General features: G+C 50.8%; 1 protein-coding gene and 1 non-coding gene across 2 annotated transcripts; both read left to right on the top strand.

The window, feature by feature from the left end:
• The first annotated feature begins 29,854 nt into the window (after positions 1-29,854).
• On the top strand, positions 29,855-111,408 carry LOC142579844 (uncharacterized). The gene is made up of 2 exons (XM_075690448.1): positions 29,855-30,731; positions 107,121-111,408. The coding sequence occupies exons 1-2, from the start codon at positions 30,269-30,271 to the stop codon at positions 107,486-107,488; spliced, it is 831 nt and encodes a 276-aa protein (XP_075546563.1). The 5' UTR covers positions 29,855-30,268; the 3' UTR covers positions 107,489-111,408.
• An 11,761-nt stretch (positions 111,409-123,169) lies between these two features.
• TRNAA-AGC (transfer RNA alanine (anticodon AGC)) lies at positions 123,170-123,242 on the top strand. The gene has a single exon. It is a non-coding gene; the product is annotated as a tRNA-Ala (tRNA).
• Positions 123,243-130,677: the final 7,435 nt, after the last annotated feature.

The raw sequence follows: 130,677 nt of genomic DNA, 5'->3' as shown, positions 1-130,677 counted from the left end.
TTACAGCCCCCACATTATTATGAGACTCCATGTCTCTTACGAGGGATGCCCTTTTATGACTGAATATAACCAAGGCATAATAACCGCTTGATCTCTGCAGCCGACTGCTACAAGAAATGGCCAATAGTGGGTATGCTCTTGTATCCGGGCTTAGTAATGGCCGGCATACTAAACTGCATAGACTATACCTCGGCCGGTGTTGAGTGAGAAAGTGATGACACAGCATCAGCACTCTCCTCACCATGTGTTTTTTAACTACAATTATCTCATGCAACAAACTTGCACCTCTGCTACGAGAGTTGCTGGAATGCAGTGCTTTTCAGCAACTTGGGCTCAATTTATTAACGTGCACCAAAGTCTCAGTAAATAAGCGTTTTTTTTTCATACTACCCTCATCAAAATGCTTACTTCCTGGCTGAGAAGTCCACCACCTGGTTACATGCCATGATCACAGTGACAAGATTAGGCATCACAAATCCCTGAAACAAAATAAAGTTTGTGCATTAGATAAGAACGCTGCATTGTACCGCACAAATACCTCAGTGTGTTCATTCTGGAGAATCATTGAATTTTGCTTTTAGGTGACGTGCTTCTCGGATGACCGGCTTCCTTATATGCATTTACTAATGGGCCTCGAAACATCAGTTCGAACATTGGTACGTTGCCCCTTTGGTGTTCTGCTGGAGGCGCCTCCAAAGTATGTCAAATAAAGGCACGTTGTTTAGGCGTAGTACATGCGCAACTTGTCACTTTCCTCGTGACCTGGCAGAAGACTGTGGCTTGCACTGGCTGTTTGATTTACTTATGCGACTTCAGTTAGGTTCTTCAGACGAGCAATGCGACGAAAAAAGCCCGCCGAAGCTTCTGGGGAGGTATTCTGCAAGTGTCCACCTAGTGGACTGTCCATTCTGGCCGCCGCTGATTGGCTGAAGCTGCACGAGCGAGGATCTCGTCCTCGCGCGTGCCCCGGCCCGAGAAATCAGCACTTCAGCAGCAGCCGAAATGGACAGTCCAGTATGTGGACACTTACAGAATAACCCCCTGGCAACAACGGTCAGAGCCTTGCCCACTCGGGCAACTTATGCAACAGGTTTGCACTTCCTGGACTATCCAAGATGTCCAAGACTCTGCGCTGTACTTTTCCACCAAATCTTAATGCGGCACGCGCATTACCGAGGTTTGCATGCAGTACAATCTCGTTCTGCGTAGATTCGGCACTGTCCTGCACCATGACGACTCTGTTAGCAGTATTGGTTCCAGACATCATCATTTTCTGCGCCAAACGCACTTGGAGACACTATGTGCTCACAAATGTTGGCGCGCGCGTCCAAGTGACAACACCACCGCTCACTACATTCAATATAGATAACAGCCGATAATCGGCCTACACATATTCAACTCAACATCGCAGAATAATGCACGGACGAGCACATCTTGAGACGGCAAACACGCCGCCAAAGTTCCTGGTAAAGAATTGAGAAGCAATTGATACCGCGCCAACCGGTCGGCCAGCGTTGCCAGTCTGTATTGCCAAAAATGACAAAGGTCTGAAGAATTTTAGTTCGGTATATTTTTAAGCAATGTGCGAAAATTCGAAACTTTCGAATGCCGAATCGAATATTGACCTATTGCACTCAGTCTTTGAACAATATATTGCGAATTGTTTTCTAATATTTCAAATCCCCAGCTAATATTTAAACATTTATAATTTTGCGTGATTAAGTATGCATTTGGAGAGAAATTGCGATAAATTTAATACCGCCGGTCATAAGTGATTCACCAATTTCATTAAATTGCAGTTCAATGATAATGACCGTAAGGATGCAAAGGCATAATCTTACAGCATACTGAGCTCTATCCTAAATCATTACTTTTTGCACATACCGATGAAGACAGTTATTGCCACTGACGCTTCCCAACATGAATAAAAGTGTGGAATCGGAATATTTTCTCCTATTCTCGATTAGTCGTTTTCTCTTCGCCTCCCAGACTTCGTACCGACCTTGCTAGCGGAATTTTAAGCTGTAATCCTAGCCCTTCGTAAATTAAATACATCAACACGTTCCACAGTGGTCGTGACGGATTCTCTGTCTCTGTGCTTCTCATGGTCCTCCCTCACTGCTTCTGGTGACTTCCGGGTTTCACGAGCTTTCAACTCGTTAGTGCTCCCTCATTTAGCTTTGATTAGATTGGTTTGGGTACTAGAACATGAGGCCCCATTCCTAAACGGACTGGTGGATTTGTTGGCGAAGGCGTCCCTGAATGTCCCAGGCATTTAAATCCTACTGACACATAGGCGTATCTGCTGGGGGGGGGGGGGAGCAGGAGGGGGGGCACTTGCCACCCTCTACTTTCAAAACGGGGAGAGGCAAATAAAGTAGACAGGCTCTGAATTTGTCAGGCATCTCATTCCATGCTGGGAACACTGGGAGGCGGGAAGTTTGAAAAAGCGGTCCCTGCTGTACCCATTAATCGGCGCAGCTGTATACGTACTTCTGTCGAGATCTCAGCCCTCGTTCATTCAAAGATGCAACACCACGGCCGCTTGGCTGACGGTACACAATACTGAGAGCATGTTAAGCAGCTCGGTCCGTACGGCAGTACGAAAGAGACTCGGCATTTTGTGTTCGCTATGGGGGACAAGAAATAGATTCTGGGGTTTTACGTGCCAAAACCGCGATATGATAATGAGACCCGCCACAGTGGGGGACTCCGGATTAGTTTGGACTATCTGGGATCCTTTTAACGTGCACCCAATGCACGGTACACGAGCGCTTTTGCACGTCGTCCCCATCGAAATGCACGCGGCCGCCACGGCAGGGATTCGATCCCGCGACCGCGGGCTTATCAGTGCAATATCAAAGCCACTACGCCACTACGGCGGGTCTGCTATGCGGGGAGAATCTAACGTTGCGTGCACTTGCAGCCATATGCGACTGCGAAAAATAAAGCTGCCCGATTATTCTTACGATTATTTGACCTGAGACACATGTCACGTGATGTACGTGTAGCGCAAACGGGGCACGTATACTTACTTCTTTGTCGCCTATCGTGCCCAGTTTGAGCTACACATGGCTTCACTGACGTTTCGAATCGCTTTGAAACGGAAGCAACTTAGGTACCACTGACCAAGAACGTCTGCCAGTCCATCCATGACTTGCGCGTTGAATGTGTATGTTTCATTTATAGCGTGCACACGAAGTGCATGTCTTTTCAGATTCCATCTTTCAAATTTCACGCAATTTCGTCACGGAGAAGAGACAGACTGCTGCCCTGCCTGTAGTACAATCGACAGTGCACAAATGTCTAATTATTTACGATTTAACAACACCTGCAGACGGGCTAGATGGTGCGTTGCAGATTGACGGAAAGTAAGCGCACAGGAAGACACACACGAACAGCCGAGAAAGACACAGGACAGGATTAGCGCCTGTACTGTCTCTTTCTCGGCTGTTCGTGTGTGTCTTCCTGTGCGCTTATTTTCCGTCTATTTACTATTTGCCCGCTTTACTAGACGACACTTCGGAAAACAGCAGATTACATTGTAACGGGTGCCCTTCCTCCTCCCGTCGCTCTCTTTCCGACTGGGGACGGGCTAACTTGCCGATAACTGCACTCGGCAGGCACACTCCTGCAGTTAGTCCCTTGAGCGAGAAAAGCGCCATTTTTAGGAATAACTGTCCAGTTACTCCAGTTTTCCTCTGCGCTTTTTTTTAGAGTGTAGTTAACAGACAGAATGGTAGTATCATGGACAAGCAACGTGGCAATACAGAAACGGGCAGTCATGTATCGACTGCGCCTTAGTTTCACAAACAGTTTACGAACGATTAGCCCAAATGACGATAGATGAACAAGGAACATATAGCCTGGCTAGCGATCACAAACTTAAAATAGTAGATGGATGGATGGATGGATGGATGGATGGACGGACGGACGGACGGACGGACGGACGGACGGATGGATGGATGGATGGATTGATGGATGGATGGATGGATGGATGGATGGATGGATGGATGGATGGATGGATGGATGGATGGATGAATGGATGGATACAACTTTCTTGTACGTCCGGCAAGGTTTAACGTGACCCGGGCTCAGGTCACCCACGGGGGAACGTCAAGGCCGTGCCTCAACGCCGCCTCACGGGCTTGCTGGACTGCCCACGTCTGGATTCCGAGGTCTGAGCGGGGCCGAGCGGCGACCGACCTCGACGACAGGGTCTCCGGAGTAACTTCCATCCCTCCTATAACTACATTGCACTCCCACAGCATGTGTTTGAGTGTTGTTGGTCCTTCCTGGCACAATTTGTACGTGTCGCCCTGATGCTTATCTGGGAAGATACGTTTCAGACGGAATGGATTAAGGAAGGTGTTCGTCTGGAGTTGCTTCCAGGCGACGGCCTGCCTCCTGTTCAATTTGGGGCTCGGCGGTGGGTATATCCTTCTGGCGTTCAAATATGCACTGGTTATGTCGTTGTAACTGGTGAGCCTGTCCCGTTCTGCTCGAGAAGCATTCGCTGTCGTGCGAGAGGCGTTGCCCTGTTCGGCGCGGCGGGTCATGTCTCGCGCCGTCCGGTGCGCCGTCTCGTTTAGGTTCGGGAGCGCGTCGCCTTCCGTGGTGACGTGCGCGGGGAACCATATGATCCTCGAGCTCGCGGTTTTGGATCTGCCCGCTTTGGGCAGAATGGACAGGGCTTCCTTGGAAATTCGACCTTTAGCTACTGTCGTTTGCGAGTCAGTTAGTACGACTCCGCATTCCTGTTCTGTTAGGGCCAGCGCAATCGCTACTTCCTCCGCTATTTCTGACTGTTTGGTGTATACACTGCATGTGGTTCTGATTTTGGACTCTGCGTCTATGACTACGGCAGTATATTTTTGGCCGTTCGGATATTCGGCTGCGTCGACAAAGCGCGCGTTTCTCTCCCTGCCGAATGAACGGAGCAGAGCCTCGGCTCTTGCCTTTCTTCTACCTCGGTTGTAATCGGGGTGCACGTTTCCTGGGATGGTTGCCACCGTAATGGTGCCTCTGATTTTGTCGGGGATTTGCATTTTCTGACCATGCTGGTTGTAGTAGAGAGCGCAAAAAAAGCACCGAGAAGAAAATGGAGGCGCTTAACTACAGCAGTATGGGATTACAAGGAACTAGTATAGACGTCATATAGGAGATAAGACATACACGGCTAAAAAAATTGATGGAGTGGAAAGAGGAAACTAGGCATCATCATCATCATCATCATCATCATCATCGTCATCGTCATAGTTATTATTATTATTATTATTATTATTATTATTATTATTATTATTATTATTATTATTATTAGTTTGTTTTCAAAACATATGTACACCTGACAGGAAAGGCAAGAGCGAGGAAAAGCTGGCAACTGCCACCGAAAGAGGCACAAAGGCTGCCTACTCTTCAGAAAGGATGAGGAGACGGAAACCTAAAAATGGAAAATCGGAAGACGGGAAGAAAGGAGGAAAGGGGAGAAGAGCAAAACGACGAATCTCAAAGAATAAATGCAGAACACAGACGCAAAATACAGGTTACACGCAGTAGGGCAGGCCACCGCGGGTCGCGCAATACATAAGAGGTGGAACAAGGAAACAAAGCAAGCTCTAAAAAAATAGCACAAGCAGGAGTCTAGGGATCATCGAGAAGCCAAAAAGTTGTGATTACATGGTTTGGAGGTGCTCTTTAGATGGAACAAGTACCGAGAAAAGAATAGGGTGGCGAGTGAGCTTGCGCAAGAAAAGAAAAAATGTACAAGGGAACGGTAGTCAAGGCTCAGTTAGATCCAGCAATACAGAAGTCTGAGGGATCAAATTTTAAGGTAGAAAACTCTTACTGAAAAAAAAAAGCAAAAGAAGATGCCCCTAATAACACGGCAGCAGGACCAAATGAAATCCCAGCAAAGCTAATCAAACAGCTGGGTCCTAAGAGCAAGGCAAAGCTGACTAGTGCCATAGAGTAACTGACTGAAACGAAAAATCCCAACTGGGTGGTGTGAGAGCAAGATGAACCTCATCTACAAAGGCAATGATGACGAGGATAAGGCGGACTCGTATGGACCAATTACTAGAATAGCAATGAAAGCCATAAAGTCGAAGTGGGTTAAACATAAATGATACATTGGGGGAACTACAGAATCAATTCAGATCACGCAGACCCATAGATGATAACATTTCTGTACTAACTCAGTGTACAGATATTTCCGTAACTCAGAATAGACTTTTATGAGTGGTATTTCTAGATATTAAGGGAGCTTACGACAACGTATACAGGGAGTTGCTGTGTCATATTCTCGATCACGAGGGCATAGACGAGGATTTTGTGGAGCTGCTGAGGGGTGATATACAGGAACAACCGAGAAATATGCACAACCGAGTAAACTGAGGGAATGCTAAGAACTGGTGTAGAGAGAGAGAGAGAGAGAGGTATTTATTATGAGAGAGAAGCTGAGAGGTCGGCCTGAATCAATGTTCTGACAAGAACAATGATTCACGGATGACTGAAGCTAGAATGCTCTAACTCAGTTATTTGTCAGAACATTGATTCACAAATGACTGAAGCAAGAACGCTCTGACTCCATTATTGCTCACCCTTTATGGTGAGGGCATAGAAAAACGACTGGAAAACAATGAATTACGTTTTGATTTATCTTACACTTGTGAGCAATGTGTGCAACAGAAGGCGCCAGGGCTGATGCATGTGGACGGCATAGTGCTACTCGCGGACAACAAAATAGATTTACAGAGACTTGCGAATATATGTTACCACGCAGCAACAAACGTAGGCCTTAAGTTTAACACGGAGAAATTGGTAAGTATGATCTTTAATGAAGAGACCAGTAATCACGTGGTATAAATTCAACAGCGAATCATACTCAAAGTCAAGCAATATAAATGCCTGGGTGCATACATAAACGAAGGAAATAACTACTCAAGTATGCACCAAGAAAGTCTAAAGGTGAAGAGGATGTGGAATGCAGCAATAATGAAACATAGCACATTTTGAGGCTGCAATCAATGTGAAGTGGTGCGAGGAGTTTGGAAAGGAGTAATGGTGTCGGCAGTAACGTTCGCGAATGTTGTCCTGTGCTCCAAAGCAGACGTCCTGTCGGGGTTGGAAGTGGAAGCTTTACCTCGGGGGCTCCTATCTAAACACATGGTAAATAAGAAATCGTTTTTTTCGGCAACCACAGCACCAAATTTGATGAGATTTGCATTTGAAAGTAGTTAAGATATCCAGTGACTGTTAGTAGCGAACTTTTGATATCAGCCTTCAATTTTTACAGCGAAGCTGTATATGGCTAGCCGATTCGTGCGCCCGTCCGTCTGTCGCATGTACGCTGAAAACTCCTCCGGCGTAACCCTATGCGCATGCGTGAAAAAGAGAGATAGAGACGCGCGACTGGTTGCGCCAGTAGCGGCATCGTTGCTCTCCGTCGAAGCCGAGCGTGCGCGGAGCAGTTTCTCTCCGACTCCGAAAGGGTAGGCCACGCGTCACACGTACTCTTGAGGAGCAGGCAGCTTTCGATCAGCAACGCCGCGAGCAGAACCGGGAACGAACTCGTCTACGCCGTGCCGATCGATGCTGGAGCTCGGGCACAAGAACAGGCTCGTGCAGCCGAGCGCAAACAGTAACTGCGTACGGAGGATCCGCGAGCCCACCAAGCCGTCGTTTAATGAACCGCCGGGATTAACCCAGTGAAAAACACCGGAGCCGAACGTTTTAACTTCACTGGTTAACCATCTGTACAGAGTGTTTGCGCGGTGGTTTTTATTATATACTGTGGAAAATCGCAAATTTTCAGAAAAACATACTATCAGTTTTAGAACTATAACACAGCAATCAAGAGTTATATCTTAACTCTTTAAATCGTATATAATAGTATATCTAACGCGGGAAAACTGACGTATTATAAGTGGCTCCCAAATATACCACTACTATGTGAGCAGATCTTTTGCGTTGTAAACAGTGCAACAAGTTCGCGTAAGATATAAGTTGGCATATGAAATTTTAAGGTTTTGAATGCTCTAACGGATGCAGTTTACAGAACTGCGATGTATTTTCTTGCTTCAGAGCTACGAAATTGTACACTTCGAGCTTCTATTTTTTTCCAACTTACCATTTTTTTTCGAAATTGCTTTAAAAATTGATGCCTTAAATCAGAATTACGCTTCACATTGACTTTAACTGTTCTCACAATTTAACTGTTCTCTCATATGCAACAACTTTCATTAAAAGCGACCAAATGGTAAAAGCGTTTCTGCATTTTGCATGTATTAGAATAGCGGCATCGGAGTCGGCCCGGTTGGCTTTGGTGGGCCTCGGTAAAACAACTAACGAGACAGTTTAGGGGGACATGCGTTGGGCCTCTTATGAAGTTAGAGATGCGCAGAACAAAATTAGTTTGTGTGCGGCTGATTAATGCACAGTTAATGCACAATTAATGTGCGGCTGAAATGCACAGATACCTGTGCTTCAAAAATGGGGACATGAAATGGAGGAAGAGGCGAAGAAAGTTGGCAACCAAGTGCCGGGTAATTGAAAGTGTAAAGAGACAACCAAGCGTTACAAAGAAGAGAGTGAGAGAACCAGAGATGGTAAATTAAGTGAAAAGGATTGAAGCAAGAAAACACCATAGCGAAAAAAATCACGAGGGATAATCTGTATGATAACGCAAAAGGGAGTGCTTTGCGATTTTAGGCCCCAGTTGGTTGCCTTAAGTCAAAAACATGCAATTATCGCATCAGGCTGAGGATGGAGCGTGCAAAATTCTGAGGCAACTGAGCACGTCCTTATGGAATGCGAAAGTATCCACCCAGTGAGAAGCGGTGGCGACATCCAGCTTCTAAAAATGCATGGATTCAAAGCGAGTGGAGACATTAACCGGTAAGCAGCTGAGATAAGCAAGGGACATTTAGAGTATTGGGGGAAAAAAAAAGCAAGGATGAGATTGATAGGGCTGGACCCGTTATAGGCCTAGGTAACTGTGGAGGGTAGATATGTAACCAAAGTGGTAAGCGTGCCTAGATTACCTTATTAGCTCTAGCAGGCTACGTGACTATTTGTCACCGCCCCGTTACAATAAGATTGCCAATAAATCATCATCATCATCATCATCATCATCATCATAATCATCATTATCATTATGGTAAGATCAGACGATGCTATTACGCGATGCCCGTTAGAACTGGCCTTTTGTCTGCGCAACTTCTATCGTGTCACTGAATGTAAGCGTAAGTAACACGTACACTGGCAGTAAAAAAAAGTCTGCCACAAAAACTATCGTAATATTAGTAATAATAATCAAAAAATGTACACGACAAAGGAGCGAGCATAATGGATTATTCTCACTTATCCTGAAATGCTTTCTTGCATATGTTGAAGTTGTGTTACACGCTAGCCTCGCAAGAAAGCAGCACTGTCACGTTGTCCTGACAGTGAAAAATGAGACCGTATCACAGCGGTGAGACACGAAACTAACTCTTCATTGGGCGAACCTTTTTCTCCAGAAGATCAGGTTAGACTCGGGAAGAACGGTAGGGACGCGCACAAGCGGGCGATCGTCGAAATCTGATCTGCGGGTGAAGCTCGTCAGCTATTAATTTTTTTTACAGATGACTCGGCGAATATTCCATTGTAATCGCTGGTGCTCGCGCTTGTTCTAGATTCTCCGAGGCTATTCGTGTGGCGCACGCAGTCTGATTACGCAAGGTTCGGTGACAACATAGGCAACAGTTAGAATCGGCGACAACATTCGCGTAAGTTTCGATGCAAGCAGCCGCGTATTGCGTAGGGGGATAATTTGAACAGTTAGTAGGTGAAAAGCAGTCCCGGAAAGAAAGAATAAGCAAATGATAAGCAATGTATGCATGTCAGTAAGAATTTTGAAAAGCGCAAAACAAACACAATTATTGCCGTCAGTTGCAGCTGCTGCAGCTTGTTAGACCATCAATGACAGCGGCTTATGTGCAAACATCTTAATTGGCGACGTCTTTATTGTCCGTTGCCTTTGGGGTAAATTTAGTTAGCAGAGGAAGGAAAAAACTGAGTCAGAATAGTACCGAACAACTTCGCGTGCTTAGTGGGGTCTGAATACTTGACATCACGCTGTCGCGGCACTTCAGCACACGTTTTTGCCGAGGTCGCGCGCCAGAAGTTGCGAGCTCGCATTTGTGATCAAATGACACTGATCGAACGCCACGAATAATTAGCAGTCTGAGCTTTGAGGATGCCGTACGGAGTCGACGCCGTTTCCACTATCGTGTCGCCGCATAAATCTTCTCACTGCCGGTGGCGATGAACCAGAACGAGGAAGCCGAGCAATTCCTATTTCTTATAGCATGCGGCGTCGACCAACGCAGTTCTTTGGATAAAATTAAGTTACTGCAACTCTAAAGCGAACTAAGAGTCCGTTTAGAACAAGCGACAACGACAAATTCGCCAGGAAAGGCTCACCTGTCGTTCCTCTGGGAAGGATATGACTGTAGTCAACTTGAGAGATGAAAGCGCCTAGTAGCTTTACGTACAGCAGCCGCTGCTTTGTACTCCTTTTATCCTTTATCCTTAGGCGCTGCGTTACTCGGCGCAAACAGGTTTTGTCAAATATTAGTAGACTTTCAGACAAGCACACGCTACCTTCGCGCATTTTCCGCATGCTGGCAGAACGGCTCGCAAACGATTTGAGGGTGCCCCTAGAGAGGGTGCTGTCAGGACAGAATGAAAATGCGTTTAGGCCAGGCGAGGAGATCAAATGGCGCCGCCTGAGCGATAGCGCGTGGACAGAAAGTATGCCGGATGTTTTTTTTGTTTTGTTTTGTTTTTCTTAGACCGTATCAAATGTTTATAAATTGCCTTTGGTGGATAGCATAATTCTAAGCATTAAGCTAGATTACTCAAAATAGACGAATATTACTTGCACGAGAAATCGAAATGCATTATCGACAAATAAAACAAATACTTATTAACTTTTTAATTAATTACTTTACAGCAAATATTGAAATGCACGAGTTCCACCCGGTGAATTTGCAAGGCTTGTCCGTTTCGAACAAATTTTCAGGATGACACCACTTTCGAGATAACCATTACCAAAACATGCAACGAAATACATGGGCGTTCCAGTTACTTTAGTGCTTCAATGCATAAAACGGCGGTTTGTTAGAAAGGTAAGTGTAACGCCAGTGAATTTTTTACCGAAAGATTCACCGTTATCTCGTGCGATCCTTAGAATTATTTCTGCATTTTTTTTAAATTTTCTTTGATCTTGCATTCCGAAATTTGTACCCGTAGGTGCAGCGTGGTACTTGCGGCGTACTTGCAGCTCTGCACATTACTGAAAGCTGTCTTCTCCACAATAAGCGTATTCATGTGGAGAAGCCCGCTTCGAAATTATCCTTTGTTTCGCAGGCAACCGCTACATGCCCGATGGTTCATGCCGCCTAACGGAGACACCTCAATGGGACCGGCGAACCAAGGTGCGAGACCGATTGAGGAAAGCTGAAGCTCTACTTTTAAGTGCTTTGAGTGACGCATTGAACATCGCCTAATTAGCGCATGCAACGCACATTGTGCTTTCTCATATTTGTTTGACAGTGTGCGCTTGATCGGTAAACATTTCTGTAGCAGCGCGTTGCAAACAGTTGATCGCTTTAGAAAAGGCATATAATTGGGTAGCCCGTTTCTAAAGAGAATGCCGACTGTACTGTGTGGCATCTTGACTCCGCCCATTTTTTTGCGAGAGGTGGGCAGCGGCGGTTTGAATCACTTAGGCTCTCAGTCGCTCTTCAACATCGACGAAACACGGGCATGCGCTTTCGATTGCAATCAAGTCCTACACGGATCAAAATTTTTGGTCGTGATCAAGAATGGTAGCTGCTGCTCGATTCAACAGTCCGGATCGAGACAAGGTTGAGCTCACTCAGTACTATGGTGCATATGACAGCTTACGATCGCGATCTACTAGATCCGGATCGTGCAAAAACGCGATCGAAAGTGCCCCAGTAGTGCCCGTGCAGTGCTCCAAACTCCTTGACAGGCCGCGGTATTACTTCATCATGGGTTTAGACACCTTGGGATCGTCACAGGCATTGTGTCGCGTGACGCGATGGTAAAATCGTCTCTCTTGGTACTTGCAGGGCCTCCTTACGCGCGAGTCGCTTTTTTTCAGTCGTTGACCAATCCTTTGCCTCTGTCTTCATTTTACAGCGAAGCTGGATATGACTAGCCGATTCGTCCGTCCATCTGTCGCCTGTACGCCGAAAACTCCTCCGGTGCAGCCCATGCGCATACACGAGAAAAAAAAAGAGAGAGAGATAGAGAGGCACGCGATTGGCTGTGCCAGTAGTGACGTCATTGCTCTCAGTCGCAGCCGAGCGCGCGCGCAGCAGTTTCTCTCCCGCTTGAAATTAGTAGGCCACGCGTCATACGTACTCCTGATGAGCAAGCAGCTTTCGATCAGCGATACGCAGCGAGCAGAACCGGGAGCGAGCTTGTCTAAGCCGCGCCGATGCTGCAGCCCGGGATCAAGAACAGGCTCGTGCAGCCGAGCGCAAGCAGCAACTGCGTACCGAGGATCCGGCAGCCTACCAAGCCGTGGTTTAATGAACCGTCGGGATTACCCCGTTATAAACACCGGGGCCGCCCGTTTCAGCTTCGCTGGTTCACCATCTGTACGGAGTGCTTGGGCGGTGATTTTTTTTGTTCTTAAAATGCGGTGATGTCGCATCACACTACGCCACTCGCTGCTCCAGCGCGAAGTTGCCGCTGCTGCCGACGCCCAGCGGGGGCACCCGGCGGAGGCAACGAGCCCCAGTGTCCCCTTTAATAATGGATCCCGGTTACATGCGAGAGCCCCCTCGACTGACTGCGTGACACGGATAAAAATTTGGCATGCGAACACGTTAAATAAATTGGCATGCGAAACCGAACAAGCGCGACTTACTTGACACTGCCAACAACAACCGCAATGGTTCATGCTTGTGTGTTACCTCTTTTTGCACTACCTGCCCGGAAATAGGTAGAATTTCACCGGTGAGTGTCGACCCTTCGTGTTTTCGAGACTGTTCTGGCACCGAGCAGCAGGATTGCGCGGACAAACGCTCGGCAGTCACAATCTCGGAGCCCGCATTTCGGTACACAACACGTCTAAGCGACCGCCTCGCCTGGCGACTTTTTCATTTGCTCCCGCGAGTGGCGCTGCTCAGCAGCGTTCGTAGCGCCTCCTAGCACAGGCTGGGAACTCTATGAGGCCGGTAGGCAGCGCTCGCTCGACGCCGTGGCCGACGGGGCTTGTGAGCCTGTTTCACCTCATCATACAGCAGTTGTTTTTGCCGACACGATAAACGTTTGTACAGGTATGTCGCGCCTAACAAAAAAGAAAAAAAAAGGCACCTGCTTGTACGAAGAGCAGACGTGCCTTTTGTACATCTGTGCTTTTCTTTTATTTGTTTTTTTCTTGATTCCACCCGCAACTTCAGATTCTGTTCTTGTTCGACCATCTACCCACCCCTTCTGCAACGCCTCAAAGGCCCCTGAGGGTAAATAAATAAATAAAAACCAAGGGGAACACTTCGCTGAGAAGACAGGTGTCCGCTGCTTGCCTGTGAAATGCTCTCGCACCGCGGCTCCCGATCTATGCCGGTGGTTTGCAAAACAGGCACAATTTCGACATGACTTATTCTACTAGTCGCTATCTCGTGTCAGAGACAAATTGTAGCCAATTATTGTGCCACCGTGAGAGGCGATATATTCGAACGCCTCGGCCGGGTCGATCGGACCGGCAAGGAACATGCGCGCCGAACGCGCCGCCTATAAGCGACTTCACACGCGTTCTGTGCTGCGTTTGGCTGCGCCCGCCCGATCGCTCCCGTCGTCATTTGACGATATGCAGGCAGTTTGTCGTTCGTTCGTCATCCCCATCTGACGCCGCATCCCGTCGTAACTTGTTGGAAATAGCCGGCGTGTGTCTGCTATGTGTCGGACTCCGGATGTTACCTTTAGAACCGAGGTTGAACCGCGCCAATAAGACAAGGACAGGAGGAAACAAATACCACAGACAAGCGCTGACTGCCAACTGGTAATTTATGTGATATTCTCCAGCCATCTTATAATTTTCCAGCACAGGCATGCGTACACGAGTCGCAAATACATTTGCAAAATCAGCTACATCATATTCTATTGCGCAAATATGAATATGAAAATCTAAATATGAACCGACTAGCCCTCATCAAGATATTATTACGATATCATCGAGCGATGCTGAAGAGACGAGCCGCCGCGAGAACGACGATGGAGTTGGTCGGTGCGCTTGGCGCGAGCGAGTGTCGGCCTGGCTGCCTGGCTCCAGTGTAAATATATAGCCTCTTTCGTCTGTGTCTTTCCACACGTAACATTCTGGTGGAGGTCAGCAATCCCCGTCTTCACCACGGAACACCGAAGTGTTCGGCACACCGAGCTTGTCACCATGCCTCCCGGTGACGAGCCCGCCTCTGCAACGGCTTCGGCTTGTCCCACTGCTCCAATCGTCACGGTTGCCCCACATCGCGACCCAGGTGTGTTCTCTCGTTGAAGGGGCAGGATGTTGACGACTGGATCAAGCTCTATGAACACGCCAGTGCTAATAACAGGTGGGACCCAACGATTATGCTCGCCAATGTCATCTTTTATCTTGGCGGCACCCCACACATGCGGCACCAAACGCATGACGACGAGATAACCAGTTGGGACAGTTTCAGAAAAAGCTCGTCACTGCCGCACACCTCCTCGGACATACGCCGCCGCTTATTCCCGCACCTTTGGACTTTCAGTTCCCTATACCACCCGCCATGCACCCACAGCCGCTGATGCTCCTGCTCCGAACCTTCGCTACAGCCGCTCGCCCTCACCTCGACGCCATCAGTCTCGTTCGCCCCAATTCCCTTCGCTTCAATTCGCCGCCTATTGCCTCCCGGATCCAGCCGGAAAACTAGGCACTGCAGCTTCTAGAGGTGAAGCTGCGTTGTTGACCCTGCCCTCAAATCCTCTGCTGACGTTACCTACGAACCGGAACCTTCTTGACGTTGACGTTGACGGCTATCCTGTCACGGCACTCATCGATACAGGAGCACATCTTTCTGTTATGAGTGCTGCCTTCCGACGACGACCGAACAAGCTCCTCACCTCAGCGTCGGCACGCGTCGTCCGCGTTGCGGATGGCAGTACTGTGCCTATCATCCGCATGTGTACGGCACGTGTCAGCATCGCCGGCCGCCACACTCCTGTCCTCTTCACCATAATGCTTCATTGCCCTACGACCTCATTCTCGGCCTCGATTTTCTCTCCGCGCATTCTGCTCTTATTGACTGCTCTTCCAGTACCTTTCACCTTGAGTTGCCGATGCTCGCAGAATCTTCTGACGCACCCCACTGGCGCTTACGCCCCACCGGCTTTCTTCGCTTGCCGCCAAAGTCAATAGCCTACATTGAACTCTTGTCTTTCCCACCAGTTCCTGATGGCGAGAACCTCGTCACTCCTCTGCCCGACATTCTAATACAGTAGGACGTTACCGTGCCTCCCAGTATACTTACTATTACTGCGAACCGCACTCGCATGCCTGTCTGTAAGATTGGCAAAGCAAATTCTACCGCAAGGTATTTGCCTTGCCACCGTTGATTGTCTCGGCGACCATCACGTGGCAGCGTTATCAACCGATGGTTTTCGCGAGCTTAGCAGGCCCCTGCGCCAGCATCAGGCGCCAATCCAAACATAAAGAAAATGGTTGCGACGGACCTGTCCTCTGCGCAGGTTGAAGACCTTTGCCAAGTATTATCGTCCTACGGAGATATTTTCGTCTTCAACGATCGCCCTTTAGGCCAGACGCTCGCGGTCAAGCATCGGATTCTTACTGGCGATGCTACGCCTATTCACCGACAACCGTATCGAGTTTCTGCGTCGGAACGCCGAGTAATTCAAAGTGAAGTCAACAAAATGCTAGATAATAACATCATTGAGCCTTCATTGAGTCCCTGGGCGTCACCTGTGGTGTTGGTTAAGAAGAAGGACGGCACGTGGCGCTTCTGTGTAGACTACCGTCATCTGAACAGCATTACAAAGAAGGACGTCTACTCGCTCCCACGTATAGACGACGCTCTTGACTGCCTGCACGGTTCCAGCTATTTATCGTCTATTGATCTTCGTTCGGGATACTGGCAGATTGCTGTTGACGATGTGGACAGCGAAAAAACCGCGTTCGTCACACCTGATGGCCTATACCAATTTAAAGCAATGCCGTTTGGATTATGCAACGCCCCTGCCATCTTTGAGCGTATGATTGACTCCTTTGTCCAAGGTTTCAAATGGTGCACATGCCTCTGCTACCTCGAGGACTTCATCGTCTTCTCCCAACGTTCGACACTCACCTTGAGCGTCTCACAATTATACTTGATGTATTTCGAAAGGCGAAGCTGCAACTTAACTCGTCCAAATGTCGTTTTGGCCACCGACAAATTACTCTTCTGGGCCATCTCGTTGACGCTTCCGGAGTACAGCCTGATCCCGACAAAACTGGACCTGTCCGAGAGCTTCCGGTTCCGAAGACAGCCGCAGACGTTCGAAGTTTTGTGGGGCTATGCTCGTACTTTCGGCGTTTTGTTCCAGATTTTGCGGCAATTGCTAGACCCCTAACTAATCTTTTGAAGAAAGGCCTACAATTCGCGTGGGGTACTGCAGAAGCCGCCGCCTTCTCTCGTCTCGTCACTCTTCTATAACCTCACCACCCATTCTCGCCCACTTCGACCCTGATGCCCCTACAGAATTGCGTATAGATGCCAGCGGTCATGGCGTAGGTGCCGTCTCAGCCCAGCGTCAGCGCTGCCAGGATCGCGTTAGTGCTTATGCGAGCCGCCTCCTAGCACCATCGGAGCGCAACTATTCCATTACGGAACGAGGATGCCTTGCTGTTGTCTGGGCGGTTGCGAAGTTCCGTCCTTACCTTTACGGTCGCCCTTTTTACGTAGTCACTGACCATCATGCTCTCTGCTGGCTCTCATCGCTAAAAGATCCTACAGGCCGGCTTGGTCGATGGGCTTTGAGGCTACAAGAATTTTCATATTCCGTGGTGAACAAGTCTGGCCGCCTGCACCAAGACGCTGACAGCTTGTCGAGTTACCCCGTTGACGACTCTGACTCCTCCAATATTGCCAGTGCTTCTTGCGTATTCTCTGTATCACAGCTGCTTCATTTCGCCGACGAGCAACGCCGTGACGCCTACATCAGAGCACTCATCGACCGTTTTGAACACTCTCCGGCCGATGCTGCTCTACGCCTCTTCGTCCTCCGCGACGGTACTCTGTACCGTCGTAACCTTCATCCGGACGGCTCTAAGTTCCTGCTTGTAATACCTAAACACCTCCGCTCCACCGTTCTAGAAGAGCTTCACGATGCACCAACGGCAGGACACCTCGGCGTATCTCGAACCTATGACCGTGTAGGTCGCCGTTTTTTCTGGCCGGGCCTTGCCCGTTCCGTACGACGTTACGTCGCCGCTTGTGAACTTTGCCAACGACGCAAGAAGCCTTCCGAGCTCCCCGCTGGCTATACCTGCAGCCGCTCGACATCCCTGCCGAGCCCTTCCATCGTGTCTGCTTAGAGCTTCTCGGCCCATTTCCGGAATCTACATCAGGGAACAAGCGGGTTGCAGTCGCGGTGGACTACGCGACCCGCTATGCCGTAACCTGCGCTCTCCCAACCAGTTGCGCAAGTGATGTTGCGGACTTCCTCCTGCATGATATCATTTTGATTCATGGTGCTCCGCGTCAATTGCTAACAGACCGTGGCCGTACGTTCTTGACAAAAGTCATCGACGACATTATGCGTGCCTGCTCAATACAGCATAAATTTACCACCTCCTACCACTCCCAAACGAACGGCCTCACTGAGCGTTTGAACCGCACCCTTACAGAGATGCTATCCAAATACGTTTCAGACGACCACCGTGACTGGGACCTGGCTCTACCTTATATACATTACCTTTGCGTACACCTCTTCCCGTCTTGAAACTGCTGGCTTTTCCCCGTTTTACCTCTTGTATGGCTGCGAACCGACTCTACCACTGGACACTGTGCTTCCGTCCGCCACAGGTTCAACTAGCGATTATGCCCGTGATGCAATTGCCCATGCTGACCATACTCGCCAACTTGCGCGCGCTTGTCTACAAGTGTCTCAAGACAAGCAGAAGCAACGCTACGACCTCCATCACCGTGATGTCCATTTTGTGCCCGGCACCCTCCGTAAGACCTTTGCGCTAATGCAAAGGTCTTACCTTGTGTCTTCTATACTTACGTCGGAGTCACATGTCACCACTCGCGCCGTCACTTTGCTTAGCGCTTTAAAAAGCTTACACGCTCACAAGTGCGAGCGATTACATTCCGGCGAGACATTTGTCTTCTCCGCGCTGGCCCCGGTGGTGTACTTTCTTCCTCTTTTAGTCTCCTCTTTACCCGTGGTCCAGGATAGCAAACCAGATACTTCAGTTTGGTTAAACTTCCTGCCTTTCCCGTTATTTCTCTTTACTCTCACTATGCGCTCCAATAGCACACCACAAAGCGTGCGAACATCAGCCAAGCTACGCCAAGTGCTGGCTGCCCGCGTCTGTACGCTGCTGCCACGAGTACAGCGCAACGTCGAGTCCGTCGGCGCGCTGCCCCGCGCGGCCAAGCTAACTCTAAAGATACAACCATCTGCTAAAAACATGTGCTATGATCATTGTGTATTAGGATAATCGCGTATTCTGAGTGCAATGCTGACGCATTCATTTTTTCGCATTTTTATCCAGTATCGCTTTAACTATATATCGATTAATACGTTCTAGTGCATGGAGACGCATGCACCTACAAAGGGCAGAGAACGAACGAAACCAAGGAAAGGAACGTATTACTAGATTTGTTTGATACTCGTCGATGTTCACGTCAGCCAGTACAGTGCAGTGACAATAACAGCCCATCTGTAAGGATGAAACTTTCATTCGTTGCTAACATTATGTATGGCATGCTGACATTATTCTTTGTTCTCAAATATTAATTATAATGTTCCTACACGCGGTAAAAGCATTCAAGAATTTAATTCTGCTAATGAGCTGTCATTACGGTCCGTCTCTATATTCTCTTGTTCTCCGTCTTTGTCGCCTTCGTTATCTCTTCATCTAGAATCACTACATCCTCGCGGACTACAATTATCATCGCCCCTGGAATGATAATTGACAATACACGGTCACGAGAATACCTTGGCGCTTTGATGCTTTCAATATTGGATATGGGCCTACAAACGGCATTTCGAATCGAGCCGCTTTCGGACCAACACCATGTCTCCTGGTTCAATATAGGCCGTCGTTGACTGGTGAGCTTTGCCGAAGTTATTTATTTTATCGTCTTACCATACCTTTATTTCTGGTTCTTATCCAGTGGCTTCTCGCTAAGTGTCATTTTTTTTCATTTATGTCAAGTTCTTTGTCCGTAGCTAACCAACAGGGTTTCCGGAAAGCGGCAAAGTAAGGGCTACATCCCAAAGCTGCAGTGTGAGATCGGTTATGGTGACGAACAGCTGCTTCCAGAAGGCGCTTCGACCCGCCTTTAAAGTTGGGGTACAGTGGTAGGGAATGTCTTCAAATCCCGAATCACCCTTTCTGCAAGAGGATTCGCTTCTGGAAGATATGATGCGCTGGAATAAACGCAGCTCGACGCCTCTTTGCTTTAGCCCCAACGGTGAATTTCCTCGCTTCTGAACTCCGGTCCATCGTCCGTCACGTTGACCTTGACATTTGAGAAGATATCCGTCTCTAAAAAGTAGGTTACGCAGTTCGCATCGTCCCTGCCAGCTTTAGCGGCCACAAACCGGGCACACTCGTCCACTGCAACTATAGCAGTGCTTGGGTCTCTTTGAACCACTCGACTTTCTTCGCGAGTTCAGCAAAATCAGGATGTATAGTATTTCGAAGTACACATTCGCCTTTTCCGGCGTAACCATTATTGTTTCCACGCGGCCTGAACTTGGCAGTTGAAAGTTGGCAGTTGCGACACGTCTTTTAGGCATATTTAGCGACATCTTCCTTCATGCCTTTCCACGTGAATCTTTGTGCTAGCTTTCCGTACGTTCTAGTGAATCCATCGTGGCCTCCCGACTCCGGACCGTCGTGGTAGAGTCATAGCATGGTCGGTATCGCTGTTTCGGGCACCTCTACCACGCCGTTTTGAGTCTTCCGTTCTTGCGTTGCTTCCCACAATTCGATCAGAATCATTTCTTCATGCGTAACTTCTCTTCGTACATCGTTGGAAGTCTAGAAAGAGCATCTGCGTCCTGGTGCTTTTGTTTTGGGCGATGCGCTACCTCGAAAGTGTGTTGTTGAATTTCACTCACCCATCTTGCCACTGTACCTTTTGGTTGTGTGAGTTGCAAAAGGCGAGTCAGAGCTTAATTACCCCTAAACAATTTGAACTTTCTTCCTTCCGGATAGCTTTTAAATTCCTTGAGGGCGATAACACAGCGTTTCCTTTTCTGTCGTAGCCTAGTTTACTGGGCCCTTGTTAAAGTATAAGAAAAAGATCCTATCGTCCCTATCAGGCTTGCTGACAGGTCTTTGATAGAGAATGATTCCCGCACCATAATGAGAGGCGTCAGTGTAAAGTTCAAATGGAAGGTTAAAATCCGAGATCGTCAAGACAGGGTCTGAAGAAATAATGTCTACAAGATCTGCGTAACACCGCTCGCAGTTTTCGGACTGCACAAATAGGGTGTGTTTTTGGGGAATGGCTGTGAGACATTTTGTCTTTGTTGCATAATCCTTTATGAAGGCGCACAAATCTCCTGCAAGGCTAGGAACACTCGACGATCAGATCAGCAACGCTCTCGCTGCCTCGGACAGCTTGTATTTTCGCCTTACGTGTTCGAACCGACAGTCGATACAGAAAACGATGGCGGCAACGACGATGTTGAGTGTGCCAACAGCAAAAACGACGTGTGCACCTTCTCGCGCATTAGAAATATTAGCTAGTACGTATGTTTCTTTTTTTTTTCATGTAGCTGCTCGTTGCAATTACAGGAGAAGAAACGCGCTAAAGTGTCACTGGGAACTTGCTGCTGGAAGAATGCCGAAGCACTAACTTCTCATTAAATTGTAAACACGGGTGCAATTCCGCGATGTCAAGCACCTTGCCGCTGCTTGTATAAAGTTCGGTGTTTTTTTTTGCGTGTTGATACACAATCGCGAACATAAGTACCGCGTTTCAAAGCGCTCACATACAGTGCTGCGAGGTACAGTCATGGAAGTTGCTTATCATACACATCCAGATCGAGATGGCCCTGCAGGCGATTATATGTGCAATATTCAGACTATGGTTCGACGACTTTGCGATTGTGGCTCGATCGTGTGCTGCATGCTAGTGTTGACATACATATGTTAGGCAGTTTTAGCACCGCCGTGTGGTAAACACGGTAACTTTACGGTAACTACAACCGTACGTCGAATGTCTCTATAGGCAAGCCTAGCAACGCTAGCAACAACGCGTTTCCGCATTGGTCCTAAGGCTATCCGGCTACGCTAAAACTGTGTTACCAGACGCTCATGGCTGCAAACGTTCGCATTTCTCGAGTGCATCAATGTGGGCACCGGAACACCGGAATTGGAATACCGATTGCCCGCATCGTTGTCAAGCTTCGATGATAATCGCAGCACAGTTAATTTCGTGGGTACTAAATTCTCTCTCCTCACCGCACGGACCCACTGCGCGGCTAGCTTCTTGTCCTTCGGGAACATGTGAAACACCACATCGTCTTGCCCGCCTGCGTTCGCACAGCCGAATGCTGCACAGAACGAGGGCAAGTTGGGCGCCCTTGGCGTTATAGGCACTCACGCAGTACAGAAAGGAAGCACAGTTCGCGTAAATCGCAAAAAGAGAGCAAACGTCAGTGGCGGCAGATCTCTCGTACCGTCGTTTAGTAAAGCGCAGGACGGAAAAAAACACGCCAGCACATGTCAGCATGCCGGTCCGCCGGCACGCTCCCCGGGAATGACGTCACTCTCGCCGGTCCTCTCCTCCGGCTGCCTCCTCACCCGGCACTCCGGGAAGCAACGGGGGCGTGTCCGCGGAGGGGGTTTAGAAAGGAATTTCTCCCCCTTATATTAACAAAATGAAGAAAAAAATTTCAGAACCGTAAATTAATAGGTCTGTTCTTCCCAACCCCACCAATTCATGGAATTTGAAAACCGCTTTAAGAAGATCGCTACGCTTGTGGATTATTTTTATGGCTGCAATGCGGCGAAAGGGCAGCGTTGCTTAGCCACGTAAGTGATGATGAGCAGGTAATTGGAAACGACATCGTATGTGCCGCCGGAAAAATCGTCGGCATATATGATGCGTGTTAGCTAAAGATATTTTTGCAGTTTCCCGCAAAATGTTTGCTCAAATTCGTGTTGTCTCTGATTGCGACGACGGACTTCCATCGACACTGTGCGGAAATAAACAAAATATATCGCCGCATAGCACATACGACATGCGCACACAACTTTAACTAGTAGGTCCCCTACAATAGAGAATAGAGGCAGCAATGTAAATAGCTTGGCCATTTTTAACTGTGTTCAAGAGACGGAAGTTGAAAGTATTAGTAACCATTTCTGCTTCAGCAATGCCGGCGCGCAACCAAGACACGGGCGTATATCGTCCAGTTACTAGATCGATTGGTGCAGTGGTGATGCAGGAATGAACTCTGGTCGTGTTCAATGCATCGCGCACATATTCAATTTCTCGGCACGCGTGAACTTCAGCCACTGCTAGCGCATGCAACAGAAATGGTTTCCATTCTTGGGCAGCGCACACACAAACGAAAGACGATAAAGAAGACAGGACAAGCGCTGGTCGAACAACTGAAAGTTTTTCTATGAATAAAAGGATTATATACCGAGTAATGATGAAATTCTTGTGGGTTACATATAAAAACCGCCATACACTCACGAGTGACCAATGAACGAGCTCGCTTCGTTTGCCAGTTGTTTACTTCGTTCGGCGCAACGCAGTAGTCTATGTCTGTCGTCTGCTTTCGTACCATTTTCTGGTGAATCGGCAGAGTTTCACTGGTGGCATCAAGCCTTTCGTGTTTACATTGCTGCCGTGACAGTTAACAACACAATAATAATTTCCTGTCATCCGAAAATGCGCCGTTGCAAACAAGAGACGTTTCGCGCGCAGCGGCGGCGGAAACTTACACCCGTTGGAGGTGAAGTCGTTCCGCGAGGGGAGAAACGAGCACTGGCGTCTAGGATGAAATAACGTTCCTGTATGTGCTACCGCAGGGAGCAGAGTTGCGCATAACTTTTCCGGCGCCGTTCGCACCGCTATTCGCCGAGCGCGATCACGTGGTGCAAAATGACGTCAAATGATCAACTGCGCGCTCCGAAGCCAACTTTACGGAAACGGCGCCGACTCGTTTCTGTCAGTGTCGTCGAAGTTGCAATCAGCGGACCGTCGAGCGTGCGTAGCAATGATCCGGGTTGCAGGTACGGTATTCGATGATATTAAGTTAATGTCTTTGGTGAAGTGCTACGAAGCAGATCAATTTGACACTTGTATTCCAGTATGACAGGTTGCAGCGCACCAAACTGCGCAAATCGCACGGAAGATGGCAAAGCTTCTTACGCGGTGCCGTGCGTACGGACGAGACCGGCCGGGTCCGAAAGGGACCAGGATATGCGAGGTCCGTTCGCCTTGTTTACACTAAAGCGGCATTTATCTCGAGTAACACTCCTGTAAACGCTGAAATGCATACGCCTGGCATGAGAGGTTGTTCACTTGTGCAATTTTTTGTGTGTATGGCCAGTGCGACACAGACGTGGCACAAAGAAAGGACAAGTCTGTGTCGCGCTGCACATATACGCCAAGAATGTTAACTTACCAACTCGCTCAATTCGCTTTGTTGCTTGTGCGATTGTTCTGACTATGCGGCTCCGGAAAAGTGTGTTCAGAACAGAGTAAATACTAGCAGGTAAAATTTGCCCGCTGCACCCTGGCTAGCTTTTCTCTGCTCCGATTTTTTAAAATTTTTTGTCGGCTTTCTGATCTTTCATGTAAAGTCGATTGATGGGCTGGTGTTCATTGTTTTGTAGTAAGCGAAAACACCGTGTGCTTCCGCTTATGAGACAGCTGAGATAGCTTCGGCATTTACCGCCCGCAATGTTGCTTGTTCGATCAGCCTTAGTCGACGTGAGGAATGTGAAATTATTTTTGTACGTTTAATAAGCGCTGTGTTATAGTAAATTAACCTGAGTAGTATGAAGAGATAAAGAAATAATGTGCTGTCATATTACAGTCTGCAATGTGTGAATAATTACTTTGCCAGTTTGTCATCTTATGTGATTAATCAAATGAAAATGACCTTTTGTTACTCTTAATAACTTGTTGCCTTTCCAGTGGCTTTGAATTCTGCCCCCCAAGGCTCCAAGAACCAGCACTCATCCCCTGCTGCCGCCAGCCATTGCTCATCCATTTTCTTGTACGAAATAAACTTCATCTAAAAGCTCGTGCAAATTGAATCTTTTTCCGCTTGCAGATTTGCTGCTACGAGGCAGCTGTTAAGTTTGCGGTATGAATCGTAAAAATAAACTTTGCATAAGATGTGTGCATGTGCACATTTGAAATGCGTTTAAATTTACGTGTCTGCACCGCATAAATCGAAAACGTGCAGCTGCTGTGAACGATGTTTATGATGAATGACGTTCAACGGTTACGGACATAACTGCAGGCACGATAGTTCTGTTGGCGACGTTCATGATTCGTCTCGTTTCGGCAGCGAAAATGTGCTCACTTAATTGCCTACCACACATGTGAAGTTTTCTTTAAACACCCTATAAAACATTTCTTGCTTTCCGCCTCCGCGAGAAAACTTCATATGCATGCTGAAAAATATTGCACCGCTTTTTTGTTGCAAGGTAATGCGCGTTTGCACGCGAACGTTTGAGCTGTTCCAGCCACGGCGTAGTCAGGATTTTTATTTCGAGGGATCGAGGGGGTCCTATTCTTTATATGTACAATCGTGCACGTGTTTGTATATGTGCGTGTATATATGTACACACAAACTAAAATTTCGGGGGGTTGGCACCCTTCGGGCTACGCCAATCGTTCGAGTTTAGCCTGCAATAAAAAGTGCCATCTTGCTCAGCGCTTGCGTACAGTTGCCGCATGTAGCTCGCGACCAGCAGACAAAAAAGCAAATGGAACACCGCGCGGCATTTGCCTCCTGCGTGCGCGAGGAGTGGCTCCACTGCAGAGCTGGATCATAAACCGGACCTATGCGCAACTCTGCTCCCTGCGGGAGCATATACAGGAACACTAGGATGAAACGTGGCGTGCGGACGTCTATACTCGAACTCACAGAAAAAGAGAGAGAGAGAGAGAGAGAGAGGCTGCAGTTTCGCCGGAAATGCGAAGCAGTACTAGTGATAGCCAAGTATGCGACAATTAGACGAAGGAAAATTACACCACCGAGAGGACTTAGGCTGTGAAATTGTAGTCTCCTACTATGAGGTCTTGTATATACTCATATAAGGCCGTCACTTCAGCGCTCAATTCGTCGAGGTCACACGAAGTTTCGCCAAATGCAAGAAAAAAATATACATATATATTATCAGCATGATAGCATTTCCTGTCGGCAATGCTATCATGCTGATAATGCGCGTGCCGTTCGTTACTGGAGAGTACCGGGCTCGCAGCGTTAAAGAAAGAAAACGCATCAAGGCAGATGACGATTATCGTTGTGTGGCAGAAGGGGCACTTAGAGTGCATAGGCGATGGGATACTCTCCAAGTGCCTACCTAGTGTTGCGTTTCGCCTGCGACACGCGGTTTTGCCGGCGCGACTGCGGCGGGGCGGCAGACATTATGGCCCGTGCGGCGTCGCCGCAACGCTCCCCGCCAGGCGTTTCCAGGCATGTTCCGATGCCACGTGTCTTCATGTGCGTGTGTGAGTGTATGTGCCATTGTGCCCGAACCAGGCGATGCGACAGCAGGGGTCACCCTCTCCTTCCAGTCATTGTGCCTGAACCAGGCGATGCGACAGCAGGGGTCATCCTCCCCTTCCAGTCATTGTGCCTGAACCAGGCGATGCGAAAGCAGGGGGTCACCCTCTCCTTCCAGTCATTGTGCCCGAACCAGGCGATGCGAAAGCAAGGGGACACCCTCTCCTTCCAGTCTTTGTGCCCGACCGGCGGCAGTGTGCGTCACCTTAGCCCATTGTACACTCACGTGCTCGTCTATTGAGGGGTTCCTTCTTGCCCTCAACTGCGAGAGTATAAAAACAGCTGCCCCCGGACGCCAAGAGGAGGGCTCCGATTTCTTCTGTTGAGTAAAGTGCTCTCCCGTCTCTCTACTTCGGTCAACCTGACCGCCAACTCTTTGCGATGTTAAAATAAACAAGTTGTTTTGTTGTTACCAGTCGACTCATGCTTTGCCGGGACCTTCGGATGCTTCCAGTTGTACCCCAGGCCGCCAGGCCAACGCTACCCTTGGGGCTTGCGACCCAGGTACAACCACGGGCGTCAGCGCCGAGTTCCCAACAACCGATGCCATCGGTGGGATCCAAACACTAGTAGACATGCCAGCTTCATCTACTGCTGAAGTGGTCATAGGCTGGAGGCGCCTGTCTCCTTCGGACAGGTACCCCAGCCCAGCCAATCAGAACTTCAGCAGCAGACGAAATGAACGTGTCCATTAAGTTAACGCTTACGGAGTACGCGTCCCCTGTCATCGGCTGCACCAAATACAAAATTCTAAAACGCGGTAAATGCCTTGAAGACTTTAATTCTACTAATCAGCTGTCGTTACGGCCCACCGTGTCATCGTTGTGCTCTTCTACCGCTTTGTCGCCTTCGTTATCTGCTCATCCAGTATCGCTACATTAATATTGTTGCCCAATCTCTCCCGCCCCATGCTTCTGTTAATAATGTTCTTTTCTTTCTTGTTATATTTTATCATACGAATACAGGCTGGAACCGTGGAATCGAAAAAAGCAAAATGAGCGAGGACGTTTCCCGACTCCTGCAGCCAGTGGCGCCAGATGTGAGCACTGAGAGACCACTTCGTGCTGGCACGCGAAGCAGAAGTTGAAGTAAACGCAGAAGAGAAGGGGGGGGGGGGGGTCGGCAGCAGGTGGGCGGCTTGCCACTGGCTGAGGAGATCGGTCCTCCGACGTGGGGTATACAGTGCGTTTTATTCTGTGCGCCTTGTTCAGGAGGGAGAGGGACACATGAGATGGGTGCATGATTTTTCCCCCTTTCTTTGTGAGTTCCCGTAAACGGAGAAACCTGCGCGTGCGCACAACGGGGAGTGCGGGCAATGCGTTTCCCGTGTCTCTTCTTTCGGGCCGGAAGCCGCGGCTTTCTCCCGAGTCGGGCCGACGCGACGGAGCTGTGCTCCGCCGCTACCGCGGAGTGGCAGTGTACGCGTCACATAGCTGCTAGAATAGAGAATACAGGGAAAGACAGGGAAGTGATTGAGAGAACAGGAGTCACTGAAGCGAAGGTAAATGGCACAATATAGTGATAGAGGTTTTAAATACGAAAGTTAAGATCGAGATCAGATAGGCAAAAAGGCAATATACAGCGATAGATGTAGTAAAACCAGATTAAAAACAAGCAGGCACAGTGAATAAATGTCCCCGCTCAGTTTCAAAGGGGATGCCAGTAAACTTGATCTTCATCATCATCATCAATAACGAGCTTTAGCTCGTTTGCATACGCATTACTCATACGCATACCATACTCATACTCATACGCATACTCATACTCATACGCATACGCATACCGGGTTGCGGTAAACGCAGATGGCGGTAGCGACGTCTTGCGACACTTCGTCCCACGACAACGCGTGAAACGTCTTGGTGTTACATGGGTGTTCTCCTCGAAGCAGTATTAAACAAAAGCGAGTGATTCTGTCGCTGCCGACATTTTGTTCCTGCAGATAAGTAGAATATGATCAGTCAGTGCAATAATCTTTACGGAAATACCGGGTTGAAGGAAACGTAATGCTCCCATTCATTTCTGTTTGAAAATTGCCCCTTTCGAACAGTCTCTAGCGAGTGGTTCGTCAGCCAGCTCGTTATATTAAAGAGAAAAACAAGGGTAGGGACGCCAGCAAAGAAGGAACACGACACTGTTGCCATCGTCAACGTGCCTGTTTGCTGCCCAAAATCATTTTTGCCAGGATTATCACCGATACGATCGTTTCACCTCGGTAGCTTTTTTTAAAATTTCGTTACGTTAAAAGGAACGCGATGTAAAGAGAAAGACAAAACATTGAAAATCGACGGAGGATCACCGCGTCGTTCTATTCGCTGTCCATTCACTGTGGTAGCTTAGTGGCTATTGTGTTGGACTGCTAAGCACGAGGTAGCGGGATCGAAACCCGGCCACGGCGGCCGCATTTCGATGGGGGCGAAAACGCCCGTGTACTTAGATTTAAGTGCACGTTAAAGTACTCCAGGTGGTCCAAATAGCCGGAGTCCCCCACTAGGGCTTGCCTCATAATCAGATCGTGGTTCTGGCGCGTAAAACCCCGTAATTTAATTTATTCGCTGTCCATGCCCGATACGTTCGGAGTGTAGGGTAAAGTGCAATGTAGTACATGAAACGCTCTCATTTTAAACGACCAATGCGATGGGCAATTAGACGTGGCTGCTACAGGACTACGACACGCGCAAAAATGCAGAAACACGCTACAAATCGCGCGGAAAGCAGCCCATCTATCACATTATCTGCCAGTGAACTTCGACTCTCGAGAAGTCGCGGGAGTCTTGTCACAGTGATCGCAAATATCTTTTTTTCATTGTTTGTAAGTACTGTTCGTCCCGCCCTCTCCCTCACATTAGCTTTGTTTTTCTCTTTCGATTTTCCGAAGCCTTTATTGTCCTAAGGTATTGTTCTTAAGTTTCCACCAGCAAGCCAACGATCGTTGCCTTCCCTCTGTGTGTCGTTTTAACGATGTCGTCTAATTCTTGCTTTAACAGTTGGTGCCTCGCTCTCCCTATGTGATAGTGGACGAGTTGATAAGGAGGAGATAACCAAGAAGAATTAACGCAGACAGGGCTTACGCAAAAATGTTACAGATTGTCGATTTAGGCAGTATACATAAGACTTCCACGCAAGCCCGGCGCGACTGCCGCTCCAGTGCTACCGCACCTCGTTTGCCCGGGAAAGGAGGCAGGCGCCTGAGGCATCGGTGCCTCAGGCGTATGGATTCGAAGCAGTCAGCTTCTGGGCTGTGACCCTCTGCGGAAAGAAAGCATTCCTTGGGGTAGCGGGGGCAGTAGGGGGTAGCGTAGGGCGTGGTGAGGGGGACGCCTGCCTTAAAGAAACAGCAGCGGCAGCCTGTTTCTATTCAGCCGCTGCGGCGGGGGGAAGGGCGCTCGATAGCGGACGCAGCTGTTCTCAGTTCGGGGGGCATGGGTGACGGACCTGTTGGCTCGGCTCTGACTCCTTCCGAGGTGACGCACTCACCTTGAAACCACGCTGACAACGCACGACGCGCAGCAGACGCCGCCGCAAAACTCGGCAGACGACATCGGCAGCGCCGCGTCAAACTAACCGCGTGTGCCCATGCGGAGAGATGAGTTGGTGGCAGCGCAATATGTATTGCTCCTAACAGAGGCAAAGGTAGGCGTATTTGTTTGACCTTTGTGTAGTTGTGCCTGAGGACGTTATATCTCTGTGGGAATTATTATATTGTACTCTTATCACGCGCTCTTGCAGCAACGATGTATTGCTAGATTTATTATCAGCGCCGTGCTTCGTTGCGATAGTGTCTGTCACAGAACGTCTGGCTCAAGTAACGGATGTCAGAGACACGCGTCGACTGGCTGCCAGTGAAGTGGGGGCAACATAACAGTGAAGCACATTCAGCTACTCGCGAAGTTGGCCTACGTCCTGAGGATTGAGCCAGCTGTGTTATGCGTGACAAACCCACTGATGGTGATACAACGACATCACGTACCCGGATTTTGTGATAATTGGTGAAATGAAGATATGCGGAACCACCCCTACATCTCCGGAAAGAGTTCTAAGGTTTCTTGAAGTGAATCGAAGCTCCTGACTCGGCAAGAAAGCGATACTGCGCCGCAAAATGGCTGCATGAACGCGTGGAAAAGTGAAAGCAACGAATGAACCTTGACCTCGGACCACAAACGGCGTTCGCGAAATTGTGTTCAAGCGGGCCAAGTGATCGCTTTCTTAGCTGCGCTCTGGAGACAATCAAAACATGCCGCGTTTTATGCGGGCCACTCAGCGCACCCGACTGCTGCTTGTCCTCATCGTTGCGTTCACCGTGCTCTTCATATGCGGGGTTGCCGAAGACAACGACCGACGCTCCGCGGTGCGGTCGACGTCGGCAACGCTCGTCGAGGGTGGTGGTGGTGGCGAGGCGAGCAGCAGGAACGGCGCACTCTCCGTCGCAGCCGCTCCGGAGGAATTGCATCTGTCGGAGAGCGTCCGAGAAGTGGTGCACGGCGACTCTCGGTCTGCGTTGGTGCGCGGTGACTCGTCGGCTTCGGTAGCCGCTGTTGGTATGGTGCATCAGGAGAGTGTGGAACAGCGGCAGAGCGCCGCTGTCTGGCAGGGCCAGGCCGTCACCGTGGTCGGCCTACTGGGATTGACCGTTTTCGCGGTCATAGTAGCCGTCGTCGGACGGAAACTGTACCGATCTCGCAGGGAGCGACGCAATGGTGAGTTGATGCTGTCTATTCGCCGTCTTAGCGCTTCTTGGTCCGAAATTCACGATCCGTCCGCATTCGCCGGAGTTGATGTGCAGCAGTACGGAGACATCGATTGCATTCCAGAAACCGGGTTATCTCAGTTCATGACGGTCGCGGAAATGTATCGGTAAAGAAAACGCGTACTGTTTATCGGGAGGATATCGTATCTCTCTTGTGTAGATATCTATAGTGCGATTAAAGGTAATCGAACGAGCGGTCGATGTCGGCGATATTATCGGGACATTACGGTGTGGCACATCCGATATGCGTGAGAGGGTATCAGAAGAAACGGTATCATCTTTTGAAGAGAATTTGTTGAGACGAAGATGTTGTGCTGTGAAAAAAAAAAAAGAAAGAAACGACAACCACGCCGTAATTAAGTGACGCGAAATCAAGCTGGCACGAGGTCACGTGCTTGAGCAGATTGCATCTAGGCGCACCCCTCCGCTCTCGTTACCGCGATCCACCGGGTGCCTGCCTACTTTTCGCCTTCCTCGTAAATAATCATGGTGCTGCCGGTGCGTCGAAGGTCGACCTGCTCGACTCCGATCCTACGGTCATCCGCACAACCGAGCTGCGCTGAAAACTTCGCGCACTTACACGTTCTTAGTCACTTCCATGATTTAGCGGGCGCAGATGAGATACTTGGACGCAACTGAATATTTTAACAGCGACGTCGGAAGCCTTTCGAATTCGTGTCACCGTCGCTACGAACGATGGAGCACTTCCCATCAACGACATTAACCCATTCGCCTTCTTGTTGATGATGATCAGATGTTTATGTTGATTTACGTTAACGGTAAGCTTAGGTAGTTCGATAGTTCGCACTCGATAGTTCCTAGTCTCCTGAAGGAAGCACGAAAGCTCGTCTGTCGTCTAGCTCTTTTCATCTTCCGCCGTTCGCAACATAATACGTGCGAAATGAGCGTGGTCAAACGAACTTGAGCACGGCGTAAAATATTGAAGCGAAACCGCCTTACAGATTTCCAGCTGTTTCCTTCGATCACGGTCGACGATATCAATCACAGAAGAGACACAGTCCGAAGAGAGGCCAGCCTCGAGGCCGCCGTATCAAGGCTGTGAAAATGGTACTCGGTACATCTTTCCTCGGCCGCAACCAGCAGCGCTCATTCGTAAATAAGTATACTGACATGAAGTTTTTGAATTCTATTTCACTATTTTATTTATTTCTATTTTTATTTTTATTTTTATTTATATCTATTTTTTAGTTTTTGAATTCTATTTTATGAAGCACTCTTCAAACACTTCATAAATTGTTGGCGAGCGTTAGAGCTACCTAAATAATTTACAATACAATCCTTGTTTCTGCGAATCTATTACAGTTTCGTCACATTTCGGCACCGAGTACTTGAATGCGTCGTGACGTCAGGATGCGCTGGCTCGCTCCGTTCGGGGTAATCGCGATAAGTCGGCAGAATGAGAAGAGCACTCACTCATTCTTCAATGTTTGGCTGGATATGTACTCACTCACGCGCACTGTGATCGATCACTGCGTCTGTCACACGCTACCTCGGCCTGATGAGATGCCCGCACCACTCTACTTTATTATTATTATTATTATTATTATTATTATTATTAATATTATTATTATTATTATTATTATTTACGAGTAAGGCCATCACTACCTAGCCTTATCGCTGCGCGACGTAAACAGATTGTGCTCCTTGTCGTGACGTCAAGACGATGTCGTTGGCACCACATTCAAGTCCGGCATTTCGAGACCAATATAACCTACAGTATCAAATCGACTACCAACGTACGTCTTGCGGGAATTTCTCAACCTGCAATGCTTGAAGCCACGTGGGATCATTTCGTGTATACGAGTGTGCGGGATAATGTCTTCATCTTGCAAAAAAAAAACGTGTCGCAACGCCTTTTAACTTCACGATTGGCGAGAAGTTAGGAAGGTGCCGATCGCGACCCCGTTGGGGCCGGCACATCTGCAGGCTCTTGTTCTGGGAACTGCTCCGCGGCCTGGGGCCAGCTCTGCCGCAGCTCCTTGGGCGAAGGGAGATCCGGTTCTGTTCGTTTTGACATCGTGCCTTGTTGCCCGCGGCGGCCGCTCCGAGCGACCGCGTGCCTGCCTGCCAGCCGTGTGGGAACGGGCCCGACGGCATGAGAGTGCGGCGGCCTGCTCGGTTTGAAGCGGGGACCTTCTTCTAAATGGGACGGCTGCACCCCGCTCGCTCCCCCTGGAACAATAAACTCGCGTGTCGCGATAACGCCGCGGTCGTGCGCGGCACAGCGGCGGAATATATCCTTGGCTGGATAAACACGAGCACTGGCTGGCGCGCATTCTCCGAGACTCGGTTGCTTTGCTCTCTCACTCGCGGGGCTTTTTCCACTGGCGGGAGAGAACGACGCCGCCACCGCCGGCCGCAGAGGCCGCACCGCTGCGCAAACTGCTCGACGGCACATTATTTTCCGGGTTCAGTAGAGAGCTTTAGTTTAGGGCACGCAAGCGGCTTGCGTACGCAAGAACTAGGGGCGACGGCTCTGCGCATGCGCAGACCCGGACGTAGGCGTCTGCGCATGCGCAGTACCGTCGCCCCTAGTCCTTGCGTACGCAAGTCGCTTGTGTCCCCTAAACTAAAGCTCGCTAGTATTTCATTATTCACTCCCCGCCACCACCGCGTTTTCTTCCTTCTTTTTTTTTTGTTTTGCCATTGAAGGACTCTAGTTTTACCTATCTTTCCGATCTCCGTGCGGGATTTCACCAACACATACGAGAAAGTGCGTGCCTACCCGTCGATTACAAGCGCGACGCGAGTTACATTCGCGCGGTTTTTCTCGCCGCTACAAGCGACATCGGTCAGTCTGTGTGCGTGCGAGCGCCGGTTGCGGCGTGATTTGGCAACTATTCGGACTAGAAATTTGAACGACCACCGGGAAGTCAGACTACTATACCGCCTGCGCAGTATATAGACGTTACGACAAGAGCTCTGCTGGGAGAAAAACAGAAGTAGAGCTTATGTTTTAGAACATGGACCGTCTTGGAAAACGTGTTTACAAGTCCTTTGCCGCGTGCATGGAAAGAGCGTGATACTACGAAATTTCTACGCCGTACGGACGTCGCGTCGGCGCAGTTTTTCAGCGCCACAGTCGTAACTTGAACGTCGCTTACGTTATGAGGACGCAGAAATTCAAGGAGACCGCAGAACAGCGCCGCGGCTGCGATCGCACTTCATTTAGTTGCGTGACTTAATCGCGTCTCGGTTGTGCGCCGCGATGTTGGCCTCGCATTCTTCGCGAGAAGCAGCCCGTCAAACTGCCGGCGCTGTTCGCGGATAGCGGCGGCTGGCGTCTCGCAGCTTCACCTCGCCCGCGACGTCGGCCCTTGCCAAGAACAACATCGACGATCCTTGCCTTGGCCTCGTCATCGTAACGGGGCGCTCCAGCCCTCCAGTTGCGTCACGGCGCGCTCTTCGTGCATGCCGTGTAGTAGGCCGACGACGAATATTTAAAGCCGCGGAATGGGGCGACCGTACAGATGGGAAACCTTCACCTTCAGTCTATTCATCCAAACACTTCGCTTGGCCTATAGAGGGACGAAAAAAAAAAGGGGGCGGGGGAGGTGGTGAGATAACGGCGGTACGCTTTTCCCGCTATATGCTAGCGGAAACGCTTACTTAGCGCGGAGCAGGTATAATTCCGCAGTCCTGCAGGTCTAACTTTGGCGCCGCGAACGTTCTCTCGGCCGCGTAGACCGGCGTAATTGATCATCTGCACCTGGAGCGCTTATGGACGCTGCTGTCTTCCTCGCCAGGGATGCAAGTTTATAGAACTTGGTTTGGTGCAGTGCGCACGCACGCGGGCGTAGTGTGTGTGTGGGTGGGTGTGTATGAGAGAGAGAGAGGTTTGAAAGTAATCCGGGAGAGGTTTGCCTGGCGGCATGGCCTGCGTGCTTACCCGATCCAAGTGGATGTGGCGGAATGAAAAGATGTGCACAGGGGCACGTCACGGACGAGCGACGTACACGGAACACAGTATACAGCAAGCAAAACAGGAGCTGAAGTGAGACCGCGCTCTAAGGAAGGGGAAAGGCGCCTCTCTTGGGCGAGACGCGCACGTATACCGTTAGTCCATTGGCCCAAGTATACGCGTTGCAGCTCAAGCCATGGCCGAGGAGGTTATACAAAAATTTTATTTGAAAATCTCCTTGGTCCTAATAGTCATTGATGAAAATTTCAGTGCGGACATTAGGGTTGTTCTTTCTAATGGGAATAGCCTGCAAACGCAGATCAAGTGGAATATGTTACCAAACGCATGCGACAACCAACAGTATGCATAAGGTGCTGGTTTTCTTGTTTTTCGCCTCTACGTGTAGTTCTTTTTTTTTTTTTTTTAGCTGCTGTTGGCCGTCCGCCGCAAATAATTCCTGTACCTGTTTCCGTCGTGCGAATTTCTCTTGCTGTTTTCGAGACTTGGGGCTCTTTTGCGTGCTCCTAAAATGTAAGCATACATGAACGTTTCCTTGGAATTCCACACTCCACTGAAACGCTACCTGGTGTCGAACCTTCGACCTCTTGTTTAGCAGCAGATAGCCGTCGGTCACCGAACCATGCATGCACCGCAGCGGTTAGATCCTAAAAAGCGCAGTTTCTTTTACAGAGGTCGCGTGCTTATTTCATGTGGCTGGATCCGGGGGGAAAACGCCCCTTCGACAAGCTCGCGCTCTTGTCATCACCTCTGTAGCTAAGCCAGTCGCGTCAGTATGCACGCGCTCTCCGAAGCCGTTATCGTGTAGTCCGCATGCGGAGTTATAAGAGTGATAAGGACAGCGACGGATTCTTCCAGTCCCCGCTATGCGTTGTCCTTCTCCAGTGTCGCCCTGCTCTCTCGTCGTCATCGTCGGAAGGTGACACACGCGTACGGAACACGGGGCCCTTGCGAGCGTCAGCCGTCGTCCGTCTCCGCGCGGGAAATATCCCGTTCTCCGACAGAGCGCTGTGACGACGTCATCGGGCGAGTTGGTGACGTCGCACCGACACTCGCTCGTCTCCGCCGCGAGGGTGCCGTTTCCGAGTTTGCGACGCTCGTCATCCCCTGGCAGCGTGTTTCTTGAACGGTTGCCGAGTTCCCGTCGGAAGAAAAAAAAAATTAACGATAGGAAAGTTGAGAAAGTGCTTGAGTAGAGTCAACACTATGTGGGCCGTTCACGTGCCCACGCCGACGGAAATAAGCAAAACGCTCGCGAGCGCGAGAAACGAGAAGAGTGTTTCTGGGAGTGCAACTGACTTCCGAGAACCGCGGCCTTGATGGGAACGCGAGTAACCGCAGCCGCAAAACAGAGGCAGCGGAATTAACAGATGTGACACGCTACATGCAGAGATGGGTTTTAACACTTTACCCCTATTATTTATCGTTTTTCTTTATCTTTATTTTGCGAGGTGTAGTGAACGAAACGCGCTCGCGTTTTCCGAGTCCGTCGTGAACTGTCGTCGCGCTGCCTGCACTCTTTGTTTCGGATTCCGCATTCGTGTTTCCGCAGTTTCTATATCTCTCGTCACTAAGAGGGGGGGGGGGCACTCAGCGTTCGAAGCGAGGTTGACCGCTCTTATTTTTCGCAGCTCGCTTTGCCGACGAAAGGCGGGGCCTGTCGGAATGAAATACATGGGAAAGGAAAGAAAATAAAGACAACCGGACGAAAACATAAACGCGGCACTCGGTCGTCCGCTTTCCTGTTCTTTTTCGCTCTTCAATTTCCTCTCGAAATTTCGGCGGCCGATCGTCGTCGTCCGTCGCCCGCTCCGCTCGGCTTCACGCCTCGCCGAGGCTCGAGCACAGCGAGAGACGCGCGAAGACGTACTACATATAAGCGTTGCCTGCCGCTCAAAAAAAAAATGGGAGCGAGCGCCGCTGCCGGCCACCGACAAGAAAAGAAACTCGTTCTCGAAAAGCGGCTGTAGCAGCGCCTTCGGAATCGCCGGCTTCTCTCCCGCTGCGCGGTGCGTGCCGCCGCAGTCCACGCTGCTGGAGCGAGGCGGAGGTGGTGGACGCTTCCAGTGAATGGGCGCAAGGCCGCGCTGTGGGCGCTGTCGCTTTGCGCGAAGCGCGCGCGCGCGCGCTTCGAAAAAAAAAAAAGAACAAAAAAAGAACAAAAAAAGCGGCTCTCTTTTGGGCGCTCTTTTGTGCGCCTGTGCACCGTTTGTAAATGCGGCCGCGCTTCTTGGGAGTGCGCGCGGGTCCATTTGCGCTGCGAGGAACATGTTTTTTTTTTTTTTTTGGAAATAGCGCATGCCTAACGAAGTACTAGACAGTTTGAAAATAATTTCTGATCCTGAAAAGAGAACGTGGGTGTGAATGGATCTAGCAATCACATCGTCACGCCCTTCTTTTTCTTTTTTTACCCTTAAAAGTGAGTAACCGTGCCAGTCGGTGTATAACTCGCACGCTTACACACAGAAAGGGTTGTAAGGGTGTGAGCTATATACGAGATCACTAGACACCGTTATTCACTTTTAAGGGTGTGACTTACTTTAAAGCGTTAAAGAACGGCCACACTGCTCGTTCCCAGACTAAGTGAGTTCTTGGATACGGATCGGGATCTCAGAAATCGCGCTCTTCGAGTACGAGATTTCCTGCCATCAGAGGCGGCTGTAACGGAGCGCTTGGAAAATGTTTGCGATCCACGCCGGCAGCACGCGGGTAATGAGGAGGATGTGAACTATGCACTTATGTTTGGGACGCGTATTCACCGTGTCGATCGCTTGAAACAGACTTAGTTCGTAGCGAGCGACCACGCGTATACAAATACACGCGGGACGAGCTCGTGCCGTGCGTCATGTATGTGCGATCGTTTGCTCCGCATTAAACACGTGTTAATCAAGCAGTCATGCGCTAAGCAAGTTCTCCTCCGTCGATCGCTTTCGAGCGCGCTTCAACTTTCCTGCGAGGCTTACACCGGCGTGGTGCAGCTACCTATACGTCACTGGAACGATGGTCATCCTGTTAATATACCACAGTGGATGAACGCTCACCGAAAAATATATACCCGTGCGTCGGTGTTAATATGGCACGTCGGCTCAAGTTGATGTGTTGGTTATCCGTAAAGATTGTGAGTCTACCGGGTCCACTCCGCTGTGCGCGCGGTGATGAATCGCATTCAAGTTGTCTATTCATTATTGTGAGTAACGCTGTATATATACTGAGCTTCAGATATGGGGACGCGTGCAGTGTCGGCGGAATCTTGTAGTTCAAGTTGTTAGTTCTTTTTTTTTAAAAAAAGTAATTGAAGAATTGGCGCCGCCTCTTGCCGTTTCAGGGCTAAATATACATGGCTGTCCTTGTGTTGGCATAATTAGTTCCGTTTCTGAATACCCATCTCTCTCTCTCTCTCTCTCTCTCTCTCTCTCTCTCTCCTTTTTTTTTTCCTTACACAGTATATAACCTCAGCCGATTGTGGCCCACGAAGCAGCCTATATATACATGCGCGCCTCCAGCGTGTTCTGTTGCGAAATGCGGGACTTTTGTTTTATACCGGTTTGCAGCACGCGGACAACTTATACAACAACGCGTGTTTCTGTGTTGGTGATTAGCCGTATCGTCTCTCTTACCGGCCGTGCCACGTTGCACTAGATAAGGCGCGCAATTGTGCTGTAGTGCCTCATTGAGGAACCCGTGTTCGAGGTGAATCATGCAGGTCAGTGATATCGGCCATTAATTTATGCCAGTGACGCGGCTCCTTTATCTGCACCAGTTCGCTGGCGTTATACGATGTCCTTTGTTGAGGAAGGTGACGGAACTATAGCCGTGCAAGGGCTCTCGCTTATTATTGTTATTTCTTTTTTCATAAGCGGACATGACGCCATCGTATACTGATTGCCCTAAGAGGGGCCCTGAGCATAAATATGTATGTGCAAATCATGCCTCGGAGCGTAATCGCAGTTCGTACTTATTCCGACGATGTATCTTGAACAGTGTACATAGCAACACCGCTGTAGGGAAGATTCTGAATTGTTGTACCTAGCGGGCCTTCTCATGTAGGATTAGTGAAAAACACGCTGACAGTATAGCACGTGTACTGCAGTAAAAAAAAAAAAAAGTGATGAAATTTAAGTTGCGGGTAATAATTAAGCGTATGGGAGCAGCTTCAGTTTTGACAAGTTCCCGTCTCAAGTGTGCCGTATTCCTCGTCGCTCTCCCGGCATCGCTCTTCCGCTTCGTGCGCCTCGAGGCCCAGTAACGAAGAAAAAAAAAATGGGAGTAATATTGGAATCTCTTCGGCCATGTGATCTGTCACTACATTTACCACGCGTCCTTATCGGGCAGCGCAGCTTACTCCTTGCCCCGGGAGCGAGCTTATCTCGCTCAGGCCTCTGTGCAGCTCGCTGGAGAGAGAATGCACGTGGGCGTGATGACGCCCCCCTTTTTCGATGAGACGCGTTACCACATAACTATACCTTCTCATTTATCTGCAGTTAGTAAAACAACAGCAGCCTAACCCTAGAGCACAGTAGCGACTGAGTGCAGTTTCTTTTTTGGTAAGCTCGTTGTTGGCGAGTTCTCGCTACTGCTGTGCTTCCGCGCCTGCCCACTTATTTGGACTCGTTGCCTTCTCGAACCACGCTAGCACGGCGTGACGCATCGGCCTGCGCCGGCCTTCGCTATCGCCCCTCTGGTGCTGCTGAGCTGTTCGCTTCCTCCGGAGCTCTTGGTCTCCGGTGTAGCGCCAACGCGCGCACTTCGTCATCATACGCGGATTGCGTCACAACGTGTTTGTCGTGCCCCTTCTGCCCCGCACGCATCTTGGCCTTTCTCGTCTCTTTCGCTTCCTTTTGTCGGGTTACCGCGGAAACAGCACGCCCGTTGTCACGCTTGGAGAAGCGACGCGTCAGCGGTTTCTACGGGTGCGTTTACTATGCGTAAACATACTGTACGTACTACGTACGCTGTTTATGTCAGTCGCTGCTGGAGGAAAAAAGAAAGGGGGGGGGGCGATTTTGTAGCGGTTTGGAAAGCGAACCGCTAGAAGATCGTACCCAGAGGCTTCTGTTTCAAGGTTGCCTCGCGTTGACTGATTTCGACGGAGTCGCTGCATTTATACAGAAACACGTGGCTTTCTCCGGCTTGGGCTTTGCTGGTTGAATATGAAGTGAAAAATGAGGCGAGCTTCGGTGCTGCTCTTCTGGACACTTGAGATCGGAGGTCGTTGTTCGAAACACACGTTCAGTTTCGCCTCACGCGAATGGCCTAGTCTGCGCTCGGCTGACGACTCGGCGCAGCCTAGGCCAATCGCGTGACGCGAAACTGAACGCAAACTGAACGTGCGTTTCCGCTATGTTTCGTGGTGTTTTGAACGAAGCAGAAATGCCGTAGCAGCCATGGGAGAGGGCGGGGGGGGGGGATGGAAAATACTAGGAAGGAGCGTCACGTGGTAATTTCGATGTCTGTAGCTATAATAATATAAAGGAAGGGGTCGTGGTATGTAGGCCCTCCCGACGTGACGGGGAAGCAGTAATCTCAATCCCTGGAGCGCGTGGAAGGCAAATTAAATGCGGCAGAGTAGAACGGAGAGCGCGTGGCGAGAGCCGATCGCGACAAGGGCGTCACTAAAAGCTACCACGAACCAAACAATTCCTCGAGAGGTCTGGTGTCCATGGATGAAGGCTTAATTCCGAAGCGTCAACGCGCCGATGGACCCTGAAGACGGGTGGCGTCGGAAGAGGTTACTGGCACGGGTTGACTTGCCGAAGCTATAACTGTCTGACGTCATGCTCCCTTCTAGGCTTTTTCCTTCCTCCGTGGTAGCAGGGTCAATCGGAGCTGACAGGATGGTGAATTCGACAATGTCCGCCATAGTAGCCCGGAATGCTATTTCTGACACTGTCAAAATCTGCATCTTGTCGTCTCTGATTGGCTCTCGGGGCGGCTGCGCTGCCGTTGATTGGCTCAAAACGCGAACACGGAGTGTTTTTGACAGTGTCAAGAATAGGACCGCTCCCTGCTCCCGAGACTCCGAACTAGCGTTCTCGCGGTCGAAGGAGTGAAGGACTGACAAACGAGACGGCGCTGTGCATCGTACGCTATTCCGGATCTCGGCAGCGAGAAACCGCACTGGCTCCGTTTTGTCGTACAGGGCGCGGATGTCGCCCTGGGACATTGAACCGCGTTCCCAAGAAACGCACGTGCGTCTCCAACCAAATTGAGCAGATCTTCCCGGTTCCCCTCTTGTCGTCGGCTCCTAATTTGTGACGCTGCATGCCAACTGCCGCGACAAAGGAGATGGGCACGGAGAAGGACGTGGCAACGCAGTGAAAGTCTCGCGCGATCGCGGTTGGGGGGTTAACTCGCCCCCTTCCTCTTCCTCCTCCGTCTCGCGTGGAACAGGAATGGCACGGCGTTGTACTCGGGGTGTTGTTGATACTCTTCCTTCTTCTCATGGAAGGCTGAGAGGAAGCGGGGAGGAGTGTATAGACCGGTCTCGGCGGCGGATTCTTCCTCCCCGACCGCCGCAGCTGCCGCGATGTCGTGCATTCGGCAGGCCGGAGAAAGGGGGGAAGGCGGGTGTGCCGCAGCCCGGCCTCGTCGTCCTCGGCATTTCCGGTGGGCGTGTGAAGCGCGGAGAGGAGGACTCCGCCGTCCGAAGAACGAAGACAACGAGCACTCGGCGTTCGTCGGCGGTCATCACTCTCGCTAACTCGGGGCGCTCGCTCTTCTAGCCTGTTTCTGTCTGGGCGGCCGCGCCTGTTATAGACCTACGAGCACGACTCGGGATTGCGCTTCGGAAGAGAGAGGAGGAGGAGGATTCCATTGGGGGGTGTGGGAAGAAGGAACTGGCCGCTGGCGCTCCGTTCCCCCGCTTCGATTAAAGGAAAGCGTCTGTGTTACTTTCGTAAACGCGGCGAACGGTGTTTCGTTGTTCTTTCGCAACGTGCGCGCGATGCCTCTGAAAAGGAATTCGCGCTGCGTTTTCTCTTTACAGCGAGTGCCGCAGCTTTATACTTTAGCGGAGCTGGTTCGAACCTTCACAACCGCTTGACATTGAAGGGAGCCGTCGTCTGTCTCCATTTGCCGTCCCGTGCTTTACGCTTTTTCCGTTGTGTATACCATGTGCCAGCTATCCCTGCAGCGAACTGTCTTGAAGCTCGGGCTGCCAGCGCAGTTGATCAGTAGCGTAGTGCACGTGTCGAACGTTCCGCTTGAAGGGAACTGAAATGCGCACGATTTCTGTAAAGTGCGCACGCATCTCGCCAGATATGCTTTCTTGTTTTGCAGTGTGATTGTTTTCCGTCGAAATTATTTATTGCTCAGTTGTTGCAGCTTATTGGGACAACTGACCGGGCGCATACTGAGCGGGAGTGTGCCTATTTCGAAATCTAGAGGCACAAGGTTAGACCCCCCTGCTCAACAGCTGCTGCGTTTCCACTGCTCATCTCCGCTCCGTCATATGCGCTTCGCTTGTCGCGTGTTCCTTGTTTTCTACTAACTTCGTGCGTCACCGTGCCTGGCACAATGCAATAAACGATGAAGCTGCACCAGCTAGGCGAGAAAAAAAAACAAAAAAAAAACACGTATTACAAAAGCTACACGCGAGCCCTTGTCTCAAACCTGGTGGAGTCTTTCTGACGTTCTCGTGCTCGAAAAGTAGTTTTGGTCGCAACGACGGCATTCCACTCGAAACGAGAGGGTGTCTCAATATCAGGCGTGCCATCGTGGTGGCAGTGGGGCCGGATCGACCGGGTTACGCCGTGTGTGTAGGGCGCGTCGACGGTCCCTGGCCTAATTGAATCAGCGCCTGGGCGTGAGTCAGTCCCGTCCTTCACGGGCTTTGTCTATCCTCCGCCAGACTTCGGCACCCCCCGCGGTAATCCGCCGATGACCGCGCGGCGACATATTAGGCAACCCGCTTTTGTTCCCTGCGGCATCAGCGGAACGGAGCGGCAGCGTGTATACACACACAGCGCACTCGTGTCGGCATCCGGTCGACCATCCCCTTTGTTGTCGTTGCTGGCACGGGAGCGGCATCGCGGGCCTTTGTTCCCGTCGTGAAGTCGTGGGGCTTCAGGAGGAGGAGGAGAACGAACTTTTGCTGCTCTCTCTCTCTCTCTCTCTCTCTCTCTCTCTCTCTCGTTTTACGGCTATGGCCACTTTCCGACTGGGCGTGTATTCCTCGTCGGAGCAGCAAAAGTGTCACTCGGCCCACCTGTGACAGCGCTCAATCGCGTTAATAATTCTTTCTCTCTTTCTCCTTTGCGATACTATTTTCGTGTAAGAAGTCCATCGCTACCTGGGTGCCGCCTATAGAGACTTTCGTGCGGTCTTCGCCGTACTATAAATTGTAGGTCTTGTTGACACAATGTTGCTGCGGAAAAGCATTTAGCGAGAGAAAAAAGAACTCTCTAAGTTTGTCAAGTGACCCCCCCCCCCCCTCCCTTCCATAGTGCTTTCTCGTAATTGTGATCGCATTCTTGCGCGCCTAATGTTCTTCCAAACAAGCGTCCCTGTACAGTCGTTTCGTGCACTGAGAAGTTGCACTGTCAACAAAGAAAAGGAAATAAATCCTTTGCACGAGCGCCGAGAGGCGGACACGTTGCAGAAACCTCCATCTTCCACGCTGTGATTGTGATTTGCCTCAGTTATTCCACGCAGTCTGTTTTTCTTCTTTTTCTCTCTCTCTTTCAGCACCTTCGCTTACTTGCTTCATTAGCAAACTTGCGTCGATGTGTGCCCTTGTACACTAAATCGCGTCGTCAGGCACTTCTGAACCGCGAAGCGGACGACGTGCTCCGGGCGGCCGATTAGCCCCGTTTCTTGTTCCGCCGTACAGCGCGCAGCCGTCCGTTTAAAAATACACGAAGGTGCAGTGTCGACCCCTAATATGTTCCCCGCGGCTGTGCTGTATAGGCCCTCAGGGGACGGAGCGGGAAAAAAAATTGGCCTCGCGTTAGGAAGTGTAATTGCGCTACCAGCTCGCCGTCACCCCACCATATGCTCTCCCGGCATCCTGGCATCTGTGCTACGCCTCTCCGAGTGAACGGGAAAACGCGCGAGAGCCGCATCCCGGGAAGCGTCTGGATGTTGCGTGCTCGCCGTCTGGCGGCAGCGTACCCCGGGGAGCTAGCCTGACGCCGCTGGAGCCGACGACGCGGGTTCCTGCTGTATACGGGAAGGCGGGCTTCTGGTGCGGTGAAAAAAGTCCTGGCGACGACGCAGTCTATTTTGGGGGTCCCCCTGCCTCGCGCGATATCTGATGGCGGTGCCGATGGGATGCCTCGTTGGTGGGCGACGACGCGCGGCGGTGTGCTTGTGTCTGCTTAGAGATGAAACCCCGTGGGGGGCGGGGGGTTTTCAGCGAAGGAACCGCATTGTTCTTTACTCGCGGCTGCATTGCCGCAAGCCGCGCAATAGCGACGACTGTGAAACGAGCACGGAAATAGATACACTTTAGAAGACGATTTGCTTTTGCGCGTGGGATGGGGGGGGGGGGGGGTGAGTTTTCGCTAGCGTGTAAGACCCGACTTTCTCGTACTGTCCACACGGCGAGGTTCGCGACGCAAGAGCGTGCTTTTTTTTTTACTTCTCTATTCGTGTAGATAAATTATTCAGCGTCCACGGTAACTGGATTTTCCTGCGTGCCTAAAAAGCGGGGACGGGCGAAGGTTAATTGGGAGGTCGTGGAAGCACAGTGATTAACGGAATCTGGTTTCGGGTCGTGAAAATAATTGTCTTTCGCTTCTGTTTCACAATGTTCAGTTTCGTCTGCTTTTCGTGCACAGTGCTGAAATGCGAGATCCAGAAGTGGCTCGAGGAAACGTATCCGTAAGGCTGGGCCTTGCTCATGCGCGAAACTTCGGCTATGGCTTGCATTCGTCTTTGCGAGGAAGCACGCGGAAACTGAATGCAAGGGCGATACGGTAGTGGGGGTGACGGTGTTGAGTCGCTGCTGCTCTAGTCCGTGTAGGCCATTTGTCGGAGTGGGCTGTCAGTGCACCGTTCGGAAACTTGTCTCGAGTCGGTGCCTTTTGGGACGTCCGTAATCGGCCACAAAGAATGTTGCCACACACGGACTGTTGCCAATTTAGATGGACGGCAGTGTCCGCTTTGTTGCGGCATTTTATGCAGGAGCGATAAAAGCCGAACAGGTATAGACCGCAAGTTTCGGTTACAGGATTCTTCGGTCTCACCCCTCGCTAGACAGTTTCGTGTGCTTGGCGTCATCGCGATGCCGAGAGAGCTCTCGTAGTGAACGTTGGCCATTCCGTCCTGCGATCACGTGAGCATTATTCCCAAGAGGCTTGACTCAACAGGCGCCCGTAATTGCCGAACAGCGGTTCTTCTTTCTTCTCCGGAAAGATCTGGCAGGCGCGAGACTACACAAACGAAAGGCGGCGCGATGAATCTACGTGCGTAATAATAACCACGCGGGCTTGCGAACTTCACGTGCGACTTCCCGTGCTCCGGAACCAGAAAAAAAAAAAAAAAAACGAGGAGTGCGTGAGGCGCATAGACATCACCGCTGGCGCGCGTGCAGACGCGTGCGAAGTGACAAGCACGCGGCCGTGACACGCGTCCTGCCTCGCGGTCCGCCCCACGCGGCGTTCACTGCCTCGGTGCCGCTGGATCGGAGCCAGCGGGTCAGCGTGCCAGTGTGCGCGTTGCGAGGTGCAACCCCGGCTGCTGCTGCTGCTTGCGAGCACGCGAGTCTCGTGTCTCGCGTGCCTCACAGCGAGTCGGTGACCGCCCGTCGCCGCTGGCTTTCGTCACTCGTTGCCAATGTTTTGCCGTCGCGTTGCACTTGGCCCCCGCCTTGCAGCAGCGGCGGCGGAGACTTCGAGGTGTTTCCGCCTCTGGCCCCGCGTCACTCGCGCGAGCTGTCTTGGAATAGAATATACACCGTGCAGTCTGAGTGTGTGTGTGCGTGTATGTGTCAGCGAGCGGTGACGCTTACTCCGAGCAAGTGCACGGCGCGGAGAGCGAGTGATTTAGTGCGGTGCGCTGCCCTCCGGTTGCGGACGCCGAAGCGTTTCTAGGCGCGTCGTGCCAGGGAGCACTTTCGAGCTGGTTGACCAAGCTGACGCAATTCCATTACTTTTGGCCGATGCCGCCTGGGCGCTCGCTCGTCGCTCGCTCACTCACTCACTCGTTCACATAGGTGCGCAAACAGGCTGAAAGAGACATCCGCACGCTCAGCGGCTCGGCGACTCAGCGGGGGACACTTTGGATTCCGTTCTCTGACCGCGTTGCGGTAGAGCGAAATGAAGACAGAAAATCGCACGTGGCTATAGACACTGGTGGCGGAGCGTGCATTGCCGAAGAACAATATCTGCCTGAAATCAACGTTCGACTCTCACGGCCCCACGACACTCGTGCTGAGCTTCGCCAGCATCTCTTACGTGGACCTTGGCCTCCCGGTCGCTCGAAAAACACGAAAGAAGGGCGCCGCCCATGTTCCCCGGTGGGAGGGAGGGGGTCAATGTGTCAGCGGGACGAAGCGTACGTCGACGACCGCGGTTGTTTTCGTTTGCCGAAAGCCGCCTCTCAAGTCGAGCCACTTCGGCGAGGGTGACGCAACCTGGCGCCGCCGTGTCCTGGGCGTTTTCGCCCCTCCGAACGGCATCGATTTCGGAAACCTTGCAAGTGTGGAAAGCCGCGTCATCGCTTCCCGCCGGAGCTTGTTTCGAACGGAGGGTATGTGCCGCGAGGGCGAGGCACCCCAGCGGCGGGGGCTGCCGGTGCGCTTTGGACCGCTCGCGAAGCCTGCGATAAGAGCTCGCTGCTGACTCGGCCGTGTTTCGCGGCTGTCGATGGCCGGATTCCCGAATCCCGCCGAAAACTCGCTGCTTCATCACCTGCATCTGACAGAGGTAGATGGACGAGGCAGTGGCTCCACGTGTGTGTACTTTCTCTGCAGGTTCGCTGGCTCTTTCTCTAGCGTCAGTCGCGTGATGTCTCGCACTTCAGCCTGCTGGCGATGCGCTTTCCGTCAAAAATCTCGACCTATTCGCTAGTAAAGCGCCGGAATAAAGTAGAACTATGCAAGTACAAGTGTGAAGTACTAATTGCCTATCTCATTTGCGTCATTCTTCTGTCTGAATCGCACGCATCTTCCTGTCTCCGAAGGGATCTAGGTGACATCACCGCAGCAAGTTCGGCTCTCTTTCTTGCTGTCGTCGTCGTCGCTGTTGTGCGATTATGAATTTGGAGTTTGTTCATATTCCGGCATTAGCGGCGAACAAAACAACAACAAAAGGAGAATGACAGGCGAATAGCCGTCGATGAAAACATAATTCTGCTGCCCGTGCCGTTTTAGGTAGGGCTACTTGCAGGAATGGATGGGGTATGGGCATTCATTCCCTTTAGGGTGGTAGGAAGTTCGAATGAGCTTGATCGTTCTCTTGTCCTTTCGTATGCGCCTTGTCTTGTTCTGGCTCCTATCACCAGAATAACTTTTTTATTTAAATGGCATTTAAATGTAGGCATCCTTAATACCTTTTGTGTACTGCGCACGCGACGCCATCACTACATTATGTATACCCGCCCCGGTGGCCTTGTGCATTTGCGCTGCTAAGCACGAGGTCGCGGGATCGACTCCCGGCGGCGGTGGCCACCGCGTTATGATGGGGGCGTTAAATGCAGGAACGCCCGCGTACATTGGGTTCACGTATTGGGTGCTTGGTGAAAATTAATCCGGAGTCCCCCTCTTTGTCGCGCCTCATAACGAGATCGTGGTTTTCGCACGTAAAACCCCAGAAATTAATTAATTGAAATTTTTAAGCACGACGCTGTTTAAGGTAGCCTGGTTTAATGGGCCGCAGAAGGGACTTGCTCGTCGCTCGCCTCTAGCCATGGACATTCGGCATTTCCCTCATCACCGGGATTTTCCTCTTCTTCTTCATATTTTTGTTGTTATTGTTGTCTCCCGCTGCAACTTAATTGTCGGCCAGCAAATAGCGAATATAAGGGACGTGGTCCAAACACAGCGTAAGGAAGAACCGAAGCTGCCTTAATTGAAGTTGCTAACAGGTGGGCGGACGGACGGACGGACGCCACTGGCGGCTTCTGCATGCGGAAGTCTGTCACACAGGCTGTGGCTCGCAAAAAAAAAAAAAAAAGAAAAAGAAAAAAAAAGAACATTTTCGTGACTTTGACGGTAATTTGCTATGTGCAGCAATCACCCGCGTAACGATCGTCGACATTGCATTGCCGCATATGTGTGGTATTATTGCTGAAAAAAAAAATAACGCCCACCAAGTTATGTTCTCGCCAAGTGCGTCTTGCAGATGTGTGTCCACCATTATAGGAGGAAGTGGCGCGGTCAGGGGGCCGTCGCAGCTGGCGTAAGCGCTGGCCCGATGCGAAGTCTTCGCAAGGATATATGTGCGCGCGTACGAGTTTGCGTTTCGTATGCTTTCACAGGCGATATATAATCGCGCCCTCTGGGATTTTTTCTCCATCGAAAGAGCTTGTGTGTTCGCATCGGTGGCGCTGTACCCGTGTCTTTCGAATGAACAAAAGAGGACGCATACACAGCGAGCTGTGACTACGCGGTCGAACTGGTTTTTTTCTCTCCCCCCCTCTTTTTTTTTTTTTTTTTTGTCTTAGTTGAGCAGCACTTCTAGCGGTTTCCGTTTCCCGCCGTCGTCAAGGCGGCTATGCGTGTTTACGAGCCGTATGCGCGAAAAATGTGTGACCGCTGAATGCTGGAAGTATGGTTGAATGGGGAGGAGGGGCCTGGGAGATAGGGAGAGAGGAGGTAGGAGCATTTTGAGTAGCCATATATAGCGATACGAACGCAAAGAATGCCGCGATTGTGCCGTCTCCCTTGTCTTCTTATCGCTTCGAAATTGCAGATCGTGAGGTCCGTGGGGATCGGTGCGAAAAAGAAACACAATAATGATAATGAGCGAGTATAATTACGACCGGAGACGCGAGGGAAAGAACAAAGTCGCAGCCGCCCTCTCTCTTTTCGTTTCCAACTTCTCGCGGGAATGCTGAGACCAACGGACTTTTCCGCTGCTTGTACCTGTTCTTATACTAGACGCGAAAACAAGTAGCCTGAAGGAAAAAAAAGAAAAGCAGGTGTACACGAACGACGACCTGCGGAGTCGCACACGTGGGACACGTTAAAACCACGTGACACGCTGTTACGTGTGCCCATCGAACGTCCTTGTTGTCACTTCACTCCCCTCCTGCTTCACCAGACATCTCAGCCATTACTTACGCTAGTCCCGGGCAGCGTTTTCTTTTTATTGTTATTTTCAGTAATTATCCACACAGGGCAGCGAAAGCTTAAGCGGGACGAGCATCTATGCTAAGTTCAATAGCCAGAATTCCTATAACGCTGTAAAAATACGAAGCGAATGCAGCCGATAATTTTTCTCTTTCCCCGCCGTTAGCTATAGCATAAGAAAGAAGACGATTTCAAAAGAAGAAAAAAAGATGGAATGCTCGGAGGGAAGCGTTCTAAAGTAGCAGCAAGAAGTCTGAACGAAATTCGTCAGAAGAAAGAGGCGTTCCGCGGAGATTTCTCCCCCGAGCCGTCGCTCGACGTGCTTCGCGTGTGGCCACGTGATCGACGTTTTCCTGGAACAGCGTCTTTACGATGGCGCTCACGCGCGCGAGCTACAAGGTTACAGATTCTGTGCAATCACCCTTTCGCGTGTCTTGCATTGTTTCAGCAGCGCAAAGCACGCTTCCCCATTCTTTTTTATTCCTTTTTTTTTGGCGCTCTTACTTTCTTTCTCGGCACTCTTTTATTGGAATATTAGTTTCCTTTTTTTAAAAAATTCCAATGTTCCACATTTTAAGGGGAAACACACTATACGGCCCTGTGAAGCAGCTAGCTTTCTTACGGACCTTGTGTTGTTTAGGTAAGGCTTCGCTGGCTCCAACAGGTTCGAGTTTAGCGAACGTCGTAGTGGTGGCGGTCACCGAAAAATATGATATCGCTCGAATACTCTTTTCCTCAGAAGTGCCCGCTCTTGGGAATTGTACAGGTGAACACCGGAGACTGTTTATTATATAAATATATATTTTTCTGAGGCCGTTTTTCTTTCGGTTTATGTTTTTGTGTTTCTAATGGTTGAGGCTATCGGACAAGGCCTTCACGGTTTCTGCAGCTGTCTACATGGTCGCGCAACTCGCCGTTTCGTGTTCGGACAAGCGCGTAACTAGGGGAATCTTAGGTTTCTTTGTCCGTATAAATACCGACGGGCCGAACCCTGGGATAGCACCCCGTAAGTGTTGGAAATTCATCTGACGACGAAGCCACCTAGAGAGGCGATTACACGTCGATACTTTGTTCGTTCCCTGCCCTGTCTTACGACGATTATATTTTTTTTTTCCTAGAAAGGCTCGTATTTACGGCGTCCATCCGAATTTGACGTTTTCCACGTCGTAAATGAATGACGAGTGCTTATACATCCACCTGTCGACCTTGACGTCATACATCTCGTTTACACTCCGCGAAGAGGCTCCTGTCCCTTTTGTTTGTCGCCGTTGAGCGACATATCAACATATTATATTGACATATTCGCGTAGCAGTTCATACACTATGGACTAGTTTTTAAGAAGTGCCAGCAATGGCGACAGCGAGCGTACTATATGAGAAGGCGGCCGAGCTATGAGAAGCAGCATCCTACGAACTATAGATTATTTGTGAAATAAGGTCCTTGTGTCCAGCTGCGCTGTTTTATGTCCTTGTGCTTTCTTTCATATACGTTTGCGTTGCCTCTCGCCCTCGTCGCCTCCTTTGCTTCACCGAAGGCGCGGACAGGTGAGGCATGCGCAGTCACGAAATCCCTTCCTTATCCAGCAACAGCGAAAAGGCCTATAGAGTACACGGGTTCCCTCACAGTACAACGCACATCGTCATCAACATCATCGTCCGGGGTGACGTCTCCATAATGAAGGGTGTTGTATAATGTAGTAACGCTACGCACGTTTCCTGACCTCTAATAATGTCATAGCAATGCGCTTAACAGTGACGCGGCAACGAACGAAGGCGAGGGCACGTTACCCTGGCGTAGGAAATCTGCGTTATCTTCTGGCGGCCTCCTTGTGTATGGCCGTGCGGAAAAAGCACTGTGTCACAAACAAGTGTTTTCTACTTCTCCTTCGTCTACTGCTTCCTTGAGTATTATTTCATCTCTCTTGAGAATCTGTGGATTTTTTAACACTCGGCCGTGCTTCACGTTTCACCGGAACGTTGCAGCTGTCTGTCCATACGTTAGCCAACCGGCAGCCCGAATAGACCTTTTGTTATGCTGGAGCCGCCCGCGTACTCTCTCTCTCTCTCTCTCTCTCTCTCTCTCTCTCTCTCTGTCTCTAAGCTTCGTCCGCCTGAGCCATTAGCGAATGAGGCACTCGTTCACATTCGGCTGCCGCAGGCTCTTCCGTCACGTTTTAGGACGCAGCGGACGTCTTTTGGCTGAACCATGTGTGAAAGGGTAGTTGCGCGGAGCCATTTCTGGATCCGTGGTGCCTCTTGTCGTCCCTTCGTGCATTTATTATCCTGTCGGCGTGCCAGACGCAAAAAAAGAGACTGATTGCGCCTACGAAGGGGACGGGGGGCAGTGAGATAATATAGTCTTCTTTCGAGAATGGCAGCGAGAATGTAGGATAATTGCCGGTAGTTTAGTAGTGGCCAGAAACGGAACAAAAAAAAGCAAGGAACTAAATCGCGGAAGGACGCGCGGGCAGACGAGTACGCAGAGGACGTTGTGCGTTCACACCGCACCGTTAGAGATGCGAGGCTTCGTCTTTAGTAAGCGGCTTCTATAGTGAGGAAAAATTTTTTTTTTTTTTTTCCGTTGTAAAGAACTTCATCTTCAAATAGCACCAGCGCTTTCGCGCGGAAGTCGTGCGTGCTTGCTCAACTCGAGGCGGAGGGTGTGCGGCGAAGATCGGTTATCTTTATAAACACCGAAGACGCCTCATACTACCGCTAATGCGCGGAGAGGGTACCCTCTCCCCGTTGTGAGAGGGCGAGCAGCGCTCGGGAGGAGGCGAGGGGGAAGAAAAAGGGCTTATTCACGGCGCGTCGCGCATGCGCACTCATCGTGGATATAAGCCCGTGAATGCGCGCATGCATAATACGGGAGGCGCGACGGAGGGGGCGCCTCCCTTCGCGAGCGAGCGTGACTGCCTCTCGGTCGCCCGCAGGCCAGCTTCCTGTTCCGTTCGGAAGGAAAGGCCCGAGGGTCTGGAGAACCACTTCCGCTCCCATTACGGCCTTCTCGCGCAACCGCCTTCTTTGTTTATTGGTCGGCTTAATCTATGCCCAGCGGTCATAACGAGGTGCTCCGGCGCGTGCAGAAGGACACCTCGAATATATTTGCGCTGTAAGCATATCCGTTAAGCACGGGGGACGGAAGTCGTGCAAGACAGTGCGTGCGCCAGCGCCCACGAGAAAGAGTCGTTGGCAAAGAAGTTGCGAAACGAGGCTGGAGACACTGGCTAACCTCGTTGCAGTTTGCAGCGGATTGTCGGTGGCGGTGACACGGTGCTTTGCGTCACCAGACCACACGGCGGCCACGGTTTGACGCGGCCGCATTATTAAATGACATGCTCCGGACACGCTGGTTGTGGGAACGGCGCACAGCCAAATCAGGCCAAGCCGCAATTTTCCGCTCTCGCGCGTTCTCTGTCTAGCAAGTGTGCCGTTCTGCGCTTACGGAAGAGGCCCCGCAGAGCTGCGTAATGATTTAGCAGCCAGAGAGAAATGTGAATCGCAGGCCGATATACCATTTTATAAATTGTCAATTCGAAGATCTGGTTCTGGTAAGCATGTTCTGGTAAGAACACGCTTACCAGAACCTCTGGTACGAAGAACTTCTGGTAAGCATGTGGTCGGATGGCTCCAGGATATACAGTGCGTGGCATGTGTACTTGATGTGTGGCGTTTTATAACAAGGCAGCTTGAAGGCCAGCTGGACAGACACCACGCCTGCTGGTCAATCGAGGTAACCAAGCGCGACCGCTCGTACCGACCGCATGTGGCTGAGGCAAGCGGCGAGCTGCCTATATAGGGTGTGTGCTATAAGCAGCTCTGCAACTGTATTGAAAGTCCTGCGTTGCGTGTGCAACTGGGGAGGTATTCTGTAAGAGTCCTCCTAGTGGGCATATCCATTTCGTCTGCTGTTCAAATGCTGATTGGCTGTGGCGCCTGGCTGCTGTGCACGCGGAGCTCATCCCAGCCTTGAGGAGCAGACGAAATGGATATGTCCACCAGGTGGACTCTTACGGAATACCTCCCCTGGTCGAACAATGCGTTGTCGATGTCGGAAAGTTAAAAGTCGTCAAATGGTGCCAACTCAAACAGTGTTGTCCAGGAACGAGCCTTTGATGAGCCAGGAGAGCAGATCACGGGTTTGCAGTCACGTAGCTCAGGCGAGAATGTGTGCTTCCGTTTACTATTTACTAAACATTTGTCCCCGTCGGCTTGCGCTTGAAAAAACGTTTCTCTATCTCACTTTTTAAATCATGTGACTTCTAGGTTTCTGGCTTAGACTCGAGACTGGCATCGATTCTAATACACACGATGATGTAGAGCTTCGTAAGCGTACATGATTAGTTCATAGTTCTTTGGTTACGTCTCAGACTCTAGCGTTAAAGTATCATGCTCGCGCACAGCGCACTCGAGTTCCAAAGTCAGTCGTATTCTTGCGCTGCGTTGTGGGAGTGGAAAAAAAGAAAAAAAAAACTGTCGGACACGTTGGCAGCGTGTAGCGGACCATTGCTGCCGAAGCTTCTCTCCACGAGCACGGCAGTGGCTATATAGAAGGGCTTGTCGAGGCGTCGCTAATTGTTCTTCTGGCACGATCAAGCGGCCAGCGAGCGCCGACGGCTGTGTCCAGAAACTTTCGCCGCCGTATGCGCGGCTTGTTGGCGTCGACCTCCGGTGAGAAACCGTTGGCAAACCGAGGAAAGCTGCAAGGGACGAAGGGCGAGAAAGGGGGCGCGGGTGAGGGAGGTGAAGGGCCGAGAGGAGGAGAGCCAAAGCGAAGAAAATGTGGGGCAGTCGAAACAAAAGCGAGTGAATGAATGAATGAGCGAAGTGGAGAGCCTCGCAGTATAACAAGGGAAGCAGGTTCCGCGTCCGCTTCGCATGCAATGCCGGACAATGCGGCTCGGCACACCCTGGCGGGCCTGAAAGCGGGAGAAAGGATAGGCTGTGTGCGTTCGGGGCTTTTTAATATGTATGCATTTTTTTTACTTCCTTGACGCGTATATAACTTGACGCGCATAAATTTCCGGGCGTGGCCCGCGTTCACTCACGTCGCCCGCCGCTGTCACGTGAGCCGCGTGCGCGACGCGGAGCGAGGCCGTCCTCGTTTATCAGTTGACGCTGAATGAAGAACGCGTCGGACGAGAGACGCGATGAAGAATCTATTGAATTACCGCGTTGAACGCGTGGGCACCCTGGGCAAACACTGCGGCCAGCACCTCGCTGGGCCCGGTGGCTGGAGAAACGTGGTGTCTACCACTGTGTACAAGAGGCAGCGCGCGACGCCATCGGGGCCGTCATTGGTACTGTCTGGCAGTGTATGCGCACGTGTTTTGCTGAGACAAGGGCGCAGCACGACCGTGATTGAGCCTGCATCATTGGCCCAGAGGGCTGCCACGTCCTCTACGAGTGGCCCAAATCGCTAACGTGGCAGAGTTTGACAGCTATCGATAAAGCACGTTCGTGACGCTGCGTGTTATACGTTATGCGTGATGGCCTGTCAGTCCTCTAAGACACCGCCTTCTTGTGCCCCGGCGATGTGCGGAATGGCACCGTATTGCGCTTGTGGGAGTGCTTCGCCGATGTGCTGCAGCTTGTGAACCATATAGTTGAGAAATCGGGAACTGTGTTTAGGGACCAAGGCCGATAGTCGGACATGTCGCCAGCGCAAGATCGAACAGTATACGCGAAGGGTGCACACTGACACCTCAAACGCTGACGTTTGTAGTATCGGCGACTGCACTTCTTGCACTGCGCGAACTTGCGCTAATAGCATGTTTCAGAGATATTAGGAAGAGCGCAGCCGAATTGGAACGACCTTCAGTATTTGTGCCCGTGCGCGAAACAAGCGTCACGCGCAGGGAGACTTTGGTTCAGTGTTGACAGGAGGCGATCGAGTATATATTTATACGTGCCATATGCTGGGGCTTACGGAACTATAGCTCCTCCAAACATGGCTACACACTACACTCTACCGCCTCCTTACATTTAGTCTACCCAACCACTTTCCCCATTCCAGGTAACCAACGCATAGAACTAACTGGAAATGGTTCTTGCAGACGCCCCCCTTGGGCATAGTATCGTTGTTCGCGTGTACAAAGGTCCCGTGTTACTCTAAACTCAGCGATTAGCGCGAGACTCTGAAATGAACGTCCTTATAGCAACGCTATAGCAGTGACATCGGCCCGAGCTTTGTTGGATGGAAGTTGGGGAGTAAAAAGCGAAAGAGAGAAAAGTGTTCGTGATGAGGACGAAAATCGTGGTTTGAACGAACACGAACAGCGACGACTTCATCAGAGTTTAAAGTGATGATGAGATGGGAAGCTTTGGAACCCAAATTGGGATATAATTTAACGATTCTATTCGAATACTATTCATTTTCTCTGCGGCTGCTCGCGCCCACGTTATCTCCGGGATCAGCACGCTGTACGATAATTTACAGGCTTGAAAGCAAGTAAGAGTGTATTTATTATTATTATTATTTTTTTTTGCAGTGCTGGGCTGTGAAAGTTAGATGGTAAGAAAGGAACAGAATGGAGGGCGTAGGAATCCTTACATTACATCGCCCCTAGGTTAGTTAAGAATCAAAATTAAGATACAGTCAGGTCAGGGAAGAACGCACCCACGACGCATATATGCCGATGCATTTCCTTGTTCCTCGCGCGCGCGCATCCGCGCCTGCTATCCGTCGGCGATAAAGTGTCGCGGCGCGCGGGTCGTCGCAGCTGCCAAACGGTAATCGTAACACCGCGGTGTCCCCGTTGCGACCCGGAAGAGCACGCGCGGGACGAGCGTGTTATGTGACGTGCGCAGAGCTAACCAGGGGTGGCATGCATAACAAACACGGCCGCCGCGGCCGGGGCCGCTTGCTTGCCGCCAGCCAAGCGAGAAAAAAAAAACTGGGCGGCGCTTGCCCGGTCGTCGCGTCTGGTCGGGAGAGCCTCTGCTTGCACTTCTGGGACGGGGTCGGACGACGTTGCCCTGGGAGCCGCACATATAGCGTGTGTCCCAGCCAACGTTAGCCAGGATATTAAACAGAAAGAAAAATGATGAAAAGAAACCACGGTGCAAGATACGGTTGTAAGACCTACGGTGCTCCGTCGTGAAAGGCGTGACGACCAAACGCCCTGTATGTCTTATAATCGTATCTTGCACCGCGTATCCCAAATCCTTTTTCAAGCGAAGCTTGTATTGGCTCACAAGTTTCGGTGGTGGTGTCATGGTAACGCAAAAAAAACTTGCTTCCAGAGAAGAGCGACTGTGGGAAAAAGCGGCTCCGTTAGCTGACAGCTGCGCCGGCGCTGGAGCCTGGGTCATTAGCAAGGATTCCAGCTGCATAGGCGCGCGCTCACGCCACGCGCGCAACCTAGCAGAGCCGTTTCGCTTCCGCCGGGGAGGAAAAGGGCAGGAAAGGGTATCGCGCGCTGAGCCGGCTTTGTTTCCGTTCAGTTCATTCTCGGAAAACGAATGGAACGGCCCTGCGTTGGTGCGTTCCCCCGAGGAAAAGGCAGCCTTCGACGAGCGGCGGTGCGAACTCGTCCGTGAAAGGGCTCGCCGTCGGCGCGCCGATCCAGTCGTTAGGGCCGCCCGAGCCCAGGCAAACCGACAGCAACGAAAACATCCCGAGGTGAGGGAGCGGGAGGCCGAAGCAATCCCGCACCGTTACCTGTGGGCTACTTAACCGTGACGAACGTCAGGTGCGCGCAGGGGAAGCTTCGCGTACCCCCTTTTTCCGGTAGGGGAAGGGTTGGTAATTTTCCTTTTCTCTTATCAGCTTGGTTAACGTTAGCTTGAACGCCCTATATGTATGTGGCGTTGATGACGCCTCAATACTCGGGTGTTTTCGAGCGTGGCGCACACACGCTACCACTGTGTGACCGCCTGTAGTGTCGCAAATTTAGGAGGTCAGAACTTAGATGTACACTGAAGAGCCGCAACACTAGATATTGTTGGACTGGTGCGGAATTATTTCAAGGTTGCATTTTCCTACGCTGCTCAGTAAACATCGCCTCTCTGAAAAAAATATGCGAAATGCGCTAGGTGCAAATAGGTAGCTTTAGCTAGGGTATCAGTCGTAGCGTTTCGAAGCACGGGCTATTATGCCAGTACTGCGTTTCACTATATATGACCTAATGCGCTGCAAGAGGGGAAAATCACTCGCAATAAAAAAAAATATCGATTAACGTGGAGAAATGAAAAATAGGACCAAATGGTGGATAACGTGATGTCACACTTAAGCGCGAGAGAGAAACGAAAAAAAAAGAAGAAATAGAATACACATGCAGTATTAGTGCTTTGAAGCTACGTTTCAATGGTGCGAACTGAGGTTATTGGTAGCTACTCAAGCGCTTGCCCTACCTTAGTGATCCAAAATAGCGGGCAACGTTGAAGTTCTATATATAGGCAACCGAGCGAGAGGCGTGTCGTGCGGAGAGACGCTCATATCTAGCAGACTCATGTCGTAGTGCACACGGGATGAGATGGCCGCTCTCTGTTTTCTCGTTTCGCAAACGTGCTGCGTCGTCCCTGATAAAGCCGTCGGCCGACTCTATATAGTGACGAACGCAGGGCGTAGACCTTCTGCGGGCGTCAGTATACGTGCGTGTTGAGCTCGTATCTCGTCGAGACCTTATCCGGACGCCCATGGCCACTTAAGCTTCCGACCGCAACCCCCTTTTTTGTTGCGTTGGATTCTGCAATATCGAGCTAACCTTTGGCAGATTTTGACGGACGAGTCTGCTAAGGTGCCTACGCACGGTCTTCAAGGGGGTATTGTGTGGTTCATTCATTCATTCATTCATTCATTCATTCATTCATTCAACCGCGTCGAGGCGAAGTCCGTTTGCGCCAGAAGAGGCAACTGTGCAGTCGGAGGTAAAAATTTACGGGCAAACTGAAGCTGAATTCACGTGAAGCCTGTCCACACAGCCTCGAATTCAAAGTTTCAGTGCGTAATAGCCTCCGTATTACATAGTCGTACATTAAATTGGGAGCTCCACGCCGGAACGCAGCAGAAATTCAAATCTTTGTCGTTGAACCCGGGTCCCGTAAAATTGTGTAGCTGACCGTACGCCCGCGAGTGCTCGCGGGTGCGCGCGCGCGACTGTCCAAGGTCGGAAACACAACTGGTCTGCGAGCCCGACAGCGCGCGATATTGTCGCGATACAATAGACGCTTGAGACATGCGGCAAAGTAAGACGAAGATGGGCATCTGGCCTTATTTCATTTATTATCGGTTTACATCCGATCTTTGAATATTCATTTACTTCCGTTCATTATAACTTATTCTTTATTAACTAATTTATTTCCTGTCTCAATCATACTGCCACCCGGATCGTGGCGTATTCTACACAATGGGTTTGTGCCGTTAATTGAGGCTTCGTCATCATCAGCAGCACGAGCTGGTTTCCATCTTTGTCTCCGGCCGCGCCGCTCTTGTAAACACACAGTAATCAGTTCCTTTGTTTGTGTCTCTCCGCACGCGACAATGTTATTCTTTCGAGGTTACGCCGCCAAAGACGACGAAGTCCTTAGCTTGAGGGGACGTGGGACACGCTTACACGCCGCGGCGTCCCGCCGCGCTCGTATAGCAGAGAACGAAGCCACAAAACAGGGCGTCCGCGGGGCATACGTCGTCTACACTCGGGTGTAAGGGCGACCCGCCACCGCTTGTTTCACGGCCGCGCGTCGTCGCTCCTCGGCAAGCGGGGTCACGCGCAGAGGTCATTGTGTCGCGCCAACGGCGGGCCCGCTTGTACGCCACTTTAACCGCGACGGCTCTCTTAACTATTCGTGCGCAGAAAAAAAAAACGAGCCAGGGGACGAATCGAGAAACACCGCCGCTAAAAGCTCGTTATCGCGCGCACGCTCATCGCAGCAGAGTCCGGGGTCTCCGTGCGATTCAGATGAACAAAGAGAAAGGGAGAGATATTTAATGGCACGCGAATAAAGAACCGCCGAGAGTGACACCAGACTGGGAAAGGGCCGGGCCAAATGCATCTTATTCGCGTCTCCTTCTTCGTGTCCTTCCATGGTTTCACTTGTGCACGATGATCGCGCAGCAGCTCTCCTCCTCCCCACCTTGTTTTGTGGATGTGGGAGAGGGACGGCAGCACCATCGCCTTGCCACACAGCCTTACCTCTCCCTCTCTCTGCCTCGAGAACCCTGCGTGCCACCCCGGCGCTGCGAAGCACGTGCGCGCGTGCGACGCAGTTTTTCTCGCGAGGACCGCGGCGAAGGTCGGCGACCCTGAGTCGACCGCCTGGTCGCTGCTGCCGGCGCTTGCGGGGACGCAAGGATTCGTAGCGGGTGCGCGGTCATGCGCTGCGCGCTTCGTGCTCTGCCTCGAGCCGCCTTTTTCTCTCTAGAAGCGCACCTCCTCCTCCTCCTCGTCAGTCGGCGCACGCGAGCTCATCTACTCTCACGCGAGCAGCGACGTAGATCTCCCGCCTTTTGTTCTCCCCAGAACAAAAGGATGCGGCTGGTTCCTCGCTGCGTTTCGAGAGCCTCGTGTCTTGCACGCTGCGCGCGCAGCAGCATTCATCGTGTACTTTATTTATTTTTTTTTGAAGGGGTTGAGGACAGCGGTGTTCCCGAGCCTGCCTAAAAAAACAATCTCCCTGGAACAGGTAGTTAGACGAGACGAAGCCTCGGATCATCGTTTGTTAACTGGAGAGGCCCGATTGTTTTCTGTAAACGTTGAAGAACAACACTTGTACACGTGGTGGCCTTGGCGGTGTTCGCGTTCAGCGATGTAGCTTTGGCGCGTGCATTGCAGTTCGGTGTGATCGGGCTATCGAGCATCAATAGAAGCCGCGTAAATTGGTACAACACAGTGTACCTTCTGCGGGACGTGATTCGACGGCTGGCACCGGCCAAGGTCTAATGTCAAAGAGTAAATCAACCGTGGATCTTCGGATTCATGTGAAGCTGGCGTGTGGAGCCATACTTAGGGTGATGCCCCTTTTCATTCCTCAAGTGTGGCTCGAGCCCTCATTTACGTGTATTATGCTCTCTCTCCTCTCTAGTCTAGACTATCTCGCTTGATTCGCAGGCGCGTAGACTGACGGAAGCGAACTTGTGCGCTAGCAGCTCTTAGCGCGTACGTCCGCGAGCACTGTCTTAATATAATTTGTCCCGACAGAGGTCGAGCGGCTTTCCTGTGTATCTATAGCGCGGTGCGCGGAGCCTTCAGATACAGATTTTCGTACAGGAGACGAGTGTAGTTGTCGGATATTACCTAGAAGGGTTTGTTAATACCATAACGGGTGCCTCGAGTATATAAGACCGCAAGCATCGCCGACAGCCTCGCGTACCCCCAATTTTATGCACGGGTGTTCAACCGCGCTGCCTTCTCGCACGTTCGACGAGAACTTGGCGCACCTTCCGCGCAGCGGATATAATTGTGCCTTGCGCTAACGAGCGCAGTAAGCGGGATCGCGTCTTAAACACGGCGCCCTGCAGTGTCGTCCGCGCACTCCGCTGCACAGAGTTCTTCGCTCACCGCGGCTCGTGGCCCGAGCGCTCGGGCGCTCGTACGTAACCGCAAGGTCGCAACCGCGCTCGCAGCTCGCGCACCGCGAGGAGAGCGTGCACGGGAGCTCAGCGCAGGCTCCGTACTCGCGGCGCGATATGGGCCAGCAGCGATCGGGCCGCCGGCCACCGGGAGGGCTGGTCAACCGCGCGTGCGATGTGGATTGGGGCCGCGTAACGCCGCGTCGGCATGGCTGCTTGCGCACAGCTACAACTTCGCTCGCGCTTGAAGTATACAGGGGGGTGAGCCCCCCTCCCCTCGCGGGACGCGGGTGCCTGCGCCCGCGGCGTCGGTCCCGCGGGGGCCTCGAGGCAAGGAGCGCGGGCAGCCTAGCGCATCGAGGCGTGCAGCGCTGCCTCCTCCTCCTCCCCCCTTTTATCCCACCCGCGCCGTCGGCTGCACGCATACTGCAGTGGCGAGGTCCTTCGCTTTTTCTGCCCCATCATACCGGCCATCTCTCCGCCGCAGTAGTTGCGGCATTGGGTGCATGTTTGCACACACGCCGAGCACGAGGCTGCACAGCGGCGCTCGGGACCCAGAGTGGAGCGTGGGTTCTCACCAGTTCACGTATACCGTTCAGTCCAGTGACCTGAGCTCCGCTGTTTGTTTCCGCGGCACCCATGTAGTTGCGTCTGTGGGTGCGTGTTTGTAATGCAAGGTGCAGTCGCCATTCGGCGCCAGTGGCTACGTCCGTAGCCGAGCGCCGGTTCTCACCGCACGTTTCAACCTAGTAATTGGTGGTCCGTTGCCTCAGTTCTTTATTACAAATATTATTGGAATCGTGTGGGTTAAGGTAGATTCACACGACGGGCCGGATCTTTGATTCAGTCCGCAGTCGAACGTGACACGTAGAAAACAGGCTGGTCTGCGACATTCTTGTTCGCGGCGTGATTTTGCGCGTGTGAACCGCGCGCGCATTCCAGGCGTGCTCGTTCACGGAATTCGGCCCATCGTGTGAACGCAGCTTTAGCTCCCTGCCGATCGCTGTTCGTTTGTCGGTGTACATATATACAGGATTGACGCGTTTCCTCACGTGGGCTCTACGTCTATCCGGAAAAAAAAGAATAAAGCATCGCACCTCGTGCGTCCTGTTTACTTGTTGCTTCAGAGAAGCGCCAGCACTTTCGCTTCTGACAAAGGCGTCGCGCTTTATTTAGGTAACGTCGTTTCGAGCAGGAAGAAAGCTCTCGCCTGTAGATTTCTCGCGAGCCCTTTCGGCGAAACGTTGCAGCAAGAGCGAGCGATGCCGGCTCCCGCGATCTCGTGGAAGTTCGGCGAGAGCCAGCAATCGTGCCTGATAGACGGCGGACAGCATTTGGCGCGGGGGGAATATTTTCGTTAGTTAGACCGAGTGCGAGGGGAGAGAGCGTGTGCAGATTCAACGAGAGATTCGAGAAAGTGGCACGGCTATGCGAAGCCAGTGGCGTATTACGCTGGCACGGGGGGGAGGCATAGTAAGTGGTGTAGGCGAGAAGGCGGCAGCGAGGCCTGGCTGAGAGCCCCCCCCCCCCCCCCCCCCCGCCCCCAGACTTGCCGCGTGCGGATGTTTCGACACGTATGCCGTGGCACGGCGCGGAGAACTAAGTGGTCTAGCGGACGCTCGCTCGCGTGCTTCCTGTTTCGAAATGGCCGCCTATGTTTAACTCCGTTCGCACCCCCCTCCCCCCCCCCTTTTTTTTTCGCCGTTCGCGACCTTAATCCGTCCGTGACGAGCCGGACGCGGTTCCCGGGGCAGTACGCCGAGACAGGAAGCTTTTTCCGTTCTGCGCAGGTACGCGCTGAACGTTGGATTCAACGAGGTGCCAAGATCGAAGCAGCAGTGGCGCGGGAAGTTTGAGAGTAAGGGTATTCAGTGTGCTTTCTTACACGTAACAAGGTTAAAAGGCGCTAAAGCAACGAGCAAGCTGAGAGGCGCCCAGGGCCATTGGAATTATTTCGACCACCTGGCGGTTCTCGAAGAGAAAAGGTCTATACTGGAAAGCGGAGATTCTTGCCGGCGACCATATGACCTCTGGCGTGCTATAGCTCTGCGTAGGGAGGGAGAAGGGAATTCCTGAAGAGGAGCCGTTCTTGGACGTTGAAATGCACAAGGCGTTTTTGCATTCCAGTCCCATCGCAAAGCGCCCGCTGTGTCGGGTATCGATGTGGCGACCTCGTGCTGAGACGCAGTACGCGGAACGTCTTAGCCATTGAGCCACACGATCTGCGGGTGAATGCACGCAGTTCTAGCAACATACTAAGATTACTCTGGAGGGGAATTGTGGCTCTGTAATCGTTCAATCGCCGTGGGAACGGTGGGCATGGATTCCTTTCTGTGGTTTGGCACGTCTTCCTGGAGAAATAACGCCGTGGTTCATTCCATTTTTTCTTGCGGTTCACCTGTGTGGCGGTGCCCTGTAGAAGCTCGGTCGATTTGGGCACCACTGGCCTCCTTGAAGCCCTTGGGTTCAGCGAGAGCAGTGGAAAAGTAAGCATGTCCGCAATAGAGATTAGTAAGAGGCTATTCGAAGATTGGTGGAAGAAAAGTACGGAAACGACAAAAAGCGGAGACATACAAAAGCAAAGTTCGCAATAGGGAATCAGAAAATTTGGTTGTGGCAGGTCATAGGTTCTTTTTTATTATTTTTTATTTTTTTTAACCTAGGTAGGACATTAGGCAGCATAATAGCAAGAGCTTGGCGGCGCAGCCCACCGCCCCGTTCCAAAGGGGGTGCTCGTAACATCCATCCATCCATTGTGACTCACGCAAGAGGCCGCGTTTCTACTACAAAGCTCGCCTTCGTGCGTAGCGTTCGCCGGCAGCGTTTCTCGGTAGACATTACGGTTACGTCAGCTGCAGTTGCCGGGAAGCGTGAAAAGCAGTCGGGGATCTTTGAATGCTATCGTGTTCTGTTCTTAAAGGGGAAGCTTAAGCGACCTCCCAATTTTCGTCGGAGCTGTCGAAACAGCGATGCACTAGAAGCGTATACTTATATAACTGTAAACCAAGGGCTGGTGAACTGGCATGTAAAACAGAATGCGGATTGAGCATGACAAAGAGCCCAGTTGACGGTACAGTAGAGAGTGAGAAACAAGGAAAACACGGAGGTTAACCAGAGGTACGCCCAGTTGGCTACCATGCACAATGGGGTGCGGTGGGATGATGAATTGATAGAAAGAAGGCAAAATGAGAAAGAGTTCACATGCGCACTAGCAGACACGTGGTTTTCTATAAGCATCGACAATACAGTATATATACAAACGGGACATATTTGCGTAGTGGCGTATCTGTCCCGTATGTATGTAGCTTGTTCAGAATCGGAATCAAATCTTATTCTACAAACGAAGTTATTACAACATGTAATAAACAGGAGGCGGAGGTCCCGGAGTCGGAGACTGAATTGGCACCTCCTCCTGCGGTCCCATCGTGTGCGCCTTTCGCCGCGTCAAACCAAAGCCGACTGCCGCCGGCTTCGAACACAATGCTGAAGCAGAGACAACGAACGGACACCGCTTCAGACGAGCCTGAACGCGACGTCGCGGGCGGAGCAGTTTTTCGTCCGTCGTTCATGGCGCCTCGCGTGACGTTGGCGCTTGCCAGGTCACGAGACCAACGAGACGACGCTACAAGTGGGAATCCTCTTCCCATCATCGAGCGCGCTCACGCTGCTCACGCAGCCCAGGGGGTTCCTTGGCCTGCTGCGGTGAAAGCGGCATCAGCACGGCACTGGTCAGAGCCTGACCCGGATAAACCTCGTATACTCTCGATTGTCGTCGCAGCCTCCTCGACAGCGGCAGTGCTCGCATTGCGTGTGTGTGACCGGACGTCGACTATCGCAAACCCCGGGGGTAGGGGGGAAGGAGGAGGAACGGTGTGGGAGGAGGGAGAGAGGGAGAACTCGGGCGAGCGCACCCTCGTTGTCTGCGTATGCGGTGACGAAAGCATCGCGTCTTGCGCGCTGCGTGTGTGCGGGAGCATTGTTCTTCGGACAAAAGGCGGGCGTGCGGCTTCGTCCGTGTTTCCCACGTTATGATGTGACGCAACGCGCGTTTCGCCGTCTCGCGGTGCAATGGACGGAAAAGCGCGCGTTCGGGGGCGTGTAGGATTCCGCGACTGGCGCTTCGAATTCTGATCGTCGCAGATCCTTCCTGGCGTTCCCGTACAATAATGCGAGAGCGCCCCCGGGGCACCGTTTTCAAACAGTAGTCCGCGTACACCGACGGTATATGAAGTCCGACAAGAAAGTTTGGGCAGACTACCCGTGCATGTTCCATTGTCTGTTGGCGTCTTTTTCTTAGTGTTCGATTTTCAATTACATTTCTGTTCCCCCGGCATCCTGTAGTTTTTGACGTGTATGCGACAGTGGCCAATTTGGTGTCTCACAGCACCTTCCGTTAGTAGCAACCACCCGATCCTTGGCCAGTGCCCCATTGTTTGTATATATGCTTTCGGTTATGGGCTTGCAGTTCAACAACGACAACTACAGCACGTTTCCTCACGCTGGCACAACCCTGCAAGAAGCGCCGCGTAAACAACCTCGAGTGCATGCAGTGTTGCAGGAAAGCCGCGCGCACGGCACGCTAGTCGAGCTCGCAGTCGGCGCGTCGAATTCCCGACGCGTCATGCGTGGCACGCATGCACGGATGCAAGACGAAGGAAAGGGCTGCGCATTGTAATGAATGCAGAGGTCAGCCACACGGAGCCGGCGGCAGTCTCGGAAGGACGGCGCGTGCAGACACGCACGAGGGCGCACTCGCAACATTGCGCTGGACGACGACACCCTGCGGCTACGAGACCGAACCACGGTGTCGTGACATCTCTTTTGAGCTCGCACGTTTGGTTCCGAACGCCATCTAAATCTTGATTCTTCGGCGTTTATAGTTGTGCCTTCCTGATTCTCCAACAAGGACTTCTCGGTGTGACATTGCCGCGATTTTATATATTATATATATATATATATATATATATATATATATATATATATATATATATATATATATATATATATATATATATATTGCGCTCCTCCTGTGCCTTCCGCGATCGTCCCGCATCTTCTCGCAGCTCCGTAAACCTGTCCGGCTACCTCTAAGCGATATTGGCGTTTAAGTGGGGAACGTGGCGCCGACGTTATGGTATGGCTTAACCGTCCCTTCCCGTTCCTCTGCTCTTCCATCTTCTGCAGTTTTTGTTGGTATGGCTCTCGGGACTTCGGCGCGGCGGACGTTGAGCGGGCGGCCTCAAGCACAAGCTTCGGCCATTACGGATAACCTGTTCCTCGCCCGGTGCGGTAATAGCTAAGGCTGGCCGGGTCCCCGCATACCCGCTCGACCGCGCGGTATGATCGATACGCCTGCGCGGTCGGCGCGAAGGCTGCCGCCTCGCCGCCGCGTGTAATCGCGAGGTCGTAACATGCATATACTTACACGCGGCGTCGACGCGGAAGAAAGATCCGCACCGTGCGTGCAAAAACGCGTCTGGAGTCCCTGGGCGCCGTGGCCTCAGCCGGCCAACCAACCGACAGGGGAGCCTCGGCCGACCGAACCTGTCTGTGTCGGACTTGCTCGAGTGAGATCGTCGCAGGCTAGCAGTCCCCACGGGATACCGGACGGGGTCCTTGAGGAAGCCGCGTTGCTCGTTATTGTAGTCGGCTAGACTAGTGCAGGCTTCACCCTTTCGCAGAGGGGCTCGTCACTTATTGATCTATAAGACGTTGGAAGAGTTTGTTCTGCGGCCTCGGGCAAAGACGCGAGAACTTCGTACGCAGATAGACCCGACACACACGCTCTTTGTTTTGCTTTGTTTGTCTGTATATGGTTGCAAGAAAAAAAGGTGCTTTGTGGTGTCGCTCTGTTTGTCGTCGTGGTTCTCGCGTCTGTTGCCCGTAGAATGTTGGTTTATTTGCGGCGCTACGGTACTCGTGGCTGTGTGTTTCCTGGTTGAGCAATGAACCAGGTTAATCCTACGTCCTTTGTATACGTGCACGAACGTATAGTAGCAATTGGTGTGTTCTCTCGTACACGCTTTCGTACACGCGGGATCGGAAGTATACGAGTGCGTGCTGATATACGTGCGCTCGGCGAAGTGGTCGAATCGTTAAGCGTTAGCGGTTCTCCTTCTGGGTTGCCGTAACTGCTGCGACTTTTATATTGTGTGACCGCTCCACAATAGTGACGCGGGCAGGGAGAACGTTAGTCATGTAAAAAAAAAAATAAACCAAGCAAGGTGATAGTAAGCTACATGCTTTTTACTCCATGTCTTGGTCTCGACAATTTTCTGACCTAGAAATGCACATGATATGGGAGATTTTGTCATTGTGGTACGACGGCTCCACCATCTCTCAGCCCGTATGGTCTATAGCATTGACCGCGGGCTTCGAAGGGGGATGGAGCAGCCTGAGCGCTTTCGCGTTGGCCTTCTCATCGAGTCCGTCTGCGGTCCGCTCGTCTAAAGCATTCGTTCTGTTAGTATCGTTTTTTGTTTTGTTTCAAAGGCCTCAATTCACGCTCCCGCATTCCGTTGCATTGGCACTTCGCGACGCGCCATCGCAAGACGTTGGCGCGGTACCGACAGCGCGGGCACAGGCAGCGTTCTTGAAGACGCACATTTGCGGTGGAACGATATGTCTCCCACGAACGAGCTATATATGGAGTGTAAACTGGCAACGTTGGCGTGACCTGGGGTCTAAATCGCCTCTGTGCTACGCATCGAGCGTGTTCTTCTTAATCGCCATCTGCATCGAATCTCGTCTCGCCCATGCGCCATGCACTGTCGCGCGTCTTCAGAGGAATGCCTTCAAGCCTGCCATACATAACATGCGCGTCCCACCGTGCTCGCTTGGTCCGCCAGTTCTTGAAACATACTACTATGTCGGATAGACTGTATGTGCACACAGACACGCACAGACTCCGCGCAGCGACTCTCAATCGCGCAGGTAGGGGAGGGGAGCGTTCCGCGGATGCCCGCGAGGGTACACACACACAGTATGTATATGTATAGACTATATAGGAGGATACTGCGTATATGGCTCTGTGCGCGTGTGTACGAACCGACGCAGGTAACGTTGCGCGGCAGCGAGCCGATGAAATGCGGTCGCCGCCGTGTCACGGTGCTCCCCCCCCCCTTCCCTGGTCGATCGCGTCGCCGGTCCGCCCGCGTCGCGCGCGGCTGCAGCTTCCGCGTCGGGCTGCACACGCGGGCCGTGCAAGACGCGGCTCCCCGCGTAGCGTCACTGCATTCCGATCACCGCCTCTCCCTCTCTCTCTCTTTCTCTCTCTCTCCCTCCCTTGTCCGTGGAGTGAGCGCCTATTCTTTTCCTATTCCTTCTTTTACAGACGCGGCGACCATATGGCGTGCACGTATCGCGGAACTGTCCTTGCAGCGACCGCCCGATACGCGCAGCCCTTTGCTCTGAGCGCGCGCACAATCTGGCTGCGCTGTTTATCGCTGGCAGCGTGTGCCCGGATTTAGGCCCTTTGCGCACTCTTTTTTTATTTCGCACCCTCTTCGTTCCTCGTGTATGTATACTGGCACGCTCTGTGCGTGTGGCAGTGACGCGCGAAGCGATTCCCGTCGTCCTTGGTGGCTGTCCAGCCTCTGCGGCCCGCGCGGCCGCCTCTTAATACAGCGAAGAAGAGCCGATATAACGTTGGCTGTCTAAACTAACGACAACCGGCCTTGTGCGAGTTCGCGAAACGTGTCGGCTGGCGGTGAGAAGAGCCGCGCTATGTGCAGCGGCACGGCACGTCCTTGGGGCGAGCGTGTTTGCGGACGTCGCTGATTTAGTGTACGGATGTCAAAACGCTCGTATAAGCTGCATTTCGCGGTGGCATTGTGGCAGTTCTCATTCACGTGTTTTTAGTGTTGAATCGTTTCGTTTAAAGAATGAAGACAGACGATGTTGCGTATAACTGTATTTTATTTCCAAATGATGATGTAGTTGTTTACCCGTGCCACAGTTGTGTGGGAGACACTCTGCTATACGTCTCTTCGGCGACACACCGACGCCAAAGCCGGAGGAAGTGGCAGAGGAGTTGGGTCTGCGTGCTATGCCTTGAGCGACTATAATGTGAGGTATAGCATCGTGGGAGCCATTCGCCTTACGAACCACACTAAAGCAGGCGCGTGGATACATTCCGTGCAACGGGCGCGTCAAGATCGGCCCGCAACGACACCGCCTTACGTTACACAGCCTCCGAGATCGGCCCAGTTCGCTATTACACTGCGCCCGGGACCGGCCTGGATTACTCGGCGAGAAACCCGGACATCGGCCAGCCGCTTAAAACCCGGTTGAGGTGTACGGGCAAAAAGAAAGATGTGCTATAAAAAAGTTCAGCGTCTGAGCTGGAGTGCCATCATCGTCAACTTCGGCGCGATCGAACGCCGTCGACGTAACCAAGCCGCGCTTTTTCTCATTCGCCATCTGAAGAGCTCAACTGCATACCTCCCTATGTAGCTGTCTGTATATATATATATATATATATATATATATATATATATATATATATATATATATATATATATATATATATGTTCTGCTGTCGACTCGCTTCTCTGTGTGTATCGTCCCACACCAGATGGACGTGGCCGTCCCGGCATTTTCGCCACGGTGCATTCCGGATCGCACTGCGCGTGTTCCCCGGAGCGTCGACCTTCGGAGGCTGTGTAGCGCTTTGTATACGAACTGCCATCAATCACTGCTGTTAACGCGCGCACAACAGAAAAAAAATAAGGGGGGGGGCGGACTAGCTTGAGGGTGGGAGGGCAGGGGGGTGACGTCGTTCCACTCGGTCGCGTCCATTCAGCCGCGGCGGCGGCGACGGCGGCGAAGCGCCGAGCGGGAGGAACGCAGTGCGGACTCGGATCTGCGGGCTTTTGTTTTTCTCTTCCGAACGCACGGATCTGCGAGACGGCCGGGCCATGTGGGTCAGGGGGCGCTTGTTGCAGAGGTCGTCTTGCTGACCGGGAGCCAACGCGGGCCGCATCCTTGTCACTCCGACCTCCGCGCGCCCGCCTGTACGGAAGGCGAAGCGCAGTAGACGCGATAGCCGCTGTTTGCTTGTTTTGTGCATCGGTCGACGTGTGCGCGTGTACTAGTAGCAGTGGTGTTCGCCGGCTCGTCTGAGTACCTGCGCTCTCGCGTATTTTGCGGCCGTCACACACGGTGGAGCGCGCACCGCGTCCCTTGAGTTATCTTCGGTGTCTCTGCTTTTCTTCGATGTCTGTGACTCGGAGCTCCCAGAAGTCCTCGCTGCCGCACCAGTCCACGGCGCTCTCGCAACTATGTAGACACTTGGCACGGTGCGATTTGGCATTCCTGCTGTCCAAGCAGGGGCGTTGCGGTCGTCGAGGAGACCGCGTGGCTTAGTCCGCATATAGTGCGTGCCACGGGGAAGATTGCGTCACAGCTGCCAATCTGTTATTCCCTTTTTATTTCTGTAGCACGCAGAAAAGTTAGAGGAAGGAAATGAGATAAGTTGACGGGGGTTGGCGTATAGCCATAAAAGGCAACAAGTCGTTCTTCATGGTCTAAAAATAAAAGAAAAATAAGTAATAAATAAAGGCTGAAATACGCGGGGCGATCGCCGTCACTTTAAGGAGCTTGAGTGTTGTGACATGTTCGAATATTTTGAAAATTTTCTATGCGAAACAGGTCTTCAGAAGTCGTTAAAAGGAATAAGAATGTTTTCAGACCGTTGTGCTTTTGCGTTTGAAGATGGGGCCTTATTTGCTGTACGGAATGGAAAATAATAATAATAAAAATAGCGTCTAATTTGCGAGGGAGAAAGTGCGGGGACCGGAAACGAACGCTCATCCTGCATTTTCACATCTTCGTCTCAACCGCATGTGACGGAACGCAAAACTTGTGCTTGTATGTACGGCATCCCAGAGAGAGCGCTTTTATTTTTATTTTTTTGTTGTTGTTGTCGTATGGCACATGCGTGCTACCAGTCTTGTTTGCCTAGTGTGCGTCTCATCTCTCTTTTTTCTCCCTTTATTTTTTTTTTTTTTTGGTTCCAGTTGAGAACGATCACAATGCGGACAGATAGACTAGGCGGTACATTGGGATACCCGTCAGTCCCTGCGAACTTTGGCGTATCGACACCGCTTTCGCAGCGCCAGCGCGACAAGAGAGAGAGAGAGAGAGAAAGAGAGAGAGAGAGAGAGAGAAGTACATGCTGCGCGAGAAGACGCCAGCGCGTGTTTCCGTTTTGTCGAGGGCCCAGACACGCGAGCGAAGCGCCGTGTTTGCGTGTGCGCCTTGTCTGCATGCGTGATTTGCGAGAGAAAAATCAGAGGACTGTGCCTACACCAAGACAGAGCAAGGAACGAGACAGGAAAGAGAAAAAAAAAAAACAGTTCGAATTCGTCTTTCCATGCGCATACATCTCCCATATCGGCGGGTCCTGCCCTCTAGCGGCAAGAATGAAGGGGGGGCAAAGTAGGCTCCGTTGACACCGTGTCGCTGCCACTGACTGCCGGTGTCTGTTTAAGTGCGCAGTAACAATTATCAGGACGAACGGTTTCACATTTTTATTTGCCGGTGGCGTTCTTTGTGTTGTATAGCGGTAAGAGACGAGCTGACCTGGATGTGTCGATTGTTCTTCGTTGGGTTTGAAGGTAGCATATGTGATAGTAAAATTGGCAGGGGCAGCATATATTTTGAATTTCATCGCTTTGTGAGCTATGTTAAACATGCATGCTGCAACGCCGCACCTGGCGCCGCAACTAGATGTGTACGTATTGGCGGATCCTCTAAATTTTGCTTCGGTAGATGTGAACCTTAGGCCATCACATTACTTTAGTAAGCATTCTTCAAGGTAAATGATACCTGCTTAAAGCAGAAAGAAACAGTTACGTATAGAAAGTTATCAAAGTTACCGTGTTTAGAGTATACGTCGCTCGAGAAACGCAAGTGACGTGTGACAACGTTCTGCACATACATTCCCGTAAGAAAAGCAGGAAAAAAACACTTTTCGGCGTAGACTAGTCACCATTTACAAAGGTCTGGAGGTTAATACTGTAGCACAATTTCATGCAGTCGTTATTTGTTGCGTTGTTTACATACAGAAAGGTTCTTTTGTGAAGTGGCTGACTTCCCAACTGTGCGTATAGGAACGGCACCGCGGCAGCGCGTGCTCTAAAAGACCCGTTCGCTGTACGCTCACAAAGCGGCCACTGCCGGCAAGTGACGGTTCCGTATTGAAGAACGAAGAAAGGTCTCCGCGTGTGCTTGCACCATTAGCCGAAGAAGACGTAGCTCGGCGCATTCTCGCCCTCGTAAAGAGGCGGCACATTGCGGAGCGGCGGTGAGACCGCTCTTGATAAACGTGTCTGTATGTGTGCAACGGGGCGCGAACGGGCCTCTGCGGATGACGGGTTTCTTCGGCCGCCTTTGTCGTCCCTTTGAGTGCCGCGGCCGTCATTTGGGGTTTTGAAAGGGCCCGCCTTCGAGAGAAGTCAGCCGCGTTCTTTCGCGGTGCTTACTGGTTTCCTGTGCGCCGTGTAGCTCTCGAGAGACCGTCGCCACACTGTGGGCTCAACTGCAAAGGCTAAATCGAAGATGGTTCGTTTGCGCGTGACGGACGGCATTTTAACGACTGTGTTGTGCGGATTCATGTGCGCTTTCACCGTCTCACGATGTTCCGTTCACTTGTGTCTTGAACGTAGCTCATTAATTAATTCATTCATTCATTTTACAGTGAATGAATGTTATTTTCGACTCTCGTTAAAATAAAGGGACCGACTCAACATTCATGCATTCATTTCTCTCCCCGCGGAAGCATAGTGAACCAACAGAGTTACATACCCAGCAACATTTCCGGTGGCCACATTGGACTAGTTGCTTCGGAGTACTCTCTCTGCGTGGTAGTGCTACGAATGTTAACGGCAGATAAACCACTTGGCTACGAAAGTCGTGAGAAAAACATCTTTGAAGCTATATGTCACAAGACCGATCGGTATAATGTTAGCGATAGTTTAGCTTTACGATGGTTATCTTGAGACCACTTCATTCTCGCGCTATAGCGCTCATATATGTGATGTGTTGCACGATCTTTGAAGAGCCAGCTGCTGCAGCGGCCTGAAGCGGCGAATCGAATTCACCGTATGCGTAGGCAGGCCTCAGCCGTGCTGGACAGGAACTTCGCGCGCGAACGACAAATGACATCTGCCGCGCCAAAGAAATTGGTGGCACAGACGCGCGCGTATAGCTGTGCACAACAGCGCGGGACTCGCGGGGCCGACCGGCATCGATCCCATTTCCGGGGTCCGAGCCGTGCGATCGGGCCGCTTGGCACATCGGGCGCGGGGCGGCGCTTGTATTATGTATGGCGAAGTGAGCGAGGCTGCTGCCAAAGGGAGCGGTGCCCGAGGAACCCGATCACCTTGGCTCGACGCCAGCCGGCTCGCAGCATGCAAGAGCAGCAGCAGGCTTACGCTGAGGCCAGCCGGCGGCTTCTTCCCCCGTTCGCTGCCTTGACGCGCCCAGCTGGCTGCTAGCGGGGTGTGTGCCTCGGCAGTCGGCCTCGGGAATTGGTGCAGCGCGCCGCTGTGGGGGGCTACCGCACCCCCCCCCTTTTTTTTCTCTCTCTTTTTTTTATTCGCTTTCCCACTCGAGTCGCCCGTGGTCTGCTCCCGACCGCAGTGTGTACGTATACATACGCGGCCGTTGTTTGCTCTTGTTGGTAGCGGGTGCAGTCGTTCACCCTGCGGCAGAGCTGGGGGAAACTACGGAGCGTGTTCTATTAGGATGTGAAGATATGTGCCTGATGCAGCGCTCGATTCAGTCACCTCCATGGCCTCCTTGAAGCCCTTGGGTTCAGCGAGAGCCGGGGGAAAGTGAACATGTCCGCAGTACAGATTAGTAGGAGACGATTGGAAGATTGGTGGAAGTAGGGAAACCACTAACAACGCAGGCGTACAAAAAAACAAAGTTCACAATAGGGGTTCAAAAACTTTGGTGATGGGAATTCATCGTGGTTTCTTTTTCCTTTTGTTTTTGTTCTTATTTAACATGGGTAGGACATTAAGCAATATAATAACAAGAGCTTGGTGGCGCAAACCTCCACCCGTTCCAAAAGGGACGCTCATAGCATCCATTCATCCATCCATGCAGGTCCGTACGGGCATGCGACTTCTGATCTTAGATGAATCAGATGTTTGTTTATATGAGCAGCTGTCAGCACATATACGCGTATGCAGTCGGCCGCGAAAGTTTACGGGACATGGGATTTGCTAGATAGTTGACAGCCTGGCGTTCAGCTCATTTTCGAATGCAGAGTTTCAGCCATTTTGGTAGTATATGTTTTTCATGGGGGGGGGGGGGGGGGGGGCTACGTGGGCATTTATTAACTTAGATAGGCAACGTCTTAACAATGACTAAATTCACATTTACCACGGAACCTTATGTTCCGCAATTTTTCTCTGGCCGTCTGAACGTTTCCAGCTCCCTGCTTAGTGGCTCGCAGCTTGTGAAGACCGCGCTGACGAAATGTGGCCGCGGTGGTTGGTACAATTTGCGGAACGGTCATGATAATTTTGGCCGGATCTTCTTAATCTTAAAAACAAAGTTCAACAAGATGGGCAAGCCAACGCGGGCTAAAACCAGTGTGACCGAAACAGGGACTTCAAGGTGGTCAAAACAGAAAAAGAAGGAAAGAAAGAAAAAAAAAAAAAAAGAAAACGATGACACAAGAACGTGAAATCACTGTAACAGAGCTAATAAAACATCACTGTAGATAGGCCTTTTCCGATAGGAATAGGCCTTTCCCGTAGGCTTCTCTCATCAGTGCTCATTGAGCCCAATACTGCTTAGCCTTTGTATTGTGATCGCGACTATAGTGTATGGATGATGATGACGAGGCCGATAGCCGATGTGCGCGGTGATGAGCACAGTAGCTGCTGCTTCTCCCTCGAAGAGGAGGAGGAGGAATAAGAGGAGTAGGAGGGGGGGGGGGCACGCATTGTGACGAGTCCTGCGCGCGATCGTAGAAGGAAACAATAGAGCCCCCCTCCCCTCCCCGTTCTCGTATAGCGCGGTCTTGGCCCTAATACGCTCGCTCTGACGCCCCCGTATAACCGCCTCATTCTGCGCCGCCTTGTACGAGGGGATCGTGGCTCGCGGTGAAACGACCTCGGCCATGGGTGTCCCGGTGCTGTTCGCATTTGCCTCTGTGTTTTGTTTTCTTTGTTTCTTGTCCCCTCTCGGTATAAGGCCGTCGGCCGGCTAATTGAGCGAGGGGCGTTCAGGAGGGGGCCGTGGGGGGGGGGGGGTAGTGGCAGCGAAAGGCTGAAGCGCAATTTCGAACAATGTCCTCGGTGCGCGCTTGAATCGGGACTCAACGACGTCGGTGGGCCACACACAATAGAATGCCTATACCTTGGGCTTGACTCTCGTTGCAGGAGATGGATGGATGGATCTATCTATCTATCTATCTATCTATCTATCTATCTATCTATCTATCTATCTATCTATCTATCTATCTATCTATCTATCTATCTATCTATCTATCTATCTATCTATCTATCTATCTATCTATCTATCTATGTATCTATCTATGTATCTATCTATCTATCTATCTAATCTATCTAATCTATCTATCTATAAGCTTTCTTTCCGTTCGTCACTGCTCTTTGCCACTGGCTGGACGCTTTCGCTAAGAATATGTCCATCAGCGGGATTGATTGGAATTCTTATCTTGCGAACAGTTATAGCGTAAGGTTATATTGTATGTACGGGCCCAGACGCTCTCGGAAGACCACCTGACGAAGCCCGCTTTAACCTGATTGCACACATTGTCAAAGTTTGGACAAAACGAAAAAAAAAAAAATGTTTTCGTGTTGCCGATGGACCTAGCATTGGGCGAATGGTTATTGCTGCACTATGATTCTACATGCAGGACTTGACTCATATGTAAATACTAAACTATAGGTTCTGCTCTGTGCAAGCTCTGCTCGTACTCAGGGGATATATAGGAGAGGCCTATAGTCGATCGCTCCGTTGGAGCTTGGATCGTCTTGCGGCGCTGCTGAAAAGCGACCATGCGGGCACTTCGAAGAGAGAGGGTCAGCTTCCACAGTCTTTATTGTATGCCTTCTACTCGGTAGCTTGCGTGGCGCTAAGTTGGGGTGTCGAGTTAGGCAGTTTGACCGTTACATTGTGGCCAGCCGGAATGTCGAATACGTGCCTCCTACATTTCGGGGCCCGATTTTATCTTGTACCTACACCTATCGCGTCATTATAACACGCGAGGGCTTGAGCATTCGTAATATGAGCTGCAAGTTGTCTCTCCTACCCGCGCGGTCGTAAATGAATGCTCGTCTGCGGACGTACACATCGCCCCGATTCGGGCCGGATGTCTTTCCACGTCCTTGGACGTCAGCGGCACTACAACCCCGCTCGATCGGAATGGAAAAAAAGGGAGTCGGCGGTCACCCAGAGACAAGCGCTAACTGGCGGCTCGTATTTCTTCGCGCCGGAGGACGCGCGAGTCGACCGCTCGGGTTTCCCTCGCGACCTCCGCTCGCATAAAACCCCATCCCCCGACGCGTCGTCATCTCGAGGTTGCGTCGGGCGAAAGCTGCTTCGCATGGAACACCGCCAGGCCCGCCGCCGTCTTCTTCGCCGCCGCGCACACGTGGAGTTCCATAAACGGCGGTGCCTTGTGGCAGCCAGCAGCAGCAGCAGCCTGTGCCGACCTGATCGCCCGCGGTCGTCCTTCGGCGGCGTTTTTATCGCGCGCGCCCTCCGCACTATAGACGCATGCCAACGCGAAGGCGGCGGCCAGACGCGAAACGGGCCTGGTCTGGCGGGCGGCCCCCGCGTCGTGCGAACTGCAGAGACGGCCAAGGGCGTTGGCCGCCTCTGCAGCCGCGCCGCCGCGGGCTCCTGGACTGCCGGTATACGTGGACCAGCGCCGTGGAAGGCGTCCAGGGAATTCTCGTTCTGTCGGCGCCTATGTAGCAGCACAATGGAAGGGCTTTGCTTGTGTCCTTCCTGTTCGCCTTTGTTTAGTGTATTGTACGGATGTTTCGAAAGTGCTGGGGGACAGCGTCACAGCTCGTAGCTGTGTACAGCTTTCGCGAGGGTGCAGGTATACGCCTTATTTTCGTTTTAAGCGCGAAATTCGGGGGTATTTCGTGCCACGTTCTTGCAGCCTCATCATCTCCCGTGAAGGCGTAGTCTCGTCGTTATATTATAGTGATGGTGGTGGTGGTGATCATAGTGATGAGGATTATGATATTTATTTCTGTCGCAGCGTTTCGAAAGAATCTCATTGGAGTCGTAGCGAGTAGCCAAGACTGCTGGCATATTTTACTGCCGCTCGCGAAATGACAAAAAGGAAGCAATGAAACACGTTGTTTCTTGCGCAAACTACGGAGGATGAAGCAAGGGAACAGGAACGACACAGCGAAGCGCCGACTGCCAACTGTTTAACGGCGGACCCGGATACACAAGGAAAAAAAGGGCTTCCACGCGAGCGCGGTACAGAGAATGCGCAACGTATATACAGAAACACCAAGTTGCCCATGGACCAAGCTTTTTTTTTTTTTTTAAGTAACGAAACGGTTACAGTCGAACGCCTTTGTATCGAAGTGCTTGGGACCTCCGAAATCATTCTTTATACAGGTCACTCCGTTGTAAAGGTCGCACGCCGCGATATCACGATATAACCCGTACAGAATTATGACGTCGTTATACGGGTCATTTCGTTGTCGAGTCGTTCGTTGTGGAGGCGTTCGAATGTACTCCAGAGAATGAGCTTAAAGGGACACTAAAGTGATAAATGATTTCTTCTGCATCAGTAAACTACTGTTCTACAACACCAAAAACAGCACTCTTACAACGATAAGACGTTTGGTAAGCCAGAAAAAGCGCAAGAACGAAATACGCGTGGCGACGCCTACTTGAGTTCCCGCACCTGGGAGCTGTGACGTCTTGAATTTTGATGGCATCTTCTAGGGCCTACTAATTATATATAGCGGTACAGATTGACTACATTGTGTTCTAAAGGAACCAAATATTAAACCTGGCAAGTTTCGGGAACCTTTATTCAGCCAACGTGGCTCAAATGAGAAAACATACTTTGGGATCCCTGACGTTACGCTGACGTACCGGCGCTGGGGTTTCGGCGCGAGATTCAAATGCTGATACTTGGACCTTCATTTTCTCATCTAATAATCAATCAATTTTTTTTAAATGACTGCCTGCAGGGTTCTCAAACAATGCTTCATTAGTCTAAACTGATTTACTGTTTCGCTTTAGTGTCCCTTTAAGCATAAACTCAAGCTGCCATCCTTCGATCTACTCTACATATCTGCCCCGTAGGCTGTCTTGTGTGAGCGCCCGCACACGTTCGGGCAACCTATCGCTGCTGTTGTTATATTATCGTTCCGCCACTCGACGCTTTACCTCGACGCAAGAAAGTCGACGCCAGCTCGACCTCTCGGCGGATGCGCGCAGGTCTATGCGGTTCGACGACACGCCGCGGTGAATTATGGGCGAGAATGTTGCGACCGCGCCCAAGCCTCAGTGTCTATTTGAATACATCGGACTTAGGATGTGTTTATCAAGCAACTTCTCATCGTAGAAATTACGGAAGCACGTTTCTTTTCTCTTTTTTTTTGAGGAGGAGTGTTTTTCGCAGTCAGGAGGTGCTACTCGGTAGCGTTGGTGTCGAGGCTTTGCGGGTCGAGGTTCGTTTGCGAATGCGCGCGGAGTTTAGCCCCCTGCGCGTCGACAGCGGCCACAGCGAGCGTCGACAGCGGCCACAGCGAGCGTCGACAGCGGCCACAGCGAGCGTCGACAGCGGCAACAGCGAGCGTCGACAGCGGCAACAGCGGCGCCGAGTGTGCGGACAGAGCGTCGCGGTTGGCTGCGAACCACCGTGGAGACACCCCCACTGTTTTCGCACGGCACCTTCTTCAAAGCGGATCGATCGGTCACTGCCAGCAAACACCGCGCAGGTCGGTTTGTGCCGCAGCAGCCCGACACGACGCGACCTCGCTGGGCGTGGCCGGGAGGATAACCTATAGCTGCGAGTATACTTCATTCGGCCAGTCTCATTCGACGAAGCGCGCTCTTGTCACGTTCAAGCGCGAACACACCTGACGGCGAGGGTTATTTGTGTACAAGTGTGGTTGTACGCGTAGATAAGGGGTGTTTGAATCTAGGGCCCGGTGGCGGCGCCCTCTGGGTAAACAGATGTAGGTCTCGAAGGCTATGCTTTTGCTTGTTGCGTGCAGCGGAAGCGATTGCGGCACCCGGAAAGACGTCAAAGACGTCGGGTTTCGGACACCATTTATAGTCGGGGGTATACTTGCCAAAGTAACTTCTGCTATACAGTATAACTTGGTTCGAAAAAAAAGATTTACTCGTCCGTGACCGAGTCCTTTGATGCTTTTATTTTTGCCGTAAACACGCGTAGAACCATAACGTCTGTTAAAAACAACGACCAAAAGAAATGATACAACAGTGCACGATGTGACCAAACGATGTGAATTTAACGAGGCGAGAAAACCGCTCGGGTATGTAATTATCACCGAAGACCAGAGGATTCTTGCTCGCTATATGTTTTTCACTGTTCGTTATGTATGCATAAAGAACCGGCACTGCCGTAGTTTCTCGGGCTGAGCATCTGTACATGCGAATGAATTATTTCTTCAGTTTGCGTGTCGTCCTAATCAAAACGAGAATGGGTCTCATTTGGCAAATTGCTCGTGTATAACACGCACGAATAGCCAGGGAGGCTCTTTTTTTATGCCCCACGGGCAATATTAACGCGACGTTCGTATACGCAACGCCACGTTGTTGTCCTGTTCAACGCGGCAGCAGATAAGCGGGTTGGAATGGCACGCCTCTTCTCACCGTTGTAGCTGCAGGCGAAATAGCGGCGGCTGCGGTGACGTCAGTACGTCGCACACCCTGTTAACGATCGCCGTATTTTCTTTTTCTTTTCTTTTTTTTTGTCGTCTGCCGGTCATCTGAAACTTGCACATGAAACCTCGGTTCACAGTAATGCTCTTGGTGCAAAAAAAAAAAAAAAAAAAAAGGTGATAGTAAAAAGAATGAACGCGGTCTTCATCCTCGGTGGCGTTTCTATAATGTCGCTTCTCCGCCGTCTGCACTTTTCCTCCGACGCAGGAATGTCGGTCCAGTCGTTGTGTGTACATATGCATCCACAGAAAACAGGTTCGCCGAAGTTGCGTATTTTGCGCGAGCAGTGCATATGCGCGCGTGCTACCCGCCGTGGTTGCTCAGTGGCTATGGTGTTGGGCTGCTGAGCACGAGGTCGCGGGATCGAATCCCGGCCACGGCGGCCGCATTTCGATGGGGGCGAAATGCGAAAACACCCGTGTACTTAGATTTAGGTGCACGTTAAAGAACCCCAGGTGGTCAAAATTTCCGGAGTCCTCCACTACGGCGTGCCTCATAATCAGAAAGTGGTTTTGGCACGTAAAACCACATAATTTAATTTTCTTTTTTAATATGGAGTAGTGTTCAGAAGACAGGCACATGTTATATGCGCAGTGATACAACACTCAGCGCGTACTGTCAAAAAAAGAAAGAGGAAAAAAAAGGTCCCTATAGGGTAAGTGCTTAAAGGTGTGCCAGCACACGGACTGGACCAGCCCGCAGACAACAAGAACAGTTCATTATCGATGATTAAGTTCGCCAGGTCACTTATGCATCTTCTTCGCGAAAGAAGTACAGCAGTCATTTATTTAACCGTAGTACGTCGTTTATAGCAAACCGAGCGATAAAAAAGACATTCAAGAACGTATACACGTTCTTATATAAAGAGACGTCAGGAAAGCCTGGCGTCAGGTCGAAGGTGACACGTAAAATACATGTGACAGTTGGAGGAAGAGAACTGTATGGGAAGCGTACTAGCAAGCATGTGACCGGTGTAATATAAGCAACACGACAACAAAGAGCGTTAAACGCAATGTCAGAGAGGCTGATACAATCTCCTGGGTGGCGGCAATGGAAAAGAAACCGACCGTGCATGACTACCGAAGAGGTAGAAACGAAACCAGCAACGAAACAATTAACGATAACTCAAAGGGAATTCTATATAGCGTAGTTATAAAGCGAGGTACACCAAGGAAGAAGAAGCATCTGCCTGCTGCGGTAAGGTTAGGAAAACGATGGAACATGCTTTAATAGAATGTGAATATAGATATCTATCCAGCTGTCGGTTCAGGCTCCGCAGGCCTCCTTGAAGCGCTTGAGTTCAGGGATAGGAGGGGAAAAGTAAACATATCCCCAATAAAGACTAGTAAGAGGCGATCGGAGATTTCGTGGCAGAAAAGTCGAGAGACCATTAAAAAATGAAGGAAAAGACGGAGGCGTACAATAACAAAGCTCCCAATAGTAGTTCGGAAAGTTTGATTCTCAGAATTTTTGTCTGTCTATAGAAACCAAAGAGATAATTAAGACATAGGCAAAATAAGAAAAAGAGCTTGGTGGCGCAGCCCACCATCACGTTTCAAAAGGGACGTTCATAGCATCCATCCATTCATCCATCCATTAAATGAAGGCTGAAGTTCACGCAGGAAGGTGGAGGTCTGTAAGTTGCTGAGCACTGGTCGAAGAAGGAAGTCACTGTGGCACCAGCGTTTCGACGAGCTGCCTATAGCCCTCGTCTTCGTCAGTCCAGCAAGTTCGTCGACGAAGAACAATTCACTTGTCGAAATGTTTGTCACAGCGACATTCTTTGTTCGACATCCCGTGGAGCGCTTAAAGAAGGCGTCTTTATCGAGCTGTGAAAGGGCAGATTCATGCTCACGCAGCTGTCTATACTGAACACATGCTCCTTGTTCTGTCTTCCGCGTAATCGAGGACGACCTTATCGCTCGTGGCAGCTGCCAGCAGCTATAGGGGACCGCGGTGTCGTCGACTTTCGCAAGATGCGCTAGCTGCGTGCATGCGCTGGAAATCAGCCCGCAACTCAATGCACTTACCGCGCCCATCGTCGAGAATTGGCAGTGTTGCAAGGAACGCATTGCATCAATCGCTGCACGTATGAAACCTATATGTGACAAGAGGTTATCTTTCAGTGTTACAAACATGCGTTGGGTGGCGCTTCCAACTGACGTGGCAGTGAACCACCCCTTTCCGCAGCCTCTTGATGTTTCGTTGCCTCTCCTTACGCAGTATTTTATTCAGTCGCATTGTTCTTCGCAATGTGAAAGCAGCCGCCAATTCTTGATTACTCTGCGTACACATTTCCGTCTAGCCTTGACGTTATCGGGGACTTCATCGCATGCCGCGCCCTATATACGAGCTCGTATGTTTCTCACGCGTGCAGGCGTTCTTCGAAAGCGACCGGTCGGCCTCTTCCTGCGTTGGAAACGAGACGGGGTTTGGGATATTGCGCAAGTCCGAGAACACGGGCACGGAAATCACGCAATATACGGGCATATATATAAATCCGCTCTTTCGGGGCCGCTGGGTGGCGAACTGTATATGCGGAGGGAGAGAGAAAGCGAGATGAAAGGCGAGGGAGAAACCTCGTACATGCAGTGTGTAGTATACAGGTGCATACGTTCTAGCGGAAGGATATATAGTGTGCAATCGTGGTATTCGAGTCACTGCTTTTGAGAAGTAGTTGCCAGTTCAAAACATCTGATTCGAGGCAGCCAGCATGATGCCGCAGTTTGTCTTAGTTCTGACTGCTGCGGCAGGGTTTCGTGCGTGATGCGCACTCAAAGTCGGTGCCTTTGTGATTGTCCACAACATCACATTTGATGCTTGAGTGGGATGAAAGAATGGATTTAACGTGATCTTTCTGGACATGGCAATGTGCACGTGTACCGTTCCATGAGTGGTTCTCGACGTGGGATTCGAGTGATTACGTTCCCAGGCCCGGGTTACGTAGAGCGAGCGCCTCTCTGTGCGTACTATACAGATACCCTGCCGCGTATGCCGAAGTGCGAAACTCTCATCGGCAGTGAATGCAACGTGCACGCAACTCGGTTTCTATTCTCGCAATTACGCCGACTTTTCGAGATATTCTCGACGTTTACTTGGAACACGGCCTCCGCGGATAATTGACTCTGTACGCACGCCAGCCCGATCAAAGACCAAGTAAAAGATACAGAACGAATATATAGGGCGTGCTAAAATAAGGCCAGAGTTGGTATAGCAGCTCCGACGCAATGACCTTCTTCCGTCTTACACATGCCTTTCGTCCCGCGTACGTAATTTTTATCGGTAGAAGTATAACGCTGTCCATCGACGCGTTTTGTTGGGCTATGTGCATTATAAGAATTTCCCGCGAAAAAAAAAAAAATCGCCGAGGAAGTAAGCTAGTGGGCATTCGGCTCTAAATGCAGCACTCTTTGTTGGGCGTCTGTACGATTTGCTGAAATAGCCCCGCCACGTTTTACCCAAGAGAAAGATAGATAGATAGATAGATAGATAGATAGATAGATAGATAGATAGATAGATAGATAGATAGATAGATAGATAGATAGATAGATAGATAACGGGAGGAAATACAGGGAGGTTAGCCAGTGCAAGTACCGGTTGACTACCCTCTGCTGGGGAAAGGGGATGTGGAGCAGAGCACACAGCCGGTCACACACAAGTGCGAAGGAAATTGCGACGCAAATGCGTCAAGTCAAACGAAGTGCCTTTAAGAAAACAGCCGCACGCGTTGACTGCATGCACGTCGTCTCGCACACGCACGCGATATTCCGCGGCCAAATAGGCGAAGTGTGCACACTTGCGCTCGTCATTGCCGCTACGGCCGCGACGACGTAGGAGCCCCTCGGGCGAAAACCTCTCTCCGGAAAACGAACCACGTTTTCTTTATTGTTTTCGCTCGACTAAACCAAGGTTGAGACGAGCGTATTTGCTCGCCGTATGACGCGCGCCGCCGCGAAGTGAGCGGAACGAATCTTCTTCTTCTTCTTTTTTTAAAATATAATGTGCTGTTGACGGACGCGCACGCCTAGGATTAACGAAGGCCCGAGTTGATAAAAGTCTTCGCCGGGCTGTTCTGCAACGGGCGCCGCGGCGCGGGCTCCGCAATGAGCCAAGGCCATCTTCATTATTCCTGCCGACTCGCGTGCGAGTGTAGTTCACGTACGCTCGCGCATGCTTGCACTCGGGGCAACGTAATTTGCTTGCCGCGTTCTACGCTACGCGCACTCGAAAGATTGTCCTCGACTTCGGGACAGTCTTTGGCCGGGCATTTCCCAGGTTTCCTCGATTTAGTATGTGTGGAACCGTAACGGGTCGAGTGATAAAATGGCGCGACCTTCCTTTAAACGTCGAAGTGTGCGTGCAAGACGCAAGCCAGTATTGCGTTTGCTTGAATTTAAGCATCAACGATCGCCTAATGATAGAACCGCGCCGCGAGGTAACTCGGTGGCTACGGGTTTCTGACGATCGCTAGTTGGCGGTCTCGGTTTTTTTTTTTTTTTGACCGCGGTGGCCGCATTCCCGCTGGGGCAAAACTGAAAAATCGCTCGTGTACGGATAATATTGGAGGCAAGAAAGAACCCCAGATGGTCACTATTAATCCCGATATCTCGACTGCGACGGCTTTCATAGCTGCTGTGTTGCTTTGGGCCGTTAAAATGAATGAATGAATGAATGAATGAATGAATGAATGAATGAATGAATGAATAAAAAATAAATGGTCGCTCAGGTTAACAAGTTGTCTTCTATCAGCCATCTCTTGCTTCTCTGCGTAGTGGCTGTTCTTGTCGAGTCTCGTCTATTTATTTGTCCTAACAGTAACTCGATCGTTACCCAGGGTTTTGATGTTTACGTCTTCATCCAAGTCACTGCCACCCCTTATCAGGCCGACCCCGTTTACCCTTGGTACCGGTGTAAACTTCCGGCGCCTTCGTACCGCGTAAAACTCCGTTCTAGAATATCAGGCCCCCTGCTTGAGCATAAGGTACAGACAGCCACGTCTCGCTCCGGCTGTCGCCTCTCCTTAATTTCACCATTAGTATTCTATCTATCTCTCTCATAGCCTGCAAGACGCACCTGTGTACAATGCTGCAGGCGTCCGTGCGATATCTGGGCGGTTGGCATGAATCCCATCCATTGCATGACCTCGATGCAGCCCCCTTCGTCTTTACGGAGCTCTCACCTTTGTTCGTGCATCGCCTTTCACGGCTGGAAAAAAGGCTGCTTGTTATGCGCGTGGCGACCGCAAGGAGATGGGAGCCGATTTTTTTTTTTTTTTGCACCTGGCAGCGGCCGATTGGCCCAGCTGTTTCCGCCTCCGTGGGTTCGCCCTTCGGGCTTCTCATTTACTCCCGTCGATATTGTTATTCTCCTTCTTCTCGATCGCTGCCCGTGACCGAGTGTTTTCCCCTTCGCTGCGTCGGCCGAATCTCGAGGCGCGGTCGAGCGTGGCCTCCGAGATAAGCGCGTTCGCCGTCTCGGGGACCATGGCTCGGGCGGGACCGAGCTCGGGCAACTCATAGCTGCGTTTCACGGAGATCTGTTAGGGTCGCTAGAACTCGCCACTCTAATTCTGGGAGTGATTACGGCGGCGGATACGCGCATATAGTTGTGAAGCCAGTTGGCTTTTTTTTTTTTTTTTCAGCGCGTCTGGTTGGTGCAATCAAAACGAGGCACGCCACTTATTATGTGCACTCATAGGAATAACGAGGATAAATTCGTTTTATTCGTAAAGTGAACCCGCGTCCTTGCTTCCCTATTCTATATGTTGACCGTCTATAGCCGAGCTGCCTGTTCGTAATATTTCTGCTCTAGGTATCCATGATGTACCTAAGGGTTGCCACGTGAACATCTATTAGAGCATTGTGGCAGTAATAAATGCGTGTGGTGTTCTAAGGCTGTCATTAAATCTCTCATTGACCCCTTGGTATTTATAGATACCGCTTTTGGCATTTCTTCGCCCCCTTTCGAGCAGCGGGCGGAGTCGGAATTCGCAGGGAGAAAGCAGTCCTACGACTGCTACCTCTGGGACGTCCTGCTGTAATACTATTACCACGCGACTCCAACATGACTGTTGCGATGAACTTGACGTTAGCGCGACGCAGCCTTTGAAATCGGTGGTGTTGCGTTTCGCCTGCGACACGTGGTTTTGCCGGCGCGACTGCGGCGGGGCGGCAGACATTTTGGCCCGATCGTCGTCGCCGCAACACTCATCGCCAGGTGTTTCCAGGCGCGTCTGCGGCGATGCGACCGCCTAGGGATCCTCCTCGCATTCCAGTCATTGTGCCCGAAACAGGCGATGCCAAAGCAGGGATCTCATTCCAGTTATTGGGCCCGAAACAGGCGATGCCAAAGCAGGGATCTCGTTCCAGTCATTGTGCCCGAAACAGGCGATGCCAAAGCAGGGATCTCATTCCAGTTATTGGGCCCGAAACAGGCGATGCCAAAGCAGGGATCTCGTTCCAGTCATTGTGCCCGAAACAGGCGATGCCAAAGCAGGGACCAGCCTCTCATTACAGTCATTGTGTCCGACCGGCAGCGCCACGACAGGGTGCTACGAGATCGTGCGCAGCGCCACGACAGAGTGCTACGAGATCGTGCGCAGCGCCACGACAGAGTGCTACGAGATCGTGCGCAGCGCCACGACAGGGTGCTACGAGATCGTGCGCAGCGCCACGACAGGGTGCTACGAGATCGTGCGCAGCGCCACGACAGTGTGCGTCACCATTAGCCCATTGTACATTCACGTGCTCGTCTTTTGAGGGGTTCCTTCTTGCCCTCAACTGCGAGAGTATAAAAACAGCTGCCCCCGGACGCCAAAAGGGGGGCTCCGATTTCTTCAGTTGAGTGAAGTGCTCTCCCGTCTCTCTACTACGGTCAAACCTGACCGCCAACTCTTTGCGATGTTAAAATAAACAAGTTGTTTCGTTGTTACCAGTCGACTCATGCTTTGCCGGGACCTTCGGATGCTTCCAGTTGTACCCCAGGCCGCCAGGCCAACGCTACCCTTGGGGCTTGCGACCCAGGTACAACCACGGGCGTCAGCGCCGAGTTCCCAACAGATCGTACCAGCGGTCAGATCCAAACATCTGGTTGGCAGCGGTGAGATCGCCTACGACTTCAAACAACGGTCTGCCAGCGGCGAGATCGCGACAACGGAGGCCAGCAGCAAAGAGATGCAGTTGACAGTATGCTGAGCAGCTCAACGACGATCCGGGAGCAGTGCAACGAGCCCTGTGTGACGACTGGTTGCCTGCAGCGGAACGACTGCGCGGAATTCCTGCCTGCGAGGTTTGGTGAGTGCGGGACTTTCTTCTTCGGAGCTTTGCCAGGCTTTTGTTAGTGTCAGAAACAGAGCTGGTAATTGTGGTTGTCGTTGCTGCCGGGTTAGTTTGCGGCAAGACAATAGTAAGCAGTAGAGAAAGCAGCATTCAGAGCAGCCATGGATTTGAAGTCGTTGCGCAAACCGAAATTGTTGGAGCTTGCAAGAGAGTTGGGTCTGGATGTCTCAGACAAACTAAGAAAACCTGAACTGCTAAAGGCTATTCTTGAGTTAGAGGCTGAGGATGACGAGCTGTCGGAATGCCTTGAGACTATTGAAGAGAGGTCAAAAAGACAGGAGCGCGAACTTAAAGAGCAAAAAGAGAAACAGGAGCGCGAACTTAAAGAGCAAAAAGAGAAACAGGAGCGCGAACTTAAAGAACAGAAAGAGCGAGAGCAACAAGAGCGGGACCGTCAACACGCTTTGGAAATGAAGCGTCTTGAGGTAGAGATGGAACGCGCTCGTAATGGAAGTCAGGCACACGGTGCAGGAGAACGCGTATTGTTCAAAATGACTGACCTAATGCGGCCGTTTAAGCTTGGAGAGGACATTGGTTTGTTCCTGGTTAACTTTGAGCGAACGTGCGAGAAGCAGGGGTTCTCTCGGGAAACGTGGCCACAGCGCTTGCTCACTTTGTTACCCGGCGAGGCGGCCGACGTAGTCGCTCGCTTGGATAGAGAGGAGGCAGAGGATTTCGACAAAGTAAAATCGAGTCTGCTAAAAAAGTACCGGCTGTCTGCGGAGGCGTTCCGTCGGAAGTTTCGGGAAAATGAGAAAGGCAAAAGTGAGTCTTATACAGAGTTTGCGTATAGGCTTATGTCGAACATGCAGGAGTGGCTCAAAGAAGAGAAAGCGTTTGGTGACCACGATAAAGTTCTGCAGTGTTTCGGGCTAGAACAGTTTTATAGTCGGTTACCGGAGAACGTGCGATACTGGGTCTTGGATAGGCCAGACGTGAGTACGGTGGCTAGAGCCGCTGAGCTAGCCGAGGAGTTTGTGACGCGTCGAGCTCGCGGAGCTAAGGACGGTCAAAAGGGTGAATTTGGCTCGAAGTTTGAGAGGCCGAAGTTCACACCCATGAGAGCAAAGGGGAACACGCGTAGTGCGGATGCGAGTGGAAGCAGTGCGACCGAACCTAAGGAGACGGCGGCAGCCGAAGCCGAACGCAGAAAGCGGTTCGAGATGAGGCGAGCGGGCGTTTGTTATACGTGCCAGAAGCCGGGTCACTTTTCGGCGCAGTGTCCGGAAACAACACCAAAAGTTGTGTTTTTTTCAATAGGCAGCACGGACGAGAACATGAAGCTTCTCGAGCCTTACATGCGAGACCTCCTCGTGAACGGGAAAGAGTGCCGAGTGCTTCGCGATTCCGCAGCTACGATGGATGTAGTTCACCCATCTTACGTAGAACCCCATATGTTCACGGGCGAGTGCGCGTGGATCAAGCAAGCCGTGGAAGCTCATAGCGTGTGTCTGCCAGTAGCAAAGGTGCTTATTGAAGGACCTTTCGGAGCGCTTGAGACAGAGGCGGCAGTGTCATCTATGCTGCCACCCCAGTACCCGTACCTATTTTCAAACAGGTCCGATCACCTCCTGCGCGAGAAGGGGCTTTTGTTTGGTGAAGCTAGTGTTCAGGCCTTAACCAGATCGAAGGTTCGGGAGCTCGCTGCAAAGGCGGTAGTTGCGGGGCCGACGTTATCAAACAACGAAAAAGGGTCAGAGGCGCAGCAAGCTGATATTCAGAGCACGCCCGAACTGAATAAAATTGAGTCTGTAGCGTTGAAGGCGCCAGATACTGGAGAGGAAAATCCCGATTCGGGAAAGTTAGAAGAGCTATCTACTGATTTGCTCATCGCGCCTACGTCAGACGGACTCGATAGGTTGCTAAAAGTCAGCCGGTCGGCTTTGATAGCCGAGCAAAAAAAGGATGGCAGCCTGGAAAACGTGCGCTGCAATGTCAAAGAAGGTATCGCCAGGAAAACTGCGCGTTTTGTGGAAAGAGGTGGAGTCCTGTACCGGAAGTATCTAGACCGAAGAGGAGTGGAGTTCGATCAGCTGATCGTGCCTCAATGCTATCGCCAGGATCTGTTGCGCTTGTCGCATGGGGGTTCGTGGTCCGGACACCTAGGAGTTAAGAAAACTAAGGACCGTCTCTTGCAAGAGTACTATTGGCCAGGGTGTTTTCGGGACGCAGACCATTTCGTGAGGACATGTGACACTTGTCAGCGGGTGGGCAAACCAGGGGACAAATCAAGGGCGCCGTTGAAATTGGTACCTATCATAACGGAGCCTTTTAGACGGCTCGTTATTGATACAGTGGGACCTCTGCCGGTAACAGCCACGGGGTACAGACACATTTTGACTATGATCTGCCCAGCGACAAAGTTCCCTGAAGCAGTGCCGCTTAAAGAACTCAGCTCAGTTGAGATAGTCAATGCACTACTGTCCATATTTGCGCGAGTTGGTTTTCCTGCGGAAATCCAATCAGATCAGGGCACAGTGTTTACTAGCGCTTTGACGACAACTTTTCTCGAAAGGTGTGGGGTAAAGCTGCTACACAGCTCAGTGTACCACCCACAGTCGAATTCCGTTGAGAAGCTCCACTCCGTCATGAAGCGCGTGTTGAGAGCCTTGTGTTTTGAACATCAAACTGACTGGGAGCTGTGTCTGCCTGGGGTGATGTTTGCTTTAAGGACCGCGCCGCATGCGGCTACGGGGTTTTCGCCAGCTGAACTGGTGTACGGTCGCTCGCTTCGATCTCCGCTTCGCATGCTTCGAGAATCATGGGAAGGTAGGGGCGACGACCCAGTCGTGGTGGAGTACGTGCTTAAACTCCTCGAACGCTTAAGAAGGGCACAGGAGTTGTCAGGTGAAGCAATGACAAAGGCCCAGCAGAGGGCCAAGGTTTATTATGATCGGACAGCCAGGGCCCGTCGTTTTGAGGTGGGCGATGAGGTCATGATATTGCGCACATCGCTAAACAACAAACTAGACGTGCAGTGGGAGGGCCCAGCACGAATTGTTCAGAAACTGTCGGACGTTAGCTACGTGGTAAGTCTGCCAGGAAAGCGGAAAGCACAGCAAGTTTACCACTGTAATCTGCTCAAACCTTATAGACAAAGGGAAGCAGTGGTGTGCATGATGGTAAACGTTCCTGAAGAGCTTCCGGTCGAGCTTCCGGGACTAGGCTCAGTGACGAACAGGGAAGACACCGGTCAAGTCATTAGTGACCTTATCAGTAAAGCACCGCTGTCGCCCGAGCAGAAAACCGAACTACACCAGCTATTACAAGAGTTTCAAGGTCTGTTCTCTGAGAGGCCTGGTAGGACTTCGGTACTTACTCATGATATAGAACTTACCTCCCCAGAGCCAGTACGATCCAAGGCGTATCGGGTGTCACCCCGCCAGAGCGATATTATGGAGGCTGAGGTAAAGAAAATGCTACAGCTCGGTGTTATTGAGGCAGGTGAGAGTGATTATACCTCCCCTTTGATTTTAGTTGAGGTACCGGGCAAGGAACCTCGTCCTTGCGTCGACTACCGCAGGCTTAATTCCATCACTAAGGATCAAATTTATCCGATCCCTAACATCGAGGAGCGCCTTGAGAAAGTTAGTAGCGCTCAGTTTATTTCCACCCTAGATCTTGTCAGGGGTTATTGGCAGGTTCCACTTACAGAAGAGGCTAGTAGGTATGCGGCGTTCATTTCACCAATGGGAACATTCCGTCCTAAAGTGTTGAGTTTTGGTTTGAAGAACGCGCCATACTGTTTTTCAAGCCTCATGGATAAAGTGTTGCGGGGACAGCAAGAATTCGCTTTACCGTATCTAGACGACGTAGCGATATTCTCCGCATCCTGGTCTGAGCATATGACACACTTGCGGGCAGTGCTAACCCGCCTGCGCGAAGCAGGCTTGACAGTAAAGGCTCCTAAGTGCCAGTTAGCACAGGCCGAGGTTGTCTACCTCGGTCACGTGATTGGTCAGGGTCGTCGCCGCCCCTCTGAAATAAAAGTGGCCGCTGTGCGAGACTTTCCGCATCCGCGCACCAAGACCGATATTCGGTCGTTCTTGGGTGTCGCCGGCTACTATCAGAGGTACATCCCTAGGTACTCTGATATCGCGGCTCCCCTGACGGATGCTCTAAGAAAGACAGAGCCTCAAACAGTCGTCTGGGACGAGACCAAGGAAAGAGCTTTTAGCGCCCTAAAGAGTGCCCTAACAAGCCAGCCTGTGCTACGATCGCCAGACTATACAAAAGGGTTCATTGTTCAGTGCGATGCTAGTGAGCGAGGCATGGGCGTTGTACTGTGCCAACGGGAAAATGGAGAAGTAGAACACCCCGTCCTGTATGCTAGTCGTAAGCTGACCAGTCGTGAGCAGGCGTATAGCGCCACCGAGAAAGAGTGTGCGTGTCTCGTGTGGGCCGTTCAGAAATTGTCATGCTATCTAGCCGGCTCGAGGTTTATCATTGAGACGGATCACTGCCCTCTCCAATGGCTGCAGACCATCTCTTCCAAAAATGGCCGCCTCCTGCGCTGGAGCCTCGCTTTACAACAATATTCCTTTGAGGTGCGTTACAAAAAGGGGAGTCTCAACGGTAACGCCGATGGCTTAAGTCGAGGCCCCTAACGTAGGAATCAGCCTCAAAATTGTTTGTTACTGATGTTTTTCTTCCTGAGGCAGGATTTTTTTTTTAACATATTGCTTTTGTTTAGTGTTTCAAAGTGATGATATGCTTTCTAGTGCAATTTTTCAATTTGTGGACGCGTTCTGAGTGATGCTAGACTACTGTAAGGAACTAGGCAGTGGTCTAAAAAGGGGAAAGAGCCTGGCAGGGCTTAGTGAGGGTTGTGCCGTGCTTGCTGACTGAGCGGTTGAGTTTTCAGCGTAGTTCTAACGCTTGCCGGGAACGAGAACAAAAATGTGAACTCTCCCGAAGTCACTTTGCAGTGTCCCGTGCGAACCTGAACGAGAGAACGAGGCCTTCTCTGTGCGCTGCGCTCCAGAAACGTCAAGGGACGCCCGACTTCGGTTATGAGCATCATCGAGCGACATCCCTCCGGACAGCGGATGCAGTCCCCTGTCCATCGGGACCTCCTTCCCCCGGCGGGGCGGTCTGTTGCGTTTCGCCTGCGACACGTGGTTTTGCCGGCGCGACTGCGGCGGGGCGGCAGACATTTTGGCCCGATCGTCGTCGCCGCAACACTCATCGCCAGGTGTTTCCAGGCGCGTCTGCGGCGATGCGACCGCCTAGGGATCCTCCTCGCATTCCAGTCATTGTGCCCGAAACAGGCGATGCCAAAGCAGGGATCTCATTCCAGTTATTGGGCCCGAAACAGGCGATGCCAAAGCAGGGATCTCGTTCCAGTCATTGTGCCCGAAACAGGCGATGCCAAAGCAGGGATCTCATTCCAGTTATTGGGCCCGAAACAGGCGATGCCAAAGCAGGGATCTCGTTCCAGTCATTGTGCCCGAAACAGGCGATGCCAAAGCAGGGACCAGCCTCTCATTACAGTCATTGTGTCCGACCGGCAGCGCCACGACAGGGTGCTACGAGATCGTGCGCAGCGCCACGACAGAGTGCTACGAGATCGTGCGCAGCGCCACGACAGAGTGCTACGAGATCGTGCGCAGCGCCACGACAGGGTGCTACGAGATCGTGCGCAGCGCCACGACAGGGTGCTACGAGATCGTGCGCAGCGCCACGACAGTGTGCGTCACCATTAGCCCATTGTACATTCACGTGCTCGTCTTTTGAGGGGTTCCTTCTTGCCCTCAACTGCGAGAGTATAAAAACAGCTGCCCCCGGACGCCAAAAGGGGGGCTCCGATTTCTTCAGTTGAGTGAAGTGCTCTCCCGTCTCTCTACTACGGTCAAACCTGACCGCCAACTCTTTGCGATGTTAAAATAAACAAGTTGTTTCGTTGTTACCAGTCGACTCATGCTTTGCCGGGACCTTCGGATGCTTCCAGTTGTACCCCAGGCCGCCAGGCCAACGCTACCCTTGGGGCTTGCGACCCAGGTACAACCACGGGCGTCAGCGCCGAGTTCCCAACAGATCGTACCAGCGGTCAGATCCAAACAGTGGTAAATGCTGGACGAGCTACAAGGCAACGCAGTATCAGCGATAGCGTGATGTCGATTTTCGTGGAACCGAGCACGGTTCCTTTATAACGAACTGAAGGAGATAGATAGATAGATAGATAGATAGATAGATAGATAGATAGATAGATAGATAGATAGATAGATAGATAGATAGATAGAGAGAGAAACATTTCTTAAATTTAGGAAAGTATTATTAATAACTTTGCCCGCATGATCCACTCGGAATTGGTTAAACATAAGCAAGGCGCTCCGCCTGACCTGCAACTAAATTATAACGTGGCTGGAAGAAAATGAAGTCAGTGAGCTTCCAGTTATTTCAGTTTTCCTAGCCGCTCAAGCGTTAGGAGTAATGAAAACACAGGTATTTTTGTGATATTTTGTCGCTCTTGCCATATCCAGATTAGCGAAAATACTAGAAAAAATGGCGAGCAAAATTTACAAGCAGACGAATACATGTCGTAAAACGGCAGCATGGCACAGAACTGTCCGTAGGAGGGTGTATAACGTTATTTCAAGCTTTTGTCTTTCCTCAAATGCGTTTTCAAGCGATCCACATGCAAATAACATATACATACGGAGACAGCGTACATAACATGGACCACAACAACGGCTTCTTAAACGAGTTTACAAAACGAAGGCCGACGTCGTACTTTAAAAAAAAATACTTGCCGAATCAACGCCATAACTTTAGTGTCTGAGTGGATAAAACATTGGGACAAAAGTAAATAAATAAATATGGCATTGCCGCTCGTTATAGCGACAAAGCACCCGTCGTCTCCTGAATTAGGTCAGTTCTCAACCTCTCTTCCAGTTATCAGAGCAACCCAGCTATCGCGATAATCCATGCCGAACATCCGCACAAAATTCCGGAAGCTGCGTTGTACTCTTTAAGCCGTATGCAGATTTTCCTTTTTAGTTATTTCGCGCCTTACACCATTTCATTTCGTTCTGTATATCACCATCCTCTCTAGATTCTTATTAGTCCTGTTTTTCCACGTCCCGCCCTTCTACATGCACAGGCATGTGCCACAGAGCGATCTGCAGCTTCTCTCCAGCAGAGCGTTATCGCTCCACCTGCTGTCCTCGCCCCTCTTCTCTGAAGCGTTCGAAGATGAGCCGATAGCCTGAATCGGGCGTTTGGCGAAGCTGCTGTTACTCTCGCTCTCGTTACTTTGCTGCTCGACTTTCGATGGCGCCGCGTCCTCTGCATCCTCAACACTGGAACGCTTTTGCTTGTTTGTTTGCTCGTTCGTTCGTTTCCGCACCGCCTTGGCCCAGCAGCGGACGCCGTCTGCGAAGAAGGTCGCGGACGAACTCCGAACGCTCTTAGCAGATAGGTCCGAGATTGCGTGCGCTCCGATTTGCGCTTCCGCCCGTTTCATTCGCTTCGGCATGAATAATCGATTCGACGTGCGAGCGCTGCAGTCTTCTCAGCGTGTTCGGAGCGCTGACCAAACTTCGCGTGACGCGTCCAGGGAAGAGGGGCATGGAGCGGGACAGCGCCAATTAAACGCCAGCCGCTCGTACACAATCACCGACGTGCGCGGGACCCGCTAGGATGACTTGTTGTCCCATCGTGTATATGTTACGGTGATGTCGCGATACCGTTTTCGCCGGTCGCAGGAGTTTGTACCTGCCGGATGCCCTGCCATCGTAATTACCGCAGTTTTACTCGGCTTGCGTCACTACCCACCCGGTACTGCAGGCGTTATCATGCAGACGCGCCAGTTGCGGTTAAGAAATCAGGTTGTGCAAAGCCGGACGGTGGTCTAGTCCCTCGCACACTGTGTAAGCTGAAGCAAGATGGCGATCTAGGCGAATTTGTTTTGGTCTTTTTAAGACTCAAAGCAGCGCGGACGAAAAACAAAGGATAGAATAGGGCAGCGCTGTACAGGCGGTGTTGTAGTACTCGCCGGGGACGGCAAAGTAGACGGCTAAGTGGACAGCGGCAATCTTAAGTCTCGTTCCAGTTCTCACGAAGTCGCCAAACTAGACAGCTTCACGAAGACAGCATTAAAGTCAAAAGCGATGCAAGCTGCTTTCCTGTCCAAACAATATGGCGGCTGGGCAAGACGCTTGGACAGCCGACAGGAAGGTTCTCTGCGCACAGAAAACGCAGACACGCTTTCCAGCGCCCTTAATGAAAGTCACCTCGTGTCTTTCATAGGTTCGCAGGTGTAAATACTTAATATACAGAAGTAATGTATGCTTTTCTCAACTTTCTATTATCGCCGCGAGGCGGCGTCACGTCGCAGAGGCGTCTCTCGTACGCCTTCCAGACGGCTAGAAACGCGTTCCATGACATGGCCTCGAAGCTGCCTACGTAGACTGTCTCCCATGCTGGTCAGAATTGGAACACACCTACAGTATGCATTTCTTGTCGCTTTCTCGTTGGGTTGTTTCCGCTTTCTTGAAAACTTATATGAAATAACCGTGTAGCGCAGTTTACCCAACCTATTGGAACAAACAAACAGACAAACAAACAAACAAACTCCACAGATGTGTTCAAATCCGAGCAACTCATTCTATACGTCAAAGACGGCGAAGCTGTGTAATAGGTGAAACAGCTCTCACACACTTTGGAATTCTTGAGTCTATTTTGCCATTGGCTGAAATATACGTAAGTCTTTGCAGACGCTTCACTGCATCCGAGCTGAGTGCTATCCGCTACATCTGATGCATGTCAATGCGTCAGCCTCTGGCGTCCAGGTGCGCGTTCTCGCCATGGATGAAGGAAAAAAGAGTGAAGAGAGCATTACATCACGCAGTCAGCCTTGGCAAGCGAACGCTCCGTGAAGTCCATACATTTGCTGAGTGGTGGCCCACCACGTGACCTCTAACGTCGAGATCAAGTAGAAATAATCGAGCTTTGCTGAGAGATTTGGTTTTCAGTAGATATGCCAGTAGTTTCTATTCGGTGCGCGTTTGTTCGGCTGCCCTGCCGTGGCTATGCCTGCAGAGCGGGAACACCAGACAGCTTTAGTTTAGCGTACGCAACTTATAGCGTACGCTAAGCAGCGCACGTTTTCTACAAATTTAGTTGGCCGGCGATATCTTCGGATCTCAGAGGCCATATGCCACGTTGCGGCTATTTCCCGCCTGTAGCGATAGGTGGCGCTGGCATCTCGAACGTTTCTTTCGTTAGGCTTCGACTCGTTGGAAACAATAATAATAATAATAATCTTTATTTCACTCATGAAGTGAGGGAGTGCGGGAAAAAAAGCTGACAAGTCAGCTTGACTAGTTCCCAGCTCCCCGGAGAACAAAATAGAAGAAACAGAAACACTTTTTCGCATGGCAACATGCGAAAGAAGCGATCTCGAAAACACAACGAGGTTATCCACAATAAACGTTTCTTTCATTAGGCTTCGACTCGTTGGAAACGAGAAGCGATCTCGAAAACACAACGAGGTTATCCATTATACTCTGTCGTCGAGGCGGCCTGAGACAAAGCGAAAGCCGTTTACATAATCATTTGCTACGAACGAAGTGCATTTTACAAAAGCAACGCCAAATTCAAATCGAAGTGGCAGCCGGGACCGCCGCCATGTTTCACGCAAACTCCGTAAACCACGCAAAAACGCTAACGCGAACTCGTTTGCGTTGCGTACGCCCGCTATACCCGCTATTTCGTTTAGCGTTCAGCGCATGCGCAGTGACGACCCGCTATTTTTTAGCGTACGCAATGGTATAATGTACGCTATACTAAAACTGTCTACTAAAACCAACCACGCACTTTATCGCGCGATCACGTGTTGGGCCACCAGGTTGGGCTTCAATCGCGCTGCGCGATGCCCCTTTCTAACTTTTTTTCCTTGTTCTGCGGTTATCACCGACGCCCTGCCGATCATGCGGCCGCTTCGGGGCTATGCTATAGTGAACTAGAATACTTTCTAGTTATATTCTAGAATATATTCTAGTTCACTATAGCTATGCCAAGCTGGCCGCGTTTCTGGCTCGTTTCTGGCTCACGTTTCATACCGATCACGCCGCCGCACGGGAATCGCGCGAAAACCGTTTAACAGCTTCGCTGTGAAACAACCGGCCGCGCAAAAGACTGCACTGGGCCTCTTCGATCATCCGACCCGGACAGACCCAGACTGCCCCAGGCTGTGCTTTCGGCCAATGAGCGCCGCGTATGCAACGTCTCGGGCCCTCCTGGACAGTCCGGGACGACAAATCCAAGAGGCCCACTCGAGGGAAAGCGCTGTTGAAGACTCCCTCTTGGTTTTTCCTCCTACGGCAATGCGCACTGAGCGATGAGCGCGAACGCGCGCTTCGCCGCAGGCTGTGGCGAATTTTAGAAGAGTTGCGTCGCGCAGGGGAAGCATGAACCCGGCTGTAACGGCGCCCCGTGACACTTGCCAGATGCGGAGGTCTCGGAGGCGCGACTATACTCTATATACACCGGCGCGTCGGCTGGTGTCTGTACTTGCATAATCTGCGCTATGCCAAGAGCGTATGTCCGTAAAAGTAAATTCACATGCTGGAATGCCCCCCTCCCCCCAAAAAGAGAAAAAAAGTTATGAAGGCTCTAACGTCACACTGACCTACTGGTGCTACGGTTTAAGCGAGAAATTAAAGAAAAAAAAAGAGTGAAGCATAGAATTCATTCTTTTTCCCGCTAGTGATCAACGATATTCTGCCGAATGAACGGAAATAGGGATGAAAGACTGTCAGCCTAACCTGACTAGCCCGCCATCATATATCTCGCAAACAAAAGACCATAGTCAGAAACTTTATGAATTTTTCTTTTGGAGACGACGCCTGCTGATATTCATGTTTTCCCTGGACCATAAGAGTGTGGAATGTTCTTCCGCCTACAGAATGTTTGCATAGCGTCTAATGATGATTTCTACCGCGCTTTGTGAGCTTGATTCGAGTGCCCGTTACATTATGTAATTATATAGAATGTATCCCTTTTCTGTAACGCTATAGGCGAAAAGGGTAGTAAGTAGGCTATAGGCGAAAGGGGTAATAAATAAATAAATAAATAAATAAATGATACTTCTCATCAGTGTCTCCTACTTAATTAAGCTCCGTGACCAATTGTAGCATTGCTACGATTCTAAGACACAAAGTCCCAATTAATCAAAAACGGGAATGAACGTTTAGCGTCGGAAACACTACACAAGAGATAGGGAAAAAGAAGAGATTTGGAGGAGGCTTAAGCTTCGTCTTAAAGAGTGGAACGCGATAGCATTCAAAGATCCCTGACTGTTTCTCACGCTTCCCGGCAACTGTAGCGTATGCAACATTAATTTTTACCAAGAAATGGCGGCGAACGCTATGCCTGAATGCATGCTTTCTGGTAGAAACGCGGCTTCTTGCGCGGGCCGATGCCGGAGGTAGCGCACAGCCGCGCCAGTAGTATTATACATCATTTTCAGGTTTCTGTTAACGTTTCGCACTTTTAAGTCAAAGAATATTTAACATAATAGGCATGCGCTATTCGTGTTTTCTTTCAAGACATTTGTTTGTGCGCTGTCATTCTCAAAGTTCCGAGGAATAACTTTGTCAAGAATGTAAGGCAAGGTGCGAGCTACTCGTATCTCATACCGCATCTCGTATACCGCATCTCGTATAGCAAGGCGTGGCATATTTATACATATGCCTAAATATATACGGGAATTCTCGCTCACGGGCACGCTGGCGTCGGACGCCGACGCCGGATTTTCTGCAAGACCTTTAACGCTGTCGCGTTAAACAGCCCTTGCGCGTGCGCAAAAAAAAAAAAAAAAAAGTTCCAGCCGACCGACGCGTTCCGGAACAAGCGCTCGCGAGTGGTTAAAAACAGGAAAGCAGCCACAAGTTACTGCGGCAGAAGGGTTGAGGGAGCGGCGCAGAAAAACAAATGATGCAGGAAGTAAGATGCAAAAAAAAAAAAAAGCGAGCAACTTGGCCTGAAATATCTCGATCGGCGTTCCCCCGCACACTTCATCGCGCTCTCTTGTTTACACAACGGCGGCAACAACGACGGCGGCGGAAAATTGCGCCTCCGCATGGAAGCGGCGGTTAGAGCTTCGCGCTCTCCTCGAATCAGAGCGAGCGGTGCGAGCCGACGAGATCTCCACCTAACCGAGCGGAAAAGAAAAGCAGGAATAAATAAATAAATGAATAAAGTAGCCAAGTATACCGAGAATAAAGGGGGAAACCATAGACGTTGCGGGGAAAGATTGAGGAAAATTGCGGCGCGTACAAGCGAACCGGCGGTGCGATGAACTGTTAAAAAAAAAAAAAAAAGTTGTATATCGGCTTTCTTTTTTTTCTATTCGCCCTGTGCGTGTGAATATGCGCTGGCCCATCGAAAAAAAAAAAAGGAAAACGAAAAATGTGAAATAAAAAAAGACGTCCCATGCGAAACGTTTGTCGTAAATAGATTACGACGAACACTGTTGCAGCAGAAAAATTTCATTTTTTTTCCAGTTACCCATTCGTTCGTATAAATATATATCTGCGTTCAAACTCCCCGATTCTTGACCGATCTTCCGCTGCCGCTGTGGGTACGTGCCATATCTTGAAAGGTCATCATCATCATCATCATCATCATCATCATCATCATCATCATCATCACCACCACCACCACCACCACCACCACCACCACCACCACCACCACCACCAGAAAGACCGAGATGTCGCCGTATGGCTGGCTGGCTAAGCCATATGGCTGTTTGTTTGTTCTATTCATTTCGCAATCAAAACAACGAGACCGCGCGCATATCGATGATGTCATGCACGTGTACTTGGCAGGCGCCAAGGCTGAGGAAGAAGGCAGCGTGGAAGGTGTATGTGTAATTACCACCTTATTAAATCGGCATTAAATTAAGGGGGAAGAGAAGGGGAGGAGGCATGAACATAAGTAGAGTAGCAATGAGTACTACATGCATGGTTTAAATAACAATAGGACTGAAGGAAACGGCGTTATGACTTGAGCGAACCATCAAATTATAAGAATCGCTACCATAAGCTAACCACCTCTTGGTATGGCTTTAACAAAGACTTGTTTTTTATGGCCCGTCGCTAATTCCGTTATGATTTAATGCTGGAGTTTTGTTGCTAGGACCAACGTTACTAGACTAATCGGACACATTCTAGTAACGTTGGCTATTACAACATTACGCTTAGCTTAACGTCAGGCGCGGTGACTGCTTCCGACCTTAAGATTGGTACCCAGGCTCTGTCTCGGTGCCCCCCCTTTTTTTTTTCAATGTAGCTCTACAGAATTCATGCAGGAGGCACTGAGTGTGCCCGTGGGTTAGATAGAGCTAACTAACGACGGACGCGTGTGTACACGTTCACTTCCGTTAAAATTGCATCCCGGCTCGCATTACTTCGAAGTTGACTTTGGGTGCCATTTGGGAAAAATATTTCCTATACCGCGATACTGCTGAAAACACCGGATCATAGTTTGCATTGACGGTGTTATCGGGTTAAGCGGAACGCGCTTGCGCTGGAATTCTTTCTCCTCGTTGCCTTTGCTTTACCAGAAATACTAAGTGCTGAAAAAAAAGAAAAAAAGCTTCTTTTGCCGAGCTAACCGAAGCAACCATCCAGACTGCGTAAGTTATCAACTTTTGCCGCGGTTAGTTAACCATCCGCTGCTGCAGTGATGTTTGGTCGACGATCACGTTACGAGTTACTTACTAAAGCTTAATCAAAGCAGGATCACGCGATTGGTCGTAGCTCCTCGAAGCTTCGGCAAATATTAAAGACCTGGCTTAGGACCAGAAACTTGCCTCTGTGAAACCACAACGAAACTACAAGCTCTTCTTTTTTTAATATTTCGTTCACTTGACTCCGCGCCGTGACTCCCCGTTCGGTCGACAAAACAGCGAGGTCCAGCCGTAACTCGGTTAGCTTAATTAGCTTTATCGGCGACGCACGTAGGGCCCTCTAAAGTCACTGGAAAAAAAATTTCAGAGTGCCGCATTCGTTTTCCCCGCGCCGCCGACGCGTTCATTGGCCCAACCGTACCACGTGACATTGGGGTGCCATATACCTTCCAAGCGCGAGCGGGCCGGCTGAGAGCGCAGGCAGCGCAGGTTCCCTACGTTTTTTGTGTTCCGATTGTCGCGCTCGCATTTGACTGCAAGGAAATCATGCCTAGCTGCTGCGCCTTAGGATGCAGCAACCGAACTGAGTCTGGAAAGACGTTTTTCTAGATTCCGACCGGGAAAAATGACCGAGAGCGTCGTTCTGCGTGGTTACACAGAATCGGCCGGTAGAACTTCAGGCCTATAAGAAACACCCGCGTGTGCGAGGTATAAGTACGCCATGCTTGTGCTTTTTGGCACTGTTTTAGAAGATATTTAAGCGAATGCACGCGGTGTTAGCGATGCTACGAAAATAGGAGTTCATTGCAGGGATCGTTCGCGTCTTGCACGCTTGACGCGGGTACACGTGTACGCGTTTGTTGCTCAACACACGCGGTTATTCCGTGCTCGTGGCACGCGAAGGCACACTTGTCGCGCGAGTATTCCGCGTCCTCACGTTCACCAGCTAATCGCATGATTTCTCCGCGCACGTGAGCGTGCTCTCGCCTCGAGTCACTCAACCTATATGGCACTTGTTTTTCGCAGATCGTGTCGATCGCAGTCAATAAAAACATGGTCAATATGAGGCCCATGATACTTCTTTTTTTCCACTTATCCTTTGCTCATTTATACATACGCATTTCGAGCTTGAAGTCAATGGCCAGGTGATATTCACAACACACCCTTCAAATTTTGAGCTTGTAAGCCGAGCACATGCAATGAACTGAAGTGAGCACACAAATTATGTTCTACGTTGAAATGCTACGGTGCATACCCAAATAATGCTGTGCTTGATGTATAAGAAGAAATACAAAGCAACAGAACACCCAGTAGCTTTAGTTTCACTCGGTCACTATGCATGTTTCATAAACCGCTCTAAAAGCACAAGAATTTTATACATCGCCTATGTAAATTAAATAAATGAAGTGCTGCGTCACCAGCGGGCGTTCCTGCTTTTGTTTACACAGGCAGCAAATCTTGGCAGTCTAAGAAAACAGTCATAAATATATTGAGAAGAGTAGCTGCTCATGAACGCACTAGACAGCCGCGCTCATAAATCGCAATGTAGCAAACTCTCGCTCATTATCAGTGTACAGAAGTACATATACGTTGCTGTAATCACGTAAATTGCTCAAATTGGCCTTCCACAAGATTTAGTGCTCAAAATGGTCATCGAAGTTGGTTTTTACGCCTGCTGTGCAAAGATCGTCTTACGATGACGGCCAAACACCGGTGCGCACACGGCAGTCGCAGTGTGTCGTGCGTGTACGGCGGACGAAGTCGCCCGGCAGAATCGCCAACGCGCGGTATCAGTTTACAAACTAAATTAAATGTATCCGATTTAGCTTGTAAAATTATACAATGAACGTACGTGCCTGTGACACTGTCAGGTGTCAGTTTCGTCCTGCTTGGAAACATTCAGTAAAAGCCGACGGCGGTCCACGATGTTTATGCCCAAAAGCCCAAGGTTGCCTCATTCCGGCTCGAAGTGACGAAATGTTTCCTTGGTAGCTCTCTCCGCGGAAGGGAAAGGAAAAGCCTCGTGCATAAGCTCCCGATAGCAGCGCTAAGCTGCTGCCCACAATCGTAGCACCGTTTAGGCAGTAAACACGATCGGCGTGCAAAACAACCACCGGCTGCATTACTTCGCACAAAATAACATTTTCTTTTCGTTCTTAGCAACCATTATCTCCGGGCACAAAGTATCTGTACTTCAGTAAACACTCAACCCGATGTGTCACCGAATATCAAGCTCTTCCAACACGGCGGCCTTCCCGCGACGCAGTCGGCTTGGAAGGTATATGGCGGCGGCCGCTCAGTGTTGCCAGTCAAATCCCGACCTTTGCGGTACTCTGAAAATTTTTCTAGTGACTCTAGGGCCCTCGCGTCGGTACCGACATCTCTCGGGCGGCACGCGTACTAAACTCACTCCCGTGTCGCCTCCTCGACGTTCTCGTTCCACTCGCGCTTGCCGATGCTCCGCGCGATATCCTGATTAACGGGTGCCATCGTGGACGCCGTTTAACTGTACCGAAATGTCGCCCACTCGCTCGGTGAAAACGCAGACCGTGCGCGGCCGTCAATACACAATCGGTGCTTTTGCTGGTCCGGTTCGGCTATTACGTATGCGAGCGTGTCCTCTGCGTATTATTTTTGCGTGCGTTTCTTACTACCGTTCTTCGCTTTTAGTGACGAAAGAACACCCGGAAGCGCTGTATACATCTCCGCTCTCCCCATCTTTTCGATTATATCTGTACAGCCTCGGCGACGCCTCGTCCGTGTTGCGCCTTACTTCCGAGACGAATAATTATGTCTCTCGGATGTTCTGTTTCTCCTTCTTTGCTGCACTTCTTCACGGGGCAAGCGCACTGTTACAGAACAACGCATACCGTTGCGTCGACGTTTTTCTTCTTTTTCGTTTCTGCGTTTCTTTTTAACGTTTCCTGGGAGTTACATCGTTACGTTTTCTTCTTCTTTCTTTCTTTCTTTGTTTTACGTTCGCTCTGATGCTGCGATATGCGCGTGTGGCGAGAAGCGCGGCGCGCTGTCCCGACTCGCTTCGAGCATACATCGCACCGGAAGCGCGCGACGAGGCGCATTTACGCGCTCCTTTATGCGCGAGGCGTGCGTTCTCCACGGCGCGCGTGCCCGCGTGGCCGCGCGGCAAGAAAGAGAAATAGTAATAATAGTCTCCGTCCCGTCTCTAGCTACACCTAACCGGACGACAACGCCCCGTCTCGAAACCTCGGTGTTTAGTAGTAGCGGGTCACTCACTCCCCGGAAAAGTGTTTGTGGCGAGAGCAGTTGGGCGTCCTCTTCGTGGGCGGCGGTGCGATGCTGTGATATACAGTGCGGCGTGTTTGTTTGTTTGTGATTCAAGGAGTGGCTCTATACCGCCGGAAAACGAGAGTTAAACGCAGCGAAATGTGGCGCGGAAGCAACACTGAAAGACGGCCGATGAGCTTATCGCGTCAACGTTTTTTGAGTTCGCCGGAATGGGTTTGTACAGGGAGGAGAACGGAGCGGCCGACGGACTTGCACTTGCAAGCATGCGCTGCGCGTTGTTAAACTGAATACGTTATGCCCGCCCTGCGAGAAGCCGCTTTGCGTACGTAATGGCGCCCTCGATTCGAAGGCGTCAGTGCGACCTGCCTGCAAAGCGGCCGTGTACAGGACAACAAATGCGTAAAGTATACACAGACAGCGTTCTGTATTGCAGACCAAGATGGCGAGGCTCAAGCTTCGATCCTGTTACTTAATGTCTTCAGTAGAGACACCGTTTTATACTGTTGATACTGTTGCGCTTATACTACGCATTCAACTGATTCTGCGGATTAGGCTATTTCATTGTAGCGGGCGAAAACGAGGACGCGAGGCGTGTCCTGGTCCGCCATCTTTGTTTTTGTGCATGGGCTCGCTTGCCGTCTCAGTGTAAATAATGTAAGTAAGCCCCTTGTTCGAATACCTCCTCGTAACATGTCGGTGCGGTGCTGGTGTCGCGACAGATCTCTGCGATAGCTTTTAGTTTCGACGAACAAGCGCTTCGTACCATCCCATGTGATTTTGTCTTTTCTGCGCTACCTTCGCGCTAGAAGTATGTCTAACACTCTAAGCCAGAAAAAAAAAAGAAAGTAGGTTTTCTAACCCTTTCGGGTTTTCTTCGAGACCCTCGCGAGTAAATATGTGTGCGGGATTCCTTTATAGCGACGTTTCCGCAATATCTCGCCGAGAATCGCTGGAGATTTCCGCGAGATCGGTGCAGAGAAGCCGGAAACGCTTTTGCGCGGGGTCGTAGAGGAAAACTGTATGGTTATATAGCACATAAACGGAAACCGTGATTCTTACTCACTTCTATCGCGCTCAGCGCATTATTTGATCAAGAGACATTGCACGAAGCGTCGTTTGGGTTCAATATAGCTACTTATATTGCATTTTTGTTTTAGTCTTCCCCGGGATCCTGCCTTACTACATAGATTTGCCTCCCGTTGGCGTGACCGCCGCTTCTAACCTGCGCGTCTTCACAGGCTTTGTAGAGTTCACGGTGGCTTCCTATAGAGCACGCGCTGTATCGGCGCCGTGTCGCGTTTGCGCGGGAAACAAAAGAAACGATAATTCAGGAAGGGAATTTCTTTTTAAAGAGGAATCCTTTCAGAATGCCGTCTATCGCCAGCGGTCCTTCCTGGTGGCACACATACATACCGAGAGCAGTTGTATAGCTATAGAGTTGGCGCGGCGGCCCTTTGACTGTTCCTTCTCCTCGGGCCCGTTCCTGATATATTTATCCGTTCTCGGAGGCTTCCTGAAGATGCAAAGCTGCTGCGGCGGCGCGGGCGGGCGTCTTTCTTTCGAACCGCGAAGGTGATCGGCCGGGCGTGTCGGACGAAAAATTCGGCGTTCGCTCGCTCGCTCGCTGTGTGGTATGGGCACACATAGATGCGTGAGCAGGGGTCTCTAGTCAGCCATGGTGCGTCAGCTCGGAGGTGCGCATTTTCGTGCTTGTGTGTACCAATGAAGATGGTGCGCGCGCGGCCGACCAAAGACGAGCCTAGCCGAGCCGAGCCGAGCCTCCTCCTTTACAGTTGTTGTCCGTGACCGCCGTATATGCGCGCGTGTCGGCTTCTGGCGCTCGTGTAGCGTGACGACGACCGGGCGTGCGATGTGCCTACGCTGTAGGCGGCGAAAGAAGTACGCACACACACATGCACACACGCGCACACACCGCGAAGCAGCTGTAGTGCGGACGGGGAAGACAGAAGCCTAAAAATAAAGCGCGTTCCGCGGCTCGGCGCGCCTTTTGTTCCGAGCGAATTTCGGCGGCGTCGCCTCGGGACACGCTGCGCACTTTTCTTTCCCCCAATTTGCTCTTTCTCTCTAGTTTTTTTATTTCTGCTTGGTCTCGCGGCCACGAGACACACGGAGATTCACTGACGCACGTAAACTCAAATTTTTGTTGTTCCTGGGGCGGCATGTGTTTGCAAGCGGCCTTGAGTCTTAAAGTCTGCCGTTACAACTGGAAACGAAGCCTTGCAGTGCGGTTACTGTACACGTGTAAGGAGGATACTAATCTGGATGTTGGGATGGCCCCTTTGGGTTATCCTTGTTAAGCTTCTTGGCGACCAGCGAGAAAAGGCAGCGTATATAAGAAGATTCGTGGTTAATAACTGCTGCCAGCGGGCTTATTGGTTTTGTGACTACGAAATACATCCGGATTCCGGTTCCTCATTGTCTCCGCGAAAGCCTAGCGAAAATACAGATTATTCGTCTGCTCTGTGTACGCCTGTGAGGATTTCCTGTGGTTTCTGCGGATAGCATATTGTGATGCCACTTCAAAAAAGCAAGAGGGAGGTGGTCAGTAATTTTAACGTCCGGTTTCTTTTTCGATGTCTGTACACTCGTTTCCGTCGCACTGGGTCGTTTTGTTATTGCGTATTTGAGCAGTCTCGAAAGAGACAGAGAGAGGGGGGAGGGAGGGTACGTGATAGTTGACCTTCCATGCATTGACCTTACGACGACCAGTAATGGGAAGCAACGAATAAATGAGCGATGTCGTTCTTGCCGTCATCTTTTAGCTTTCGTGTTTCTTGCTGGCCATGCTCGCCAGATGGATTTCAGTATAGAGTGCGTAAGGCCGTTCTGAAGGTATAAAAGAAAACGAATTGTCTGCCTGAAATTACCGGACAGCTTGTTAAGATATACAGCGGATAGGCCTGAACGTGGTCCCGATCATCCATGCGTTGCTTACAGCCGGATGGGAACTGTTCCCCCGGTCTTCGCCGCAAAAAGTCGCTTCGCAGGCTGCGACCAATTCTTTTATTCTCGACGTTTTATTCCGTGCCGGCGACGGTGACACTTATCATACATTTATTTATGAAACTTAAACACCAGTGTGTATCCCCTAATGTCAACCCATTGCTGTATAATAAGCGCATTGCAACATCTGGCGGCCACGTACTAATTTTCATTCGACGTCATCCTGGTTTTTCTCTACTTATTCACTACCAATCTTCGAAGCGTCTATTTCGAAGATAATGTTCACCGTTCGCGCGAGTGTTTACCATATATTTACGTTTTCTAAACCCTACGGTTTCATGAAGACTGACCTGATATTTATCTACTTGTGTATGTATACTCTGACACTCTAACAAGACATTTGCGGAATTGTCTTCACGATATTTTTGAACTCGTAGTGCAGTGCTGCCTTTTAGACGTGGCACGTTCTCCGATCTCAGACTGTGTCCGCTCCCTTCTTTTCTCGCTGACGCAGGCGTGAGCGGTGGCCAGCAGGCGTCGCCGTCGTCGTCGACGACCCTGGCGCTGAACGGCGCGTCGCGGTCTCGCCTCTTCTCGCGCGACCGGCTCAACACGACCGACTACATGCACACCCTGGCGACGCTCGACCGTCGGCTGGCCATGGACGAGATCCTGGAGAAGCGGCGACGCGCCGTCTTCCTGCAGCAGATCCGCTGCCACGCCCCGGGAGACGAGGACGACGTCTTCCTCGAGGAGGGACTCTTCTGCCCCGAGCCCGCGGGAGGAGGGGCGCCGGGCAGCAGGCACGCGCCTGCGCCGGCCAACGTGGACGACACCGCGTCCGCCAGTCGCATGCAGCACGGCGCGACCGCCCTCCTCTAGGGGGCGCTGCGGCACAAATTGCGCGCTCACGTTCCATGTTCTTGTTTTGTCTCCATTTTTTTTTTCTTTCTAGGAAACCGATGTCGACATTTCGTGAGCATACGCGCTGTACAGTGGACGTGCAGTCAGTCGCAGCCACCCTTAACACGAACGACGCTGTCAAAACAAACAGGAACTAAGTTCTTGAAGCAGACGTCTGCCGAGCAGATCATGAGCCACGGCAACTGCCGTTCTTGTGTGTAGTGACGATGGCGGCTCCATTGAAGCACCGTTATTCGCAGCACGGGATGTAGGAGTGCCGCAGAGGAGCAGCGTTCGTGTCAAGGCTGGAGGCTGATTGTCGCAGTGGTCCAGAACAGAACCTACGCTGAATAGACCGACCGAGAGCGGGTTCAGTCCGGGACGCCCGGCAGTCATGTGTTGGTGAATTTCGGTTCCGATTTATATATATCTAAAAAAAAACCCAAACTTTGCACTCTTGCGTGCTTCTCGTCCCTCCAGAATGGGGCCACATTGCCGTTGCGGCTCCTGGTGGCTGTGTGACAGATTATGTGCAGCACGCTTGTCACCAGCTCACAGCGGCACTGCTTGCCAGGTGGCGTCGCGGTTACCAGTGATCACTGAAAATGATTGCACGCTAGACGTAGCGTTTAGCTGTGACTATGTTACCTGCGCTCCGTTGGTGGAAGTGGTGTTGACCAGCGTAGAAGTTGTGTTCTGGATCGGCGTAGCATACATGCTCGAAAACAGCTGGAGATCGGTCACTTCGATTTTGGTGGACAGTTGGCGGCGGGAGCATCGCAAGCTCCCTGTTTGGGGAGCGTGCGCGGGGGAATAATCCTGAACCGTGTGAAGAGGCGTTCGTGTGACTTATTCCGAGCGCTGATGAAAGGAGCGTGTGAGACACAGGACTGTAGAGCTCGTGACATGTGTTCCATAAAGCGCTTGGTATTAAGCGGCTAGCCACAGTGGGTGACAGCGTCGCGTACCACACACTAACGCTCCAAACTGCGATGACCGATGGAAACTATCATTGCGGAGTCGAAGGGACCGGTCAGAAGCGCTGTAGCTTACAAGGCATTGGAAGACGCATCGAGAGTACAGAGGTCAGCTGGGGACGGTCACATGACCAATTACGGCGAGTGGCGCTGTTGAGCACGCACGGGTGTTGTCGGGACAAGCCCTCAACGCCGTGTCGTCGAATTCTCCAGTCACGTGCCGTCGGTGTGCAAAGCGTCCCGAGCCGATCGTCGTACTTAAAATGCCTTATCCTGTGGCCTGCTGCTCAGTTTCATGTATTGCACACAGACCTGTACAAACGTCAGAATTGTACAAAACGTCGTGTAGATACGTTGAAAGCAGCCGAATCTCTGCATAGTGCTGCAGTGTGGTTCTGCAGTATACGTTTGTCTTGTTTTTTTCCCCCATTTACCTACACGCCCGTTGTGCAATTGGCTCGCTGTCATCGGTTCCAACACCGCCCGAAAACCGCTGCATCTCCGTGAACATGGAAGAGTTTCCAAGTGTCACCGTTGCTTTCGACTAAACGACCTTGGTCACTGTCGAAGTTAACGTCGCGACCGCGTTAGAAGAAACAAAACATCGCCCTTGTAAAAGCGGCAATACTGACAATGCAAAAAGTTAGTCCATGCCCGGACCGACAGCTTTTATGTTTTTCTCCCCTATCTGAAATGACCGACAATGCGGGCAAATCTTGGGTGAACACCGGCCGACAGGGTAGAGACGATTCCTTGATGTATGTAACCGGCGCGAGAACTCTAAATTTGATTGCTCGTGTTTTGCATTGTTGGGTGCTTTGTAAATTTTATTTCTCGCAGCGTAACCCTCGACAGCTTGCCGTACGGAAGTGCTGTCTTGCCACACACTTGTTGGTGCTTTCTAAAGAAAGCCAGGAATGTTATAAAGTAACCGGAGGGGGCGTGACCCGCTGTTTCACTCGTGAATACGAAAGCTCGTGAAATTAAAAGAAGTACGATAAAATCCAAGCAACTAGTGCCCACTGTAGAAAAGTTTCATTGCGCCCGTACGAAAACTGATATGGGTGCCGACGTCATCGTTTTACTGTCTTCTCGTGTTGATTCATGTTCAGTGCTGAGCCAACACCAACCCTGCTCCCTGCGTGCCTGCGCCACACCTTCGCAGATAGGAAAGCGCGCCATTCTCGAGGAGTCACCCGACAGGTTGCGCCATCTCGCGGAGAAAAGTTTCAAGTGACGCCGCCTTGTACTCCTCGCCCGGTATTGTGGCAGTTTGACAATTCATCGCTGTTAAGCGATATTCCCTGTAATTGCACTCTGCTCACTTAAACGTTTTAGGCGACAGCTGTTTAAAAACACCCGCGAAACGTACCGGGACGTGTAGCCTGACGGCTGCAGCTGTTTGTCTGATGCCGCGAACGGCCGTTGTCTAACTTTGTAAAGACGCATCGGTCAGTACAAGAGCCTGCCCACCGCTTGGTGCTTTTCTTTCGAGCATGTGCCTCGACCATTGACCCGTGCCCTATAGTGTTGCACCTGCGAACGCATCCGAGTAGACGGGCACGACATGCTGATTACTATCTACGCCGTCCGAACGTTTTGCACATCGGAGACGCACCTCTGCGTGGAACGCTCTGTAGAATTAGCCGTTTCGTCACGATGCCTCAGCAGAGGCACGCGACCGGCTTCCCATGGTCACACACACACATAATGTATCCCGGTTTGCAATTGAAACCATGTGCTCATTCGGGCCTCGTGCCAAAGCCGTCACGGCGGGGCAGGAACCTACAAGTACGACCTGCCTGCCTATTTGGAGAGGGGGGGGGAGGCGGGGGGTAAGATACCGTTCTAAGTGCCTAATTGTTGACAAGGTGCTTTTCTTTTGGCTTCAGGGAGGAGTGAAAAATAGGATTGAGGCGTGTTCGTTTTCGATGTTCACTCGGGAGGTCACCATTTTCGCCGGTCCCCCTGCGCATGCACAAGGCCCTGACCTGTCTGTGAACTCCAAATTGTGTCTCAATTTTTTTTACTTCTTTTCCGTCTAATAGCGATGAGCTCAAATTTAGTGCGAAGCTTGGTAGGGGGTGTCTTTTTATATATTAAATTCTACGCGCGAATAAACGTGTTTAGACATAAACACCTCTGGTTCTGTGGAAACCTTAGACCGCTGTTTAGGGCTGGTCACGAGGTGTATGCTAATGCACCCGTCACTACGCACTCGTTGAAGACTGTGCGATACTGTTCTCTTCTGTAATAACGCGTTCACGTGCGGACCCTAAAGAAATGCTTGCAACGTACTCTGTTCGCGATTCCCATGCACCATAAAGATGTGTTCACATTTGACCCAGAGGACCTTTTTTTTTTTTTTTTTACGGCAGCTACAGAGAATTCTGTTTACTCCACTGCTTATTGTTATATTATTTCAGTTTTTTTTTTCACGGAACTTGACCACCCCCGTAGTTTCTGCAGTTTATCAAGTTTGTAAATCGGCATGTTGAGTGCACCTGTACATTTTTCTTGCCGTATGTGGCAAGACACACTTTTTCCACGCATGAAAGAGAAGAAAGGAAGTGTAACGAAAGTGTCTACTTATTACTTGTCAAAGCAAATTTGGAAATATGTTTGCGTGTCTCATTTATGAGCGTGGCGCTTCTGGGGCACATGCTTGGCAAAATTTTTTTTTGTATTGTATTCATTGACTCGGAGACACCGCTTGGACGGCAATACTGAAACTGTTATAATTTAATTAAATCGTCGTTGACGCTGTCATGGCTGAAACAAAAGAAGAAAAATGTGGAAGGCTTTGACGAATGCTGTGTTTGGGGAACTCTCGCTTCGCTCGGCATTTGTCTACAATCTGCCAATCAGATGAATCTATTTTTGGTAAATAAAAACGAGAAAAGAAAATACCAGAAAACCGGAGTGAGTGTTGTCTTTCTGTCTCTCTCTGTCTCTATCGTTGTTTTAAAAAGTGACTGTTGGCTGCAGGATTGCAGTGGTTATCTGCCATAACAAATAAGGTAAGCAGACGACAACACGAAGAACACCCATTCCACCGACACCTGTGCTGGATACGTTTACAATTTTCCTAGCACAAAAATATTCCCCGCGTGCCCGCTCCCTCCCATAACGTCACAAAATCAATTGGAGTACGTTTCTCCGAGAACAAGGCTATTCCGAAGCACCTGGGGGACTTTAGGATAACCATCGCCCCTGCGGTCACCTGCAAGTAGCATGGCTTCGATGACAACGCCATCTGCCCCAACTGTACGGCCCTGTCACAAGACGCCGATGTATACCACCTGTTGTGAACTTGACCATGTACACGACACATACGGGTGCCTTCACTCAGACGGTCTGGCGTCCGAAATACTTCGACCAGCATGCTGATTTTTTAAAGTGGAGGGAAGATGTCTCATCAATATGCCGTATTGAACTTGCCTGCACGATGCGGGGTCACATTCGTTCTTCTTTTTTTTTTTTTGCTAGCCTCAGGTAGCCCTCCTCGGGGAGAAAGAAATATATACTTTGCACTTCTGCAACGACATAGAAATAATCGCCCACAAGTGATCTAGATGTTTATTAGAAAACTAAAGCTTCCAACGTTTTTTTTTTTTTTGCGCTCCCTGTTTTAGAAGGCTTCCAGAATAATAGTTACGTCATTAAGACATAACCTGAAGCTAAATCGTCGTCTTCCATGGGATAGATGAACCGTGAATACGGAGGCGCGGGCCACGGACGCGCAGTATAAGATTGGGCAATCGCAATTCTGCCACGCCTCAACTGCTCAGCTCCCTTTTGACGCCATTTTGGGAGCATTGTAGAGAGGTAAGTGGCGTATACGTTAAAGGGCCCCTCACCAGGCCCCATAGCAAATTTTTGTTATACGCTGAAAGTTGTTACGGGCCCTCTAGGTCGCGTTCTGCCGCAGAATTTTTTTTTTCAAATCCGCTCATTAATAGTTGAGATAGAAATATTTCAGTGCCGCAAACCCATGATTTCAGGCGGGGAGCTCCACTGCCAAGCGAGGCACTACCTCCATTCGCCTTGTCTAGCCTCCGCAAGGGAAATTCCTTCCCTGCGTTCTCCCATACCGGAGCTGCACAACGTGGGAACAAGCAGACGAAACGGAAGTACGTCTCTCTCGCTGCGGTGCGAAGTAGAACGAAACCATGCAGACATTGGTTTTATGCGTTTTATTATTTCTCTAAGCTTTAATTCGTCTATTCAAGCAACATGTATTTCACAAATAACAGATGTTGCCTTGAATAGTTCTCGAAATCACGTGTCGCCACGAGCGACGTCACAATGAAAACGTGTACGTAGGCGCACTAACACGTGTACGTCATCCTCAGGCTTGGAGCGCGGTGGCCGCGAGGAGAGAGGAAAACGGCATTCAGTTTGAAATTTGAGATCTTTCCGCGGCGCGCAGCGATGTAATACTTTGCAGAGACGATCGTTATCGTGCAATGTACGCTCTGTGTTTGTCAACTCAATATAGCCAGACCTGGTGAGGGGCCCTTTAAGCAATGTGGCAGTCTGGGCACGTTGGTATTTCATCTTTACGAACTCTTTCGGACGCACGGAAAACACGGGCGAATATAGGCGCACGCGCACGCGCGCATGCAGAAACACACACACATATATAGCCTGTGTGTGTGGATAAGCTGTAGATAAGCTTGCCGGAGAAGCTGTAGAAATAGCAGAAACTGCGCGTGATCGCTCCTGCCTGAATCCAACGTCGCCGTCGCTCATGCTCGTAGTTTTCGCGAAAAATAATAGATATATAGGACTATATTATGGCTTTTCTAGTTGTGGCTCTTAACCACGCAGGAATAAAGACGGCTCTCGAACTTCTTCGTCATTGGTTTCGCACGTGGCGTACCGCAGCTGGCAATATTTTTCTGTTTGTGTGACTAAAAATTTCGCGCGATGTCCGCAAGGGGGCGTTGTGTACCAGCTCGAAACCCCAGCGCTGGTTCTCCATTGCGTCGTAGACAAGCATATTTTACGAGTAAATTTCTTGCGAAATAATTATTTAAAAAAGTACGTCGCATACCCATGACGAGTGTACATATATGTGTGCATCTGGTGCGTGCTCCCTTGACTTTTTGACAGGTCATGATGCATGGTGGAAGGAAAACGTTAGGAGGGAGCATTGCGCAACGCGATTGAATACAAACATGGTGGCCCGACACGTGATCGCACGCCGAAGTGCGTAGTTGGTTTTAGTGTTCCCGCTCCGCAGGCAGAGCCACGGCAGGGCAGCCGAACCCCCAACGCGCACCGAATAAAAACTACTGGCATAGCTACTGGAAACCAAACGTCTCGGCAAATCTCGATTCATGCTCCGTGATCTCGATGCAAGAGGTCACGTGTTGGGCCACCACTGAGCAAATGTATGGGCTTCACGGAGCGTTCGCTTGCCAAGGTTGGCTGCGTGACGTAATGCTCTCTCCTTTTTCCTTCCTCCATGTCGTGATGCGGCAATTGAACGCTCTTATTTAAATTGAGCTTCGGTGCGCCGTTTTCCTCGGAGAAGCAACGTTGCACACAAACGTATTTCAACATGCGCGGGAGCGCCCGCAGGACAACAGGAAAGTGACAATCGTCGACGTGCCTTGCGAACTTGTGATTTGTTTTTCAGAAGATTAGGTATACATATTTACGTCTAGAGAAGTCCTAGAACGTAGAATTTGCCAAAATCTCAACATTATACAGTGCAATTATCTGCAATTTCGCTCAAAACAAGCATATTCCTGTGCGATCGCCTGTGAAACTCATAGCGCAGTCCTCCAGTGTACTATAATATAATATTAAATAGTGTGTTACATGTGTTCTGCGTTCCTTGGGTGGTTTCAAGAGTATGCTTTTAGTAGCAATTAGCAGGAATTAAAGTGCGAGAAGTACTGGCGCATAATTTGGTTCGCGGTCATACCGTGTAATTCAATATATTGTTACGTAAAGAAAACACTTGATACAGGGCGTATTTACACTGAGATGCCAAGCTCTCAATAAAATAGTGGACAGCTCGCATCCAGAACGACACTGTCCTATTCGTCGTCTCTGCTCGGAGATGTTTCTTTCCTTTCGCCTTCAGTAGTACCGTAGGATTACACCCGGCACTGGAAGCGCCGTCTCGGTGCGGCTAGACATGTCGATCAGAGGCAGGGTGGTATATGCTTTGAGTCTGCTTACATGAACTATGTCACTGGACGTGATCGCTGCTGGCGTAGTAGGAGAGACAGGAACGATCTCGTAGTTGACGTCCGTCGCCTGACGCACGACACGGTGAGGATCAACGTACTGGGATAGCAGCTTCTCGGGAAAACCTGCACGACGGAACGGGCACAACAAGCGAACCAAAGAAGCGGATGAGAAGCGGATGTTTTGATTCCGGCTGTCATACAGGTGCTTCTCGTTGACTCGTGAGGCCGAGAGGGGGCGATCTGCCTGACGTGGTCTGCACGAGCGATGGCATCGCGTGTGTACTCGCTGGGCGATGTGACAACAGGGAGGCACTCAGTGGTGACCTAGGTTGATGGTCAAAAAGCAAGCAGAAGGGCGAATATCCGGCGTTGTCGTGGCGTGATGAACTGTAGGCAAACGTTACGTAAGGTCATCGCGCAAGATCCAATTCACGGTGTTCTGATGGAAAATACATGGGGACCACGTCTCTGAGGGTGCGATTTAAGCACTCTGTGAGACCGTTTGTTTGAGGATGATAGGAAGCGGTCAGCTTGTGCTGCGTTGAGCAGCAGCGCAAGATGTCGTAGATGACTTTGGGCGAAAATGTGCGGCCGTGGTCCGTGAACAACTGGCGTGGGGCCCCGTGATGTAAAATGACGTTGTGCAGGAGAAAACCGGCAACGTCAATAGCAGAACTGGGGAGGCATTCTGTAACAGTCCACCTAGTGGACTGTCCATTTCGGCCTTTCCTGATTGGCTAGGGCTGGTCGTCTCCTCCTCGTTAGTACAGCTGCATCCAATCAGCAGCGGCCGAAATGGACAGTCCACTAGGTGGGCACTTACAGAATACCCCCCCCCCCCTGGTGGGGGGCGCTCGAGTGATCGCGTATCTACGCGTATCTGGTGGCATAATCATTGGCCACGGCGACCCACTTGTTGCGGGCGCTGATTCAGGAAAAGGACCGAGAAGGTCCAAACCAACGCGAAAGAATGGTTCGGTCGGTACATGGCGGTCGGCTGAAAGGGTCTAGCAGGGAGCACGGTCAGTCGTTTCCGGCGTTGGCATTTCTCGCAAGCGGCGGCGTAACATCGAACGGAAGTGGGTGAAACCACGCCAGAAGAAGCGGCACCGAACACGGTCGTATGTGCAGGATATTCCCAGGTGCCCAGCAATTGGTTCGTCGTGAAGCTGATGCATAACGGTTGAACGCAGATGTTTAGGTACGACGAGAAGCAAATCAGGACCATCGGGCTGAACATTACGGCGATATAATTTGCCGTCCAAAAGGACAAACATGCGTAGGGAGGCGTCGTTAGGCGCGAACTCTATAGGCGGTCGATTAGCGATCGCAAGGAATCATCCCATCGTCGCTCGGCTCCAGTGGGGAGGAACTGAGACGTGGAGAGGACACAAGGGCTAGGACCGATGTCTGAGGTGTCAAGTTGGCCTACAGGACAGCGAGACAAGCAGTCGCCGTCTTGGTGCAGACAGCCAGACTTCTATGCAACTGAGTAAGAGTATTCCTGTAGGCGCAACGCCCAACGACCAAGGCTTCCTGCGAGATCTTTCAGTGAAGAAAGCCAACAGAGGGCGTGGAGGTCAGTGACAGGCCGGCCATACAAATAGGGATGGCGACTTTGAGATCGCCCAGAAGAGAGCAAGGTACTTCCGCTCTGCAATGGAGTAGTTGCGTTCCACTTTTGACAGCAAACGACTAGCGTACGCAATAACGCGGTCCATGCCTCACTGTTGTTGGGCCAAGACTGCGCCGACGCCATGGCAGCTGGCCTCCGTGCGCACTTCTGTAGGAGCAGCGGGTTCGAAATAAGCGAGCATTGATGAAGTAGCTATAACGGCGATTAGCCGAGTAAGTACGTCACCTTGTAGAGGATCCCAACAAAACGAAACGTTTTGTTTGAGAATGTCTGTACGAGGGTGTGCGAGGGTCGCAAAGTCTTTCACGAAACGACGAAAATAGCAGCACAGCCCGACAAAACTGCGGACATCCTGGGTAGAGCGGTGAACGGGGAAGTTCGTGACAACCCGCATTCTCTCCGGGTATCGTCAGACATCCGAAGCGTTAACAAGATGACCAAGCATTAAAATTTGTCGAAAAGCGAAGCGGCACTTTGAGGAATTTAGTCGTGGTTTCCGGCGAGCTCGCCGGAAAATAGGCAGAGTTTTCTATAGACGCTCAAGATAGGTCGCGAAAGCGGTGGTAAATGCTGTCACGTCGTCCTGGGAACAAAAACAAGTGCACCATTTGAAACCTTGAAGCAACGTGTCCACCATCATTCCAATGTTGCTGGCGCATTGCACAGGCCTAAAAGGCATGACCATGAATTCATAAAGGTCGTCAGGGGTGACGAAGGCGGTCTTCTCGCGATCCGTATTGTCTACAGCGATTTTCCACTAGCAAGATCGAAGGTCCAGGGACGAGAAATAAGTGGCACCGTGGAGTCAGTCAAGGGCGTCATCAACACGAGGAAGAGGGTACAAGTCTGTCTTAGTGATCTCGTTGAGCTGGTGATAATGGATGCAGAACCGTCATGTACCGTCTTTCTTTTTGACTAATACGACGGTGGCTACCCATAGACTAGATGGCTCGATGATGTCTTAAGCTATCATCTTCTTCACTTCCTTATGAATGACTTCGCGCTGTGACGCGGACACAGAGTAAGGCCGAAAGTGAATGTACATAGAGTCACCACTGCAAAATAAACCAAACGTGGCTGAGGGTGTCAGCCTGCTTAGGCAAAAGGTATGATCCAATCATATTCCGAAAAATGCCGCTGTAGGAAGCGCCTGACCATGGACCTTCGGTATGATCACAAGAAGTGGCTACACCAATAACTTCTACGGCGTGATCTTTGATAGCGCTGAGCTGGCCAAGCGAAATCTGTTGGGGAAGCACTTGTGAGGTAAGCCCAAATACTGTAGTGGAAGGAACACGGGGTTGTCCGAAATTTTGACGACGGTATGTTGGACTCTAACATAGCGCTTCAGCCGCACGTCAGGTATCGGGGGTGATAATATTGCTACGGAACAGTATTTGCGATGACAAAGAGGCGAACAGGGTGAAGACGACGACGACGACGATTAGAGGCTAGCGCGGGCTGTTGCCTCTGGGCCAAGTGCGGCGTATTTCCTTGTAAATATACTTGTATATAGCTTTTCGTCTGCGTCTTCCTACGTAACAATATACGGTAGTCGCCATCAGGGACGGGTGGGTTCGATGACATACAAACATACGTGACGACTTGAGGTGGTAGACGAACAAAAGAGGGGCTTAGAAGACTGATGGGCGTTTCATGAGCATCCGATAGAAGGGGGAGGTCAAGGCGGTATGTATTAGCTGAACATTCAACGAGGGCAGAGTGTGCCGAAAGAAAGTCGAGGAACACTCTACTCAAGTTACAGGGGCAGCGACCACGGACGGCGAAAAGGATGACCGTGTGACGACCGGTGATGCCGACGCGGGCATTGCGTCAACAGTGCCATCATCGGCAACACGTACTTTCGGCGTCTTAGAGGGCGTTAGGCTCTTCTTTAGGCAGCGGCGTAAAGTGGCCCTCATGACGCATAAATGTGCTCCAGTGTCGACGAGAGCAGTGATCAGTAACACCGTCAGAGAGTTTGTGGACGTCGATGACACTGTGGCTTCACCTCCATAAGCTTCACTGTCTAGTTTTCCGGCTGCGAGCGTCGAGAAAATGTCGGGGAGGAAGAGCGGCGAGGCATGAGGAGAGCGGGACTCACGGCGCTGAGGTGATGGAGACCTGGAGTAGCGGCTGACAGGGATAGGAGCTTCAGTGGTAAGATGCTCACGGGAGGCAGAAGAGTGATAAACAGGAGCAGATGAACGTTGAAAAGCGGTACGGCGCAGATAGGCAGGGAAGGAGGGCTGGGATAAGAAGCCTAAACGGCGACGGCAATAGCGAGAAATGTGTCCCTCCCGGCGCCAGTAAAAACGGAGGGGTTGATCGTTGGGCGTTCTCCATTCTGAAGGATTCCGAAAGGCCGAAGAAGGGGTCTTGGTACGACGAGCGGCAGCCGTGGCGTATGGCCGAGCATCCGGACGAGTTAATGGGCACACGAATGGGAGGCCGATATTCGCAAACTCTTGTGTAACTACCGCTTGAATCGGGGAAACCGCTGGCATCGATGGGTCGTAGGTGCGCGAAGGAAAAATGGGCGGTTGAATGTGGGGACTGACAGGCAGCTTCAAGCTAGCGATGGACAATGCGCGTGACGTTGTCATAGGTGGGTGGCTGGCAGGGAGCATCACATGACGACGTTGCAGCCGTGTTTGGAAGCCGGGTGAACTGTTGTGTTATTCGGCGGCTTTTAGCTTGTTGATACCGCCGACGTTCTTTAATGATGAAATCGACAGTGTAGACGTTTGCGTAAACAAGAAAGTTGAAGGCATCTTCTGCAATGCCTTTCAACACGCGCACAACTTTGTCCGACTGAGACATGTGGTCGTCAACCTTGCGGCAAAGAGTCAAGACGTCCTGAATGTAAGCCACGTACGGCCCTGTAGACGCCTGAGCTCGAGTCGCCAGTTCTTCTTTAGCAGCAAGCTTGCGACCAGTGGTCTGTCTCTGAAGAGGTCGCGGATATCCTGCTTAAACGTGTCCCAACTGACAATATTGGCTTCGTGTGTCTCGAACCATACTCGTGGTGTGCCACCGAGATAGACGAGAACATTGGCGAGCATGAGAGTCGGGTCCCGCCTGTAATTTGTGTTGACACGTTCGTAGAGCTAGATTGATCCAGTCGTCAAAGTCAACAACATCAGCTTGGCCGGAGAATACGAAGGGATCACCGGCACGAGGCAGAAATATACAGGCGGGAGCCACGGGATGTGTGGTCGACGCCTAAGACGATGTTCCTTCACCGAGAGACGTGGTCGCAGTAGAGATGGAGCGGCCACTGCGGAGCTCCGCGGTGGTATACAGGGAAAAACGCGTACCTCCACAAAGAATATTACCTAAAGAAAACAGTGTGTGCAGCTTGCTGTTTACACTGAGATGCACGGCTGTCAATAAAATGGTGGACTGCTCGCATTCAGAACGACACCGTCCTCTTCGTCGTCTTTGCCCAGCGATGACTCTTTCCTTTCGCCTTCAGTTGTAGTGTAGCAATATCTTCCCATCTTGTTAACTTCCGCAGGCCGAACACTGCACCGATCCGAAGTGCGGTGTCGTATGGTGATACTGGTTATGCACGCACGCACGGACGCACGGAGAAAAAGAAAATCGTGTAGTGAACACTCTTCCATCAAGATCCTTTCGCCGTGAAAGCTAATTTTTGGCTGCCTTAAAGGCGCGCAGGCGTGCAACCCTACACTGGCGAAGATGGATGTGCGCGCGACGAAGCACTTAGCGCAAGCCACACGCTAAGCCCTGCTCAGCTAAAGTGGCAAAGAAAAAAAAAGGTTCTTCGCGAGTTTCGGCTCTGCAAAGTGTACAACACTATATCGTGTAATGCCACCTATATCCTGCATTTTTAAACGCGCGCATGGAGCAACTCCAGTTACGACGCAGCCGAAAGCCAGCTGAAATCCATCGTGCGCCAAGGGCACCACGTTGCTTGGGAGATCCTAAAGGGCGTGCATCCTACTATTGTACTCCCACTAGTGGTTTGAGTGGGACGGGAGCTTTTGTCCATTACTATGGGCTCAACCACAAGGCACCTGAGGAATGAGAGAAAGCGAACACTAGAGCTTGCTCAAAATGCAATGTTCTCTGTATGTAGGCATCACCACGCAGCTGGTTATGTAGTGCAGCGTGGTGCTACGGCGACGAGAATTCTGTCAGGGGTTCGGACGTCTTCGTAAGGTCGTGCCTCTCAGCTAAGGTGCACTGTTCGAGCATTATATATATGTATATATATATATATATATATATATATATATATATATATATATATATATATATATATATATATATATATATATATATATATATATATATACACGTGTGTGTGTGTGTGTGTGTGTGTTTATGCATTTATGCACAGGAACAGATGAAGTTCGCTACAGTCCCTATGGAGTTCAGACAACGCCCCGCAAAGCCTCGTCTACAAAAAAAAAAATTACCGACGATTACGTTACTTCCTAATGCGAAATTTGAGCGCAGCAAATAAGCTGTTTCACCTTTTCGATAGATTGAGGCATAGAAATCGAGCAACACATGTATGCGCTATCACAGAATTTTTTTTTTATTTTTCACACGTATTCCTTTAACAGACTCCACTAGGTAAGCTTCTGCTTCGGCGGCACGCACCTCTGGATTCTGACGGCGACGGCGCTGGGCCTCTGCTCTGGCAGCTCGTTTAGCAGCAGCAGCAGCAGCAGCAGCAGCAGACGGAGGACTTCCATCGGTCGTCTCGCTCATGGCTCAGAAAGAACTGGCAGATAATTTCGCAGTGGCGAACGGCAGCGGCAATTTCGGCTCGGGCGGTGCACATATACAGATCCGCCGCCACCGATCTGGCTCTCTGATTGCCACCGCACAGGGCGAACGGCAGCGGCAATTTCGGCTCGGGCGGTGCACATATACAGATCCGCCGCCACCGATCTGGCTCTCTGATTGCCACCGCACAGGGGTTGCATTGGAGGAGGAGCGAAGAAAGGAATTAAGTTCGAGCCGGCGCTTTGACAACCGGAGACTCGCAGGAAGAGGGGGCAGGGGGGCGGCGTGTACACCCAGCGGCAAACGATGGGGGCAGAAGCGCGCGCAGCAAGCGGACAACACGATAAAGGGAGGAGGGAAGAGATAGAAGCGACTGACTGATGCCGCTGACGCCGATAGTGAGTCAACCCCAGCTGCGGAGTTGGTTTCAGGGACAACGCCGCCGATGCCGACACAAACAATATGATACCCTCGCTTCCGCAGCGCTAAGAACCAGGTCTAGCCGTGGGAAGGTGGTCACGTATTCGTCGACGTGCCGGGGCCTACGTGAAATAACCGGCGCGTCGGCAACTGAAGAGCACCCTATCCGCCACACAAGAACAGGGGGGGGACCCTTTCCTCCTCTTTCTGCATGGCGGCGACGGTGTTCTATGCAGTCACGTTATCTTGACTCTCTAGCGGCGTCAGCGGCATCCAGCGGTATCAGTCGGTCGCTGCTAGCGCTGGGGGGATGAATGGGGGGCGGAGCTGGTTACGAGGCCGACGACAACGCCGACGACGACGCGAAACCCAGGAACGGACGCCAAAGAGCTGCGCTCTAAAAATCTCCATAAAGCGAAATTTGAGCGCAGCTCTATACGTGCACACGTTTTCATTTCACGATGTATTGGCTGGCGCGGACAAACTGCCTCCTGCGGCACGTTCCAAACGGAGCGAAGTGTGGCGCGACTTCCCGGTTAATCGGGAGATCGCGAGAGGCAGCACGTGGCTGACGCGTGGGCGCGATTCACAGCAGCCGCTTCACAGCGCAGACAGACCTGCGCTAATGCAGCACTTTGTTTCCATATATGGTATTAGTGGCCTCGTAGGTAAACTAATGGCGTGCGCTACTCTGGCGCCATCTCTTAGCCATCAACGCCGCAGAGCCCGCCTTGCGCAGCATTACGCTTTTCTTCTCACGCCTTTGCTATACCCTCCGCCTCCGCTTTCCGCCTCATGACTCCGCTGCACGCTCCGCCTCCGCTTTCCTCCTCGCGCTATCTTCGCTCTTGCCGTCTTTCATCGGCCCCCGATTCGCTCCGCGTTCGCTCTCATCTTTCGCTGTGCTCGTTTGCTTGCTCGGTTACGGGATGGTATATTCTTACACCGTGGTTACGAGGTATGACGCCGACGCTCGCCGCAAGAACGGGTGCCTAAGAGGTAAGAACTGGCGCCTAAGAAAAGGAACAACCAAACGAAAGCCTTTCTTTAGCAATAAAATATACAAGGAGAAGAAAAACAAGAAAGCAAAAGCCAGTCATTTGCACAAAAAGAATTGTCGTAGCTGAAATTTTGTCAAGTTGCAAATTCTTGTACATATATAAATTATTCCAATCGCTGGAAGCTAATCGTGCATGAAGTACTTTTCCTAGCACTTGGAATGCGCGAAAGTGGATGGAGAAAGGAAGTGTAGTTATTTGAATAAACCAATTAAGAAACCAGCAGACCACGAGAAATTCATTTCCGTATCTTTTAGCGCCAGCGCAAGTAGCCGCGACAGGTTCGGGAGTGTGGCCGATGAAGCCCTGCCGCCTCACTCCATCGGGAGTTAAGCTGAAAAGACGTAACGTTCCATGTGCTTGCCGCCAGCGCCCGTTAGCCGTCATCGAAGACAGACGTGCGTTGCATGCGAGGTGGAACTCGTTTAGCGACAAGATTTGTGGGCGCTCGCTGTGTCCGGTTGCCTAACGTCGCCCCCCCCCCCCCACCCTCGCGTGAACGTGTAACTGGATTCAATCTGGGTCAGAGCCGACAGCGGCGTGCAAGAAGGCAGTCAGTGTATCATACGACGCGTACTGCTAGCGCTGCTCCATCCGGGGGTGTAGCTCAGATGGTAGAGCGCTCGCTTAGCATGCGAGAGGTACTGGGATCGATACCCAGCACCTCCAAGGCCCTTTTTTTCTCTCCTGCTTCAAATGTCTTTCGGGATATTTTTTATTTGTCTTCTCGGTTTCTCGTACGGTGGAGGCAGAATCAAAACCACGAAAGTGAAGAGATAACTCCTGAAACAAAGTTTAACCGCTAGGAGAACAGAAAAGAGAGAATCTTTTGTTGTATGCTGGCAAACTAGTGACTCCGAGGCCATGATCCCTCGACAGCGTCGAGTCGGAGGGTCGCGCAGACCTCGCTTCCCCAACATTGAGCACGAACTTGATGCGAGTATTCGGAAGTGCACTGACGGAAGTCACATAACTGTTCCACGCGGACTAACACCTTTTCCACAGGGTAAACACTCTTATACACCGTTTTTTCATGGGCGCCACCATGGATGGATGGATGGATGGATATTATGAGCGTCCCCTTTGGAACGGGGCGGTGGGTTGCGCCACCAAGCTCTTGCTACTATACTGCCTAATATCCTACCTAGGTTAAACAATAAAAAAAAACACTATGAACTACCACGCCCAAATTTTCTGATCCCCTATTGCGAGCTGTGCTTTTGTACGTCTCCGTCTTTTGTCGTTTGCGGATTCTTGCCCCTGCTTTTGGCTGGACTGCACATGCTCTTTGAGAATTGATTCATTTCATTGATTCATTCTTTGATTAAGCGCGAGACCTAGCAATGGGTAGGCCAAATATAGATTTGAGAAAACCAAAACGAATTCAGCAGTAAGAAGCTAAAGGGTTGTTTTGGTGTAGACCAGTGGCCAAGTCCGGATATGAAAGAGGAAGAAAAGCCGAGTCTTTCCACTTCAACACTGGGAGGCACAACTCCCACAAATAAATACAACTTTTACTTATTTTACTTATTTAAGGAAATTACCGACTTGCATTGGCAAGTGTTCACTTCAACAAACACTGCATGAAGTAAGCTTCCTGCGCATATTTCACCAGCTACTGCATCATTGTTCCACATTATGAGTGAAACTGCAATTTTCTTTATGCCACAACTTGCCCAATTTTGTGTTTTGCAGTAGGATGTTAGCAGTGCTATTAAGGCACTTAAATACTCATGAATAGTAGTAGAGAGAAAAAAAAATTACCGACGATTACGTTACTTCCTAATGCGAAATTTGAGCGAAGCAAATAAGCTGTCTCACCTTTTGGATAGATTGAGGCAAAGAAATCGAGCAACACATGTATGCGCTATCACATAATTCTTTTTAATTTTTCACACGTATTCCTTTAACAAAGACTCCACTAACAGTTCTTGACAGTCATGAAGGAAGCTTTGTGGTCGGAGAAATAGACTGATATATGTTCGACTTGGTACACCAATGCTTGATTCTCAAAGACGAGATCTATACAAGTGCCTCGCGAGGTTGTCACAGCCGTGGGGGAAGCAGAGGCTAAGCGCCGCCGCCGAGAAGACCCTGCCGTTCGCGCCGCCGAAGCGGAGGCTCATCGCCGCCGTCGAGAGCAACCAGCAGTAAGCGAGGCTGAAGCAGAAGCTCATCGCCGCCGCCGAGAAGACCCTGCAGTTCGCGCCGCCGAAGCGGAGGCTCATCGCCGCCGTCGAGAGCAACCAGCAGTAAGCGGAAGCGGAGGGGGGCGGCGTGTACACCCAGCGGCAAACGATGGGGGCAGAAGCGCGCGCAGCAAGCGGACAACACGATAAAGGGAGGAGGGAAGAGATAACAGCGACTGACTGATGCCGCTGACGGCGATAGTGAGTCAACCCCAGCTATCCGCCACACAAGAAAAGGGGGGGGGGACCCTTTCCTCCTCTTTCTGCATGGCGGCGACGGTGTTCTATGCAGTCACGTTATCTTGACTCTCTAGCGGCGTCAGCGGCATCCAGCGGTATCAGTCGGTCGCTGCTAGCGCTGGGGGGATGAAAGGGGGGCGGAGCTGGTTACGAGGCCGACGACGACGCCGACGACGACGACGACGCGAAACCCAGGAACGGACGCCAAAGAGCTGCGCTCTAAAATAAAAGAAAGCAGTGGCTTTTTGTGCGTAGATTATGCATACACCTGGTGCTCTTATGGTCATTTTTTCCCTATCTGCTAAACCATTCTAAACAAGGAAAGTTATTCACAATTAGTTTATACTCAGACCACAACTAAACCACAGGTATCATTGGTAAGCAAAGTATATTTATTCGGTGACATTTTCTGCAGCCCTGCTATTGGGCTTTCCTTCCCTCCTTTTCAGCTCTGCAGGTTCATTAAGAAGTGATGAGACAGTTTGACAATTTTAATCGTTAAAAGACAGCGACACCTTTTCGGGTTGGTTTTTCTTGGTTTCAGACTCTGCACATTGCATTTTAAGGCGTGTTTTCTGTGTTTGTTGATTTCTCTTTATGGGTAGGGCATGTCAACATGTTTTACACCATGTCAAGTATGTGGTGCCATAGACTGTTCTTAGATGGAGTCTTGCCCTTTCATTCTTTACAATATGATGTCGGCTTATTGTGTCCAAGGCCGTTTTACAACGTGATTGTAGCATTTTGCTAAATTTTGCCTCGGTCACCCAAGCTTGAAACATTGCTACCCACTGCTGGTGGCATGGCACATGTGAGATTTCTTTTTCAATAAAAGAAAGTCTGTCACTTATCCTGTGCACTGGTTGTCTTTTGTCTCTTTGAATTGCAACTTGTTGCCTATATTTGCTCTTTTGTTGCATTTCAGATTAGGAATGACTATCATAATTGACATTTAACCATATTGCACACAATGTGGATGATATGTAATTGTAATATATGGCCACCATAAATATAACAGAAGTTAATAATTCAAGAATGGTGCCTTTGCATGGTGGTGCAGCCATGAATTGTGGCTATAAGGTACCAGCGCTGCAGGTAGCACTGCTTCTGCAGAATATAGTTCAACTCTACTACTTTCAAACATTATTGTTTTTATCTGCATTTGTATAGCTCCAGTTCCTGTGAACAACACACATCTGGTAGAAGAGTGGCTTGCACCTGGAGTTGGGTCCAATGAATAGCCAAATTTCTGCCTGTTTTCATGTTATTAGCATACTAGTAAAGGCCTTTTTTATAGTAGCCTGTTTGCCCAGTGTAGAAGCTGCTGCAAGGTGTCAGGATCTAATACACATCTTCAGCTTTGCAGGGGACACAGCATCTGGCACATAGTTTGTCACTGGCCATGTATTCGGGGCAAGTTGAGTTTACTCACTAGCAAAGGGAGAACCAAGCTTGTTGGATATGAAGTAAACCGCCTGTATACTCAGTGGCCTTCTTCATTTCGTGTGACATATGTGGTTATAGCGACCCTTGTTTTAAGCACTTCTTGTCCAGCAGCAGGTCGTTTGCTTTTGAAACACTCAAGATAGCTTTCAGCAAGCTGGACAGGAATAACACTGAAAAACCAGCAGATGTTAATTGTCGCACTTATCATGCGAAGCTTCGTACACTATGATGAGGGCGTAAATAAATGAGGGTGTTTCTCAAGGCCTTGTAGCACATGTCACGAGTTTGGAGCAACATGATGTATAGCCCTTTTTTGATTGCATGCTATAGGTTTAGCAGGTGTGGCCACCGTTTAAGTGCAGTGCAAGGTCAAGAAAACAGATATCTATGAGCAGCACCCTGGTGAAGGAGACTTTGGGAAAACTAGTGGGAAGGCTGTTGAACATCTGGTCGACCCACTTGCTGGCTCCATCAGGCAAAGTATGATGAAGAGAAGGAAGTCATCAACACATCAGAAGGTTTTTACATATAAACACTGTGCTAAGGTTATGACATGCCAACAAGTCTTAGTGCGCAGGCTATGCACGACCAACTACATATGCCTTCTGTTTGGACATTGCTCATTGTAACTAACCAGGATGGAGTGGACAAAAAAAGAACAGCAGCTCCATTAATTTGGTTTCACTGGTATCAACAGTGTTTTGTAAGTGTACATTGCCATACTCCCCAATGCCTTCATGGGTGACATCAGCAAGGACCAGCTTGAGGCAAGGGGTAATAGACGTCTTTACAAGCTAAAAATGCATGCATGCATGGAGAGCACATTGTGCCCAAAAAGTAGGCACTTCACAGGGGCCCTGGAGAAGGAATAGATTATTAACAGCGGGCAAAGACAAGCTACTAAACACCCAACACTGTTGCCATGTAACGACCTCTGAAACAATCCCTCTTAAAGAGGAAATCATCTTTGTGCATCCATAAAGAGGGCAGATGGGCAAAGCCCCTTCTGTAATTCTGCCAGCTTCAAAAGCCCACTTTGCACATCCTGAATGCTTCCTTATTACGACTTTGCTGGGTGCAAGCATTCTACTGTCCAAAAGCTGTCATTGAGAGCACTGTTGGTTTGGTGGCAATGCAGTTCAGAAGCGATTGCAACAAACCTCCCTTCCTAGTTGGCCTGGATGCTCACGGTGCATATGAAGCAGCACCATGAGGTAAGCAAGGTGAACGGATGCCTCCAAGCCCTTGTTCGTTTATCACACTGTTCTGTTAGTAACAACCATGGGACTTGAAACCAACAAGCTGAAGTTCGGCACTCGCGTGGTTACTGCAGAGGATCCATAAAAAGCACGAAAACAGAAAACTCAAGGGAAAGGCTAAAGCACCATTTAACACTTAGTATTATTGCAGCCCACCCCCTTCTTTTATTTTGTCTGGTCGTGCTACATCTTTTTACTATAGATAGGCATGAACTTAGGTGATGTTCCCAATCAGTGTCCAATTTTTATATACAATATGTGCTGGTTCAAAGAGGTTCGAAACACTGCAATGAAAGCTTCAAGTATAAAAGGTGCCTGGAAGAAAAAAAAAGCTGTGCTGCAACCATCTCGGCAACATCTTGTCCCCTTAATAAAAGTTGTGCTTTCATACCAACTTGAGCCCTCCAGTTTAGAGTAAAACTAGATTTAGGTGCACGTTAAAGAACCCCAGGTGGTCGAAATTTCCGGAGTCCCCCACTACCGCGTGCCTCATAATCAGAAAGTGGTTTTGGCACGTAAAACCCCTTAATTAATTAGTTTAGAGTAAAGTACCAGTGCACTTATGAACAATGAATCAATTCTCAAAGAGCATGTGCAGTCCAGCCAAAAGGAGGGGCAAGAATCCGCATTGTGCTCCTGCATTGAAGGTGAATAACACGTACCATAATAGCGAATGTGCTTTAGTAAGCTTCCCTGTGTTTTGATCGCACCGATGGTACGACCTGTTGGGAACTCGGCGCTGACGCCCGTGGTTGTACCTGGGTCGCAAGCCCCAAGGGTAGCGTTGGCCTGGCGGCCTGGGGTACAACTGGAAGCATCCGAAGGTCCCGGCAAAGCATGAGTCGACTGGTAACAACAAAACAACTTGTTTATTTTAACATCGCAAAGAGTTGGCGGTCAGGTTGACCGAAGTAGAGAGACGGGAGAGCACGTTACTCAACAGAAGAAATCGGAGCCCTCTTTTTGGCGTCCGGGGGCAGCTGTTTTTATACTCTCGCAGTTGAGGGCAAGAAGGAACCCCTCAATAGACGAGCACGTGAATGTACAATGGGCTAATGGTGACGCACACTGTCGTAGCGCTGCCGGAGCACAATGTCGTAGCACAATGTCGTAGCACAATGTCGTAGCACACTGTCGTAGCGCAATGTCGTAGCACACTGTCGTAGCGCTGCCGGTCGGGCACAATGACTGTAATGAGAGGATGATCCCTGCTTTCGCATCGCCTGGTTCGGGCACAATGACTGGAAGGAGAGGGTGATCCTTTGCGGTCGCATCGCCGCAGTCGCGCCTGGAAACACCTGGCGATGAGCGTTGCGGCGACGACGATCGGGCCAAAATGTCTGCCGCCCCGCCGCAGTCGCGCCGGCAAAACCACGTGTCGCAGGCGAAACGTAACAGACCGCCCCGCCGGGGAAAGGAGATCCCGATGGACAGGGGACTGCATCCGCTGTCCGGAGGGATGTCGCTCGATGATGCTCATAACCGAAGTCGGGCGTCCCTCGACGTTTCTTGAGCGCAGCGCACAGAGAAGGCCTCGTTCTCTTGTTCAGGTTCGCACGGGACACTGCAAAGTGACTTCGGGAGAGTTCACATTTTTGTTCTCGTTCCCGGCAAGCGTTAGAACTACGCTGAAACTCAACCGCTCAGTCAGCAAGCACGGCACAACCCTCACTAAGCCCTGCCAGGCTCTTTCCCCTTTTTATACCACTGCCTAGTTCCTTACAGTAGTCTAGCATCACTCAGAACGCGTCCACAAATTGAAAAATTGCACTAGAAAGCATATCATCACTTTGAAACACTAAACAAAAGCAATATGTTAAAAAAAATCCTGCCTCAGGAAGAAAAACATCAGTAACCAACAATTTTGAGGCTGATTCCTACGTTAGGGGCTTCGACTTAAGCCATCGGCGTTACCGTTGAGACTCCCCTTTTTGTAACGCACCTCAAAGGAATATTGTTGTAAAGCGAGGCTCCAGCGCAGGAGGCGGCCATTTTTGGGAGAGATGGTCTGCAGCCATTGGAGAGGGCAGTGATCCGTCTCAATGATAAACCTCGAGCCGGCTAGATAGCATGACAATTTCTGAACGGCCCACACGAGACATGCACACTCTTTCTCGGTGGCGCTATACGCCTGCTCACGACTGGTCAGCTTACGACTAGCATACAGGACGGGGTGTTCTACTTCTCCATTTTCCCGTTGGCACAGTACAACGCCCATGCCTCGCTCACTAGCATCGCACTGAACAATGAACCCTTTTGTATAGTCTGGCGATCGTAGCACAGGCTGGTTTGTTAGGGCACTCTTTAGGGCGCTAAAAGCTCTTTCCTTTGTCTCGTCCCAGACGACTGTTTGAGGCTCTGTCTTTCTTAGAGCATCCGTCAGGGGAGCCGCGATATCAGAGTACCTAGGGATGTACCTCTGATAGTAGCCGGCGACACCTAAGAACGACCGAATATCGGTCTTTGTGCGCGGTTGCGGAAAGTCTCGCACAGCGGCCACTTTTATTTCAGAGGGGCGGCGACGACCCTGACCAATCACGTGACCGAGGTAGACAACCTCGGCCTGTGCTAACTGGCACTTAGGAGCCTTTACTGTCAAGCCCGCTTCGCGCAGGCGGGTTAGCACTGCCCGCAAGTGTGCCATATGCTCAGACCAGGATGCGGAGAATATCGCTACGTCGTCTAGATACGGTAAAGCGAATTCTTGCTGTCCCCGCAACACTTTATCCATGAGGCTTGAAAAACAGTATGGCGCGTTCTTCAAACCAAAACTCAACACTTTAGGACGGAATGTTCCCATTGGTGAAATGAACGCCGCATACCTACTAGCCTCTTCTGTGAGTGGAACCTGCCAATAACCCCTGACAAGATCTAGGGTGGAAATAAACTGAGCGCTACTAACTTTCTCAAGGCGCTCCTCGATGTTAGGGATCGGATAAATTTGATCCTTAGTGATGGAATTAAGCCTGC

This window comes from Dermacentor variabilis, chromosome 4 (genome assembly GCF_050947875.1).
Source record: "Dermacentor variabilis isolate Ectoservices chromosome 4, ASM5094787v1, whole genome shotgun sequence".
In the NCBI taxonomy this organism is placed as follows: domain Eukaryota; kingdom Metazoa; phylum Arthropoda; class Arachnida; order Ixodida; family Ixodidae; genus Dermacentor; species Dermacentor variabilis.
Note: the sequence above shows the minus strand (reverse complement) of the source record. Positions and strands in the feature narration are given on the sequence as shown.

Bases quoted from the DNA above. Each gene is read 5' to 3' on its own strand.
- LOC142579844 (XM_075690448.1), top strand. From the start codon at position 30,269: ATGCCGCGTTTTATGCGGGCCACTCAGCGCACCCGACTGCTGCTTGTC. The intron at 30,732-107,120 runs GTGAGTTGATGC...TCGCTGACGCAG, and splicing joins TCGCAGGGAGCGACGCAATG to GCGTGAGCGGTGGCCAGCAG.